This window comes from Salvelinus sp. IW2-2015, linkage group LG28, assembly GCF_002910315.2.
Source record: "Salvelinus sp. IW2-2015 linkage group LG28, ASM291031v2, whole genome shotgun sequence".
In the NCBI taxonomy this organism is placed as follows: Eukaryota; Metazoa; Chordata; class Actinopteri; order Salmoniformes; family Salmonidae; genus Salvelinus; species Salvelinus sp. IW2-2015.
In genome coordinates, this window is record NC_036868.1 from 24,668,396 (window position 1) to 24,810,842 (window position 142,447).

Here is a 142,447-nt window from a genome sequence, read left to right on the forward strand (position 1 = left end):
GCTTCTAAAGCCATGACATCATTTTCTGGAATTTTCCAAGCTGTTTAAAGGCACAGTCAACTTAGTGTATGTAAACTTCTGACCCACTGGAATTGTGATACAGTGAATTATAAGTGAATTAATCTGTCTGTAAACAATTGTGGGAAAAATTAAGTGTGTCATGCACAAAGTAGATGTCCTAACTGACTTGCCAAAACTATAGTTTGTTAACAAGAAATTTGTGGAGTGGTTGAAAAACGAGTTTTAATGACTCCAACCTAAGTGTATGTTAACTTCTGACTTCAACTGTACCTCTCCATGGTTGCAGAATCTTATCTATTTTTGCTAACTTTCTATTGAAATGAATTGTTGTAAGATCATTTATTTTTTTGAATGTGAATAGCAAGTATGTCTGCTTCACCATCCACCCATTTTATTGGTAAACTACAAGGTAGTGTTAACACTATTTTTTTAACGATCCAATATGTAATATGGTACACTTGTCATAATTAGGTTTTAATCCAGAGAGGCTAGGAAAGTGATCAAGATCTTCAATGAGACTGTGCAGGGATCCAGATTGTGGATTTAAGAAAAAACTAGAGTCATCGGCATACATTAACACTTTTGTTTTTATCCCCAGGATTTCTAACCCCTTGATGTTCTTGTTGGATCTAATTTTAATAGCTAGCATTTCAATGGCCGTAATGAATAGATATGGAGACAACGGACAGCCTTGTTTTACTCCTCTTGTCATGACGTTGGCCTGTTGGGGGAGGTTTATGACCCCCATGAATACCTTCCATCCCGTTTCTCTCTGTCTACTCTATAGAGTTGACTCTTGAAAAGCCCTTTGTTAAACATAGAGAGTCTGGGAACATCAAAATGTGGGGGAAAGGAACCATATTTCGGTAATCCAACCAGCTGAAAATATGCGTTGGTACTTATTGAATATGATTTCAGATCAGTTGGCGTCTGAGACATTATTACTGATGATAGGACGACATAAATTGTATCTTGGAAAGTCTACACATTCTACACATTAAAACCTGTCTGATCAGGATGAACAATATCTGGTAAAACCTTTTTTTTTCTATGTGCTATGCATTTTGCCAGGATTTTCACATCACAACATTGAAGTGTAAGAGGCCTCCAGTTTTTTAAATGTACTGGATCTTTATACTGTTTTAGTAGTAATGAAATCAGACCTTCTTGTTGAGTACCTGAAAGTCTACCATTTGTATAGGAGTAATTAAAACATGCTAATAATGGATCTTTGAGTACATCAAAAAAGGTCTGATATACCTCTACTGGTATACCGTCAAGCCCTGGTGTTTTTCCAGACTGAAAATATTTTATTATCTCAAAAAGTTCCTCTTCTGTAAGTTGACCTTCACACAGGTCTTTCTGTAAATGTGTTAATTTTACATTATTATTATTATTATTATAATTATTAGGAAAGACATCCTTACAGTTAACATCATTCAGTGAAAATGGAGGAGACTGAAAAGAAAACATATGCTTAAAATATGTTGCTTCTTCTTTCAAAATATCATTTGGTGAATCATAGATAATCATTTGTAACAAGTTTCTGTAAATTCTTTTTGGTAGAATTTCTATGTTAAAGTTTTTTTAAATTTTTAAATTGGTGCATTTTTCAAAATGTTCCATCCAATTCGCTTTATTTTTGTAATACATTACATTTGATCGTTCTTGAATAAGTACCTCCATTTCTTTTTGTTTTTCCTCTAACCTATTTTGTACCTCTATAATACAGTTCCCATTACCATCTACCTGCTCTGTTACTTCCTCTATTTCCTTTATTATTCTAATCTCTTTTGACCTAAACTGCTTTAGTTTTAATGATGCGTATTGTATTGAATGGCCTCTAAAAGTACATTTAAAAGTGTCTCATACAATAAGGGGATCTGCTCTACCTATGCTGTGCAAAGAAAAGTCAATTATGAATTATTTTGTCTTAGTTAAGAACAAATTGTTATCCAATAGGTTTTGATTAAATATCCAATATCCCCGTCCACGTGGAAACTCTGTAAGAGTTATGTGGAGGCCAATTAGATGCTGGTCCGATCCCATTTGGCCTCCTATTAATAAGTAATCAAGACGGCTAGCTCGATTAAGCCTCCTCCATGTATATCTCACTAGGTCAGGGTTTTTCAACCTCCATATATCCACTAGTTCTAATGTATCCATGATCTTCATGATCTCCTTCAGTGCTTGAGGGTGATAGTTTGTAGAGTGATTTCCTTTACGATCCATTAAGTACTTAAAACCGTATTATAATCTCCCACCCTAAAAATAGATTACTTCGTTGCTTGTGAGCTCAAAACATTATTAAATATATTTTCAAAGAAGTGTGGATCATCATTATTTGACACATATAGATTAATTAGACAGATCTGTTTTTGGTCCAATAGCGTATTTATATTAGACATCGCGTGCCAGCTGTTATTGACAAATAGACACACACCCCCACCACTTGTCTTAGTAGACGTAGCTTCTCTGTCCTGCCCATGCATGGAAAATCCCACCAGCTCTATCTTATCCGTGTCGTCGTTCAGCCATACACTGAGTCAGTGTATTTTTTTTTTACAGTGAAATCTTATTTTTATAACATAAAGAGAACTGAATTATATTTTTGTTACAAATTTAGTTTTATTTCTTCACTTATGTTTGTATATGTATTTATTAATGTTTTTAATGTCCTGTTGGTAGGATAGTCTTGATCGTTTATCATCCATTTTGTTTTCCGATGATTGCACGTTGGCCTATAGAACGGATGGTAGTGGAGGTTTACTCACTCGCCTACGAATTCTCAGAAGGCAGCCCGACCTCCGACCCCTTTTTCTCTGTCTTCAAGCAAATGACGGGATTTGGGCCCGTTCCTGAGAAAGCAGTATATCCTTCGCTTTGGACTCGTTAAAGAAAAAATCTTTGTCCACATTCGAGGTGAGTAGTCGCTGTTCTGATGTCCAAGAGATATTTTCGGTCATAAGAGACGGAAGCAGCAACATTATGTACAAAATAAGTAAAAAAAAAAAAAAAAGTTACAACAATGCGAAAAAACAAACAAAATAGCTGAATTGGTTAGGAGCCCGTAAAACGGCAGTCATCCCCCTGGCGCCATTTAGCTCTAGCTGTCTCTGTGTCTTCGCTGTGGCCTGCTAGCTATGGACAGCCTGATTACATTTAGGGGGGGGTTGATATAACCACTGTAAATGACAATGAGTGCTAGCAGGCCAGGCATCTCTGTTATAAATCACCACAAGTTTTAATTACTAGCTAGTAGCCATCAGCACAAACTGGGAAGGCACTGTGTCAACTATCTACCAGACACAGAGACAGCAGAATGTGTGTTTTCCGCTCACACCCTGGATGTAGACGAGAGATAGAAAAATTACACATCCTGATTTGCTTGATATTAAAAGTTAGCAATTAATACTTAACAAACGGGAGGATATTTCTGTCCTGTTAGTGTCTGTGTTTTTGTGGTCTCCACTCTAGTTCCCTGCAGCTAATCTGGGCGTATGGTCACCAGAGATGGCTTGAGCTGACAAATGAGATAGCCAGGGGGAGTTTTTAGAACAATTCCTCATTGTCTCTAAATCATCCTTGCATCTGGGTAACTAAGCCAGGGTGGGGTTAAGACAACAACCCACGTGCAGATAACGACAGGATGAACCCAGAGTGGGTTATGATGCTCCTTGGTCTGCGTGAGGGGGGTTGAACCAACCATGACTGAGCACTGTTATTGTCAGCTATATATAGTACTCTGCGTAGGGGGTCGACCAACATCATTATTGCAATAATTAATCAATATTAAATAAAGATGATTGTTTGAAGAAATGACTAAATCTCTCTCAGTACTGAATTTACACGACAAGTACCAGATAGGAGCTGCTGAAAGGAAAAAGTCAGCAATGTTGCACTTCAGGGAGTGCACTTGTCATTCATCACACACATACAGTACATGCCCATGCACGGGCACACGCACATACACGTGCACTGGTGCGCGCACACACACACACCCCACATGCCGTCATTGTAAATAAGAATAAGAATGCCTAGTTAAATAAAAAATAATTTAAAAAATGCACACCATTTTACAATCACGCAGCCCCATTACACACAGTCACACATATGTTCAACTAGCTCTCACAGTCTCACGTCAGGATTAGACGTTCATTCATGTTTCTCAAACATCAAATTTCGAAGTTGGTGCAAACGGCAAGTGTTTAAGGTTAAATTTAGGCATTAATTGCACATGTTTAATGTTAGGGTTAAGTTTAAGCATTAACTCCAACATCTTAAGGTTAGTAATTAACTCTGAATGGTTAAGGTAAGGGTTAAGGTTTGGGACAGGCTTAAAATAAATCTCAAAAAACACTTTCTGTCGCTGGATTTAAACTTGCAACTTTGGGAATCAGAGGTTTGAAAGAAATAAGCTTTTTGTGCGTATGGAACATTTCTGGGATCTTTTATTTAAGCTCATGAAACATGGGACCAACACTTCACATGTTGCGTTTATATTTTTGTTCAGTATATTTCTACAAGGGCTTCTCAGATACAACCTTTGCTGTGGCCTATTAGCTATGGACAGCCTGAGTACATTTAGGGGAACCGATATAACCACTGTAAATGACAATGAGTGCTAGAAGGCTAGGCAGGCAGGCAGGCTTTTGTGATGTTTTTTCTCCAGGCTTGGTCTGCTGACTACCAAAAGGGGCCCAGAATGTGTCAGCGGGGATGGGTGAGGACTAGAAGCAAGAGAGACGGTGGGGAGAGGAGAGAGAGAGAGAGAAGGGGAGGGAGAGAGGGGAAAGGGGAGGAAGATAGAAAAAGAGAAAGAGAGAGAGCGAAGAAGAGAGAAAAAGGGGACAAGGGTACAGGAGATGAGGGAAAGAAGAGGTTAGGTGTTGTGAGAGTGAATTGTGTGAGTGTGTGAAATGAAAAATAAGAGCGGAAGCCAGCTAGGGATGCATGAGATGAGAGATTATGTGGAAGACAGTATATGAGGGATGCCAAAAGTGAAGGAGATATGATTCCAGGGAAGAGGTCAGTTCTCAGTCCTGTCTGGGACGAGACACACCCCATACACACCATTTTATTACAGGCATTTTACAACCACACAGCCCCATTACACACAGTCACACATATGGTATACTTCAGCCATTCAACCCTCTTATCCGCTGTATCTCCTCTGAACAGACAGACTTACTGTATTGTGGGATGAGAGCCAGACATCACAACTACATTACCCTATAATTTGCTGTGTTTAAGTGATCACCACCCACAGTCACGATGCAGGGAGTATCCAAGATGTAAATTACACTGTCTGCATCCCAAATAGTACCCTATTACCCATTTAGTGCACTACTTTTGACTAGGGCCGATATGGTCAAAAGAAGTGCACCATATAGTGAATAAGATCCCATTTGGGATGCAACCACAGTGAGTGGATAAGGGGACTGGTGGGTAGCACTTTATTTGACAGTATTTATTCATAGATTTTAGAAATCAAATGGTCAAATGGTAATTGCACATTAATAGCATTGGCACTACTAGGCACCATTTGAAACCAGGTTTGAATTGTGTTGAATGCTATTGCCACATAGTACAAATGACACAAAACAAGATCAGTCCATCAGTATCTCCTCTCGTCTCCTCTCCTCTCTCCGCCCCTCTCCCCTTCTCTTCTCCTCTCCTCTCTCCACCCCTCTCTCCCCTTCTCTCCTCTCTCCGCCCCTCTCTCCCCTTCTCCTCTCCTCTCTCCGCCCCTCTCTCCCTTCTCTTCTCCTCTCCTCTCGCCGCCCCCTCTCCCCTTCTCTTCTCCTCTCCTCTCTCCCCTCTCTCCCCCTTCTCCTCTCTCTCTCCGCCCCTCCTCCCCTCTCTCCTCTCTCCGCCCTCTCTCCCCTTCTCTTTCTCCTCTCCTCTCTCCCCTTCTCTTCTCCTCTCCTCTCTCCGCCTCTCTTCTCTTTTCTCCTCTCACTTCAGTAATGAATAATGGAGAAGCTACAGACAGATGGTGATAGTGTGGTATTAAATCAGCACTTGTTTTCCCCAATGTTTCCCAGATCTTGATTTATCTTACTGGAAGCTACAGAAAAGATGCAGCATCATGCTCTCGCTCTCTGTGGCAGCTTGGTCGGATTCAAACTAAAGGTTTGCCAAAAAATATGCAGGAACTCCTCCAAGAACGGAAGTTCTCTTATAATTATTGCAGCTTTCGATGCACATGGTCTGCCACTGCGAGGACGATCAGCTGTCCGTCCTGTCTCCCTGTAGCGCTGTCTTAGGCGTCTCACAGTACATTGCCCTGGCCACATCTGCAGTCCTCATGCCTCCTTGCAGCATGCATAAGGCACGTTCACGCAGATGAGCAGGGACCCTGGGCATCGTTCTTTTGGTGTTTTTCAGAGTCAGTAGAAAGGCCTCTTTAGTGTCCTAAGTTTTCATAACTGTGACCTTAATTGCAGTTTAAGTCGGAAGTTTACATACAGTTTTGACACGTCTACTCATTCAAGGGTTTTTCTTTATTTGTACTATTTTCTACATTGTAGAATAATATTGAAGACATCAACACTATGAAATAACACATGGAATCATGCGGTAACCAAAAAAGTGTTAAATAAATCGAAATATATTTTATATTTCAGATTTTTCAAAGTAGCCACCCTTTGCCTTGATGACAGCTTTGCACACTCTTGGCATTCTCTCAACCAGCTTCATGAGGTAGTCACCAGGAATTATTTTCCAACTGTCTTGAAAGAGTTTCCACATATGCTGAGCACTTGTTGGCTGCTTTTCCTTCACTCTGCGGTCCAACTCATCCCAAACCATCTCAATTGGGTTGAGGTCGGGTGATTGTGGAGGCCAGGTCATCTGATGCAGCACTCCATCACTCTCCAGATGGGATGGCGTATCGCTGCAGAATGCAATGGTAGGCATGCTGGTTAAGTGTGCTTTGAATTCTAAATATATCACTGACAGTGTCACTAGCAAAGCACCCCCACACATCACACCTCCTCCTCCATGCACCCTACTCTGCGTCTCACAATATACAATTATGTATCATAATTATGAAACGCCCCCATCGCATTCATCTTACTAATGAGACCTTCTAATGGCCCACCAGATACTGAATCCTGGGCCGTTTCCAAATTGCACACTATTCCCTATATAGGCGGCAGGCAAGGTGAAAAATATTCTGATGTGTCCTTGAGCAAGTCACTTAACCCAAATTTGCTCCAGGGGCAGCGTACTACTCTGGCTGACCCTGTAAAGCAACACATTTCTCTGCAACTATCATGTGTATGTGACAACAACAAACACCTTATTTTTTTGGGGGGGGGGGGGGGGGGGGACTGGTCAAAAGTAGTGCACTACGTAGGTAAGGGTGCCATTTGGGACGCAGTCGTGCTTAAAAAATGTAAATGAATAAACGTTCACGTGACTACAAAAGATACATAACTGTAAAGATGGATGGCATAGTCAAATATGTGTCTTATTTACATGTATAATGTCAGTCACAGTATACATATACTGGGTATTGTTAACATTACATATACTGTTCAATTTACATACAGTATTTATTTCATGTTCATACATCATTTGGTTGCATATTATGTTGTTGTTATATGTCAGTGTGGGTATAACGATATTGTTGTCTTTGGCCTGGTGAATCTGACCGACAGATGAAGACAGACATATACTGTATTAGCAGGTGTGTGTCTATATAGACAAAGCCATTGACCGACAAGAGCAATAAAGATCCATCATGGGCAATCACAGAGAATACAAAGGGAGTTTTAATACTACATGCGTTTTGAGGACGTCAATCTCACAATTGAATCTATTGTGTCGTTCAGAGAAGGTATTTATTAATTAATTTCAGCGATTTGATGTGTGCATCGCTATAAAAATACAGAAGCAAACAAAAAAACATTTGTATGTCATTTTTTGTTTCAGAGTGTTATTACTATCATATTCATATTTGTATCATTATTATTTTACCATTAATAAACCACACGGGGAGATTAAACAAACACAATACAGTCCTCTTATAAAAGTAATGTCTCTCAGAAATACGAGTTTTTGTTTTGCTTTTTCCCCCCCCCAGAGCATCCAAAACCTATGATACAGTGCCCAACTAGTCACCAACCTTTCAGCACATATTTAATATCTTCACTGAACTGCATATTCATTTAGAAAAAAACAGGTCCTCATTTTTTCATGATAATCTCTTCACGTGAAGATCATTTTGCATTATTGTACAATGGTCACAGTCTGTAAATATATGTTGATATAAATAGTGGAACTGTTGCAAACTTGCAGGAGAGTATGGATCGTTTAACTGTGTCATAATACTGAGCATGAGTGAACAAAACATTAGGAACACCTGCTCTTTCCATGACATAGACTGACCAGGTGAATCCAGGTGAAAGCTATGATCCCTTATTCATGTCACTTGTTAAATCCACTTCAATCAGTGTAGGTGAAGGGGAGGAGACAGGTTAAAGAAGGATTTTTAAGCCTTGAGACATGGATTGTGTATGTGTGCCATTCAGAGGATGAATGGGTAAAACAAAAGATTTGAACGGGGTATGGTAGTAGTTGCCAGGCGCACCGGTTTGAGTGTGTTAAGAACGACAGCGCTGCTGGGGTTTTCACGCTCAACAGTTTCCCGTGTGTATCAAGAACGGTCCACCACCAAAGGACATCCGCCAACTTGACACAACTGTGGAAAGCATTGGAGTCAACATTGGTCAGCCTCCTTGAGGAACGCTTTCAACACCTTGCAGAGTCCATGCCCTGATGAATTGAGGCTGTTCTGTGGGCAAAATGAGGTGCAACTCAATATTAAGAAGGTGTTCTTAATGTTTTGTACACTCAGTGTATATATTTTTAAGACCGCTTTTATGTATAAGACAAAAATGTATGTATAAGTTTATACTTTATGTATAAGTCATGCAGAACGCACAATTAACATCACTTGGAATGCAAAGTCTATTACAGCGAATCTAGTTGCACATTGTCTGAACAGTAATGAACCAAAGACAGTGATTGTACTTAAGTGCTTTTTGAATTTACTATAATTTGTAATCATTGTATTTTTTCCCTCTTCTTCATTCGTCATGACAACATCAAAATAAGGAGCATGACAGTAGCTGATGGAATGACACAGTTTTACTAAGACGATACTGAGATACTGAAAAGGAAAACAGCTTGTATAGCGTTCCTATTATATTTTTCATCCGGCAGTGTACCTTTATACAGTATATACAGGTATCTGTCAGAATAAAGGACACGCCAACATAAAGTATCATAGTAGGGCATTGGGCCACCACAAGCCACCAGCACATTTTCAGTTTGCCTTGGCATAGATTCTACAAGTGTCTGGAACTCTATTGGAGGGATGCGACACCACTCTTCCACGAGAAATTCCATCATTTGTTGTTTTGTTGATGGTGGTGGAAAACGCTGTCCATGACGCCACTCCAGAATCTCCCATCAGTGTTCAATTGGGTTGAGAACTGGTGACTGAGATGACCATGGCATATGGTTTATTTCATTTTCATGCTCATCAAACCATTCAGTGACCACCCGTGCCCTGTGGATGGGGGCATTGTCATCCTGAAAGAGACCACTCCCATCACGACAGAAATGCTTCAGCATAGGTTGAAGGTGATCGCTCAGAATGGCTGTGTATTTATTGTTGTTTACCTTGCCCTCGAAGAGGTTGAATGGACCTAAATCAGGCCAGGAAAATGCACTCACACCAAAACAGAGCCGCCAGAACCCTAATCTACTCAAGTGTTTCCTTTATTTTGGCAGTTACCTGTATTTACTATATTTGATAAAGAGAATATAAACTTCACAAGTGAACTAGAGCCATCGAGTCAGCACTGTATGCAACCTTTGGAAAGAATGATACAGAGGATAAGAAATATTTCATTTCACGAGGACAATTATTGAAAAAGCCAGACAAACGATACACAGAACAACATTTACAATGTGGGGAGGTGATATGTGCACATGTGCAAACCTGGAAGGTAAATACCATGACAATAAATTGCGATTGGGGGAAAAGCAACATGCTCTGGGAGCTTAGCCACTGCCCAGCATCTTAGTGGCCCGCTGGTTGGCTTCGTCAATCCTGGTCTTGTTAGAATCAGCCTGGAAAAGGAAAGGAAAAGGAAAACACAAGTTATTTGTGGTCCTGTTTGTTTTCTCTTGGAACATTTTGCAGATAATATACGTAGATAACGGCACTTTGAGATGTGAGGCTATTGAGTCTCGGTTGTCATGTGATGTCAACTCCTAATAATAGCATATATACAATGAAAGACCAATAGAGGACTAATACAGACGTGGACATCGATTAAGGCAGGCCTCGCACTTCTCTGATTCAGAGGAGTTGGGTTAAATGCGGAAGACACATTTCAGTTGAATTCATTCAGTCGTGCAACTGACTAGGTATCCCACTTTCCCTTCCTTTTCCCAACAGAGGACCAATAGAGGACCAATAGAGGACCAACACAGGGCCGATACAGGACTAATAGAGGACCAATAGAGGACCAATAGAGGACCAACACAGGGCCGATACAGGACCAATAGAGGACCAATAGAGGACTAAGAGCAGTACCTTCTCCATGATCCTGTCGATCTGGCGATTCTGGGTGTCGATCTCATTGCCCATATCCAGGGCCATGTGGCGCAGGTTACCGATGATGCCTCCCACCTGCTCCAGGTTCTCATCCATCTCATTTTCCCGGGCATCATCTGTTACCCTGTGGTTTAGGAACTGAATTAGGGTTGCATGCACCCAAACAAACACGCAGTCATACACGCTCGCTCGCACACACACACACACACACACACACTTGTTTTTCTATCCTTGTGCGGACGTAAAATTAATTTCCATTCAAAATCCAATTTTCCCTAACGCCTAACCCTAATTGTAACCCTAACCACAAACCTAACCTCTAAACTTAAAACAGCCTTTGTCCTCGCTGGGATTTGGGAAATGTCCTCACGAGGGATCATTTTCCATCTTTTACTATCCTTGTGGGGACTTTTGGGGATTTCAGGTACCCACAAGGACAGAAGAACAAGACCACACACTACATATTGAATAATATAATTCATAAAGGTAGCCATACATATTTCACCTTTGATTTCTCCTCCTTTGGGGACCTTCGACTCCCATCAAACTCTCAGTTCCATACAGCTCCCCCAAACCCAAACAACTGAATATCCCTGCCCCCTACATTAACCACCAACCCACCCGGTCCCTCCACGGCCCCCTCCCTCAACCTGCCTCCCTTACATTAACCACCAACCCACCCGGTCCCCTCCAAGGCCCCCTCCCTCACCTGCCCCTACATTAACCACCAACCCACCCCGGGTTCCCTTCCACGGCCCCCCTCCCTCACCTGCCCCTACATTAACCACCAACCCACCCGGTCCCTCCACGCCCCCCTCCCTCACCTGCCCCCTACATTAACCACCAACCCACCACGCGTCCCTCCACGGCCCCCCTCCCTCACCTGCCCCCTACATTAACCACAACCCACCCGGTCCCTCCACGGCCCCCTCCCTTCACCTGCCCCCTACATTAACCACCAACCACCCGGTCCCTCCAAGCCCCCCTCCCTCACCTGCCCCCACATTAACCACCAAACCCACCCGGTCCCTCCACGGCCCCCCTCCCTCCATCCTGCCCCCTACATTAACCACCAACCCACCCGGTCCCTCCACGGCCCCCCTCCCTTCACCTGCCCCCCTACATTAACACCAACCCACCCGGTCCCTCCACGGGCCCCCCTCCCTCACCTTGCCCCCTACATTTAACCACAAACCCACCCGGTCCCTCCACGGCCCCCTCCCTCACCTGCCCCCTACATTAGCCACCAACCCACCCGGTCCCTCCACGGCCCCCTCCCTCACCTGCCCCAACATTAACCACCAACCCACCCCTGTCCCCTCCACGGCCCCCTCCTCACCTGCGAACGAATCCCTCCACTGTAGGCCATCTGTTCACGTTCGTCCACCACACGGGCAGGCTGGCTGGCCACCACCCCATCCTGGTTTGTTCCCCAAGCCTTGCTGCCGCCACTCTCATCCTGGGGGGGGGGGGGTCGAGGCAAGAGGAGGGTGAAGCTTAATCAGGACTAGATATATTATCTATCAGGTGTAGCTGTTTCATCATGATTTAATCCGCCACATAGAAATATGAGAAACAAGTCAAAGACTAGAGACTAACCAAGCAAAGCAGAGAAAGCAGGCATGGGTTTGGTCATTCCTTCATTCTCTAGTCTTAACATTGTTAGTGTGATGCGATGTCATATCTCAATGGCATATAACACACTGTACTCAGGCTTAGTATGTTTAGTATGCAAGTTTAGTATGCTGAGACACATACCTTTTCCCAGCTGAATAATTTGACCTCTTAAGTATTTACATGCATTTTGTAAACAACAGTTGGGATAACTCATTTTTTCCCACCCTCCTCCACCCACCCCAAAGCATTCCTTCACATTGAAATGCCCCTCCCCCAATTCTCACAATGGTATGTCCCAGGTTGCATCTGAAATGCCACCCTATTCCCAACACACATCCACTACTTCTGGGAATAGGGTGGCATTTAAGACGCAGCCTCAGTGTGGCTATATGTGACACAGAACAGAGAGACAAGGGCTTGGCAGACAGACAACATAGAATAAAAGGACTGGACTGCCACAGTGTTTGGGGAAGAACTGGAAAAGAGAACAAAGCGGAGGGACATAACAAGAGTACACTTCTTTTCTAATGTCAACTATTTTGTTCACGTTGTGAATCTATCTAGGATAGGTTAATTTGGGGCGGCAGGTAACCTAGTGGTTAGAACGTTTGGGCCAGTAACCGAAAGGTTGCTGGATCGAATCCCCGAGCTGACAAGGTACAAATCTGTCGTTCTGCTCCTGAACAAGGCAGTTAACCCAGTTTTCCCCGGTAGGCCATCGTTGTAAATAAGAATTTGTTCTTAACTGACTGCCTAGTTAAATAAAAAATAATAGGTAGTGTTAAAGGGATACTTTGGGATGTTGGCAATGACTAGATGTCTATGGTATCTACTAGCATGCTAGCAGTTACCATAGACGTCCAGTCATTGTGCTAATGCTAGTTAGCATTTGAACTAATGTTCGTTAGCAACTTCATTCAAACTGCACACAGGGGCATAAAAATGGCATCCACGAGTTGGATATGACTCTGGGGAAGTAGATGATCAAATCAGGAAGTATCCCTTTAAGGTCGATCAGTGAATAGTGCATTATTAAGGCCTTCTTAGTCAGATGATGGGGTGGTTTGACAAAATGTTGGCCTCCTCTTTATAAATAAAATGTAATATTATTATTAGTAGGTTAATTATTAGCAGGTTAACCAAGATGAATGTAAAACAAATGATGTAGCTGTATCTAGATTTGTTATGTACTGTGTCAGACAGAGATCTAAACATGACAGGCAGCTTCTATGGTGGCATAGACCCTGGGTGAGTCTATGCTTCAGGCTCCCTTTAATGAGTCTATAAGTACACTGCCGTAGTCAAGATATTAACCACCATCACAAATTGTCTGTCTGTGTGAAATGTATGTCATACTGTATTTTGTATGCAATTATTCATTTGAATAACATTCAACATGGAGCATAAGAGGACCCTGAGTTATAATGTCTATCTTGACTTATCTTTCTTCCCTCTCCCTAAAACCATGTCTGTCTTTCCTCTAAGTAACCAAATGGCTCGGTTGGATTAAGACTTTCTGTAACCTCGAAGCTCGAGGATGGTAGATATTTCTTGTTTTATCAGACGATGGAGAAGATGGCTGATTCTGAGTACTCCCGCTGAGCTAGTATTTATAGAAATGGACTGAGGCGATGATTACAAAGACCACTGTGGTAAACACATACAGCCAGGCACACCGGTTAACTCTCCTCTCCTCCTACATTCACTTGACTCAGTTATCTTATACAATTTGTTTTACATGCAACAGTTAGGTTATCCAATTCTTTCGATGTGCCATTTGCAACTTTCTCTATCACTCTCTCGTTTTATGAGGTAAAAATGTTTTTTTTTTTTTTTGTGAGAAACTCCCAAGTCCCTGATCAGAGTGAATCTGTTTTAGTAACACATACCGTATACCCTCCATGGACTTAAAACTCTACCTACTGTACTTGGATATGATGTCAATCAGACAACAAGAGAGACACCTCATCAGGGTTAACTAACTCTTTTGATCCACTGGCTGATAAAACATTTAGTCCCTATAGTCCTACTAGTGAAGAAGATTCATTTCATATGATTGGAGGAGGAATAAGAAAAGAGACCAACAATACAGGTTAAATCCAGTGGATCGAGTTCTTGTCTCCAGTATAGATCTAGATATCTAGAACGTAGCCCTGGGTTTCAGTCAACAGGGTATCTTGCCCACAGTATATATGATCTGGCTGACCTAGATCTGAGCTGCTTCCCTGGGGCTGCATGGGAAGAAGGCGGCACACAGTTACCACAGTGCTCTGTGGAAGTGAAAGTGGTGGTAGGCCACTGCATAGGCAATGCAGCGTGGTATCCACTCGTTTTTAGAATAATAATTTGGTTTTAGTCGCCTATTATAACCTGTTTGCGTCTCTCTCTTCCTATACAAGCACTTTGAGGTATGTATGAAGTGTATGAAGTGCCGGGACCAAGAGACTGAAAAACAGCTTCTATCTCAAGGCCATCAGACTGTTAAATAGCCATCACTAGCACATTAGAGGCTCGTGCCTATATACATAGACTTGAAATAACTGGCCACTTTAATAAATGGAACACTAGTCACTTTAATAATGTTTACATATTTTGCACTACTCATCTCATATGTATACACAGTATAATTATATTATATTCTACTGTACCTTAGTCTATGTCGCTCTGGCATTGCTCATCCATATATTTATATATTCTTAATTCCATTCCTTTACTTAGATTTGTGTGCATTGGGTATATGCTGTGAAACTGTTAGATATTACTTCACTGTTGTTACATATTACTTCTTAGATATTACTGCACTGTTGTTACATATTACTTGTTAGATATTACTGCACTGTTGTTAGATAATACTTGTTAGATATTACTGCACTGTTGTTAGATATTACTTGTTAGATATTACTGCACTGTCAGAGCTAGAAACACAATAATTTTGCTACATCCGCAATAACATCTGCTAAACACGTGTATGTGACCAATAGCAATTGATTTGATTAAAAAATGAATGTTATTTTATGTTTATTATAATTATGACAATTACTGATGATCCCTTATTCTCATTTTTCCAGTCACTGCCATAAGTGGCAAATTAATGGGACCCAATTTAGCACCCAATTATATGACAAATAACAGGAGTTCATCATGAACATCATCAGCATCATTTTTTCAACACCATTAATATGAGTTGCATCATCAGCATGCATGGCATTCGATGGACATGCTCTCCAGTCATTCCAGTCAGTAGTCATTCGTGGTTTGGGTGTGCAGAGTACACAGTTGCAGGGAGAGAGACAGAGATCTGTCTGCATGACGTGCAATTACTGATCTATTCTGCAGATCTCAGGTTGTTTGGGTGTCTGACCATGTGGTATTTACATGCAGACGAAGAAAAGTGACAAGCAGTCATGGAATCTTATAGTGGCTTAGATAGAGACTATAGTGCCTATGAAAGTAATAGTAACTATAGTGGCTATGGAAGTAATAGTAACTATAGTGGCTATGAAAGTAATAGTAACAATAGTGGCTATGAAAGTAATAGTGGCTACTACAGTGGCTATGATAGTCTGGCAAGAGGAGGGAGGAGAATGGTGCTGTTCTATACACTCGGACTGTCATGTAAGCGTGCTGACGATACGTTTGCTTGGACTAGAAGGGAGCTTGGAGAATGGCACTTAGAATATGGTGCTTGGAGGAGGGTGCTTGGAGGAGGGTGCCTGGAGAAGCCCCTGCTGATGAGTTTTGGCCTGATCTAAGTGGAGGAGATGTTGGTTTGTTGATGGATAGGGGTCAAGACTTGGTAGGTTGGTGTGTTCAGGGGCCATAGAAAGTCTGTCCTGTCTGTCTAGCATTAATAGTTAGGGACAGCAAGTGTTTGGACATTTGTGGGCAGTATTCAGCTTGGCTATTATGCTGTTGAGGGGAACTCCAATATAGTCTACATGCTGTATAAGCTAACACTGCATTGTTAAGGGGTTGAAAACTTCCATACACTCTTCTCACACCTTTGTTGATTGTTGGTTGTGACAGATGGGCCTGTGGGGAGCTCCCGAGCCGAGTCTGTGGATTCCACAAAATATTCTGGGATACGTCTAGAGGCCTGTCCAGGTTTATTACCAGAGTGAGACCCATGAGGACCTGAGGCTCCTGTCAGTCACCACTGTCTGTGTGTGCATGTGTGTGTGTGTGCAGAACGTGTGTGTGACATCATGTCGTGTGTGTATGTGTGCACATATATTACCAGTCAAAAGTTTTGACACACCTACTCATTCAAGGGTTTTTCTTTATTTTTACTATTTTCTGCATTGTAGAATAATAGTGAAGACATCAAAACTATGAAATAACACATATGGAATCATGTAGTAACCAAAAAAGTGTTAAACAAATCAAAATATGTTTTCGATTTTAGATTCTTCAAAGTAGCCATACTTTGCGTTGATGAAAGCTTTGCACACTCTTGGCATTCTCTCAACCAGCTTCATGAGGTAGTCACCTGGAATGCTTCCCAACAGTCTTGAAAGAGTTCCCACATATGCTGAGCACTTGTTGGCTTCTTTTCCTCCACTCTGCGGTCCAACTCATCCCAAACCATCTCAATTGGGTTGAGGTCGGGTGATTGTGGAGGCCAGGTCATTTGATGCAGCACTCCAACACTCTCCTTCTTGGTCAAATAATCCTTACACAGCTTGGAGGTGTGTTGGGCCATTGTCCTGTTGAAAACAAATGATAGTCCCACTAAGCGCAAACCAGATGGGATGGCGTATCGCTGCAGAATGCTGTGTTAGCCATGCTGGTTGATTGTGCCTTGAATTCTAAATAAATCCCAGATGGTGTCACCAGCTAAGCACCCCCAAACCATCACACCTCCTCCTCCATGCTTCACGGTGAGAACCACACGTGCAGATATAATCCATTCACCTACTCTACAACTCACAAAGACGTAGTCTGTCTCACTCTGCATCTCACAAAAATCTCATATTTGGACTCATCAGACCAAAGGACAGATTTCCACCGGTCTAATTTCCATTGCTCGTGTTTTTTGGTCCAAACAAGTCTCTTATTCTTATTGGTGTCCTTTAGTAGTTGTTTCTTTGCAGCAATTCGACCATGAAGGCTTGATTCACGCAGTCTCCTCTGAACAGATGATGTTGAGATGTGTCTGTTACTTGAACTCTGTGTAGCATTTATTTGGGCTGCAATCTGAGGTGCAGTTAACTGCTTCGGGGTAGGGGGCAGCATTTTCACTTTTGGATAAATAGCATGCCCAAATTCAACTGCCTGCTACTCATCCCCAGAATATAAGATATGCATATTATTAGTAGATTTGGATAGAAAACACTCTGAAGTTTCTAAAACTGTTTGAATCATGTCTGTGAGTATAACAGAACTTATGTAGCAGGCAAAACCCCGAGGACAAACCATTCAGAAATTTTATTTTTTTGAGGTCACTGTCTTTTCAATGGGGTTTCATTGGGATACCAGATTTCTAAGGGACTTGTTTGCAGTTCCTACAACTTCCACTGGATGTCACCAGTCTTTGGAAATTGGTTGAGGTTATTCCTTTGTGTAATGAAGAAGTACGGCCATCGTAAATGAGGGTCACTTGAAGTAAATTGTTTGAGAGAGGCACATTACCAAAAAAGTTGCGTCAGTTTTTTTTTTTTTTGTATTGAACACAGATCATCCCGTCTTCAAATTGATCGATTATTAACGTTTAAAAATACHTAACGTTGTATTACAAAAGTAGTTTGAAATGTTTTGGTAAAGTTTACATGTAACTTTTGATATATTTTGTAGTGACGTTGCGCAAGTTGGAAGCTGTGTTTTTCTGGATGAAACGCGCCAAATAAATTGACATTTTGGATATATACCAACGGAATTAATCGAACAAAAGGACAATTTGTGATGTTTATGGGACATATTGGAGTGCCAACAAAAGAATTTCGTCAAAGGTAAGGCATGAATTATATTTTTATTTCTGCGTTTTGTGTCGTGCCTGCAGTGTTGAAATATGCTACTCTCTTTGTTTACTGTTGTGCTATCATCAGATAATAGCATCTTATGCTTTCGCCGAAAAGCCTTTTTGAAATCTGACATGTTGGCTGGATTCACAACGAGTGTAGCTTTAATTTGGTATCTTACATGTGTGATTTAATGAAAGTTTGATTTTTATATCATTTTATTTGAATATGGCGCTCTGTATTTTCCCTGGCTATTGGCCAGGTGGGACGATTGCGTCCCACCTACCCCAGAGAGGTTAATTGCCAATTTCTGAGGCTGTTAAGTCTAATGAACGTATCCTCTGCAGCAAAGGTAACTCTGGGTCTTCCTTTCCTGTGGCGGTCTTCATGAGAGCCGGTTTCATCATAGCGCTTCATGGTTTTTGCGACTGCACTTGAAGAAACTTTCAAAGTTCTTGACATTTTCCGGATTGAATGACCTTCATGTGTTAAAGTAATGATGGACTGTCGTTTTTCTTTGCTTATTTGAGCTGCTCTTGCCAAAATATGGAATTGGTCTTTAACCAAATAGGGATATCTTCAACTGATTGGCTCAAACACATTAAGAAGGAAAGAAATTCCACAAATGAACTTTTAACAAGGCACACCTGTTAATTGAAATGCATTCCAGGTACCTCATAAAGCTGGTTGAGAGAATGCCAAGAGTGTGCAAAGCTGTCATTAAGGCAAATGGTGTCTACTTCGAAGAATCTCAAATATAAAATAAGTGTAACACTTTTTTTGGTTACTACATGATTCCATGTGTGTTATTTCATCGTTTTGATGTCTTCACTATTATTCTACAATGTCGAAAATAGTAACAATAAAGAAAAACCCTGGAATGAGTAGGTGTGTCCAAACTTTTGAATGGTACTGTATGTATGTGTGAATGTGTGTCAAGATGTCTTACAAGAAGATCAGAGGATTGAGGGGAGGAGTCAGTCTGGTTAGAGCTTGAGCAGACTAACGCACTACTGGCCACTATGACGTCACTTCTACCTTGGTTAATGGCAGGCAGGCAGGCAGGCAGGCAAGCATCACCTACTTGTTACATGGGCAGGAGAAAATACCACAGAATTTTCCTAGATCGTTCAAATTCTTTTCTGCATCCTTCATGTCCTTATTGATTTGGTCCATTCCTTCTTCGATGCGCTCCAGTTGCTCTGATTAAACACAAGTCATTTATCCCCCCACAGAACGAAGCACGTGAGAAGAAAAGGAAAGGAAAGGAAAGAAAGGAAGGAAGGAGGAGAGAAGACAAAGAAGAGAAGACAACAGATTCAGACACTCACTGTGACGAAAGGGGAAAAAAATGGACGCCACCACAAGTGAAGAACCTTTGGGCTCGTTGGGTCAGTACCTACTTGTTACAGGGACATATGATAAGACCACAGCATTTCCCTAAATCTTTTAAACTTTTCTCGGCCTCCTTCATGTCTTGGTTGATATGGTTCATGCCATCTTCAACACGGTCGAGTTGTTCTGGTCAGGACAAAGGGATGACAGCAGTGGAATGAATTTTATTGACTATTTGACAGAAAGATATGAGTCATGAGCAGCACTGAGCTGTGTACAATATGATATAATCTATATGAGTTTCTATTGAGTGCATGCATCTTCACGCCAGAGAGTACTGGATTCTGAAGAAAGTTAAGACTGAGACTGTCAGTTTCAATATATTCTTTTGAATTTCATTTTACAGAAGCCTTTTAGTGTTGAAAGTACGCAAAACTAAATATTTGTGGTTTATTACTCATTGGCGAGGGGATTTTCTTTTTTAAATCGAAAGATATCATCATCAACGGTTTTCCATGGCTGTAGCATCACGGAAACCTGGGGCAAATCTGAAATCCTACCGATCCTATACTACAGTATCATTCCCCTCGGAGATGAGCTGTTCATGGGCAGTGTGGACATTGGGTCAAGGCATGAACATGGTAGCTGGATGGATGTTATTGGTGTGATGTCGGGCAGGGTTGGGGTCAATTCCGTTATCAATACAGGCAATTCAGCAGAAAGTTTATCATGAATTCAAATGGACCATCTTTTATATGAGGATTTCTCAACTCAGACATTGCATTTCAATGAGTTCCCTGCAGTGAATGAATTGAAAACAAAATGTGTGGAAGGGGATTAATGATACCGGGTAGGTAGGTGGGTGGATGGACAACTCTGATGTTGTGGTTTAGGAGGTTGCGTAGAAATTACGTGCAGCATGTGTTGTAGTAAGATGAGGTTGGAAAGTGGAGTAGAGTAGGTCAGGAATGCAGTCAAGGCTAAGCCAATTGATAAAGTCCACCTTTGTAAAATCCCCGGCATGCTTTTATACACACGTACTGTAGAAACAACTAAGTCATGTGACCTTTACTTGAACGGCGGCAACTAAGAGGAACGTCAAATGGAAATAAGGTGATGTTGAACAGGTATTTTCTTTCGCTCAGTATACATAATCAATTTCTTTGTTCACAAACCCTATATTTTTCGGCCCTTTTTAATTGATTTAATTCTGTGACTGATTGAAGCCTTGTGTACTGCATCAGTCCAGGCTTCTCCACTACGGCACCGTCAATAAGCAGAAGTCAGAGAGCAGCTAAGCAGGCTTACGGCCACCTCAGCGACCAGCCAGCAGTCTAAATTGGCTTTGTGGAGGCAGCGCTGGACGGATGGACTGCAGAAGGAAGGGATGAGTGGATAGAGGGATGATGATAGAGGAATGAGTAGATGACTTTGAGAGTGTAATTAAGGTCCTCGGTCAGGGGGATTTCCCCAAAAGGAACTGATTACTGATTACAGCCAATCAGAAGACTGGATTGAGGCTAATGCCTTCCGGCAAGACAATTATGTCCTCTAATCAATCCCTCCAAGCACAACAAACCAGTAGTAATGCCAGGGTTTAGGCCCTGTAATTATTTTCTCTAAATAACATTTGTTATTGGTCATTATCAGGTGTAAATCATGTCTATATTCTTTGTTTTTTTTGGGGGGGGGAATTGGCCACTTAATGGATACGAGCAAGTGCACAGGAAACAATTCAACCATCAAGAAAATCTCTGTTTGTTTACATGGGTATCTAAAATATTGCTATTTGAGTGTTTTTGTACCTTCATCCATATATCTGTCTATTTCAATGTACAACGCACTTGAAAATAACTCATGTTGAAATATAAAGCATATAAAGAGTCTGTCATTCTAGCTAACCACTTCAAAGCATGCACTGTTAAGTTATTCATAGCAAAACATCAGATGCAAGGCGGGGCACAAAGTCCCATTGGTTTTCCCTTCCAGAAGACATCCAACACTTACCTCCTTGCTCGTCCAACATAACCAAAGTCCTGATACCAGCATCTTTACTCTACTCCCCGAATAACCGCGGAGAAGAAGGAAGAGATGAAAGGGAGGAAATAAAGAGAAAGAGAGAGGTAGGATCAGTAAGGGAGTATACAGAATCCATATAGATTGGAGATTAGAGGGCAAGGCAACATGATTGAAAAACAGGACGGCACCATCAGAAGAAAAAAAACACCTCACGCTTTAGACAAAGTTAGATCAAGGTCTTGCGATTTTCTCAACCAAAAAAATGTCACAATAGGGGTAACATTGTCCGAATCGCAACAGCCGGATAACATTCGCATATTCATATAGTTTCATATTCGTATAGGAAGAGGACATCAACATTTGGGGCGAGCAATAAGCAGCCACTGCAGTGTGTAAATATTTGTTACATTTTTTGTAATTTAGGTGACACTCTTATCCAGCGCAATTAGGGGATTTGAACCAGCAACCTTCTGGTTATTGGGCCAACAAGCTTAACCGCTAGGCTACCTGCCACCCTATAATTTATTCTGTAAATTAGCATTCCGGTTCCCAGAGAAAACCCAAAGTAGTAAAAAAGGACTCCCAGGGGGTTCTAATCAAACATGATCCCCATAATGCACTGCATTGAACCCTTCAGCTCTGCTCCACACTACTCAAATCAAATAGAATCTGTGCTCCAACCCAGTGTGGTGATGCACTCTTATCGCCGAACAATTATCACACATAATCATCTGATTAATCATAGCTGACTAATGTGTCCCTCTATTCCTCTCTCTCTCTCATCCTTTATAGCTCCCTCTCTCCACTATCCTTCTTTTTCTCCTCTTAAGTCTTCCCTTTCACCAGACAGCCCCCCTCCCTCTATCTTCACCGACGCTCGTCTGTTTGTCACGTCCGAGGTGCTGGTTTCTTTCTCTCCATCTCTTCCTCTCTCTACACTTCTCTCCCCCTCTCTTCCTCCAGTATTGACAGGGAGGTGCTGTGCTGTTCGGTGAGATATGCGAACTGATGATCAACATGACCGTGAGATATGCAACACAAGGCTGTCCAATCAGAGACATCATGGCCCCTCCCCAACAGCTGTCAATTCTCTCTCTCTCTCTCTCTCTCTCTCTCTCTACCAAGATAACAATTCAACCCTCAACAGTGTTCATTTAACACCATCTTAGTGGGACTCATACATACACTGTGAAAGTTATACATTTAACACTCTCTGAGTAAAACGTGCACCAGTGAATATGCTGTGCCAGGCAGATCTGTACATGTGAGAACACACAGTGCATGTCTTGCCCATGTCAATACCATGCACTGTTCTGAGGCAGATACTGTAGAGTACACTAAGAGCTGTGACACAGCTTGCATTGTATTCTGGCTTGGCGTTGTGAACACTGTAAGTATGAATGGTGTCTTTCTCTTACCTCTTCCACCAGCTGTAGCATACGACGAGTGCTCTCGAGCGACTGTGGGCAGAAAGGAGAAGAAAGTTAGAATTGGAAAGCATGAGAAGACATGACAGATATGAGTGGAGACAGAGATGTAGGTTGACAAAGCTCCATATGGTCTAGACCTCACTCCCTGTGTTTGTGAAATGGAATTGCCTGGAATTGGGACGTAGACACTGGAATCGATAACCAATACAATCAACATGATACTACAAATCGACATGATAATCATTTGGAAAGTTAATGAATTATCTGTAATTTCGTACATATTCCATTGATAAGAAAATGTAAATATAATGTGTATCAGTAGGTTGAATGGCGGACATAGAACTCTGATGTAACTACCCGTCAAAAGGATCATTCAAAGCGATATAAACCCTGTTTTTAAATAACTGCATAAAGTCTGCTTTGATAGTGTAACGTTTGTCATCGGAAGGAGACCAAGGTGCAGCGTGGGTAGGCGTACATGCTTTTATTAAAATGTTCCACCAAGAAAAAAACAATAAACAATACAACGAACGAAAAGCTTCATCGTGCAAACTACATGCACTCAAACAAAGACAAGATCCCACACTGAAGGAGGGAAAAAGGGCTGCCTAAGTATGATCCCCAATCAGAGACAATGAAAGACAGCTGCCTCTGATTGGGAACCACACTCGGCCAAACACAAAGAAATAGAGAACATAGAATGTCCACCCCAAATCACACCCTGACCTAACCAAATAGAGAACTAAAACGGCTCTCTAAGGTCAGGGCGTGACAGATAGCTTAGGATCCCAGACCCCTTCTCATCCTCTACAATTGATGGCCAGCTAACGAGCTAGCGAACATTAGCGACATATTCCAATTTTCTCCCTAAATAGAGAACATTAAGTGTGTGGCTATGAGGCTCAGGCTGTACTGAGGCTGTGAGGTTTCTGTGTGAGTTGTGAAATCTTATACCTCTTGCATGATATCTCATCCGCACGCACGCACGCACGCACGCACGCACGCACGCACGCACGCACGCACACACACACACACACACACACACACACACACACACACACACACACACACACACACACACACACACACACACAACACACACACACATTAGCCTCTCATCTCCTCCTACCACCACCACCTCCATAGAGAGAAGAAACTTATAGGAACCCCATTTTGTGTTTCCCGGTTGTGTTTGCCTGTGCGTGTGTTTTGTATTTCTGCTCAGCTGTGGAGAGTGTAAGCCATTCTTCTCGTGATGTGTGTTTTGTCCTAATTTTATTTAATTGTATAATTTAAAAAAAATCCCAGCCCCGTCCCCGCAGGAGGCCTTTTGCCTTTTGGCAGGCCGCCATTGTAAATAAGAATTTGTCTTAACTGACTTACCTAGTTAAATAAAGGATAAATAAATATTTCAAATACCAACTTTTCAAATACTCAAGGTAGTCTATTGTAGTTTATATAGAATTTCAACTAAAAAGGCAACCATTCTTTTTTAATATTCAGTACAGGTCTCAGAAAACCAAATAATATTTTAAAGTATTTTTGAATACTTCTCAGAAAACCAAATATTTGAAGGTAATTGAATATATGCAAGTTATGAATATATATATTTATTTGATGGGATGCAAATATTTGATGAAGAACCAAAAACTACAACAGTTAGTTGAATTAGTTCTAAATATATGATCATAAGCACATGGTTTGGAGGGCTCTTAGATATGAATAATTATAGCCTATGCCTAGAATTAATTACATGAGGGATCACCTCAACATTAGAGTAGAACCATTTTGCAGCTTCAAAATAATTAACAAATCAAGTTACAACTATAATTATCCTAGGTTTGGCACACACATAAACTAACACTTATCCGCACACACGCACGCACGCACGCACGCACGCACGCAGCGACGCACGCGCACGCACGCACGCACGCACGCACGCACGCACGCACGCACGCACGCACGCACGCACGCACGCACGCACGCACGCACGCACGCACGCACGCACGCACGCACGCACGCACGCACACACACACACACACACACACACACACACACACACACACACACCACACACCACCACACCACACACACACCACTATTATGTAAGAACTGAACCAGGTGGACCCTCCCTCCACCTGACACACAGACCCTGGCATTGCACAGTCGGAGCCAGGAGCTGTAAGCCCGAGGCTGGGCCATCAGCATGTTACCCTCCCTGTGCATCTGCCCTGCTAGTCCTCTACAGGAGCCTGTAAGCACGAGGCTGGGCCATCAGCATGTTACCCTCCCTGTGCATCTGCCCTGCTAGTCCTCTACAGGAGCTGTAAGTCCGAGGCTGGGCCATCAGCATGTTACCCTCCCTGTGCATCTGTCCTGCTAGTCCTCTACAGGAGCTGTAAGCACGAGGCTGGGCCATCAGCATGTTACCCTCCCTGTGCATCTGCCCTGCTAGTCCTCTGCAGGAGCTGGCTGCTGCTGACAGGAGGAAGTAATCTAGTGGGCTTGATTGTGATACAATGTGTGATACTGTAAAATGTATTTAAAAAAACAAACAAGTTGACTGGATCTGTTTTAGTTGATTTTATGTCAAGAGGAGAGTGAGGAATTCATATTTCCTCAATGCTACAGCTAAAACATACAGATGTTTTCATTTTATAGCTAAAACATACAGATGTTTTCATTCTATAGCTAAAACATACAGATGTTTTCATTCTATAGTTAAAACATACAGATGGTTTTGAAGTGTAGTTGCATATGCCTAAATTTGGATGATTTTCTGTGTAGGCATGAGTGTCTCTCAGGTGTCTAAAAATCTGTTGGAAATGTGGTATACAGTAGCATGGGTTGGGGCTGTGCTGCTCACCTCATCTCCAAGCTGGTCGGCGCGTTGCTGCATATCCGACAGCTCATTGCGCATGTCCAAGTCTTCAGCCATGGCTACTGGCTGTGCGTGGTGGAGCTGGTCTCCAACGGGGAAGAGTAGGTTCTAATGGGAGGCCGGGGATAGGCTAGAGGAGGAAGGGAGATACAAAACAACACCCATTAGCATGCTAAGCTAAATAATATCCTTTAGCACAATAAGCTTAGCAACAGTCTTTAGCACTGTAAGCTAAACAATAGTCTTTAGCCCGCTAAGCTAACCGACATAACGTAGCATGCTAAGCTAAGCAACTACCTTTAGCATGCTAAGCTAAGCCAAGCCAAACAAGTATGTTCTCAAAGCTAAGGCTACGTTTCAACGTCCATACTAGAATACCACAGAATACATGTTAAAAACACTTGAGTGTACAAAACATAAGGAACACCTTCCTAATATTGAGTTGCACCTCCTTTTGCTCCTTTTGAACAGCCTCAATTCATTTGGGCATGGACTCTACAAGGTGTCGAAAGCGTTCCATGTTGTCTCCAATGCTCCCCACAGTTGTCTCAAGTTGGCTGGATGTCCTTTGGTGGTGGACCATTCTTGATAATACACACGGGAAACTGTTGAGCGTGAAAAAAAACTGCTGCGTTGCAGTTCTTGACACACTCAACCCAGTGCACCTGGCACCTACTACCACACCCCGTTCAAAGGCACTTACATATTTTGTCTTGCCCATTCACCCTATGAATGGCACGCATACACAGTCCATGTCTCAACTGTCTCAAGGCTTAAAAAGTCTTCTTTAACCTGTCTCTTCCCCTTCATCTACGCTGATTGAAGTGGATTTAATAAGGGATCATAGCTTTCACCTGGATTCACCTGGGCAGTCTGTCATGGAAAAACCTCATGTTTTGTTCATTCAGTTTTGTGCTTCAGTGCACTGCCAGTGTGGATATATCAGTCTTTTTGGGAAGGGTGCTACATCATGGATTTTTATGAGATGTGTTTTTGCCCAATGTCACAGTAATTTACTGTGAATCTACCCAGTTTTTTCCTCCCCAAAACAAATATTTTTGTTTGATCTCATACGCAGTATTTTCTTGGATCTCAAGTGAATGAACGGCAGTCTCTTTCCAGCTGCAGTTAGAACCCAGTATAATAGAGGATGAGTGACTACGACAGCGTTTGTTCCACTCAATGAAAGGGAAGCGGAGCCATTGATGTTTGTAGAAGCATGGCAGTCTTAGAGAGTCGTGTCGATGGAATAGTGTGGATTAGCTAGCTAGCACACCAGACGTAAACGTTCTGCTGCAAGCCTGTGCCGTGTTCTCGTGTAGACAAGCGTCATGAGAGTTTCAATCATACACCAGACAGTGGTTTGATCCTTCCTCAGCAGCGCCGACCCACATTCACTAAGGGAATGATGACATTAATTGATTAACTTGCTGTAGCTCAGTTGGTAGAGCATGACTCCTGCAACACCAGAATAGTGGGTTTGATTCCCAGGACCACCCATAGATTAAACATGTATGCATACATGACTGTTTGTCACTTTGGATAAAAGTCTGCAAAATGGCATATACTATCATAATAATACGAAAGAAGGGCAATCATAATGGTATGCATGCAGCATACCACCCTGCATCCCACTGCTGGCTTGCCTCTGTGGGATGCAGGGTGGTCCCTGGATGAGAGACCAGATGCTGCTGGAAGTGGTGTTGGAGGGCCAGATGGGGGCACTCTTCCCTCTGGTCTAATGAGATCCCAGGGCATTGAAGGGGACATTGTCCTGTGACGCGTGCCAAAATCTTTTTAAACCTCAAATACACTACAATTTTAAAACGTCCTGCATTGCAGGAAAGCTCTCCTACTACAGGGTGATCAAATTAAGATCCTACATCTGTTGCTGATGTGTGGTGAGCGTTCTGGCACAAAATGGTCGGCGTGCATCACCCAGGTGGGTGCCACACATTGGCGGTGGATGACGTGAGTTTCCCCCTACTTTGTAAAGCGCTATATACTGTAAATCCAATAAATTATGCCACAACATATATGTACTTAATATGAGACAGTTTGCTCCAGCAGGAAAATAATCCTGCAGCAACAGGACATTTTTCATAAGCGAAAATCAAGTCTGAAATTTCAAGGTGAAATTCAGAAAATTCAGAAACCTATTTAAAGGTCTAATGAAGCAATTTTGATCTCAATATAAAATAATTTATGGGTAGCAATTAAATACCTTACTGTGATTGTTGGTCAAAAATAATAAAAATTAAAAAAAATTGTTGCAAAAAGCTATTTCTCAAGCAAAAATGTTACTAGGACTGTCTGGGAGTGGTCTGAGTGTGGAGGGGAAAACTGAAAACTAGCTGGTATTGGCAGAGAGGCTTGGAACTCTCTTGGTCTATTAGCTAATTCACCCCCTGGTGATGTCACCAGGCAGTCTGACTAAAACAGGCTAAAATTTCCAGCAGTCTTTTTTTTAAACAGCTCTTACACTAAAAGGGCATTAGTATAATTTTTACAATTTCACAGTATTATTCCAACCTCATAGGGTGGAAATATATATATAAAACTCAGGTTTTTGACATCACTGTCACACACAACTTTTACATTTCATGAATTGTAGAAAAGTTATCCTGCAACTGTGTGATCAAATTAAGATCCTACGTCTGTACCCTTCACAGGTTCCGTTGATTACTATTATATATCATCTCTACAAGGGTAACCTAACAACATTAAAATATTCAATGTTAAAGTTATGTGTATTACTGTGCAATATTGTGTGCCAGAAAGTGTATCATTGATTGTGACTAAGGAGTGAGAAGGACATCTACAGATGTAGGTTCTTAATTTGAGACAGTTTGCTACAGGAGGAAAATAATTCTACAGCAACAGGAAATGTGAATTATTATGTGGATTATAATTAATTGACATTTTGTAGGAGTTGATACATTTTCCATTAAGGAAAATCAAGTCTTTCATTTTGAAGTGGAAATGACAATCTTTCAACAAGGCACAACTGTTAATTTGTCCTAGCCACCGTGCTTCTACACCTGCATTGCTTGCTGTTTGGGGTTTTAGGCTGGGTTTCTGTACAGCACTTCGAGATATTAGCTGATGTACGAAGGGCTATATAAAATAAACTTGATTGATTGATTGAATTGAAATGCATTCCAGGTGACTACCTCATGAAGCTGTTTGAGAGAATGCCAAGAGTGTGCAAAGCTGTCATCAAGGCAAAGGGTGGCTACTTTGAAGAATCTGTTTAACAATTTGTTTAACACTTTTTTGGTTACTACATAATTCCATATGTGTTATTTCATAGTTTTGATGTCTTCACTATTATTTTACAAAGTAGAAAATAGTCAAAGTAAAGAAAAACCCTTGAATGAATAGGTGTGTCCAAACTTTTGACAGGTACTGTATATTAAACTTTGCTGGGGGTGGGGGCCACAAAAAATCTCAACTCATCATGAGGGGCGCAGTTGCTTGCGGGTCTGTGTACCCACATGTGCATTCCCCCCCACCACATTGTGAGCAAAACATGTTAGCAGCCCCCCTCTTGAATGCAGGCCGCCGGTTGCCCATCCCTGGTCTTGCGGATGCACAATAGTAGTTTCATTTTGCTGTGATGTTCTCACATTGATTTTTTAGCTCTCAACAGGAAAAAATACAAAATCATTTCATAGAATTTTAACAAGACTAATTTCTCTTGGTCACAGATGGATGAAATCACTTTGTGCTTTAAGTTGAAGTTGTAATGAGTCTGCACACATTTGAATGGTGTCTCTGTGCTGCTCAGTGGACGTTGAGAATAAAAGTCTCTGTCGTCAGTTATATGAAATAATGCCAATATTGTACTGTCAGTAAGTATGGTCATATTTATTTTACAGTTATAAGAAAGGTGAAATCTTATAGTAATATGTTTATAATTGGATTGTTACTATATTCAGAAAGCATTTCAGTCCTTTCAAGCCCTAATGCCTCACTGTTGTTGAATAGGGAAAAAATCAAATATGATTTTTCATATTTTCATATTTCAATCATATTTGCACTATGTACTTGAGTTTGTGTCCTCAAAAGTGAGAACACCTAAGCAATTTATTTAAAAAATGACCGGAAAGGTGAGTTCTAGACCTTTCTAAGACTATGCAACATTACCAGTTATTGTTTATGGCCATCTCATGGAAAGGAATTACATTTGGGTATGTCTATTTAGGCGGAAATCTAAACTTTGTCCTATCATAAATAGATGGAACTCTCATCTAAGCAGGAATCAACTCGGAAATTTTCGATAACACAAGTTAAGCATGTTTCTACAAAATCAAAATTTGTACTACAAAATCAACACAATCAATGTGTGAGGGTGAATGGTCCACATACACCTCCGCTGACAGATAAACAGGTTGGTTTATGTTACTCTCAGATCCAGCGGAGAGAGAATGTGTTTCTGTCATGTTAACCAGATCAGACACATTTATTGAGTGGCCTAGCTAATTTACTGTGATTTACTCTCTTCTGCTGCACTCTGACAGCTGCCAGACATCTGCCTCATCCTCTACCTCCCTCCCCTTTCCAAATTCATCCACTATCTTCTCTTCAAACCCATACTATACCGCCTCATTACCTTCCTCCCCTCTCCAAACCTCCTCCTCCACCTCCCTCCCCTCTCCAAACCCATCTACTACCTCCCTCTTTCTCTCCAAATCCAAATTAAATCAAATCAAATCAAATTGTATTAGTCACATGCGCCGAATACAACAGGTGTGGACCTTACAGTGAAATGCTTACTTACAAGCCCCTAACCACCAATGCAGTTTAAAAAATATGAATAAGAATAAGAAATTAAAGGAACAAGTAATTAAAGAGCAGCAGTAAAATAACAATAGCGAGACCATATACAGGTGGTACCGGTACAGAGTCAATGTGTGGGGGCACCGGTTAGTCGAGGTAATTGAGGTAATATGTACATGTAGGTAGAGTTATTAAAGTGACTATGCATAGATAATAATAGAGAGTAGCAGCAGCGTAAAAGAGAGGGTGGGGGGGAATGCAAATAGTCTGGGTAGCCATTTGATTAGATGTTCAGGAGTCTTATGGCTTGGGGGTAGAAGCGGTTTAGAAGCCTCTTGGGCCTAGACTTAGCACTCCGGTACCGCTTGCCGTGTGGTAGCAGAGAGAACAGTCTATGACTAGGGAGGCTGAAGTATTTGACAATTTTTAGGGCCTTCCTCTGACACCAGTGATGTACAGGGCCGTATGCACTACCCTCTGTAGTGCCTTGCGGTTGGAGGCCAAGCAGTTGCCATACCAGGCAGTGATGCAACCAGTCAGGATGTTCTCGATGGTGCAACTGTAGAACCTTTTGAGGATCTGAGGACCCATGCCAAGTATTTTCCACAAACACACATGCACACACGCAGACGCACACACACACACATACACGCACACGCACGCGCACACACACACACACACACACACACACACACACACACACACACACACACACAATCTTAAGTGAGCTTTGCTGACTATCATAATTTAATCGTTTTCTTTATGGCAACAGAAAACATGTTGTTAAACATTTTATATGACAGCTATTACATTTCCCAAGGTAATTAACACTTTGTACGCCTCTAGCTGAGTAGAGACTTTTGAGGAATTATTATGATTTTCAAAAGCAGTTCATCAGTTAATGCCTCCACATTTCTAAACTTAATTGCCAAAGATACTGCTAATGGCGCCAGATGGGATGGCTGCTGTTTTATGGGCTCTTAACCAACTGTGCTATTTGTTTTCTTTTCGCATTGTTTGTAACTTATTTTGTACACAGTGTTGCTGCTACCGTCTCTTATGACCGAGAAGAGCTTCTGGACATCAGAACAGAGATTACTCACCTTGAACAGGACAAATAATTTTTCTTTAATAAGCCGGACGAGAGGGATTTACTCCAGACACCCGACAAGGCCCTCATCCTAGTCATTTGCAGGAGGAAAAGACGGAGATATCACGGAAGGAGATCGGGGTGCCTTGTAAGGATCCGGCGACGAGTGGCTAATCTGCCTTTGCCATCGGTACTATTGGCCAACGTACAATCTCTGGATAATAAAGTGGACAAACTACAAGCACGTATATCTTACCAACGGGACATTAAAAACTGTAATATCTTATCTTTCACTGAGTCGTGGTTGAACGACGACATGAATAACATACAGCTGGTGGGTTACACACTGTATCGGCAAGATAGAACAGCAGCCTCTGGTAAGACAAGGGGTGGCGGACAATGTATATTTGTAAACAACAGCTGGTGCACAATATCTAAGGAAGTCTCAAGGTTTTGCTCACCTGAGGTAGAGTATCTCATGATAAGCTGTAGACCACACTATCTACCAAGAGAGTTTTCATCTATATTCTTCCTAGCCGTCTATTTACCACCACAAACCAATGCTGGCACTAAGGCCACACTGAATGAGCTGTATACGGCCAGAAGCAAACAGGACAACGCTCATCCAGAGGTGGCACTCCTCGTGGCCGGGGACTTTAATGCAGGGAAACTCAAATCCATTTTACCTAATTTCTACCAGCATGTTAAATGTGCAACCAGAGGGAAGAAAAACTCTAGACCACCTTTACTCCACACACAGAGACGCGTACAAAGCTCTACCTCGCGCTACCTCTACCTGGCAAATCTGACCATAATTCTATCCTCCTGATTCCTGCCTAGAAGCAAAAACTGAAGCAGGAAGAACCAGTGACTTGGTCAATAAAAAACTGAGCAGATGAAGCAGATTCTAAGCTACAGGACTGTTTTGCTAGCACAGACTGGAATACAGTATGTTTCGGGATTCTTCCGATGGCATTGAGAAGTTCACCAAATCAGTCACTGGCTTCATCAATAAGTGCATTGATGACGTCGTCCCCACAGTGACTGTACGTACATACCCCAACCAGAAGCCATGGATTACAGGCAACATACGCACTGAGCTAAAGGGTAGAGCTGCAGCTTTCAAGGAGTGGGACTCTAACCCGGAAGCTTATAAGAAATCCCGCTACGCCCTCCGATGAACCATCAAACAGGCAAAGCGTCAATACAGGCCTAAGATCGAATCATACTACACTGGCTCCGACACTCGATGGATGTGTCAGGGCTTGCAAACTATTACAGACTACAAAGGGAAGCACAGCAGCAAGCTTCCCAGTGACACAAGCCTACCAGACGAGCTAAATTACTTATATGCTCGCTTTGAGGCAAGTATCAAGTCAAATCAAATTGTATTGGTCATATACACATGATTAGCAGATGTTAATGCGAGTGTAGGGAAATGCTTGTGCTTCTAGTTCCGACAGTGCAGTAATATCTAACAAGTAATTTAACAATTCCCCAACAACTACCTAACACACACAAATCTAAAAGAAGTGAATGAGAATATGTACATATAAATATATGGATGAGCGGTGGCCGAGTGGCATAGGCAAGGTGCAATAGATGGTATAAAATACAGTATATACATATGATATGAGTAATGTAAGATATGTAAACATTATTAAAGTGCCATTATTTAAAGTGCCATTGTTTAAAGTGACTAGTGATCCATTTATTCAAGTGGCCAGTGATTGGGTCTCAATGTAGGCAGCAGCCTCTGAGTTAGTGATTGCTGTTTAGCAGTCTGAAGGCCTTGAGATAGAAGCTGTTCTTCAGTCTCTCGGTCCCAGCTTCATGCACCTGTACTGACCTTGCCTTCTGGATGGTAGAGGTGTGAACAGGCAGTTGCTTGGGTGGTTGTTGTCCTTGATGATCTCTTTGGCCTTCCTGTGACATCGGGTGCTATAGGTGAAATGGAGGGCAGGTAGTTTGCCCCCGGTGATGCACTGTGCAGACCGCACAACACTCTGGAGAGCCTTGTGGTTGAGGGCGGTGTAGTTGCCGTACCAGGCTGTGATACAGCCTGACAGGATGCTCCCGACTGTGCATCTGTAAAAGTTAGTCAGGGTTTTGGGTGACAAGCCACATTTCTTCAGTCTCCTGAGGTTGAAGAGGCGCTGTTTCCTTCCTTCACCACCTGGGGGCGGCCCGTCAGAAAGTCCAGGACCCAATTGCACAGGAAGGGGTTGAGACCCTGGGCCTCCAACTTGATGATGAGCTTGGAGGGTACTATGGTGTTGAATGCTGAGCTGTAGTTAATGAACAGCATTCTTACATAGGTATTCCACTTGTCCAGATGGGATAAGGCAGTGTGCAGTGTGATGGCGATTGCATCGTCTGTGGACCTGTTCGGGCGGTATGCAAACTGAAGTGGGTCTAGGGTGGCCAGTAAGGTGGAGGTGATATTATCCTTGAGGTGATATTATCCTTGAATCTCTCAAAGCACTTCATGATGACAGAAGTGAGTGCTACGGGGCGGTAGTCATTTAGTTCAGTTATCTTTACCTTCTTGGGTACAGGAACAATGGTGGCCATCTTGAAGCATGTGGGGACAGCAGACTGGGATAGGGAGCGATTGAATATGTCCGTAAACATATTCAATGGTCTGAGAATGCTCTGAGGATGCGGCTTTGGATGCCGTCTGGGCCAGCAGCCTTGTGAGGGTTAACACGTTTAAATGTTTTACTCATGTCGGCCACAGAGAAGGGGGGAGGCAGTCCTTGTTAGCAGGTCATGACGGTGGCACTGTATTATCTTCAAAGCGGGCAAAGAAGGTGTTTAGTTTGTCTGGAAGCGTGACGTCGGTGTCCGTGACGTGGCTGGTTTTCTTTTGTAGTCCGTGATTTCCTGTAGACCCTGCCACATACGTCTCATGTCTGAGCTGTTGAATTGCGACTCCACTTTGTCCCTGTACTGGCATTTCGCTTGTTTGATTACCTTGCGGAGGGAATAACTACACTGTTTATATTCATCCATATTCCCAGACCTCTTTCCATGGTTAAATGCGGTGGTTCACGCTTTCAGTTTTGCGCGAATGCCGCCATCCATCCACAGTTTCTGGTTAGGGTAGGTTTTAATAGTCACATTGGGTACAACATCTCCAATGCACTTCCTTATAAACTCACTCACTGAGTCAGCGTATAGATCGATGTTGTTCTCTGAGGCTGACTGGAACATATCCCAGTCAGTGTGATCAAAACAATCTTGAAGCGTGGATTCCGATTGGTCAGACCAGCTTTGAATGGTTCTAGTCACTGTTACATCCAGTTTGAGTTTCTGCCTATAAGACAGAAGGAGCAAGATGGCTTCGTGGTCGTATTTGCCGATGGGAGGGCGGGGGAGAATTTTGTATGCATCGCGGAAGCGAGGGAGTAGGGCGGGGGAGTAGCTAATAGTTAGAGTAACCCGCGCACAGTGCAATCAATATGCTGATAGAATTTAGGTAGCCTTGTTCTAAAATTTGCTTTGTTAAAATCCCCAGCTACAATAAAGGAAGCCTCAGGATATATGGTTTCCCGTTTACATAGAGTCCAGTGAAGTTCCTTGAGGGCCGTCTTGGTGTCTGCTTGATGGGGAATGTACACAGCTGTGACGATAACTGCTGAGAATTCCCTCGGTAGATAAAATGGCCGACATTTGATTGTAAAGAATTCTAGGTCGGGTGAGCAGAAGGACTTGAGTTCCTGTATGTTATGATTACACCATGAGTCATTAATCATGAAGCATACACCCCCACCCTTCTTCTTCCCAGAGAGGTGTTTATCTCTGTCGGCATGATGCATGGAGAAGCCCAGTGGCTGAACTGATTCCAACACCATATCCCAAGAGAGCCATGTTTCCGTGAAACAGAGAATGTTACTATCTCTGATGTCTCTCTGGAAGGCAACCCTTGCTCAAATTTCGTCTACCTTGTTGTCAAGAGACTGGACATTGGCGACTAGTATACTTGGGAGCGGTGGGCGATGTGCACGTTTACGGAGCCTGACCAGGAAGCCGCTCCGTCTGCCCCTTCTGCAACTCCGTTGTTTTGGGTCGGCTTCTGGTGGAGCGCACTTCCGGGTTGGAGCGAGTAGTCGCATTTCGCTTCGCTCCACAGGTAGTATTACATTTCATTTCATTTCATTACAGTACAACGGTTTGATTTGTTTGATCTTAGCTAGCTACATAGCCGTCTTTGTATCAAAGATAATTGTGTAGTTTAGAGTAATTATCGAGGTTAGCTAGCCAGCTATTTTCGTCCTTCTAACGTAGTCAACACTGCTAGCTAGCCAGCTATCCACCCCGAAATAGCAGCACTTGTAGAAACTATATACATTACAACGGAACAACGGAATGACTTGATTAGTGTAGTTTAGCTAGCTACATAGTTGTCTTTGCTGTCTTTGTATCTAAATAATGTGTAGTATTAGAGTAATTATCAGGTTAGCTAGCAGCTATTTTCGTCCGCCGCGCTGCCGTTCTCCTACCTAGTCAACACTGCTAGCTAGCCAACTTCTACCAATAGCAGCACTGTAAAAACTATTACATTACAAGGAACGACTTGATTAGTGTAGTGTTAGCTAGCTACATAGTTTCTTTGCTGTCTTTGTATCCAAGATAATTGTGTAGTTTAGAGTAATTACGAGGTTACCTAGCCAGTTATCGAGGGTTACCTACCAGCTACACTTTTCAAACAAAGTCAACAACCGACCACTGCTAGCTAGCCTACTTCACCAGCCGCAGTACTGTATAATTTTAGGCACAAGACGCTCTCTCAGAATGACCTTTCTATCCAATCAGTCAGGTTCAAGACTAGTCCATTCAACTGAGACTCTCTTCTCCTGTGTCACGGAGCGGCTCCCACCTAAACTAACCCTCGTCTCCTCTGCTCTCAGCTTCTAGACTATCGCTCCTTTGATACTGTGAACATCAGACCTCCTTCCACACCTCTCCGATTTGGGCATCTCCGCGCGGCCCACGGCTTGGATGCGTCCTAACCTGACAGGTCGCTCCTACAAGGTGGCGTGGCGAATCTGTCTCCGCACCACGTGCTCTCACACTGGTCCCCCAGGCTCTGTTCTAGGCCCTCTCATTTCTCTACACAAGCACTTCTCTCTCATATCCTCACGATGTCGTTCTCCTATCATTGCTATGGCAGACGAACACAATTAATCTTCTCCTTTCCCCCTTCTGATAACCAGGTGGCAATCGCATCTCTGCATGTCTGGCAGACATATCAGTGTGGATGACGATACACCTCAACTGAACTCGGCAAGACGGAGCTGCTCCTTTCCTCCCGGGGAAGGACTCCGCGTTCCATGATCTCGCATCACGGTTGACAACTCCATGTTCTCCTCCCAGAGTGCTAAGAACCTTTGCGTGATCCTGGACAAACACCTGTCGTTCTCAACTAACATCAAGCGGTGACCCTTCCTGTAGGTTCATGCTCTACAACATTCGCAGGATACGACCCTCCTCACACAGGAAGCCGCAGCTCCTAATCCCAGGCACTTGTCATCTCCCGTCTGGATTACTGCAACTCGCTGTTTGCTGGGCTCCCTGCCTGTGCCATTTAAACCCCTACAACTCATCCAGAACGCCGCAGCCCGTCTGGGTTCAACCTTCCCAAATTCTCTCACGTCACCCCGCTCCTCCGCTCTCTCCACTGGCTTCCAGTTGAAGCTCCGCATCCGCTAAGACCATGGTGCTTGCCTACGGACTGTGAGGGGAACGGCACCTCCGTACCTCAGGCTCTGATCAGGCCCTACACCCAAACAAGGGCACTGCGTTCATCCACCTCTGCCTGCTCGCCTCCCTACCTCTGAAAGTACAGTTCCCGCTCAGCCCAGTCAAAACTGTTCGCTGCTCTGGCCCCCAATGGGAACACAACTCCCTCACGACGCCAGGTCAGCGAGTCAATCACCACCTTCCGGAGACACCTGAAACCCCACCTCTTTAAGGATACCTAGGATAGATAAAGTAATCCTTCTAATCCCCCCCCCCCCCCCCCCCCCCCCCCCCCCCCCCCCCCCCCCCCCCCCTTAAAAGATAGATGCACTATTGTGAAGTGGTTGTTCCACTGGATATCATAAGGTGAATGCACCAATTTGTAAGTCGCTCTGGATAAGAGCGTCTGCTAAATGACTTAAATGTAAATGTAAATGTAAAATCCATTGTCCTGGGTGGTGGTCCAAACAGATGATCCACTTCGGGAAAGTCGTATTCTTGGTCGTAATGTTGGTAAGTTGACGTCGCTCTTATATCCAATAGTTCTTCCCGGCTGTTTGTAATAAGACTTAAGATTTCCTGGGGTAACAATGTAAGAAATAATACATAAAAAACGAAATACTGCATCGTTTCCTAAGGACTCAAAGCGAAGTGACCATCTCTGTCGGCCCCAGGTTTATTTTTTTATATATATATTTTTAAACATGCATGAGAGCATCAGCTGTTCCGGATGACTGTGTGATCACGCTCTCCATAGCCGATGTGAGTAAGACCTTTAAATAGGTCAACATTCACAAGGCCGCAGGGCCAGACAGATTACCAGGATGTATACTCCGTGCATGCGCTGACCAAGTGTCTTTAATGACATTTTCAACCTCTCCCTGTCTGAGTCTGTAATACCAACATGTTTCAAGCAGACCACTACAGTTCCTGTGCCCAAGAACACTAAGGTGGTAACCTGCCTAAATAACTACTGACCCGTAGCACTCACGTCTGTAGCAATGAAGTGCTTTGAAAGGCTGTTCATGGCTCACATCAACACCATTATCCCAGAAACTTTAGACCCACTCAATTTGCATACCGCCCCAACAGATCTACAGAGGATGCAATCTCTATTGCACTCCACACTGCCCTTTCACAACTGGTCAAATGGAACACCTATGTGAGAATGCTATTCATTTGACTACTGCTCAATGTTCAACACTATAGTGCCCTCAAAGCTCATCACTAAGCTAAGGACCCTGGGACTAAACACCTCCCTCTGCAACTGGATCCTGGACTTCCTGACGGGCCGCCCCAGGTGGTAAGGGTAGGTAACAACACATCCGCCACGCTGATCCTCAACACCGGGGGAGCCTCAGGGGTCTGTGCTCAGTCCCCTCCTGTACTCCCTGTTCCCTCATGACTGCATGGCCAGGCACGACTCCAACATCATCATTAAGTTTAACGATGACACAACAGTCATCAGCCTGATCAGCCGTTATCAGCCTGATCACTGATAACGACGAGACAGCCTCTCCCTCAACATGATCAAGACAAATGAGATGATTGTGGACTACAGGAAAAGGAGGACCGAGCACGCCCCCATTCTCATCGATGGGACTGTAGTGGAGCAGGTTGAGAGTTTCAAGTTCCTTGGTGTCCACATCCCCAACAAACTAACACACCAAGACAGTCGTGAAAAGGGCACGACAAAACCTATTCCCACTCAGGAGAATGAAAATACTTGGCATGGGTCCTCAGATCCTCAAAAGGTTCTACAGCTGCACCATCAAGAGCATCCTGACTGGTTGCATCACTGCCTGGTATAGCAACTGCTCGGCCTCTGACCACAAGGCACTACAAAGGTTAGTGAGTACGGCCCAGTACCATCACTGGGGCCAAGCTTCCTGCCATCCAGGACCTCTATACCAGGCGGTGTCAGAGGAAGGCCCTAAAACTTGTCAAAGGCTCCAGCCTCCCTAGTCATAGACTGTTCTCTTTGCTACCACACGGCAAGCGCCAAGTCTAGGTCCAAGAGGCTTCTAAACAGCTTCTACCCCCAAGCCATAAGACTCCTGAACATCTAATTAATGCTACCCAGACTATTTGCATTGCCCCCCCCCCCCACCCTCTCTTTATGCTGCTTGCTACTCTCTGTTTATTATCTATGCATAGTCACTTTAATAACTCTACCTACATGTACATATTACCTCAAATACCTCGAATAACCGGTGCCCCGCCACATTGACTCTGTACCGGTACCCCACGTATATGTCTCGCTATTGTTATTTTACTGCTGCTCTTTAATTATTTGTAACTTTATTTCTTATTTTTCTAAAACCGCATTGTTGGTAAGGCTTGTAAGTACCCTTTCACTGTAAGGTCTACACCTGTTGTATTCGACGCATGTGACAAATAAAATTTGATTTGATTTCGATTTGATATAAAAGGCACCCTTCAAAGAATATACAGCTGCGAGCTACAGTCAGCGGGCTATAATCACTGCAGGTCCTTGAATGAAAAATATAGGATTGCCTTCATTCGCATTACCCACACGTTCCCTTTTGAGGTTTTAATTTTTCATGCCTTGTCCAATCACAGAGTGCTTATAGAACGCTCTTCACACCATCACCTCTACCCCCGTCGGCTGTCTTTCGCCGTGTGCCTGCAAATGATCTGGCCTGGAAAACCTAAAACGACTGTACCTGTATTCATCAAATAAAACCCCTGCATGCTGCTACCCAGTCACAAACACATCCAAATGACGAAGGGATGAGAATACCATGGAGGTGCTTCACATTCCTCAGGGATGCATTCCGTGCCATTCCCTGATCCCTGTTATTCATTCAGTAGGCAGCAGCTATGTGGCAGACTCAAGCACTCAGACCAGAAAAATGTTCAGTTTAAACTGGCATTTCCTAACCTTGCAGCCAAACTGGCTCATGGTTCTGTTCTGATAATTGTTCTGCTTCAACAGTTAAAGAGAGAATAGGCTCTTTGTCTCTGTGCGCGTGATGTGGTGTGTGTGTGTGTGTGTGTGTGTTGTGTGTGTGGCTCCCGTTGTGTGTGTGTGTGTGTGTGTGTGTGTGTGTGCGAGCGTGCGTGCGTGCGTGCGTGCGTGCGTACGTAAGCGTGTGTATGTTTGCTTGCTCACAATAACCGTTTGTCTGCCACGGCTGCCATTTTGTCTTATTCCTCCAATTAGTCTGTCTTTGCTCAATCTTTTACCACACACAGTATCCACCATAACAACACCCTTTACACATCAATATGCCCTCCTCACAACAATCTGTTTTAATTTCTGCTAAAAATAGAACGTCATCATGTTTTGGTCACTGAGAGAAAAGTACATGGTTAGCTAGTTGGCTACAGCAGGTTCTACCATTTCACAATAGCCTGTAATCATTAGTTATTATTTCTAAACAAAATACATTTTTGGGTGGATTCTTGTTGTTTGGTTTATGGTTTGAACAGTGGCTGAGATTATATTTGGTTATCAATGCAAAATATTCTACTTTGATGAATAGCCTATAGATCAGATCAAGGAACCAAGTGACAACACTGCCTCTATGGCTGCGGAAGGAATGATATTGGATGTCTACCTTTTCACGTAGTCAAAAAGTAAGTTGAATGTCAGGGCATGTTACATGGGGCCACCCCTTTTGTGATGAAAAACGTCATTGCAAAACTCAGAATCTTGCGTCTGCGTAGAGCTTGTAAGTAGGCTTTACAGTAGCTTCTAACGTACATCACCCCTCCTTGTCCCTCCCACCTGTTACAAGTGTACTAGGGTCTGCTGCTTAGGAACAGGAGAAAGATCAAGGATCAGCAGGGCATTACAGGCCCCTTCACTGGTGATCTCATCTGGGTTCAAATAGTATTTGTTTTCTTTCACTTTAGATGTACTTGATTGAGCCTGCGGTGCCTGAAGCAATACAACCAATGGAATAGTCCCAAAATGACAGGCTCCCATCAGACAGGCTCAATGAAATGCTTTAAGCATTTGAAAGAAAACAATGACCATTTGAACCCAGGTCTGCATCAGCGCTTACCCCATCAATACAGAGCATAGGGGAGCTGAGCAGAAGCCCTAGCTCCCCTCTGACAGTGGCAGACAGTCACCTCTGCGGTCTCCTTGCGTAGGGAGGCAACGGCTGGGCTGGCTCTCTCCCTTCCTCCTGGGGGAGCCCCAGGACGCATTTATTAACACAGAGGCCATTAAAGCAGACACGCTGGACCCAGAGGGCCTGGGAAATATGACAAGTGACAAGCCAAACACGACAAGGAGCGGCAACCGCAGGGGGTGGCAGTGGGCAGGAGGAGAGAGGGGAAGGGGCTGTGGGGAGAGAGGGAGAGAAGAGGGGACGGGGAGTATGGGAGTGGCAGGAGGAAACACACAACAGCTTGTTATGAGACGGGTCGGCAGCCTGTTTTGAATTAAAAGCATGACCTTATAGTTTTTATGGGACTGAGACAATAAAACCGGGTCGAGATGCAAAGGCACTCCGAAACCTGCTGCAGATGTTTTTTTCAATGTCGTGATATTTGATGGAATTCAATCGCAAGGGGCAAATTGAGGCACCCCATCCCTGAAAAGGAATGCCAGATACAATTACTGATGGTTTACTGATGTTGCGGTAATAGGCAATTAAAGCATTATGTCTTAACCAATATTGATGGGTTTCCTTATCGCTGTCGTCACCGCTTTGCTCTGGAACATGTTTGTACACTGTAATGCAGCCTATTCAGCTTCCTTCCCCACAATGTTCCATTTACACAAGTTGATGTTTCAATTCCATAGATGTTCCAATTCTGTGAACGCACTCATGGCTTATTTGACTGATTCATGGCATAATTGAATCTGTGTCCCAAATGGCACCCTATTCCCTACATACTTTACTACTTTTGACCAGAGGCTGATGGGCCCTCGTGCACTATATAGCGAATAGGTTGCCATTTTGGACAATTTTGGACAAAAAGTTCAATTTCTCCGTAGTCCAGGGACTGCAGCCTCAGTAGCCAAGCCACTTACCTTTACTTCACTAGGCAAGTCAGTTAAGAACAAATTCTTATTTTCAATGACAGCCTAGGAACAGTGGGTTAACTGCCTTGTTCAGGGGCAGAACGACAGATTTTTACCTTGTCAGCTCGGGGATTCAATCTTGCAACCTTTCGTTTACTAGTCCAACGCTCTAACCACTAGGCTACCTGCCGCCCCGAGCATTGAAGACAAAGACATTAAAAAGCAATTATTGGGCCCCCGGGCCAAGAAACACATTCTGACAAGACCCTCACTCACAATATCTAAGAATAATGGCTACGTCAGAAATGACGTAGCCTCTGTAGTCTCTGTAGTGCACTCATATAATTAAATATAGGATATTTTAAGAGTGCACTACTATTCACCATAGATCCTTCTTCTTCTTCTTCTGTCTAATCCCTCATGATTACATTTCAACTAGGTCAAATATGAACATGAATAGGTGTTATTACATGTAATAAGCATGTTATAAGGTACTATTACCCGTAGTATCCACCAGCAGCACACAAAACTGAGTTAGATGTGTATAATCCCCCAAGAAAAAGACTTCAACCCAGTGGTGCATGTGTACGACTTCAGACTGAGAGGAAATGAACTCATTATGCGCGTAAATCCAGTCAAGACAAATAAGCATTGAACTGATTTGCCAAGCAGGAAATGTAAGCTTGTTACTTACAATTGACACTAACTGACATTCTCTATATTCCCATGAAGCTTTAGCTCAGTGAACCAACGTCTGTATCATTATCATATCACTGCCTCGGCTACACGATGAACACACATACACCAATTAGATCAAAACAACATCTCTCGGGCAAATCAAATGTGCTATATTGTACAGTACGAGCGTATACTTCTATGTCTGTGTGTGTGTGTGTTTGCGCATGCGAGAGAGAGAGAGCAATATCCAATATTGTAATTGGTGGCATACAAAGGGCCATTACTCATTTGCAGTGAATTCATATGTTAGGAACAGTATACACAAGCCCGAATAAAGTAAATTGCTTTGCACAATCCTTGGCTTGCAACAGCTCATGGGAGCAGGAGCCTATATCCTGTTTCTGTAGCTTGAGGCAGCTCGATGTACAGGCCATCCCCTGAACAGGACACTAATCTCCGTAACACATCAGGTCCCATTTTTTAGTCTTTGGTATGACTCGGCTGGGGATCAAACTCCCAACCTTCCAATCTCAGGGCCACTGAGTTGGTTGCACAACAGAATATGCCTCACGTAATATACCCAGAAACCCTCAGTGTCTGCACTAACCCATCGTAAATGACCCTGCCACAGATCGACAAAGGTAGAGCAAAAACATCACCACAGAACCTCGTCACGCTCCATTGGATACTGCAATCGTGTCGAATGCAGCCCAGAGTCAACAGAACACTTATGTCTAGCCGGTCTATTGTCAGGCACCTGAGCTCACTGCAGTACATGTAACGGTGAACGGATCAAGCACGTTCATGTTGACTAGAGCAGATGATTAGGTGAACGTGGTTCATTTGAGAAGGGATTAGATGGTAATTAGATGGCCGGTGCTTCAGTCCAGACCAGGGAGATTTCAGCCAGTCCTACAGTACGCCTCGTAACTCAACACAGACGAATCCTTCCATCATACAACTGACTTGGAAGATGATATCGGCGTGGTAACAGCACGCAGCGCGACACTTATTACTGTTGCAGTCTCCGGCATACCTTCTTACTGGCAGGCCTGTTTAAACCACGTGTCTGGTCATCACTGACCACTGTATTGCTGCAAAACAGAGATAGACCTTTAAGTCTATAATAGGAAACATTCTTTACAACAACGCTTTTATTATAGAGGTGCTACATAACAAATATTATTTACGACAAAGCTTTTATGATAGAGGTGCTCTATGATTTGGAGACGGTCCAACATCGAGCAGATAGATAGTACTTCCAAAAAAACAAATCTACAGTAGATAAGATGGGGAGAAGTCTGTCCATAATAAAGCGCTGCTCTGCCCTTCTTAAAACAACACTATCAACAAGGCAGGTCCTTGTTTTGTCGCACCTAGTCTACTGTTCAGTAGTGTGGTCAGGTGCCACAAAGAGGGACTTGGGAAAATTGCAGTTGGCTTAGAACAGGGCAGCATGGCTGGCCCTTAAAAGTACACGGATAGCTAACATTAATGACATGCAGGTCAATCTCTTCTGGCTCAAAGTGGATGAAAGATTGACTTCATCATCACTTGTTTTTGTAAGAGTTGCTGACAAGCTGAATGTACCGAGCTTGTGCATACCCCCACAAGACATGCCACAAGAGGTCTCTTCCCAGTCCCCAAGTCCAGAACTGACTATGGGTGGCACACTGTACTACATAGAGCCATGACTACATGGAAGTCTATTCCACATCAGGTAACTGATGCAAGCAGTAGAATCAGATTTAAAAAGCAGGTAAAATACACCTTATGGAACAACAGGGACTGTAAAGAGACACACACAAAGGTACAGACACATGCATAAGCACGCATTGTGATATTGTTGTATGGTGGTATTGAAAATGTTGTGTTGTGGATATGTGGTGACGTAGGGATTGTAATGGAATTTTTATGTTTGTGCTTTTCTTATAACTAATTTCTGTGTTCTATTCACGTGCTGTTCTATTAACCGATTTCTGTGTTCATGCCAGTGACTGATTTAACGAATCCTCACTTATCCGTATCTGCAATTTGGCAGTACGCCCAGACCTTGTTTTGAGAACGAACAAAATATATCTCAGCTTCAAGGTCTCAGCTTAGAGAGGAGAATCCTCGTGAGATATTGGTCTGTCACATGTTATGAACCAGTATTGGTCGGTCACATGAATGAAACAAAACGGTAATGATTAATGAACTATGCTAAATCATGCAAATATAACTTGTCTGTGTATAGCCGTATATAAGACAACTTCAGGGACTGCCCAGTAAGAGCTCCTGACTGACATGTGTACTATGGTGCATTGAGTTGGTTGGTACCTCTACCGCGCGCTGACAAATAAACAATGATTAATTTAAGATTGACTTAGTGTCCCTGTGTAAGAATTTCCATGCCAGGATGTTATATGATGTACTGTTTTATCTTTAGCTCGTTCAGTACAAACATAGTTGACTGTTTTATCTTTTGTTTTATATGTAATGTGGGTACTTTGGTGCATTTGTACCCCAGGTAGAGTGGGGTACAATGGGGATCCCTAATAAATACAAACATAAATCTATGTCCCTTTTCCAGGGCCATGAACTTAGAATAGCCTCCGATCCACTGGTCTCCGCTGGTCAGAACAGCACCAACACAGATCTCATTATGGAGATACCATCACACACAGTCCCTCTGACAAAAGCTCTGCTGTGCACCTGGAGGCCATGATGACTATTTTATTTGTCAGAGAGATGAAACTGAAGCGTGATAAAGTTATTCTTATATCCAATTAAAAAGCAGAGTACAATTCACGATTATTCAGGCTTTTTCTTTCATGCTTTCCAGCTTCCTCCAGGCTCTCAAATGCATGTCATATTCTGCATGTTATGGTGCCGTGGGTCTTTCAATTGACAAGCATCATTAGTAATCAGTATCAGTGGGGCATGTTTTTGTGGGTATGTTTGGCAAAAAGCTTAAACGGACAATCTGCAGTTGCTACATCCATTTTTGTACTGGATATTACTGATCTGTACTCATTGATTCTTGAAGAATATAACTTTTAAATGCCTCATGAGCTTAGTTCAACTGTCGTGCCCCACCAGAACCCCAAATACGAGCTTGTTTTATTCCCCAATATGTAAACAAAGTAAATATAGACAAACGGTTAAAACTATCATTCTGATTTGATGGATGGTTAGTCATTGCATCTATAGCTCTGTCTATGAATTTGAGAGTGGTTACATTTCTCCAGCCCAACCCTCAGCTTTTTACGTAAACAGGGGCGGGGCCAGGTTTGGTTATTGTTTCAACTGCTGATTGTAGCTTTAATTAATTCATCCAAGGCTGTAATCATATAGATTGTGATATAAGTAAAATGTTCTGAAATCGAATTTACTGCCAAGTCACTTCTTGGCCAAATGTCAATTTCAGTAGGCCTAGAGTTGTTTAGGGTGAAATTAAATCCTGTCTGCTCATCCTACTTATATCTGGAGGTTATATACTCAGAAAAAAACAGGGATAGCTACAAGCACAAACACGCACCCAATGCACAGTTCAACGAATCTTTAAAAACCATTGATCTCCGAGGCATTGGTTTGATTCTAGAAATGTCAGCTCAGTAGACCAGACACAGACAGAGTGCAGCTATATAGATTAACAATAGGCTGTGCAGGGAAACAATCAACCACTGGGGATGGTATATGAGTCCGTTTTCACTCGGGGAACAACCCCTATAGCGCCGCCTACGCAAAGCGATGGAAGCTGCATGATGCAATATGGTATAGTGTAGCAGCCGTGCCAACCAAGAGCGTGTCCTTTTCTTTGTCAGTTTAACACGGGGCCCTCTCAACAACCCTTTCGATGATGTATTTCTAGCATAACTAAAGGCCTGCTACTAGCTTCTCCATTTTGATGCTCTCTGTCTCTCTATCGGTTTCTCTCTGATGTTATAGCAAGAGACTGAAAACGCTCGAGCAGTGACAGGGGAGATGCGACAGTGGTCCAGCACGGAAATCTAAAAGCATTATCAGACATTTATGAGACAGTATTACCAGGTCCGACGTGTGAAGATGATCACCTGACCTACATAATTAATTTGCCCAAAAATGTCTGGTCAACAAGCATCAACTTTCCTTTGAACCATGATGAAGAAAAGCCAGTGAGCAATAACTGCATTTTTGCCAATTCCACCACATGCTTCGTGCTGTCGACGATCTAAGGATCTCATGCTCATCTGTGGTCTGTTGTAGGGGACGTGCATTGATAGACCAGCATAGATGTATGAATGGGTGCTATAGGATGTCATAGTGAAACCTATAGGATGTCATAGTGCAGGTTTCACCACCGTCCTCCCATGCTCTTCTTGCCTCCAGCCTCCGCCCATCTAGACACAAACGGTAATTATGCCTCACCACCTAAATATGCAGCCTGGTCTCATAGACTAGACGTATCATAGTAAATGTAAATCCATGACACTCAAATTAGTATGATATGTTACATTTGATATGGTTACATAAGACAGATGGTTACTTAAGGCAAAAAATGAAAGTAAGGTTGGTCGGGGTGGATGGGTTGGCGTATAATGCAAATTTCGTATAGCAACTTTTCAACTACTTACTACTTTTTAGCTACTTTGCAACTACTTAGCATGTTAGCTAACCCTTCCCCAAGCCCTAACCTTAACCATTTTATCTAACTCTGCCCCTAGCCCTAACCTTAACCCTTTGAGATAACCCTTCTCCAACCCTAACCTTAACCCTTTAACCCTAAACTTAACCCTAACCCCTAACCCAAACCTTAGCCTAGCTAACATTAGCCAGCTAGCTAATGTTAGCCACCTAGATAAGATTCGTAACATATCATACGTTTTGCAAATTCGTAAGTTATAGCACATTTGCAAAATTCGTAACATATTGTACATTTTACTAATTAATAGTGGTGGAAAAAGTACCTAATTGTCATACTTGAGTAAAAGTAAAGATTCCATAATAGAAAATTACTCAAGTAAAAGTGAAAGTCCCCCAGTAAAATACTACTTGAGTAAAAGTCTAAAAGTATTTGGTTTTAAATATACTTAAGTATCAAAAGTAAAAGTAAAGATAATTTCAAATTGCTTACATTAAGCAAACCAGAACTTTTTGTTTGTGTTATTTACAGATAGCCAGGGGCACACTCCCAACACGCAGACATAATTTACAAAAAAAGCATTTGTGTTTAGTAAGTCCACCAAATCAGAGGCAGTAGGGATGACCAGGGATGTTCTCTTGATAAGTGCCTGAATTTGACAATTTTCCTGTCCTGCTAAGCATTCAAAATGTAATGAGTACTTTTGGGTTTCAGGGAAATGTATGGAGAAAAAAAGTACATTATTTTCATTAGGAATATAGTGAAGTTAAAGTTAAAGTAGTCAAACATATAAATAGTAAAGTAAAGTACAGATAACCCAAAAAACAACATATGTAGTACTTTAAAGTATTTACACTTAAGTACTTTACACCACTGCAAATTAGTAACATATAATACGAATTGTAATTCATAACATATCATACGAAATGGAGTGTCTCGGATTTATATACAGAATAATATGAAACGCTCTGAGACCAGTCGGCAGCATGGCATGGTAGGGATGTGGCCATTTTTACACAACAAACTATGGACAGACGTGCACAATAGTGGCACATTCATGAAGTTTGACAGTCTCCACCTTCCATCAAGACACTATGCATGGCGCACTTTACTACAGCCTAATGACAATCCCTAAATCAATCAAGGACCCCGTCTTTCACCCCCTAGGATGTATTTCTCCCCAACTCTGTTAACTTTCTAGTGTGTGTTCGTCTGTTTATTTTCCTAGAGAGAGAGAGAGAGAGAGACAGAGAGAGTTTACTGTTAATTTGATTTATTTCACTGTTGTTTATTTTCTAGTTCACTTGCTTTGGCAAAGTTAACATATATTTCCCATGCCAATAAAGCCGTTAAATTGAAATTGAGAGAGAGAACAGCGAAGATGTCGTTGTCCAAGGTTCTGAAACACAGAACGCCCACACCTTACACATTAGCACACACAACATCCTTCATTTTCAACAATTGACTACGCGTGTAGATTTTACACGCACAGCACATGTAATTTTAAAGGCGTGCCGTGTTTGCCTCTTTCTAATAACTGTACACACAGCCTAGAACGGATAAATAGGCAATATTAAACACAAAGGCAACGAAAAAAAGTTTGTTAATCAAGTGCTGTTATCATACCGGGTTTGACAATAAAAACCCATCCTCCGATGTACTGTCGAAGACGGCTTCACAATTCAAAACCTAATGCTTCATTCTGTAGTAAAAGTGTTTTGTGGGGATGAAAACTAAAATAAATCCTTTGCGATATAACAGAATAGAGAATTGTATACTTTTCTCCTACCTGTGCCCGTGGTCGGTGGCTTGCAGTCAGCACAAGGAGGAAATGTCCGCAAATTTCAACAACTAACAGATATCACCCCAGTTCTGCATGGACTGGATTGTCACAAAGGCAGTGCGCGCGTGGTTGATACCTCCTCAGTTCTTCTTCAATGAAAAGCAGCATCTCTGCAATCGTAAAAGATGGAGGATGCTTTTGACGTCAGCAGCTTTGAATCGATATCTGTCAAAAAAGATCAGCACTTCTGCAGGGTTGGTAATGGGAAGCTGCATGTGCACCGGTAACGGCTCAATAGAAATTGCCATGTATTTTTAGGCAACCAAAAGCATGTGAATGTGTTTACAGTGTCGAATCATGGTGTCACATCTCAGCCGTGGAGTCTAGACATTTTCTCCATCAAAACCAGTATTGTTTAGTATTACTTTTGTGGCTTTATCGTGAGAAGTAGATAACATAATAGATGTACACATGCTTGACAGGATGATGTTCTTGAGCATCCACTAAACGTGTGATTTAGTCCTATTGAAGCAAACTGCAGTCACACAATAACAGCACCATCTTTTGAATGCTCTGAAATAGAATAGACTAGTGAATACAGCCAGCTTTACATTAAAGGATAGTCGTTAGGGACCATTCGAAAATTACTGGAAGGTGGGGGAGTCCAACTGGAGATTTCATTTATTTTTAAAGGCATAGCTCACCCAATGTTATAAAAATATATTCACATGACCCTCCCCTTCATTGAATTAACTCAAAAATAATTGATTATGACCACAGTAACAGTGACAAAGTATAAATGCATTTAATGCAATTCTAGTAATTTACATGACTAAAGACATTAGCAGAATGTCTTTTTTTATACCAGTTTTTATGAGCTCATAGTCAGCAGGCCAGAACATAATATAAATGCAGCCCAATTCATTCACCTTTACTATTTCAAACAACATTTTTGAACTCATCCGTTTAATAAATAATCAATTAAATTACACATTTAAAAAAAATTTTTTAGACAAAATTACCAATGTCTCTGAGTGCTGTAGTCTTAGTCTATTTCTCTGTGCATTGACTGGTGAAAAACAGTTCGCCTACCCTAAAGAAAATATAGCTTTCCAGAAGTCCCTAAAGAAAGGCAGATTTAGAAAATAGGAGTTTCAGGGAAAAATGGACAGATAGATTATCATTAATCGTACCACATTTCTCAAAATGTCTCTGATGCCAAGCCAGTGTGTCTTGTTTGCAACGAAACTGTTGCTGTTTGTAAAAAATGTCATCTGAGACGTCATATGATTCTAAGAAATGTAAGCTACTTTTACAAGTTACATTTCCCCACCCCAGACAGAGGCCCAACACAGAAACATTTACATTTTAACTGCTGGCTACTCTTCCATGGCTTAACCCATCAAGAGAAGGTCAAAAGTCCTTCCCTGAAAGCTGCCTGGGTTTAAACATCTCTTTTACAGAAAGTGAATAGCTCAATTGATAGCGACATTCTAGGCCTATTAGATTACTTCCCAAGCAAAGTAAAACATTTTACTTTTTGCAACTCGTTTCTAGCATAAAGCATCGCAGAGGAAAGCGTCGTTATAGATGGCTTTAAATAATCAGAATCTGTTTTAGGTTCTTCAAAATCTTAAGCTAACAAGGAGTATGCTTTTTGCCATAAAAAAACATACTTTTGGTGATACTTTTGGAGGAATTGGCCGACAAATCTATGGATAGCTTATCATTTAAACTGCTGGAGCTTATTTCTTCCTGTTTAAGAAATAAGAGGCCTACCTCTTAGGCTCCAGCAGAAATCTCTCTTGTTGTTAGTTAATTTGAGTTAAAATGAAGTCTGTTGAAATGAATGACTTGAATTAGCCTTATTTCAGCACCATGTGCTGTCCACCTTTCGATTGATTGTGCCGTGGGTGCCGCTTCACGTTTCAACTCCACAAAGTAATGGAAGTTACTGTAATCTTGCTAATTGTCAAGTCAATAAATGATGACCTCACAATCATCATGGGTAACAAAACATGTTGTTTTGTGGCCTTTGGAGGCAAATATCAAAGGTAAGAGTGTGACCAATATGAGCCCGGAGCCGACGGCGGCAACCCATGTGGGTACTGTGGGATTGGCTAGTGTATAAGGAAAGTACCAATACCAAGGCAAAAAAACTCATTAGACTCCCCTGTGCCCAATAAAAATCCACACAACCCTCCCCAAAGCAAAAAAAAAAAAGTTACACCCCCGCTTCCCTATTTTGGACCCCCGCCCCCTTCCCCTCCAGTAATTTTCGAACTGCCCCAATACTTTCTCCAACAGCATTTCTTTTCAATCTATTTACATTTTAGTATTTTTTTTCTAAGACTAATACACACCCACATTTTAATCTAACAATGTGTGCCCAAACAAAATAGAATGGACACAAGTGAAGATTCGACAACACCCTACCCTTGTCTTACAGTACATGTATCCAAGACAAAGATAATCACAGTCATGTATGAGGGTGTTATGAATATGATCATAGAATAATGGATGATAATTACAGCTTTTTATTTCAGATCAATTAAAATAAATTAATTTGAGGAAATGAATAATTCATATTTCCTAATGAGGAGTGTAGACTTCTCAGGCAGCGTGGGAATGTTCTCCTTTTCTCTCTGCCTCTGTTTGGCAGTCTAACAAATGTATATTCTATTGCTCTGAAGCAAACCCGACTCCTAAATGAATGATAATGATAACTCCGCATGAAAAATCCATTTGGAGAGGAGAGCCAGAGGCCAAAAGAGAGAGAGAGAGAAGGAGATAAATGGGGAGAGAGAATGAAAGAGAGAGTGATATGGGAAGAGACAGAATGGGAGAGATATAGATAGATACTGTAGATGTGGGATAGAGAAAGACAGAGATGAGAGAGAGATTGAGAAAGGAGTCTCTTGCTGGACATTTCATTCATAAAACCAACAGATAGTAACTGCATGTATTTAAATACACATTCAATGCTCTGTATTTGTAATACAGGACAGAGTAGATATGTGTCACATGTTGCCCTCTTTAGTTTTTCACAGATTGGAGACCAGCTCTTTTTGTGTGTATTTATTATTTCATTTTGAGTTTGCAGTGATCGTTTATTTAACATATTTTGCATGCCTTATTCTAATTTGCATGACATTCTATGGTTTGCTGTGCCTCCTTTTGTCCTTTCTAATGGATTTATTGTAGACTCCTTCCCCTTGGCTGGTCTCCTTGGAGACGGGAGTTGGCCCAGGTTTGCCACGCCTGGGCCTTATCAACTAACAAGCTAACTGAGCTCCTTAACTGTTACTGACTCTTACATCTGATAACTCAAAGAATAATGCAATGGGCTGTTATGTAAAGATGAAGTGAAGGGGAGACCTGCTGTTTGGAATGGTCCGACAGACAGCACATCATCCCAAAGGAGAGGGAAGAGGACTATGGACGAGAGGACTAGCGACTCCTTGTGGCGGGCTGGGCGCCTGCAAGCTGACTCGGTAGCCAGTTGTACATTGGTGCAGCTGGCTTCCGGGTTAAGCGAGCAGCATGTCAAGAAGCAGTGCGGCTTGGCAGGGTCGTGTCTAATGATGCATGGCTCTCGACCTTCGCCTCTCCCGAGTCTGTACGGGAGTTGCAGTGATGGGACAAGAATGTAACTACCAATTGAGGAGAAAAAGGGGTAAAAGTACAAAACAAATAAGTAGAATAGGGTGCCATTTGGTACGTATCCTGAGTGATGTTTTAGTGACTTTAGGTGACAACAGACTGAGAGATTGACCTGATGAAAGAGAGAATCTCTGAAAGGGTAGCAGAGGTGAGGAGAGAAAATTGAGGTTTCTTTCTGGTGAGTGAGAGAGGGGTGTTTTCCTCAAACTGGGTAGCACTGCAGAGCCTGCAGCGTGGCTGTGCCAGCCAGTGCCGCCTCCTCCTCTGCTGCACTGAAACTGTTTTTCTTTCTCTCTCTCTCTCTCTGTCTCCAGTTCTCTATTCTAGGCGCCCTTCTGTCCCAACCCGGCACCAGAGAAAATATTTTGTTTCTTTCAGTAAATTTTGGTCAAGAAAAAACTAACCTGTAGCTAGCTGGCTTCTGTGAATTGCGCTGTGTCATGGCTGTTGCTGCTTATTGTATTACTATTGGACGTTCTTTCGTTCACTATTTCATGAAGCATTATCATTTGTTTACCATATTTATCATCCGTTTGGGTAAAAGGCACAGGAACTCAACTAAGATGAGCGCATCTAAAGGATACAATGGGTAGATGTACACAGTCCCTCTATTCTCTATGACAATAATGGTATAGGCTAATGATTGTGTACAACAATAGACGATATGGTCAGAGGTGTGTGCTTCTTCTCTAAGACATGGTATATGTGCATAATGGTATGCAACAGGAGACAATAGGCAGAGTCGCGTGTTGCTTCTCTCTCAAATGAACTGTTTTTGGGGAAAAAAAGGAAAAGGAAACCAAACCAAATATGGTTGCAGGTGACAGCAGAGAGGATACCCTGTTGCCATAGCTACATGCCAGCTAATTTCATGTTCACTCTATGGAGGTAAAACATGTTCATGCATGTAGTGGTGTTAATAGTATAACACACAGGCACGCACACAAGTAGGCGCACATGCACACACACATAAACGAGCACGTGCATGCACAAACACACACACAATACAGCCTCCCACATACACACTGGACCCGCAGAGACTATTACACCATCAGTAATGACAGAGTTGATTGGCTGACCAGAACACTGACCTCCATAACCCAGCAACCTGGACACAGATTATGAAGGATCCTTCGAGGTGCACTGCACTGCACTGTAAAAGCGCACGCACGCACGCACGCACGCACGAGGGGATCCACTGGCACACTGACTGCCCTCTCCCCACCACCCTTTCACAAGCATTCTCTGTAAACATCCTAATAATCATCATACATGCTGCAAGAGGATCTCAACTGTTGCAATGTTTTATCCCGTGATGCAAATGCTCAAGCAAACACACACACAGAGACAAATATGCACAGACACACAGTATACACACAGATGCTCATATGGAGACTAAGAACATAATAATTTGTGTTCAGTTGGCAATAATGTGCCACTTTCTGTGAGTTAGCCAGGAGGGACCTTCTGTTTTGGTCCAGCACTCTGAGGTATAAGAGCATTCAGCTCCACTCTGCCATCCTGCACAGCTGTCCATGCACAAGACTGGCATCAGTGAACCTTGTAACCCTACTGGGCCCTGTTGAATAGCTTGCTAAGGCCGGGCCTATTATTATTATTATTATGCATTATACCGTACTGACAAGTAAAGATCACCCAAATAGGTAATCGCAAATGTGAATAGACAAGATTCAATGTTGGTAAACATCAAATTTATTTTGGTTTTGTCAACCCTCCATACAGAGGCCGTGTTTATATCTGTAATTTCTTATATTTCTCACTGCATTTCTCTCTTTCTTGTCTCTCTAACTCCGCCTCTCTCTGTCTCTCTCTAACCCTCTCTTTAAATCTCTCACACACTCGCTCAGTCTCTGTCACTCTATAAAACTTCTTCGGTATCGGTGTCCCGTCCACGGGACAGTTGAGCTAACGTAGGCTAATGCGATTAGCATGAGGTTGTAAGTAACAAGAAGATTTCCCAGGACATTGACATATCTGATATTGGCAGAAAGCTTAAATGATTGTTAATCTAACTGCACTGTCCAATTTACAGAAGCTATTACAGTGAAAGAATACCATGCTATTCTTTGAGGAGAGTGCACAATTTTGAACATGAAGAGTTATTAATAAACAAATTAGGCACATTTGAGCAATCTTGATACAAAATTTTGAACAGGAATGCAATGGTTCATTGGAGCAGTCTAAAACTGCACATACACTGCTGCCATCTAGTGGCCAAAATCTAAATTTCACCTGGGCTGGAATAATACATTATGGCCTTTCTCTTGCATTTCATGGATGATGGTACAAAAAAAATACACAAGAACGTTTTTTTTTCTTCTTTGTATTATCTTTTACCAGATCTATTGTGTTATATTCTCCTACATTCCTTTCACATTTCCACAAACTTCAAAGTGTTCAAATGGTACCAAGAATATGCATATCCTTGCTACGGGGCCTGAGCTACAGGCAGTTAGATTTGGGTATGTCCTTGTATGCAAAAATTTAAAAAAAGGAGCGGATCCTTAAGAGGTTTTATCACGGCACAGAGCGGAGGACAGGGGGCTATCCTCTAGTATTAGCCCTATAACCATAGCCAATAGATTTATAATGGTAGAACACTCTCCCCCCTCTTCCTCCTCCCAGAGTCAACCTGCCGTGCTCTCCACTCCCCTTCTCTCTGTCCCATTACACTGATCCACAGACATGCAAATCACCATTGGGCTTTCTCTCCCTCTATTGCATTCAGTCATTCAGCTTATTATTCTTGCTCCCCCTCTCTGTAACTGACATCCCCATCTCATCCTCTCCTTTTCTCTCGCACGCTAGCAGAGACCCATAGACTTCCAGTCATTGCGCTACGGCAAGTTAGCATTGGCTCGCGAAACTACCTCTAACTTCCTTCATACTGAACACAGAGCCATAGAAATTGTATCCACAAGTTCATCTGACTCTAGGGAAGTAGGTATCCCTTTAGCTGTGGTAATACAAATTCAACGTGGGCCTGTGTTACTGACCTCGATCTTGGTCTTTTTCCTTTTTGTAACAATGTCCAATGGACCTTGAGGACACTGTCGTCTAATTTGATATTGAGAAGGTGAGAGAGCATGGATCAGCATCAGCAAGTACATTTAACACAGAGAGATAGATAGAGCCACTGAGTGTAATTGTAATCTTTGTCTCTCAAATGTGATCATCAACTCTCAATGCAGTCTGGAGATAGTCTTTTGAGTGTCAGGGAAAATGTAAGGAGTATTTTATTTAGGAATGTAGTGAAGTAAAAATTGTCAAACATATAAAATGTAAAGTAAAAATAACCCCCCAAAATACCACTGCTAATACCATGTCTTTTCTTGTTATTTATTCTCAGATCAAGTATATAATTGTCACGATCGTCTTGATATGAGTGAGAGGACCAAGGCGCAGCATGATATGAATACATCTTCTTTTTATTATATAGAAGACGGAACACGAAACACTTATTCAAACTAACAAAACAACAAACGACCGTCAAACTACAAACGCAAGTGCACACACAAACTACTTACGTTCGACAGACTAGACATATACAATGACCCACAACAGCTAAAGCCTATGGCGGTCTTAAATATGGCTCCCAATCAGAGACAACAGTAACCAGCTGTCTCTAATTGGGAACCCATTCAGGCAACCATAGACTTTCCTAGACAACTACACACAACACTAAACCATCTATACTCCTTAACCCTCTAAACCATACAACCCCCTAGACAATACAAAAACACATACTTCATGATGTCACACCCTGACCTGACTAAAATAATAATGAACACAAAGATAACTAAGGCCAGGGTGTGACAATAATGGTATAGCAAGCTAATAACATTACACATGGCTGCCACTTTTACTCACTCTGGGCTGTAAGACAAGAGCTCCCTAGAAGTTTCTATTCACCCGCCTTATCAAGGCCATCATTGTAAATAAGAATTTGTTCTTAACTGACTTGCCTAGTTAAATAAAGGTTAAATAAAATAAAATAAAAAACCAGTCATTCCAGAATAAAGTTAGCCAAACAGTGCCTCCTGCAGGTTCAGAGGAGAAACTGTGTATTGCATAGAAAACCATACCCTCACTACTCACCAGAAGAAAAAGTGTACAAATCCAAGTCCATTACAGACATATAGATGACTAACAAAAGGATAAAACAGGCACATCAAAAAAAGTCAGGCAGTGAAATCAAATAGCACAGTATCAACCACGTGTGATGTCACTGGCATTCACAGGCTTAGGGAGGTGTGTCTTAATGTGCGTGTGGTTTGTGTCGTGGTGAATTGTGTGTGTACCTGCAGAGTGAGGCATGCTACCCAGTGTGCCTGGCAGACGGCGGTGAGAGAAAGAGAGAGACCGAGAGGAGATGTTGACACACCAACCACCAGCCCAGATGCCAAATCAAAGTTTATTTGTCACGTGCGCAGAATACAACAGGTGTGTGAAGACCTGCTTATTTACAGGCTCTAACCAACAGTGCAAAAAAGGTATTAGGTGTGGATCCTCCCCAACATATTTCAAATCATTACTAGGACTTCTATATCAGATCCGTAGGACTGTAAAGCTGTCTGGAAGAGTGGAAGCTGTCTGGTGTACAGGACAGACTCTTTGCCATGTGCTTTGTGTCTAGTGATAACAATGAGTACTCGGTAGGCGTGTCAGAAGAAGACAATTTTGAACTAAATTCAAGTGTATAATTTCAATAGATACAGTGAACAACATCTATACATTATTCTGACATCTTTACATCTACTACTTGGTGTCTCTTGCTTTAGTCAATACATTTACTGGCTTTCTATGACAGCGAGGAAACAATCCTCTCAGCCATCAGTGTGCTAAGGCAAATTACAATTTCAATTCAATACATAAATTGAAAATATGACGAAATTAATTCCAATTCACTTCCTGAATTGAAAACTGATTTGAAACCAACTATGTGAGGCAAATATATTCCATCTGCAAACATAACTGCTGACTCATTACAACCATGTCTTGTTACCACTAGTTAGTAGCTTGAGTTAGCTTCAGCGATTTCTGCTGGATGTTCTTACTGAAGGGCATCATAAAGTCCTCAAAGTCCACCTCGTAGGAAAACCTCTCCCTCTTCTTCTGCATCTTCTCTACCAGCTGGCTGGTGGTGGTCTGCTTGCCCCATACCTGGAACATAGAGTTGTATAGAGGACTTTCACCATTTTGAAGTAATCAACTGGGTGGGACTTCCTATGAGGTAAGGAAAGATCACATAATTCCATCCAGGTCATCAGGAGGGATCAGCCAATGAATTATACTGGTGAGAAAACATTCCATAACTGCAGGTGACATTAAACCTCCAACCTTGAGTTTATTTATACCTGCTCAAACAACACACTCCAGGTGGCAGTGTGCACCCTTTCAGTTTGTTTACCAATTCTTTGAAGTAGTAGAATAAAATGGACTACTTCAAAATGGAGGCCTCAATGGCGCTGCCCGTGCCCTCAAAAACGCAATAATGGGACAGATACAATGTTGCGATCTCTATACAACTCTATGAGGGAGAAACAACTAAACTGAACACAACCAACGTAGTTCAACTTTATTTTAATATACAGGTTCAATTCCCCTCCTGGACCTCCATGTACATGTCTTGCAGAAAAAAATAAACATTGTTACCAAACTCATTTGAGAGAGATTCGTTGTCATTTTAATCTGATTACCCCTGCTACATCAGCACTGCAATGGCATAGCAGTCCTACCGTTTTTGGCACGTAGCTGATGTCCACTTTGTTGACTTGTCCGCTGATGATCTGAGTGCTGTGCAGAATGACGCTCTCCTTCAGGAACATCGCTTTATTCACTACCATCTCAGATGGGGCAGGGGTCACCGGACCATGACCCTGGGGGGGGGGGGACCACGGCAACACAGTCATCAAGGAGGCAGAAAAAAACAGCAATCAAGGTTTAGGGTCAGTCAATTCAGTCAACTTCCAGAGATTGTATCAGCATTTTAATTCTAGATCAACTGAAATGTTGACTCATTGATTTTCAATGCGGATTTATCAATACTTAGGAATTTCAATTCATATCTTGACTGAATTGAAATGGAATTGAGCCCAACCCTGGAGCAATATTGAAGTAACCACAGTGACACAGCAACACAGTAAAAACTGTAATATCTTATGTTTCACCGAGTCTTGGCTGAACGACAAAACGGATAATATAGAGCTGTCTGGGATTTCCGTGCATCGGCATGACAGAGCAGCTACGTCTGGTAAGACGAAGGGCGGGGGTGTGTGTATTTGTTAATAACAGCTGGTGCATGATGTCTAATATTTAAAAAAGTCTCAAGGTATTGTTCGCCTGAGGTAGAGTACCTCATAACAAGCTGTAGACCACACCATCTACCAAGAGAGTTCTCATGTGTATTATTCGTAGCCGTCTATTTACCACCACAACCTTATGCTGTCACTAAGACCGCACTCAACAAGCTGTATAAGGCCATAAGCAAACAAGAAAATGCTCATCCAGAAGCGACGCTCCTAGTGGCCGGGGACTTTAATGCAGGCTAACTTAAATCCGTTTTGCCTCATTTCTACCAGCATGTCACATGTGCAAGCAGAGGAAAAAATCTAGACCACCTTTACTCCACACACAGAGATGCATACAAAGCTCTCCCTCACCCTCCATTTGGCAAATCTGACCATAATTCTATCCTCCTGATTTCTGTTTACAAGCATAAACTACAACAGGAAGTACCAGTGACTCGCTCAATACGGAAGTGGTCAGATAGGGCGAATGCTACGCTACAGGACTGTTTTGCTAGCACAGACTGGAATATGTTCCGTGATTCATCCAATGGCATTGAGGTGTATACCACCTCAGTTACAGGCAACATCCGCACCGCCTTGCCCTCAGACGAACCATCAAACTCAGAGCATGTACCAACTGGCAAGTGTCTTCATTGACATTTTCAAACTCTCCCTGACCGAGTCTGTAATGCCTAAATGTTTCAAGCAGACCACCATAGTCCCTGTGTAAAAGAATGCGAAGGTAACCTGCCTGAATGACTACCGCCCCGTAGCACTCACGCCGGTAGCCATGAAGTGCATTGAAAGGCTGGTCATGGCTCACATCAACACCATCATCCCGGAAACCCTAGACCCACTTCAATTCGCATACCGCGCCAAACAGATCCACAGATGACGCAATCTCAATCTCACTTCACACTGCCCTTTCCAACCTGGACAAAAGGAACACCTATGTGAGACTTTAGCTCAGCGTTCAACACCATAGTACCCACAAAGCTCATCACTAAGCTAAGGACCCTGGGACTAAACACCTCCCTTTGCAACTGGATCTTGGACTTCCTGATGGGTTATGCTTAAGCCAGTACATGTCCAGGCCCGTCTGAAGTTTGCTAGAGAGCATTTGGCTGATCCAGAAGAAGATTGGGAGAATGTCATATGGTCAGATGAAACCAAAATATAACTTTTTGGTAAAAACTCAACTCGTCGTGTTTGGAGGACAAAGAATGCTGAGTTGCATCCAAAGAACACCATACCTACTGTGAAGCATGGGGGTGGAAACATCATGCTTTGGGGTTGTTTTTCTGCAAAGGGACCAGGACGACTGATCCATGTAAAGGAAAGAATGAATGGGGCCATGTATCGTGAGATTTTGAGTGAAAACCTCCTTCCATCAGCAAGGGCATTGAAGATGAAACGTGGCTGGGTCTTTCAGCATGACAATGATCCCAAACACACCGCCCGGGCAACGAAGGAGTGGCTTCGTAAGAAGCATTTCAAGGTCCTGGAGTAGCCTAGCCAGTCTCCAGATCTCAACCCCATAGAAAATCTTTGGAGGAAGTTGAAAGTCCATGTTGCCCAGCAACAGCCCCAAAACATCACTGCTCTAGAGATCTGCATGGAGGAATGGGCCAAAATACCAGCAACAGTGTGTGAAAACCTTGTGAAGACTTACAGAAAACGTTTGACCTCTGTCATTGCCAACAAAGGGTATATAACAAAGTATTGAGATAAACTTTTGTTATTGACCAAATACTTACTTTCCACCATAATATGCAAATAAATTCATAAAAAATCCTACAATGTGATTTTCTGGATTTTTTTCCCTCATTTTGTCTGTCATAGTTGAAGTGTACCTATGATGAAAATTACAGGCCTCTCTCATCTTTTTAAGTGGGAGAACTTGCACAATTGGTGGCTGACTAAAGACTTTTTTGACCCACTGTATACAAATGACCTCGACTACCCTGTACCACCGCACATGGGCTCGGTACCGGTACCCCCTGTATATAGCAATTTTATTTTATTTGAGTTTGAATAGGGACTCGCATGGTGTCTCTGCCGGCTACGATGCCTCTGATTATTGAGAACTACACCACGGCCTTGTCAGCAAGTAATTCTACACGTCTGGACTAATTTGCTTACATGTCTCTGGGGTAGGGTAACAGGGACTATCCTTTTACACTTTTTGGTTTTCGGTCGCATTGAGAGATGGGAAGGGAGGCCTATGCATAGATCAAAAAAGAATGGGTGTGTGACCACATCTTTGACATACAGGATTATGATGATTGGTTAACAGTCTTACCATCGATCGGATCAAAAATAGAAAGAAACGGTCCACATGTTGTTAGGACAAACAAGTAGCATGAAAAGTTATTGTACCTTTTCTTGGGCAGTGGCAGGTCTGGGTTTAGGTTGAGGTATACCCCCTTTTCCTTTCTTGTTCTCCTTGAGTTTGGGCAGAGTATCAATCTTAGCCTGGACCAAGTCCACAATCCTGAAGTCTGCATAGGCATGGGCGATGTCCAAGCAATTTTGCTCTGAAACAAAATGCACTTATTCAAATGACAGAAAAAGTCTCTGAGGCAATCTATCAACTAAAACAGTCAACCAACTCAGGTGTTCTGAGTGCTGACCTTATGTGTTGTTTGGGTAGCCTACAGAGTGAGTGAGTATTCATTCCTTGTTCGCTATTTAATATCCTACTGCATCATGCTATTCATGATGGTATTACAGTACCTTTCTTGTTTTCTGCAGCAACCGTTGCCCCGGCCTTGATGAGGTAGTCCACACAGCAGGGCCTGCAGCTCTCGATGGCCCTCATGAGGGGTGTGGCACCGTTGAGAGAGGGCGTGTCCACCTTGGCTCCTCTCTCCACCAGCAGCTCCATTATGTCCAGTTGTCCGGCGTGACAAGCGTGGTGAAGGGGCGTCCAACGGAACTGGTCACACACATTCACGTCAGCCCTGTGGTATATAAGAAACACATACGGTACAGTACTGAAATAGGCCTAATGCTATGACTGACTAAACCACTATAACTTTACCGGCATATTCACACTGCATTATAAAGCAAACATTGAGAAATGTATACAGTCTACAAAAGGGAGAAGTGATAATGATGAGTTGTGTAACAACCCCTTTACATATGTTGACTACGGTGTTCCATAAACTAAAACAAAATAATCTCATCCAGGAGAGAATTCTTCCTCACCCCAAGTTGAGGAGGAATTGGGCCACCTCGTAGTTTCCACTGGAACAGGCGGTCATGAGAGGGGTCTTATAGAAGCGGTCCTTCACGTCCACCGGGACCCCCTGACTGAAGGCCAGGTTCAGAGACTCCAGGTCCCCCGTCTTCACACAGTAGTTGATGTCGATATAGACCCTCTCCGGCTTGTCTAGGTACCAGGCGGAGTCATCCTCTATCGGGTGGACTGGCGGGTGGTCGCGGTCGAAACGGGTGACGTCAGTACAATGCTGGTACGTCTCGATCATGTAGTGAGGCGGCCCGCCGTCGTCCCGCCGGTATATAAGCTCAGGTGGGATGGTACAAATAGGCATGGGGAGAGTGAATTTAGCCTTTTTCTTGCCCTTTTTACCTCTCTTTCCTCCTTTCTTCTTCTTTGGACCATAAGAGGCGATGGTAAATGGTTTCTGGAGGTACTTGAGGCCCTTGAAGAAGTCACTGACGTTGACTAGTCCTTCTCTCCTTTTGTCGTGGGCCCCTACCACCTTGTGGAGCTGGTCCAGTTCCACTGGGGCCTGGAGCTTCTGCAGCACAGATATAAACATTTCCCTAGAGACTGTCTCCGTGCCCTTGGCTTCTGATTCGTCCAAAAAGGCGTTCCGGAGGGCGGCCTCGTGCTCGTGGGACCAATCGTGGAGGGTCAGGGCCCAGGGAGTGTTGGGATTGGACATCCCGGTTTTGGAGTACTTCCCATGTATCCTCTCTGCTTTCTTGAGTTCCTTTACAACTGCCTTGTAGCCGTTGTCTTTGGCAATATGACGGGGTAGAAGGCCCTCCTGGTCTTTTTGTTTGGGGTTACAACCTGAAGTTATCACACAATAAAGATGGAAACCCTTTCGTGACTGAAGTGGAATAAAAATCTGACAAATCAATAGCCAGCTGAAAACATTTCAAATGCTGGGAATAAAATGTATAAAATGCTAAAAAAAAAATTCAAACAGATGTATTCACTGAGCTTAACGTCAATGTGTTTGTTTGAGTTTAAGAAGGACTGATTACTTCCGTGTATATTAGTTACAGTATTAGTAAAAAAAAGCATATTAGTTAAGGCCTATACCTCTCTGTGCTAGGAACCTGCAGCAATCAGTGAAGCCCCCTCGGGCAGCGTAGTGCAGAGGAGTGTCCCCCTCTGATGTCATCACCCCCATGTCAGCTGAGTAAGCAGACAGCACCTGGATCACCTGCAGGAAGTCAATACAATTATAGTAACTGATGATGCTCGTACACAAAACAGATGACGTATAGGGCCTGTTTCCCGGACCCAAAATAAGCCTTGTCCTGCTCAATGGAAAATGTCTATAGGAAGTGTTTTTCAGTTCAGGACTAAGCTTAATCTGGGTCCAGGAAATTGGCGCATGAAGTTCAGACTAGGGTTGCAAAAATAGTGGTAATTTACCAAAGTTACCAGAATCTTCAGTAATTTTTTAATTAACAGAAAATATATGGCAATCTATCGTGACTTTGGTCATTTATAATTTAATAACAAAAAAAAAAAAAAGATGGTTCAAGAGAAAATAGCCTAGTTAATAAAAAAAAGCATCTAAATCAACAACGGCCTTAACTCTGCAACTCAACCAACTATTGACTTTTTTCACAACTGACACTAGTTTGACGCCAAAACATTACCAAAAAATACATATTGACATAGTAAAATAAAATAGAAGTCTGTAAAAATATATATAAAAGGATATTTCATGCTGAAACCCCTCATATTAAACACCAATGGTATTCACTAAATTGATGGTTAACATTTAGGATAATGTTTAACATCTTTGTCATTCTGTTTTTCTATTTTAATAACATCTTATTTAGTTATGTCATATATTTTATATGTGATAAGGCCACACAGAGGGCCCAAAATAATTACAGACATTAATAATCTGAAGTACCCAAAAGGCCCACTAGAAGTCTTTTGATAGATTACATTAATACAGAAAGTTTCCAGTAATATTCCCTTCCTTTGCAACCGTAGTACAGATATATTGTATATGTGGCCCATGTGGCAATTAAAGCCACAATTAGACATGGGTAGTCTATACTGACAGACACCTGACGTTCAAATGAATTATTACTGTTTAGGCTACCTGGGGTGGCAGGTAGCCTAGTGGTTAGAGCATTGGACTAGTAACCGAAAGGTTGCTAGATTGAATCCCTGAGCTGACAAGGTAAAAATCTGTTGTGCTGCCCCTGAACAAGGCACTGTTCCTAGGCTGTCATTGTAAATAAGAATTTGTTCTTAACTGACTTGCCTAGTTAATTAAATAAAGGTAAAATAAAAAAAATAACCCACCTCAAAGAATCCCCCCATGGCAGCGAAGTGTGTGGCGTGGAGGTGGTTCTTGTCGAGGGTGTTGGGGTTTGCCCCCCTCAGTAGGATGGCTCTGACCAGCTCCACAGCCCCAGCCCTGGCTGCCTCCATCAATGCAGTGCGGCCTGTCATCTGTAGAGACAGGAGGATGTCACCTCTATGTGATGAGTGTGAATATGAAGACCAAATTCACACACATCAAAGTCTTAGTTACCTTATTCTATATCTACATTACTCAGAGAGACGACAATTCAGGTAATTTCCTCTCCCATAATTCAACAAGTTAAATTTGAGAAAATATAAAATTAGTTGAATCCAAAATGGCACACTTATAACATTTCAGCAAACTGTACCTAATAAGACTAAAGTATTGCACTAAATAGAGAATAGGGTGTAATTTCAGATTTGCCCATTGATCTCCCAGAAACCGCCATGTCATGTGTTATGAGACCTGATTGGCTGCATTGGGGTCGGCGCCCTGCTCCAGGATGCTGAGGCACATGGCGGAGCAGTCGGCGGCACGTTGACACGCCAGCAGGAACACGGGTGTCCCGGCGAGCGAGACGTTGTTGACATCAGCCAAGCTGTGTAGGGCCACCTGCAGGCAGCGCATGTGGCGCTTGGTGGGGAAGATGCAGTAGAAGAGCACACCTTGGAAAAGAGCCAAGAGCCACCAAGTGAGCCATTGAGCTGAAGGGATCGGATTACCCAGCAGGCTTTACAGACAAGGGAGAGGATCCCTTCTGATCTGTAATTAGATGTGTTCACAATCATCCCCACAAAATAGCCAAGACTCATTGACTGTAACTGAAGACTGGACCTCACTGCAATTGAGGCTATTATCATAATTGGGCTTTAAGGAGTTTTGTATGAGCGCCATTGGGTTGGCTCCTTTGGAGGGAGTGAGTCAATTCGAGCCGCCTGAGACACTGATCTCATCAATATGTAAACAGAGAAAGCATGCATTTTCATGAGTCAAACAGTCACGCCATTCAACAGGAGGCTACCAGACTGAACTTGAAACAGAATCCATCTCTTGGTATCAGAGCTACACACACAGTAATACAGTAAGTAAGCAAACTGTGGAGTGTAAATTTGAATACAGTGATGGTCTACTATGGTTTGAATTGATGCGAAGGGCACATTTCCATCTACGGGTAATAAATAAAGTAACATTCTATTTTATTCCATCCCATTGTATAAATTTATATTCTCAGTAGCCGACTACTCTACTCTACACTACTCTACTCAATATCTCTAGCAAACACAGCATCACCTAATCTGGAGGCTGACTGGATCCTCTCACCTTTCCCGTCAGCATCCAACAGGTTCATTTTAGCGTAGTTCTTAGCTAGCAGGGCCACCATGCCGTCGTGCCCCATCTCAGCTGCTAACATGACCGGGGTGCGTCCCCTTTTGTCCTGGACGTTGGGCTGGGCGCCCTGGGCCAGCAGGAAGCTGACCATGTCTGTGTTGTTGGCCACAGCAGCCAGGTGGAGAACTCCGGTGCCCTCCCGTGGCTCTGTCAGGTTGATGAGGTCCTCCACACCCATGTCTACCATCTTCTCTATCTGAGGCTGGTCTCCCTCATGAACATACTGGAGGAGCCGGTAGATCTGCAGCACCTGCAGGCGACCCTCGGCCACCGGGGTCTTCATTATGGGTCAGTAGGGGCTCTCGTTCCAGACCAGGGTCAAATACTATTAGTCAAAAGTTTTAAATACTTGAGTTTCACTTTATTTAATTTGTCTGGTACAATGTAGCCAATGGTATAGTCCCAAAAATGCACATTTTAAGCCAAAGCATGCACAACTCTCGCAGAACTAAACTCCACTCTATGGTGAAGGAAGTTTATAAACTTCCTTTATAATGGTGTATACACTTCCTTCACCATAGAGTGGAGTTTAGTCCGGTAGCGCAACTCAAATAATAGCCGACCTTCAACTATATGTATTTCTTTGTCCCTTTCTCCTTGAGATTAAAATAGAATAAAACTGTAGGCCCTATAACGTTACTATCAACTCACTCTCACATCTCCTTGCGGCCATTCTGCCTCGCTGTTGTAAAATGTTTACGTTCCGTTTACGCATATCAAATCAAAAACAAGTGAGGTAGGTCTGGCTTGTTTACCTGCCTGGCTAGCTACGTAAAATATGCCTAGCTACGTAGAATATGCCTCGACCAAACTAACGTAAACTGCAAAACAATTTGAAAGACAGCTTTTAAATTGTACTTTCTTACCTTTAAAAAAAATCTCACATGCAGAAACTATTTCTATGTGGTTAGTTTGTTGACAAATCCGGTCATCATTGGAGCGAAATGAATGCGTAATCGACCGAATAGTTTGAATGCTGATTGTTTCAAAGCACAACCTGTGACTTTTGTTGGAGAGAGCAGGGGGGAGGAGAAATGATTCCCATAGCAACGGAACGTGCGGGTAAAATCACTAGAGGATGGGCCTCAAGGAATAACTGCCGGCACCTTGAATGCTGGCAGGCAACGCGCATTCTATCTTACTCAATGGCTATGTTCTTAAGTGGGTAGAATTACGGGTTCAGTGCACTTCACTGGCGTTGCAAATATCAGTTTACATGGTGTGTCAGTCCTGTCACTCAAGCACAGTCTTAAAGAAGGTAAAAACAAAAGCCAAGGAATAAGATCAGACTGCGAGAGTAAAAGAGGATGAATATTGCCTCCTCTCTTCAAAATCAAAAAGTAATATCCAAATATTCAGGGTTGTTCAGCAGCACAGTGAAGTAGAGCTATCATATAATTTTGGACATACGTTTTCACTAGTGCAACAGTTTACAGTTGTCATAGAGAGGAATTGAGTTTAGCCTAGCTGTTTGCTAGCGCTATTGAAATGTAGCCATGTAGCCTCTGTTTTCGTCATGCTAGCTAATAAGTATGTGTGTTTGTATAAAATGTACAGTATGTTCATATTGGTATACTTACCCATTCTACTTACCTCTTTTGACCTGTTGCGAAGGAAGACTGGAGGCCATTGTTGTTAATTAAGATTAAAATAGTTTTCAAATGTTTGTCTGTGTTGTTTTATGGAACCTCTTAGCAGAGGATGGATAATGGATTATAATTGATTATCTTGTGCTTGTCTTTATTTTCTAAAAGGTAGCATGGTGGGAAAATGTAGCTGTAATAAAAAGTTAAAGGGAAGTTCACCCATTTTTTTTTTATACATGTGGCCTCTTTCTGTGCTTTTAGTTGTTTTGTTGCAAAGAAAATGGTTGTCACATTTTGCGGAGTCATCACTTGCCATTGACCACAATGCATTGTGCAAATGTGTCTAAAGCATGTTATAAAACACTACAAAACACTCCAAACCAACTCAGAATCTCATTCTGGATAAAGTCTCTGCACTAAATTTTTAAATCCCCCCCAACTGTGCCATAAATCCATATTTGAATAATGCTTCTTACAACAAAAGGATGCAAATATGGATTTATGGGACAGTGGATTTATTTCTTTATTAAATTGAGTGGAGAGACATTATCCTGAATGAGATTCTGATATAATATGAGTTAGTTTGGAGTGTTTGAGCGTTTTATAACATGCTTAGACACATTTTCATAATGAATGATTGTCTATCGCAAGTGATGACTCTGTAACCAAACAAAATATATATAAAAAAAAGTTTGGGGGATCAACTACAAGCACAAAAAGAGTGAAAATAAGGTCACATGTAAAAATGGGTGAACTTCCCCTTTTAGTCAAAGCGAATGAAGACAAGGCCTCAAAGGGATTAACATATATATATATATATATTTTATTTTTATTTTTTATAAATATGTCATTTAATATGTAATCATTTCATAAAAAAAATTGAAAAAGTTTGTATAAGCTTATTATTTCTTGTTTTGATATAACTACATTTATAAAATTTATAAAATAACATGTGCACTACTCTAGTAGTGACACAGTAGTGAAACAAGATGTCAATAGTGATTTTGAGCGGGCAAAAAGTAATATAATGTTTTCAATAGTTATTCAAAAGGGTTTCTGTAGAAAATGAAATAGTCTCAGGAGCAATTCAGTAGGGACACAACACTACGTACACAGATGGCACTGGTAGTAGTAATTCAATAGGAATTGAGTAGACATACAGAATGAATGTGTAGGCATTGTGTAGTAATTCAATCGTGAATGTGTAACGCACTACGCAGGCGATAAGAAGCAGGTACAGGGAGTGAACCATTTAATATAGAAGGACATGCAACGGAACAAGAGCGTCTGGACACAAAACACGACAAACAATGCCACTGAAAGGAACAATACAGAGGAACAGACATTTATGCAGGGCCAATCAACAAAGTGAGGGAGTCCAGGTGAGTCCAGGTGAGTCCAGTGAGCACAGCTGCGCGTAATGATGGTATAATGACGGGTAGCCTGGCACCCTCGAGCACCAGGGAGGGGGAGCGGGAGCGGGAGCAGGCGTGACAGAATGTGTAGGACTTAAGTAGTAGGAACCCCAAAGCATAGTTACACAGTAGTCATTAAGGGAGAATTATGTAGTGATTTGAGTAGGAAATATGTAGTGTTCACCAGTAGTGAAACGTCCCAATTTATCATTACTACTTAAATTACTACTGGTTTACTACATATTTCCATAGCAATCAAGTAGTAAAACCAGTAGGTTCTGTGTAGATCTTGTGTAGTAGTGATGAGTATTAATTCAGTAGTTATAACGACACAGGACGAGACCCAAATGCAGACACAGGAGGCAGATGGTTCGAGTCTCTGATATTTATTTATAGATAAGGGGCAGTCGAGGCAGGTCGAGGACAGGCAGAAGTTCGTAAACCAGGTCAGAGTCAGATGAGTACAGGACGGCAGGCAGACTTGAGGTCAGGGCAGGCAGAAAAGGTCGGAACCGGGTGGACTAGAAAAACAGGAGTACGGAAGAACACGCTGGTAAGCTTGACAAGACGAACTAAGCAACAGACAAACAGAAACCACTGGTACAAATACACAGGGGATAATGGGAACAAATGGGAGACACCTGATGGGGGGTGGAGGCAAGCACAAGACAGGTTAAACCGATCAGGGTGTTACAGTAGAACTTCATGAGGATTCCTCTTTCGGATTCCCCTGTGACCTCTTGACCTCTGATTGAGAATAACAGTAATATCTATTTTCATCTGCCTCACTTTTCATTGTGTCAGAATAAAAAAGGGAAGTTGAGACGACACAGGAAGTTGTCACAGAGCAGACCGATGCAAGGCCAGCTATTCCCCTGAAAAGGTGTGGTGATGGAAGAAGTACCCTTTTTGGTACAGCTTAACTGAGAACGTTTATTTCAAACGAACCTTCAAGTTCTTACATCTTTCTCCTCATCTCAACTTCACAATCTTGAAACTCAGAGCCAGTAAATGAAAAACAACCAAGTAATTTAAAAAAACTAAAGCAAATATTTTACCTCTCAAACACAATCATTATCTGTTGCTCAATGACCAAGCACAGGGAAGTAAATTGGCACATTGCGACTGCTTTAAAAATATATCTTGCAACAGAAATGGTGAGAATTTGAATCTGATTATTCTGCTAATCTCTTTAATATATCAATATAAGCGTATAGTCTTAATAGTGAATAGTCTATGGTTCAGGGTCTTGATCTAATGGTTGCATATTCAGTCTGTTGGTCTACCAGTGGGAAGGTTGACCTCAGTATAGGTAATGTCTGCTCTCTGGCCCTACGCACATATGTAACAGTATAGCTTCCGTCCCTCTCCTCGCCCCTACCTGGGCTCGAACCAGGGACCCTCTGTGCACAGACAACAGTCACTCTCAATGCATCGTTACCCATCGCGCCACAAAAGCCGCGGCCCTTGCAGAGCAAGGGGAACAACTACTTCACGGTCTCAGAGCGAGTGACGTTACCAATTGAAACACTATTAGCCCGCACCCCGCTAACTAGCTAGCCATTTCACATCGGTTACGCATACATAGTTAAACACGTCCACACACACACAATTATCAAAGTGAATAATGTTGATGAATCGATTTACTTACATCACTGTTGTTTGCTTGCACCACATTTCCTGTGTTGACTAACATCTGATTTCCTGAAAAATAATCTGAAATCGTACGATCGTGAATCATTAATAAAATACACATTTCACACCAAAAAGAAAGGTTTTCTTTACTATACAACATTATAAATATCTACTAACTGTATGAAGGAAATTAGTTCCGTTCAGATAGAATAGAAGCTGACTTCAGAGGGTAATTAAGAGTTGTAGATGACTTACGCACCCTCCACCTGAAGATGACAATCAGAGCTGCAGCCACACACACAGCCATAAGCACTACTGCTACCCAAATCACCTCCGACTGGTTAAGAACTGATGGAGAAAGACACAGAGCACACCTGTGTCACTTGAGATCAGCCTGGCTCACAACAGAAAGAGGGACTGACACACAAATTACAAAGTACATACAGTGCCTTGCAAAAGTATTCACCCCCTTGGCGTTTTTCCTATTTTGTTTCATTACAACCTGTAATTTAAATGGATTTTTATTTGGATTTCATGTATTGGACATTCACAAAATAGTCCAAATTGGTGAAGTGAAATGAAAAAAAACTTGTTTCAAAAAATAAAAACCGGAAAAGTGGTGCGTGCATATGTATTCACCCCTTTTGCTATGAAGCCCCTAAATAAGATCTCGTGCAACCAATTACCTTCAGAAGTCACATAATTAGTTAAAGTCCACCTGTGTCCAATCTAATTATCACTTGATCTCAGTATATGGGAGTATATACATCTGTTCTGAAAGGCCCCAGAGTCTGCAACACCAATAAGCAAGGGGTAACACCAAGCAAGCGGCAATATGAAGACCAAGGAGCTCTCAAAACAGGTCAGGGACAAATTTGTGGAGAAGTACAGATCAGGGTTAGGTTATAAAAAAAAAATCTGAAACTTTGAACATCCCATGGAGCAGCATTAAATCCATTATAAAAAAAATGGAAAGAATATGGCACCACAACAAACCTGCCAAGAGAGGGCCCCCCACCAAAACTCACGGACCAGGCAAGGAGTACATTAATCAGAGAGGCAACAAAAAGATCAAAGATAACCCTGAAGGAGCTGCAAAGCTCCACAGCGGAGATTGGAGTATCTGCCCATAGGACCATTTTAAGCCGTACACTCCACAGAGCTGGGCTTTATGGAAGAGTGGCCAGAAAAAAGCCATTGCTTAAAGACAAAAATAAGCAAACACGTTTGATGTTCGCCAAAAGGCATGTGAGAGACTCCCCAAACATTTGGAAGAAGAAGGTATTCTGGTCAGATGAGACTAAAATGGAGCTTTTTGGCCATCAAGGAAAATGCTGTCTGGCACAAACCCAACATCTCTCATCACCCCGAGAACACCATCTCCACAGTGAAGCATGGTGGTGGCAGCATCATGCTGTGGGGATGTTTTTCCATCGGCAGGGACAGGGAAACTGGTCAGAATTGAAGGAATGATGGATGGCGCTAAATACAGGGAATTTCTTGAGGGAAACCTGTTTCAGTCTTCCAGAGATTTGAGACTGGGACGGAGGTTCACCTTCCAGCAGGACAATGACCCTAAGCATACTGCTAAAGCAAAACTCGAGTGGTTTAAGGGGAAACATTTAAATGTCTTGGAATGGCCTACTCAAAGCCCAGACCTCAATCCAATTGTGAATCTGTGGTATGACTTAAAGATTGCTGTACACCAGTGGAACCCATCCAACTTGAAGGAGCTGGAGCAGTTTTGCCTTGAAGAATGGGCAAAAATCCCAGTGGCTAGATGTGCCAAGCTTATAGGGACATACCCCAAGAGACTTTCAGCTGTAATTGCTGCAAAAGGTGGCTCTACAAAGTATTGACTTTGGGGGGGTGAATGTTTATGCACGCACAATTTTGTTTTTTTGTCTGATTTCTTGTTTATTTCACAAAAAATATTTTGTATCTTCAAAGTGGTAGGCATGTTGTGTAAATCAATTTTAATTCCAGGTTGTAAGGCAACAAAATAGGAAAAATGCAAAGGGGGTGAATACTTTTGCAAGCCACTGTAGATGAAGCACAATGAGGTACAGCAGTGAAAGTGTTTCCTTGATAAACAGGATTTGAATTTTACTTAGTTTTCCTCCTTTGCCATTACCATCATTATCAGGCTTAATATTCCTTTCTTGTTCATTTTTTCCAGATCATAGTAGCATAAATGTAACGGCGTTCCTCTTCCACTTCATACGAAGAGGAGGAGCAGGGATCGAACCAAAATGCAGACTTGTGATTTGACATGATATTTATTAAAGTAAAGACGACGACACGAACTTCACTTAAAACTAAACAAAACAACAAACGGAGTAGACAAACCTGAACGTAAGGACTTACATGTAACGCAGAACGAACGAACAGGAAAATGACTACATAAAACGACGAACGAACGAAACAGTCCCGTATGGTGCAACATAGACACAGACACAGGAGACAACCACCCACGACCAACAAAGTGAAAACACCTACCTTAATATGATTCTCAATCAGAGGAGATGAAAACCACCTGCCTCTAATTGAGAACCATATTAGGTACCCATTAACCAACATAGAAACAGAAAACATAGACTGCCCACCCAAACTCACGTCCTGACCAGCTAACACATAAAAACTAACAGAAAACAGGTCAGGAACGTGACAATAAAAAGGATACCACAGGAGGTTGGTGGCACCTTAATTGGGGAGGACAGGCTCACGGTAATGGTTGGAGCGGAATTAGTGGAATGGTATCAAATACATGGTTTCCATGTGTTTGATGCCATTTCATTCACTTGGTTCAGCCATTATTATGAGTTGTCCTCCCTCAGCAGCGCCTGTGAAGTATACATACCTGAGAATGTAGAAAAACAATGTAGTCAATGAGGTCTTCACTTTTCCCTTGTCAGTCAGCTGACACCTCCACTTCTCGTTGTTGTCCTTCCTCTGGAGTGTCACAGAGTGAGGTCACAGAGAAACCCTCTGACCTGGTATCTGGAATCTCCCTGCAGCTCACTACCTGTCATCCTCCCAGCTAAGGCTAACTGTATGGTCAATGAGTGAGATACATGTTTCAAGTCCATCAAATGTGTGCAGAGCACCTTAAAGTTACTGGTCTATTAAGCTTTAGATCTGTCTCTGGTGTGGATGAGGAGACTGGGAGAGACAGAAGAAAAATGCAATATGTGTGGTAGTTGTACATTTATTGTGTACTACTGTATGTATATGTCGTAATGTTTAACTAAGACATCTTTTTGCTCATCTTCAGCTGCTGACACTTTGAAGATATAGAGAATAGCCAGCCTTCACACTCGGTCTCTTAGTTCTCTGTGAGTTATGTCTCACCTTTGCCTTAGAGACCGCTGTAATACCACCATTCTATATACTTCCGGCCCTTCCTTGGACACTGTGCTATCTAACCTCCAAACGAGCTTCAATGCCATACAACACTCCTTCCGGCTCCAACTGCTCTTAAACGCTAGTAAAACCAAATGCATGCTTTTCAACCGTTCGCTGCCTCGCACCCGCACGCCCGACTAGCATCACCACCCTGACGGTTCCGACCTAGAATATGTGACATCTATAAGTACCTAGGTGTCTGGCTAGACTGCAAACTCTCCTTCCAGACTCAATCAAACACCTCCAATCCAAAATCAAATCAAGAATCGGCTTTCTATTCCGCAACAAAGCTCCTTCACTACGCCGCCAAACTTACCCTAGTAAAACTGACTATCCTACCGATCCTCGACTTCGGCGATGTCATCTACAAAATAGCTTCCAATACTCTACTCAGCAAACTGGATGCAGTTTATCACAGTGCCATTCGTTTGTTACTAAAGCACCTTATACGACCCACCACTGCGACCTGTATGCCCTAGTCGTCAGACCCACTGGCTCCAGGTCATCTACAAGGCTATGCTAGGTAAAGTGCCGCCTTATCTCAGTTCACTGGTCACGATGGCTACACCCACCCGCAGCACGCGCTCCAGCAGGTGTATCTCACTGATCATCCCTAAAGCCAAACCTCATTTGGACGCCTTTCCTTCCAGTTCTCTGCTGCCTGCGACTGGAACGAATTGCAAAAATCTCTGAAGTTGGAGACTTTTATCTCCCTCAACAACTTTAAAAATCTGCTATCCAGCAGCTAACCGATCGCTGCAGCTGTACATAGTCCATCTGTAAACTACCCACCCAATTTACCTACCTCACCCCCCATACTGCTTTTATTATTTACTTTTCTGCTCTTTTGCACACCAGTATCTCTTCTTGCACATGATCATCTGATGATTTATCACTCCAGTGTTAATCTGCTAAAATTGTAATTATTCGATTCATTGCCTACCTCATGCCTTTTGCACACATTGTATATAGATTCTCTTTTTTTTTCTTTTCTACCATGTTATTGACTTGTTTATTGTTTACTCCATGTGTAACTCTGTGTTGTCTGTTCACACTGCTATGCTTTATCTTGGCCAGGTCGCAGTTGCAAATGAGAACTTGTTCTCAACTAGCCTACCTGGTTAAATAAAGGTGAAATAAAAAAATAAAATAAATAAATAGCGTTCTCAATCCCAGCTCTGGAGTAAAGCCATATAGTTGAGGAGCAGTCTTCTGGATCAACTGTATTGTGACAGGGTAGATGGACATCAACCCCCACATTGACATATTGAGAGACTTTGTTTACATTTATACCGAGAATGTAAGACAAAGTTAATCCATGTAACACAGCATAATAATTACTCAAATCATTTCATAAAGATTGGATCCAATATAAGAGGTAAATATTCACTGAGTGTACAAAACATTTAGAACACTTTCCTAATATTGAGTTGCACCTAGGGCTGTGGATGTCATGACATTTTGTCAGCTGTTGATTGTCAAGCAAATAACTGCCAGTCTCAAGGTAATTGACCGTTAATTAACAAACACATTTAGCATCTCCTGGCTTACACGCATAGCCTACAAGCCACTGATGCAGACCTTTGAAACATATACATTTGAAAAAGTCTAATATTTAATATAGACTACACCATCACAATAAATCCATAATTTATTTTAGACAGGTCTAAAGAGACATGATATGAAGAAAATGTAGTCTATTTCAGAAGAACAGAATGGCATACTCTGAGTTGCCCTGATGTGGCTATGCCATATGGTTGTGGGCTAAACTAGTTCATTTAGGAGACAAGATTTGCTTAGGGTACTTTTTACCCCTTTTTCTCCCCAATTGGTACAGTAGTTACAGTCTTGCCCCATCATTGCAACTCCTGTACGGAGTCAGAAGAGGCGAAGGTCAAGAGCCATGCGTCCTCCAAAACACGACCATGCCAAGCCGCTGTCTTCTTGACACACTGCTCGCTTAATCCGGAAGCCAGCCGCACCAATGGGTTGGAGGAAACACCGTAGAACTGGCGACCGTGTCAGCGTGCATGGACAAGGACATCCCAGCTGGCCAAACCCTCCCCTAACCTGGACGACGCTGTGCCAATTGTGCGCCGCCTCATGGGTCCCACGGTCGCAGCCGGCTGCAACACAGCCCGGGATCGTACGGATCTGTAGAACGCCTCTAGCACTGCGATGCAGTGCCTTAGACCGCAAACAAAGTTGTGCTCAATTCTTACATGGTGGCTGGAAACATGATGATTTATCCAGTTTTACAAGATTACTGGCACGAAGGAACACCACTTGTCTGGACATGCTAGACATTGACTATAGACAGACAGACAAATAGAGGAGGGGATAGTGTAATGGGTTGAAAACAAAGTCATTAAAAACAGACATTCCTTTATCATATATTTATTTTTTAAGTCAATTTGTTTATGTAAATTGTATATTCTACATGCTTTAGCGTTAGTAGTCCATCAGGTCAATAGATGGCGCTGTTGCACTGTGGTAGTAGGAGAAACAGCAAGTTCTGGCCAAGTGCCCACACCATTCTTCAAAATAAAGAAAGTGCCAGAATTTTGCAGACTTAAACTCGCTACAGACTGAGGCCGGTAAACACTAGTTATAGCCTAATGTTAGATAGATAGCTAACATTGAACCTAAACTTTGCACCTGACACCTGACAATAGCAATATCAGATAATTATTTTTCATATAGATTATATTTTACAGATTTCACCAGTATGCTTTTCACATAAATGGAGTAACTTTATCCACAGAATGTCACAACAAAAATGTCTACTTATCAAAAAATGTATACAATATTTAGCAGATACTAAAAGGACCCAAGCAGCCCTAAAACAGCTATTTCAACCATTGTCCTCTTAATCTGACTCTCCTCTGTCAGAGTCTCAGCACATAAAGTTTCTCACTATAAAGAATTGAGTATAGTTGAGCAGACAAATATCCATAGCGATTTACAGTCATGGGAGCAGTGCATTCATTTAAGGTAGATAAAGTAATGACATATTGCAGTCATTGCAGGTAAAAACATTCCTCATTACAGAAGCTATCTGCTAAATCAGTGCTAGTAAGAAAAGACAAGTGCCTAGTGCATGTATTAGCGCTTCCTCTGGCAGGAAATGCATATATTAATTGTACAGCCATTTTGTAGGAAATGTCATGCCCGCAACCAATCAGAGCACACCAACAATGAATTTAAACTATCCTAAAACCCAGAAACAGAGTTACCTCTGGTTTGTTCAGCCAATCCTATGAGTAAAATTAATGGGTAAAGAATAGGGTTTAGGCATAAAAGATGAAAATTTGGTACGAGATTAGCACAGGTTTAGGATATCTTATATGTATGGTCAGTCAGTTAACATGACCTTCATGAATTATGAAGCCTTTATGTGCTTTTTTATTGCATAAATGCTTCAAAATTCACAAAAAGTGATGTTAACTGATGAAGATGATCTCATAGAACAAAAATCTTCTAAGCCTGTGTTTACCACAGACCATATTTTCTGTGTTTATCCAAAAACCTTACAATAACTCCATTCATTTTCACATAGCTTTGTCCAACGAACCATGGCGAGGTTAGTGCCTACAAAAAGACAGCATTACTAATGCTCTCTATAGAGGCACTTCCACCCTATTACACTTTGATAGCAGGATACCACAGGCAGCGTGGTTTCCATGTGCTTGATACCATTCCATTCACTCCATTCCAGACATTATTATGAGCCGTCCTCCCCTCAGCAGCCTCCTGTGCAGGGTACATATATATCAATTTATATAAGTGACACTTTTTACCATGCGTTACATTTGGGTTTGAAATGATCAAAAATGACAGGATTGAGAATGGTTATTTGTTTTCAAAATAAATATACGTTTCTATTCATCAAACTACTTCCACAGGGTAAAATCTTTATTGAAGCTTCTGTGATGAAGCAATATAAACAGAGATTTGTAGGTTTTTGGTTAATGGATATTGATCTTCAGCAACCTCTAGTGGCTGCTGTGTGATACAACCTTTACTTTCAAAAAAATGAATCCAAATGATTTTGGTTAATCACTGTCTGCCTCATCGTCCAGGTACCAGCAATGTTGTTGAGTTGCCCATCAGTCACATCATGCTCTTTATGGCACTGCCCATCATGGTTGCCACAGTCATCGTTTACACAACCAGGAGGAACCATGTGTGTTGTTTTGTTGTCTGTATAGACGAAGCATCTGGTATTGAGCTGCAGCCTGGTCCTGGACGAATGACCCCTTGTTTCTTACTCTTCTCCCTGTGCTGGACTATACACGTTCAAACTGTCTGTGGACCTTATTGAGTAACAGAGGACATATACATTTTATATATATATTTTTTTTTTTACAGCTGATGTGAATCTATGATAGCACAGTGTGCTTGAAGATGACTTCATAGTTGTATTCTCATCTTTTAATATCTTCTTTTACACACCTTTTTTTTAGTGCATGCAGTATGGATGCAGACATCAATTAAGCAAAGCATGGTTGATGTGTGAATGATAAGTTTGGTATTTATTATATCCATTGTGATGTGCATGAAGTCAACATATCCATTGGTTTTGTTTATACATGTTTTTTTTCTTTGCCTTAGCAGATTTTAAATGACCAGAATACTTTTTCTAAGTATTTTATTGAATCTATGTTACTGTTTTAAAATATATTTTTCAACTAATAAAAATACAATATTTTAAACTGTTAGTTACAGGTGTTTTTACTTTACACTTCCACAATGTATGGTAAAGCATTCATTTACCAGATTTTTTTTTTTTTTACAACCTAGCCAGCAGCACTGATAGGCCCAGGCTAGACAACTTTTGTCTTCTAGAAACATCAACAAATGACTGTCAGAGATTTTCTGTAATCTACTGATTTTCATTGAAAAACGAATCAAATGTAGTTATTTCCATTGACATTACAAAGGACTGTAGCCTACACCCCTTCTTTGAAATGACGCTACAGACTGGGCTACTTACTCACTTTATTACCTTTACCTGCAGCTGAGTTTCTCGCCGGGCACGGTGGCATGTGCCTGTAATCCAAGTCACTGGGAGGCTGAGGTTGGTGGATCAAGTGAGCTGAGGAGCTCTGGGCCGCAGCATGCTATGTTGAACGGGTGTCCATGCTAAGTTCGGTATCGATATGAATAACACATTCAAATCTCAATGCAGTATCCATAGTTACTATTTTACAGGGATGCTTATTTCCAACCTGGGCTCATAGCATTTCGTATTATTATTGAGTACATCAACAATCCATTCAGCATCAGGGCAGTCGCCTCGAGTCAGTTGAACAGGCATTTGATTTCTATAGGTGGGCCGTTTTTTTCACGGGATCTCCCACATGTTTTTTTATGGGTGCCAGAGGGGGTGTGGTATATGGCCAATATACCACGGCACGCGGAGTGCCTGGATACAGCTCTTAGCCGTGGTATATTGGCCATATACCACAAACCCCCAAGGTGCCTTATTGCTTTTATAAACTGGTTACCAACATAATTAGAGCAGTAAAAATAACTGTTTTGTCATATCCGTGGTATACAGTCTGATATACCACGGCTGAGTGCATGCATTCTGGAGAGAGACGCCACACATCCCTCCCCTTCTTCTTGTCTCAACATTTTAAATGATACTCAAGACACATTAGCTTCACACATTTTAGATGCTTTTCCCTGACAGCCACAACTCAAAAATCAGCTAGGCCTATTGCCACACACACTGCCCAAGTTGCTGGCTTCCCAAATGGACATAGGCCTATGCACTTGTGATTTGAAACAATCCACAGCTATTTAAAAATAATAAGCTAATGATCCTCTGTGGCAGAGTCAAGCTCTCTGGTAAAGTATTTTGAATGATTTTATTTAGACAGGAGGATTTATATAATTTTGGAAAAATACATTTACTTTAGGGGAAGTCAGCATTCGAACAGAGCACTGTGCACTTGCCAACCTTTCTTTCTAATTTGCAAGTGGCTGAAAACAGATCTGTATATAATGACGAGATGCTCATGTCTCTGCGCTAACAATTCAAGTCGTTTTCTTAAAGGCGGGAATGCAGGCGACAAGCTTATGTCTGCATATTATGCACACAGAAACACATTGGACTTATTCAGGACAGATTTTGGAGTGTGAGTCCTCTCGCTTCACATCTTCCTCTCTGCTGAAACTAACGAGAGAAACAGCGCCAGCCTGTAGACCATGTACAGTATCTGATGCTGTCTGGTCAAAAAAGTATGAAATGCCATAATTATTTTGTCCAAACAGCATCAGATACATGGTCTACACATACGGAGACTGTCGACCCACGTCTGTCAAATAAATGATCTATTTTATTTGGATGGGCAAGGAGGTACTGTAGGGCAGGCCAGCCCACCTAGGTCTCACACATAATGCCAGTCCTGTTTAGTATATGTTACATTTAATATGATATGTACTAATTTGTGTATGTCCGTCACCCATTTCGATTTATATGTTACGAAATAGCAAAATGTATGATATGTTACGAATTTTAGCTAGGTGGCAAACGTTAGCTAGCTCGCTAATGTTAGCTAGGTGGCTAATGCTAACATTAGCTAGCTGGCTAACATTGTCTAGGCAAGGGGTTAGGGTTAAGGTTAGGAGTTAAGTTAAAGGGTTAAGGTTAGGGGAAGGGTTAGCTAACATGCGAAGTAGTTGAAAAGTAGCTAAAAACTACCAAGTAGTTTCAAAATTGTTAATTAGCTAACATTTTTAAGTTGTCTGTGATGAGATTCGAACACACAACCTATGGGTTGCTTGACGTTCTCGTTTTTGACTTAAGTATCCTATCTAACCATACCAAACATAACATACTAATGTGAGTGTCCCGGATTTAAGTTTACTATGTTACATCTATGAGACCAGTCTGGTACTGGAACATTATTGTCCCCCACAATGAAATCAGGGAGGGGACTGTGGATCTGTCTGCGTCCGTACTTCATCACACGCGATATCTGCATAAAGCACTGGCACGATTTAGACGAAACTTGGGTGAATGATGCGTCTTGCCATAGAGATCTGTCATTTACAAAATGACTGATTGGCCCAAGTTGGGAGCGATAGTAATTAACAGAAATGTGTTAGTCACATGCAATATCTCAATTGGCCCAAGGGAGGGTGTTGCATCATTCATGGGGGACAATGTTTATTGTTGCATTGCTACTAGTTAGTAAGATGCAGTATGAAAATGAAACACTTGTTTTATTGATTATCGCATTTTCTACAAGTCACCGCGATGAATCAAAGCTGGCTAAGCTTCATTAGTTTGTTACAAAAATATCAGTGTCTCCATCTTTTGAGTTTGCTGTTACAAACTTCACAAGAGAAAAAGACCTTCAAATCTCAAAGAAAACAAATATTGAAGACACCACAACTAATTGAAAAATATAGTTTTATATTTTCCTTTTTTAAATGATCTATCAGATTATCAGACATAACTTGTACATATTGCATCTTCCCACAAAGCTAGAGTCTAAATGATTTGTAATTGTCTGTTAACTTTAGCCTCGGTTGTGTCTAGGACTGAAGGAGTATGAGAACATTGAAATGAATACAATTAAGCACAATAAAACATACAAGAGGTTAAAATGAACAGAAAATAGGTTAAAAAGGAACAATTAGCACTGGCAGATCTGATTGGCAAACAATGTCACTCAGCAATAWCCCCCCCCCCCCCCCCCMTTACCCCACAACCATAATCCCAATTCAGTAGACTGCAGGACAGCAGTATTATAAGGGTTGTGAATGTTTTATCCAAGCAGCAAATAACCCCTAACCAACCAAACTGCAGCTCTGATCGTTACAGGTCTATAGTACATGTTTATTATTCTCCATGGTAAAAGTCAGAGTGCATTTTGTGCGAAAACATTGCTACATTCAACAATTCAGTACATACAGTGCGTTCGGAATGTATTCAGACCCCTTGACTTTCAAAATGTTGTTACATTACAGCCTTATTCTAAAAAGAATTAAATCGTTTTTTCCCCTCTTATCAAATATATACACAATACCCCATAATGACAAATCAAAAACAGGTTTAGGCATTTTTGCAAATTTATATAACCCCCCCCTGAAATATCACATTTACATCATTATTTCAGACCCTTTACTCAGTACTTTTTTGAAGCACCTTTAGCAGTGATTACAGCGTTGAGTCTTCTTGGGTATGATGCTACTAACTTGGCACACCTGTATTTGGGGAGTTTCTCCCATTCTTCTTTGAAAATCTTAAAATGTGGAAAAAGTGAAGGCGTCTGAATACTTTCCGAATGCAGTATGACATCATAGTGGATATGTTAGAGAATGTTATTATGTCATAGTGGCTATTTTAGAGTAAGTCATTGTCATATTGGCAGTTTAAGAGAATCAGATTATGATGTAATTGTGGCTGTTTTAGAAAATGCCATTATGATGTCATAGAAGCCCTTTTAAAGAATGTCACTTTGGATTTTCCTGAATCCTTTTTGTTTCAGAAGGTTATGACAGTGATAGTTATTTACAGCAGCAACACACTAGAGACAATTCAATGTGCGTGTTCTCCCCCCCCCCCCCTTACAGACACATGGATATTGTGTATCAAGGCTATCATAGGTCCACAGATGTGTATAGCCTACAATATGAATACCCTCATTCAAGAACATACAAATGTTCCCATCATACACATAGGAGAGAAATCTGCCAATCTGTGGAAATACTACTCAGTTGCTCACAAACCAGTAAAAAAAATAGACAAACACCCAATTACAAACCCTCTAATGGCCAGGAGTTAACAGTAACAGATACACTAAAGAACACAGGATGAGGAGAGCCAATGGGTTATCAGTCCAAGAAGCAACTAGATTAGGTAACAGCAAATGGCAGTAACGTTCAGGCTCAACTAATAATAAAGATCTGATACTGACCAAACATGCATGAAGCTACACACACAGAAATCCTCACTGCAGCATTTGCGATTTTTACAGAGAAAATTGCCAATCAAAGCTTTAAAAACAAAAATATAATTAATCTCACATTTACACACAAGTATAACATCAAAGACAAAACAAATCTCATCTAAAAACAACACACAATAAGATACATCAAATTATTGCCAACTCTTTGATTCACGTTTACGTTTCAAACAAATCATCACATCTATTTCCTTCAGCATTCAGATATCGCTCAGGTACAGTATACTGTATGTTGTTTCAGCTCAGACATGAGAAGTGCTTTAGTTCAACTACTACTCTACATACAAGTCTACTTAGAGGCCAAAGTAAACTACTGAATAGTTACTGTGCAAGGAAGACAGAGCTATATGAGAATAAACTGCATAACCAGACCTTTACCAACTAGCTAGTGCGCAATTTCTAAAATTAAGGAAGTCTCGAGGTTCTGCTTGCCTGAGTTAGAATGCCTCATGATAAGCTGTAGTATTTTTCATAGCTGGCTATTTACCACCACAAACCGATCCTGGCAATAAGACCGCACTCAACAAGCTATATTAGGGTCATAAGCCAACAAGAAAATGCTCAGACAGAGGCAGCGCTCCTAGTGGCCGCTGATTTTAATGCAAGAAAACTGAAATAAGTCTTTACTCATTTCTACCAGCATGTCACCTACGCAACTAGTAGTGGTGGAAAAAGTACCCAATTGTAATACTTGAGTATAAGTAAAGATACCTTAAGAAAATGACTCAAGTGAAAGTGACCCAGTAAAATACTACTTGAGTAAAAGTATTTGGTTTTAAAATGTACTTTAGTATCAAAAGTAAGTTTAAATAGCTAAAATATACTTAAGTATCAAAATTAAAAGTATAAATCATTTCAAATTCCTTATATTAAGCAAACCAGACAGCACGGTTTTCTTATTTTACAAAGTATTTCTGCTTAGTGAGTCTGCCAGATAATAGGCAGTAGGGATAACCAGGGATGTTCTCTTGATAAGTGTGTAAATTAGACCATTTTCCTGTCCTGCTAAGCATTCAAAATGTAACGAGTACTTTTGGGTGTCAGGGAAAATATGAGTGAAAAGTACATTATTTTCTTTATAAATGTAGTGAAGTAAAAGTAAAATTTGTCAAATATAAAATAAAGTACAGAACCAAAAAATACTTTAGTACTTTAAAGTATTTTTACACCACTGGCAACTAGAGGGGAAAAACTCTAGACCACCTTCACTCCACACACAGAGAAGCATACAACGCTCTGCCTCGCCTTCCATTTGGCAAATCAGACCATAACTCTATCTTCCTGATTCCTGCTTACAAGCAAAAACTCAAACTGGAAGTACCATCGACACGCTCAACTGGAAGTGGTCCGATGAAGCGGATGCTATGCTACATCACCGTTTTGCTAGCACAGAATGGAATATGTTCCGAGATTCATTTGATGGCATTGAGGAGTTTACCACATCAGTCACCAGCTTCATTAATAAGTGCATTGACTACATCGTCCCCACAGTGACCGTACATACATATCCCAACCAGAAGCCATAGATTACAGGCAACATCCGCACTGAGCTAAAGCTTCTGCTTTCAAGGAGCGGGACATTAATCCAAACACTTATAAGAAGTCCCGCTACGCCTTCCGATGAACCATCAAACAGGCAAAGTGTCAATACAGAACGAAGATCGAATCCTACTAAACCGGCTCTTACATTCGTCGGATGTGGCAAGGCTTGCAAACTATCACAGATTACAAAAAGAAACTCAATCACGAGCTGCCCAGTGACACGAGCCTACCAGACGAGCTAAATGCCTTCTATGCTCGCTTCGAGGCAAGCAACACTGAATAATGCAAGAGCATCCGCTGAGCAGCTGGCAAGTGTCTTCACTGACACTTTCTACCTGATCCAGTCCGTAACACCTACACTACCGTTCAAAAGTTGAGTCACCTGGAAATGTCCTTGTTTTTGAAAGAAAAGCTAATTTATTGTCCATTAAAATAACATCAAATTGATAAGAAATACAGTGTAGACATTGTTAATGTTGTAAATAACTATTGTAGCTGGAAACGGCAGATTTTTTAATAATATCTAAATAGGCGTACAGAGGCCCATTACCAGCAACCATCACTCCTGTGTTCCAATGGCACATTGTGTTAGCTAATCCAAGTTTATCCTTTTAAAAAGGCCAATTGATTATTATAAAACCCTTTATGTTAGCACAGCTGAAAACTGTTGTTCTGATTAAAGAAGCAATAAAACTGGCCTTCTTTAGACTAGTTGAGTATCTGGAGCATCAGCATTTGTGGGTTCGATTACAGGCTCAAAATGGCCAGAAACAAAAGGACATTCTTCTGCAACTCGTCGGTCTATTCTTGTTCTGAGAAATGAAGGCTATTCCATGTGAGAAATTGTTATGAATAATGACTAAATGATGTATACATTTAACGTAGAACTATAACTAACAGAATTCTACCCTGTCACTGTATGACATTTATTAGAATTATAAATCTGATGTGGGTAGTTTTAGTCAGAATTAGAACAAGTACTTTTTGTTCCTTTTTAGTATGTAAGCAGGGTGCAAGTGTGAGACAATGTATGAGATAAGAGAAGCTATCGACAGACAAGCTGTACTACTGTGTTCCTTTCAGGACAATCTGTCCCCACCCAGGCAGGGGAGAGACCTTGGGCTTGTAGTAGATTGTATAACAGGTGGCAGACAATGTATGAGAAGGAGAAGACTTGTGAACTATATTGTCATTGTCTTAGAGGAGGAGGGACAGTTATGACGAAATGAGAAGTATATAAAACAATGTACATAAGGATGGGCAGAGCTCTCGTAAATAAACCTGCTGACTATTGTAGACTGGCCTCTGTCCGTTTCATTTCAACAAGAACCTTACAAATTCTTGGTAACAGACCGAGTAGTTTAATTGAAGTTCAGTTTATGAACATTGAGAACATAATTATCTTAACAGAAATTGCCAAGAAACTGAAGATCTCGTACAACGCTGTGTACTACTCCCTTCACAGAACAGAGCAAACTGGCTTTAACCAGGATAGAAAGAGGAGTGGGAGGCCCCGGTGCACAAGTGCGCAAGAGGACAAGTACATTAGTGTCTAGTTTGAGAAACAGACACCTCACAAGTTCTCAACTGGCAGTTTCATTAAAATTGTACCCGCAAAACACCAGTCTCAAGGTTAACAGTGAAGAGGCGTCTCCGGGATGGTGGCCTTCTAGGCAGAGATGCAAAGATAAAGCTATATCTCAGACTGGCCAATAAAAAGAAAATATTAAGATGGGCAAAAGAACAGACACTGGATAGAGGAACTCTGCCTAGAAGGCCAGCATCCCGGAGTCGCCTCTTCACTGTTGACGTTGAGACTGGTGCTTTGCGGGTACTATTTAATGAAGCTGCCAGTTGAGGACTTGTGAGGTGTCAATTTGACATTATATTAAATTGACATTTTTTTTGCTTTTCTTTAAAAAAAAACAAGGACATTTCTAAGTGACCCCAAACTTTTGAACGGTAGTGTACATGTTTCAAGCAGACCACCATATTCCTGTGCCCAAGAAAGCCAAAGTAACATGTCTAAATGACTATCGCCCCGTAGTACTCACATCTGTAGCCATGAAATGCTGGTCATGGCTCACATCAACACCATCATCCCAGACACCCTGGACCCACTCCAAATCGCATATTGTCCAAACAGATCCATAGATGAAACAATCTCTATTGCACTCCACACTGTACTTTCCCACTTAGACAAAAGGAGCACCGACGTGAGAATGCTGTTTATTAACTACAGCTCAGCGTTCAACAACATAGTGATGAGCTTTGAGGGCACTAAGCTAAGGTCCCTGGAACTGAACCCGTCCTCTGATTCAGAGGGGTTGGGTTAAATGTGGAAGACACATTTCAGTTGAAGGCATTCAGTTGTACAACTGACTAGATATCCCCCTTTCCCTCTGCAACTGGATCCTGGGCTTCCTGATGGGCCTCCCCCAGGTGGTGAAGGTAGGCAACACCACATTCACCATGCTGACCCTCAACACAGGGGCGCCACACAGTCTTGTACAACTAACCATGTGGGGACACACAATTCAGTCCAATTCAAAATCCTATTCTCCCTAACCCTAACCTGAAAACCTAACGCTAATTTTTAACGCTAAACCCCCTAGAAATAGCATTTGACATTTACATTTACATTTACATTTAAGTCATTTAGCAGACGCTCTTATCCAGAGCGACTTACAAATTGGTGCATTCACCTTATGAAATCCAGTGGAACAACCACTTTACCTTGTGGGGACCAAATAAATGTCCCCAGTTGGTCAATTTTTTATTAGTTTACTATTGAGGGAACTTCTGGTCCCCACAAGTAGTTAAAAACAAACACACACGCTGCTGCTGTTACTACTGTGTATTATCTATCCTGAGGCCTTGTCACTTCACCCCTATCTATATGTTCACAACATAGCTACAGTTGAAGTCGGAAGTTTACATACACTTAGGTTGAGTCATTAAAACTTGTTTTTCAACCACTCCACAAATTTCTTGTTAACAAACTATAGTTTTGGCAAGTTGGTTAGGACATCTACTTTGTGCATGACACACAATTGTTTACAGACCGATTATTTCACTATCACAATTCCAGTGGGTCAGAAGTTTACATACACTAAGTTGACTGTGCCTTTAAACAGCTTGGAAAATTCCAGAAAATGATGCCATGGCTTTAGAAGCTTCTGATGGGCTACTTGACATAATTTGAGTCAACTGGAGGTCTACCTGTGGATGTATTTCAAGGCCTACCTTCAAACTCAGTGCCTCTTTGCTTGACATCATGTGTAAATCAAAAGAAATCAGCCAAGACCTCAGAAAAAAAATTGTCACAAGTCTGGTTCATCCTTGGGAGCAATTTCCAAACGCCTGAAGGTACCACGTTCATCTGTACAAATAATAGTACGCAAGTATAAACACCATGGGACCACGCAGCTATCATACCGCTCAGGAAGGAGACGAGTTCTGTCTCTTAGAGATGAACGTACTTGGGTGTGAAAAGTGCAAATCAATCCCAGAACAGCAGCAAAGGACCTTGTGAAGATGCTGGAGGAAACAGGTACAAAAGTATCTATATCCACAGTAAAACGAGTCCTATATCGACACAACCTGAAAGGCCACTCAGCAAGGAAGAAGCCACTGGTCCAAAACCGCCATAAAAAAGACAAGACCACGGTTTGAAACTGCACATGGGGACAAATATCGTACTTTTTGGAGAAATGTCCTCTGGTCTGATGAAACAAAAATATAACTTTTTGGCCATAATGACCACCATTATGTTTGGAGGAAATAGGGGGAGGCTTGCAAGCCGGAGAACACCATCCCAACCGTGAAGCACGGGGGTGGCAGCATCATGTTGTGGGGGTGCCTTGCTGCAGGAGGAACTGGTGCACTTCACAAAATAGATGGCATCACGAGGCAGGAAAATTATGTGGATATATTGAAGCAACATCTCAAGACATCAGTCAGGAAGTTAAAGCTTGGTCGCAAATGGGTCATCCAAATGGACAATGAGTCCAAGCATACTTCCAAAGTTGTGGCAAAATGGCTTAAGGACAACAAAGTCAAGCCCTGACCTCAATCCTATAGAAAAATGATGGGCAGAACTGAAAAAGCGTGTGCGAGCAAGGAGGCCTACAAACCTGACTCAGTTACACCAGCTCTGTCAGGAGGAATGGGCCAAAATTCACCCAACTTACTGTGGGAAGCTTGTGGAAGGCTACCCGAAATGTTTGACCCAAGTTAAACAATTTAAAGGCAAAGCTACCAAATACTAATTGAGTGTATGTAAACTTCTGACCCACTGGGAATGTGATGAAAGAAATAAAAGCTGAAATAAAATCACATTTCACATTCTTAAAATAAAGTGGTGATCCTAACTGACCTAAGACAGGGAATTTTTACTAGGATTAAAATGTCAGGAATTGTGAAAAACTGAGTTTAAACGTATTTGGCTAAGGTGTATGTAAACTTCCGACTTAAACTGTACCTCAATTATCTAGTACCCCTGCACATCGTTTGTATACTGCCATGTTATTTTGAATCATTATTCTTATGTTATTTACTGTGTATTTATTCCCCATGTCCCTATTTTTATTCTTTATTTAATAAATATATATTATCTTTAAATCTGCATTGCTGGGAAAAGGACCTGTAAGTAAGCATTTCACCTGTTGTCTACAAAGTACGTGACACATACAATTTGATTGGATTACCAGTGACCTAACCATAACCGTAACTATTGTGCTTTTTGGAATAAATATTAGGGACATATCAAGCTTTGGGTTCAACATCTGTCTCACTACATTCAATTTTCTTTCTTTATCTCATCTTCCAACGATATCAGTGTTTTGAGTAAATTATATTTACAAGTCAAGTGGAGACACTGCATATCTATAGATATACATACAGCTGAATCAGGAGTCTATGTGCTTCCATACTCAGATTCAAAGTGCATTTGGCCCTATGGTTTTCCCTCCCTCCCCCACCCCACAGTAGAGCAGCTCAGGTGGGTGTAACACCTCCAGACTCAGGTCACAGGCTGGAGGCTTGGGCCTGCTGCTGTAGCTTTGTGTGGTGAGTTGTGACGGGGGTCGCGGGTTCACTGTCCTTGGGCCCCTCCTCCACCCCCCGTGCGTACATCAGCACCAGAGTGACTGTGGCAAATGTGACAGCGTTGACGGGAAAAGCCCTGAGCAGGGTGGAGGTGAGACCTCTCGTGAACACTATGAGCCCCTCCCTCTTCACACTCTTCCGCACGCAGTCAGCGATGCTGCTGTACTGGTAGACTCCGCCCACCCCGTCCGCCTGGAGGCGGGACTTAATCACGTCCACAGGATAGGTGGACAGCCAGCAGGTGACCCCGGACATCCCGCCGGCAAATAGCAGCTTGGGGATCATGTAACGGTCGCCGGGCTCGCAGCCAATGGAGCGGGTCAGGATGTCGTAAGTCAGGAAGTAGACTCCAAAGCAGGGGGTCTCTCGGATCAATGTGGTGACCATGCCGCGGTTCACGCCCCGCAGCCCCTCCCGCTTGTAGATATGTGCTAGACAGTCCAGGGAATTCTTGTACAGCTTCCTCTTGGACTTCTTCTCCCCAGTGCCTTAGTAACACAGTAGAAAAATAAAGTTTTAATACGTGAAGGTTGCCAAAACAGGTCAAATACTTGTTCATGAATTCATAAACATATACAGGTAACTGCCAAAATAAAGGAAACACCAACATAAAGTGTTTTAATAGAGCATTGGGCCAGCATGAGCGAGAACTGATTCAATCCAACTGGGCATAGATTCTACAAGTTTCTGGAACTCAATTGGAGGGATGCTAAATTCCATCATTTGGAGTTTTGTTGATGGTGGTGGAAAACATTCTCAGGCACCCCTCCAGAATCTCCCATATGTGTTCAATTGGGTTGAGATCTGGTGACTGAGACAGCCACGGCATATGGCTTACATCGTTTTCATACTCTTTAACCCATTCAGTGACCAACAAGTCTAGCCGATCTTCAGCATCCAAAAAAAGAAGGAATCATTTATCATCCTCCCTTTTATAATCAAATGATGCCGCCTCCTATGGAAACCCCCCTCAGTGCTATCCATTCTCTACCTTCGAACAGTTTTGAAGCGATCAACCGCGATTAAAACTCCAGCCACACTCCACCATCTCCCACTAATTTTAAAAGGGTCAAATGTGGTTCCAACATGCCAAAATAAAGAACACTCTGAACTTAGACAACAAGCAAATGTCAACCTCAGGTCATATGTGTCACGTTCTGACCTTAGTTTATTTTTTATGTCTTTGTGTTAGGTTGGTCAGGGCGTGAGTTGGGGTGGGCAGTCTGTTCTTTTTACTAGGTTGTTTGTTTTCTATGCGTTTGGCCTGGTGTGGTTCCCAATCAGAGGCAGCTGTTTATTGTTGTCTCTGATTGGGAGCCATATTTAGGTAGCCTGTTTTCCATTGTGTGTTGTGGGTGGTTGTTTCCGTTTGTGTTTTCACCATTCGGGACTGTTTCGGTTTTCATTTTGATTCTCTTGTTCTTTTTGTATTCATTCGATTAAAATATATTATGGATACGTACCACGCTGCACATTGATCCGATATTTCATACTCCTCCTCAGACGAAGAGTACGAAAGCCGTTACAATATGACACTTTCAATTTCACAGGCACACCAATTCTGATCTTTTGAAAAAATGAAAGAAAGAAAAATCACAATTGGGCTGCCTGTTTAAATGCAGTGTTTGTTCAGTATAAAAAGTCAGGAAGCAGTGTAGCGCGCGACGCACACTGGCTCAGCTCGCCGTCACGCTCTTGCTCTCTTCTTTACCCTTTAGTTTAAGAAAGATCGTGTAGCAAAAGACGCAGATGATTATGATACCGAGACAGCATCTCCCTTCCTCTGCCCATCTGGTATGGTTAGAAGACCACATTCACCAGCAGTGTGAACATTCAGAGGCCTCTTCTTACAGCTCCTCCAAATGTCTTCCAGAACTCCTTCTCTCCATCTTTAGCCTCCATCTGCCCAGAGTGGTACCTTAGGTGATGACCTGGTTTCACCCTAGCCATACAAAATGTGCACAATGGATGACCATTTTCTTCTTCAGACTGTTTTTAGCTGTCAGAGAGCATGGTAGTAGTCTTTTTTCATAGTACGTAAAAGCTCTGTTGGTGATACCTTGCATCTGTATGCGTATCTGGGCCAGTAAAGCACTTTATTCAGGTGATACTCTACCTTGTATCTGCATGAGTGTATCTTGGCCAGCTCCACGGGGTAGCAGATGACACACTGGATGGCACCGGCTGAAACCCCGACCAGGAACTGGTTCATAGGGGTGTCATGGAATGCCAATATACGCAATCCAAACACAATGGCGTTGATGAAGGTTCGGCCCATCATGGGAGAGCCGATGCTTTTGTACTGCCCAAACAGCTGTCTCATTGTCCAGGTAGTAGTAAGGTTGAGGAGTTGCCAAGCAGTCGCATCATGGTGGCACTGATATAGAGGTAGAGGACTCTAGTGCCCAAAAGCCAGTTTTAGCATGGACAGCGCCATTGACGACTTTCGCCACTGAAGTAGTCGACTTGGTAAGACTTCCTATGGGTTAAGGAAGGACCACGAGTCCATCCAGGTCATCAAAAGGGATAAGACAATGAATTATACTCGTGAGCAAACATTCCAGAACTGCAAGTGGCAGTAAATCGCCAGCCTTGGTTTTATACCTGTTCAAAATGAAATCAATGCTACAGTTCAAAGTAAAGGAGGTGGGGCTACCACGTCTATCAACCATTAGTTTGTTACAAAAATATCAGTGTCTCCATCTTTTGACTTTTCTATTTTTCAAGCTCATCTTTGTAACAGCAAACCTAAACCCACAAGAGAGACTCAAACATTGAGGACACCAAAACTAATTGATATTGAAAAATGTTCCTTCCCTTTTTTAAATGCTCTATCAGATTATCTGACATACCTGGTACATATTGCATCTTGCCACAAAGCTAGAGTCCAAATTATTTGCAATTGCTAGTTAACTTTAGCCTCAGTTGGGTCTAGGACTGAAGGAGTATGAGAATATTAAAATTAATACAATAAAACATTATGGTTACATAAACACATGACATGAGACAGTATATAAAAGAGGTTGAAATGAACATTTAGCACTGGAAAGTCTGATTGGCATACTGAATTCCACTCAATATTTCTTTCCCCCATTACTCCACAACCACAATTCAGGAGACTGCAGGACAGCAGCTTTACAAGGGTTGTGGCTGTTTTATCTAAGCAGCAAACAACCCCTAACCAACCAGAATATTGTTACATTCAACAATTCAGTCCAATGTCATAGTGGATACCGGTATGTTAGAGACAGTCATTATGATGTCATAGTGGCTCTTTAAGAGAATGTCATTATGTCATTGCGGCCGTTTTAGGGAAAGGGAATATGTAGTCAGCTGCACAACAATACATTCAACCAAAATGTGTCTTCCGCATTTAACCCAAATGAATCAGAGAGGTGCGGGGAATGTCATTATGTTGTAGTGGCCAGAGAGATGCGGCTAACGCCATTATGTCATAGTGGGAGTTTTAGAGCATTCCATTATGTCATAAACCAGGTTTCCATGCATGTCCTGTCGAAAAACAAATTATAGTGGGACTAAGCGCAAACCAGATGGGATGGCGTATCGCTGCAGAATGCTGTGGTAGCCATGCTGGTTAAGTGAGCCTTGACTCCCAAATAAACCAGTGTCACCAGCAAAGCACCCCCAGACCATCATACCTCCTCCTCCATGCTTCATGGTGGGAACCACACATGCGGAGAGCATCCGTTCACCTACTCTGCGTCTCACAAAGACACGGCGGTTGGAACCAAAAATCTCAATTTGGACTCGTCAGACCAAAGCACAGATTTCCACCGGTCTAATGTCCATTGCTCGCGTTTCTTGGCCCAAGCAAGTCTCTTCTTATTATTGGTGTTCTTTAGTAGTTGTTTCTTTGCAGCAAATCGACCATAAAGGGCTGATTCACACAGTCGCCTCGAAACAGTTGATGTTAAGATGTGTCTGTTGTTTGAACTCTGTGAAGCATTTATTTGGCCTGCAATCTGAGGTGCAAATAAATGAACTAATCCTCTGCAGCAGAAGTAACTCTGGGTCTTCTTCTCCTGTGGCGGTCCTGATGAGAGCCAGTTTACCCATAGCACTCGATGGTTTTTGCACTGCACTTGAAGAAACTTTCAAAGTTCTCTGAATTATCCGGATTGACTGACCTTCATGTCTTAAAGTAATGGACTGTCGTTTCTCTTTGCTTATTTGAGCTGTTCTTGCCATAATATGGACTTGGTCCAAATAGGGCTATCTTCTGTATACCACCCGTACCTTGTCACAACACAACGGATTGGCTCAAATGCATTAAAAAGGAAAGAAATTCCACAAATGTACTTTTAACAAAGGCACACCTGTTAATTGAAATGCATTCCAGGTGACTACCTCATGAAGCTGGTTGAGAGAATGCAAAGAGTGTGCAAAGCTATCATCAAGGCAAAGGGTGGCTACTTTGAAGAATCTAAAATAACATTTTGATTACTACATGATTCCATGTGTTATTTCATAGCGAAGACAACTATTATTCTACAATGTAGAAAATAGTAAAAATAAATAAAAACCCTTGAATGAGTTGGTGTCCAAACTCGTGACAGGTACTGTATATAGCCTACTATATGAATACCCTCATACAAGAACTTACAAATGTTCCCATCATACATATAGGAGAGAGATCTGCCAAAATGTGGAAATACTACTCAGTTGCTCACAAACCAGTAAAAAATAGACATAAACACCCATTTACAAACCCTCTAATGGCCAGGAGTTAACAGTAACAGATACACTAAAGAACACAGGATGAGGAGAGCCAATGGCTTATCAGTCCAAGAGAACAACTAGATTAGTTAACAGCAACGATAGTAGGATTCAGGCTCAACTAATAATAATAATAATAATAACAACATTCGGATACTGAGCAAACATGCATGAAGCTAACATTACACAAACAAAAATCCTCACTCCAGCATTTGCGATATTTATAGAGTAAAGTAAAATTAAGCTCACACACACACAAGTAAAACACCAAACTTCACATTATTCAGTAAAACAAAAACAAAAAAACACATGACATTATTGCCAACTCTAACAGTGATTAACACTTGCGTTCAAACACAAAACATCACATTCTGGGCTTTCCTTCAGCATTCAGATATCGCTCAGGTACAGTATATGTTGTGTTTCAGTTTAGACATGAGAAGTGCTTTAGTTCAACTACTACTCGACAGTACATATAAATCTCCTTACAGGCCAAAGTAGACTACTGAATAGTAACTGTGCAAGGAGGACAGAGCTATATGAGAATAAACTGCATAATCAAATCATACCGTGCTAGTTAGTAGGCTTGTGGCTGTACCAGTTAGTTCCAGTGACATAACCTTAACTCTTTTGGTTTCTGGAAGAAATACAAAAAGGTCCGACAGAGAAGGGGCAGATCACGTTCGGGGTTCAACCTCTGTCTCTCATTAAATTCCATTTTGTTTCTTGATCTCATCTTTCAAATATATCAGTGCTTCGACATCTCCATTTCAGTTAAAATACTAACGTCATTAGGCAGGAAATAAACCCGCCCAGAGTAAATTAGATTTATAGTCTCACACTGCGTATCTATAGATCAGGAATCGGGAGCCTATGGGTTTCCATACTCAGAGATTCAAAGGGCATTGGACCACTATGGGACCACTACCTCCCCCACCCCACAGTAGAGCAGCTCAGGTGGGAGTAACACCTCCAGACTCAGGTCACAGGCTGGAGGCTTGGGCCTGCTGCTGTAGCTGTGTGTAGTGAGCTGTGACGGGGGGCCCCGGCTCACAGTCCTTGGGGCCTTCTTCCACCTCCTGTGCATACAGCAGCACCAGCATGATTGTTGTGAAAGTGGCAGCATTGATGGGATACGCCCTGAGCAGGGTGGAGGTGAGTCCTTGCGTGAACACTCTGTGCCCCTCCCTCCTCAGCGATGCTGTTGTACTGCTAGACTACGCCCACCTGGAGGCTAGACTTAATCACGTCCACGGGATAGGTGGACAGCCAGGAGGTGATCCCAGACATCTCGCCGGTAAATAAACACAGTGGCCTCCATTATTCTTAAATGGAAGAATTTTGGAACCACCAAGACACTTCCTAGAGCTGGTCATCCGGCCAAACTGATCAATCGGGGGAGGAGGGTCTTGGTCAGGGAGGTAACCAAGAACCCGCTGGTCACTCTGACGGCGCTACAGAGTTCCTCTGTGGAGATGGGAGAACCTTCCAGAAGGACAACCATCTCTGCAGCACTCCACCAATCAGGCCTTTATGGTAGAATGGCCAGACAGATGCCACGCCTCAGTAAAAAGGCACATGACAGCCCGCTTGGAGTTTGCCAAAAGGTACCTAAATGACTCTCTGGTCTGATGAAACCAAGATTGAACTCTATGGCCTGAATGCCAAGAGTCACGTCTGGAGGAAACCTGGCACCATCCCTACGGTGAAGCATGGTGGTGGCAGCATCATGCTGTGGGGATGTTTTTTCAGCGGCAGGGACTGGGAGACTAGTCCGGATCGAGGGAAAGATGAACGCCGCAAAGTACAGAGAGATCCTCGATGAAAAGCGCTCTGGAGCAGGTTAAGACCTCAAACTGGGCCGAATGTACACTTTCTAACAGGACAATGACCCTAAAGACACAGCCAAGACAACGCAGGAGTGGCTACGGGACCAGTCTCTGAATGTCCTTGAGTGGCCCAGCCAGAACCCTGACTTGAACCCGATTGAACATCTCTGGAGAGTCCTGGGAGAAACTACCCAAATAAAGCTTGTAGGGTCAAAGAAGAAATTTGCTTTTTTTTTTTACAAAACCTACTTTTTGCTTTGTCATTATGGGGTATTGTGTGTAGAATGAGGGAAAAAATAAAATTGAATCAATTTTAGAATAAGGCTGTAATGTAACAACATGTGGAAAAAGTCAAGGGGTCTGAATACTTTCTGAATGCACTGTACCTCACTCATATTGATATCGATAAATGATTTTCATGTATTTTATATATATTTCCACACTATGAGGTTGGAATAATACTGTGAAATTTAGAAAATGATAATGCCTTTTTAATGTAAGAGTCATTTGAAAAGACTGCCTGAAATGTCTGCCTGTTTTGGTGGGATGGAGTATTGGCCAATAAGAAAGAGTTCCAAACATCTCTGCCAATAACAGCTAGTTTTCAGTTCTCTCCACTCCACTCCCAGAAAGTCCTAGCTAAATGCTTGCTTGAGAAATTGCTCTTAGCTAAGAAGCTATTTTTGTTTATTTTTGACCATTTTCATTTAAAACAATCACAGTAAGGTACTTTCATTGTTACCCAGAAATGATTTGATATTGAGATCAAAACAGCTGCATTGGACCTTTAAGCAGTTGGAGAGAATGGTAGTTGTCGCCACTCTTTCTATGTAAAAGCCCATTATTTTGGTAATCCCTACCTTGCATCTGCATGCGTGTCTTGGCCAACTCCATGGGGCAGCAGATGACACACTGTATTGCCCCAGCTGCGGCTCCAGCCAGGAACTGGTTCATAGGGGTGTCATGGCCCAGGTAACGCATGGTGTTGCCCTGCACTCCAAACACTATGGCATTGACAAAGGTTAAGCCCATCATGGGGGAGCCGATGCCTTTGTACAGCCCAAACATCTGGGTAGGGAGGAGGAAAGGGGTGGGAAGGCGAAAGGGAAGGGGAGATGGAGGGTGAAGGATGGCGAGATGGGGCAGGTAGAGAAAGAAAAGTAAAAGTGGAGACATTAGAAAGAGACTGTGTTCAAGGCTATGGACTCTTGTGTATTTAAAGGGAGGCACATAATTCTAAATAAATCAAATATGGGATTCGAACTGATGTAGACAATTACATTGATAGAACCCACAATATTGAAGCAGATAATGTTTTTTTAAATTATTTTCTTTACACCGTTTATAAGCCATCTATAAGAGAAAACAAACCAAAGTACTTATTCCCCAATACCCTTACCAGGGCCCCTTCTATTCCACCCTATTCCAGCCCTGTGAGTATTTCAGCTGGCCCATAGCAATGGCATCCCATTCAGTCACAAGACCAGACCGGTTCATCTGACAGACAGGTTCAGGATCAGCCCCCAGGACACACTGCTCTCAATAACACCACAACAAATGCCAAAACATCTTTAGGCCAAGAGACCCAATGAGCCATAACCTCTGAATAACTCAAGCAGAGCATACCTCAATGTGCTTGTGCTGATAAGAGAGTGGCCTATGTGTCAAACAAAACTGTAGCCTATAGGGTTACAATCTACCAAATAACTTGACATGGGTGATAATCACCTGTTGAAATATAAAAATCGGAGACAGTTTCCACTAAATGATAAAGATGTATGTAGGACTTACTGACTCCTGCCGTACGATGGACTGGAAACAGTGGTAGGTCCCGCGGTAAAGAGGCTTGTCCACATTTTGGACCTGTAGTCTCACCTGCAATACAAACACAGGTTTGTGTCAAAGGTAAAAATAGAACCTGGATGGCCAATCAGCATCCCTCCTGAACCAACAAACACTTTCTGACAACGCTATCAAATCATAGGAACAAAAAGGGAGGGAATACGGAGTATGATGCCATTACACACAAATATATGTACTGCAATGAAGTGTACACACATGTTTTTTCTGACACAACTTGGTGAACCACATTAAGTCAGACATCAAAGAGTTACTAGAGGCTATATGTTGATAGGGGATGGGAAAGGGTCCTATTCTTGTTGTGGTTCAACAAAACCAAGACAGTCAAAGTGAGACAGACAGGTGGATAGTTTGACCTTTGCTGTACTTACTACAGTGTACTGTTGTGAAGTAGTATCTACTAACACTGTAAGACTTTTTCTGTGAAATGAAGAAAGTCCCTGTTACAGGTAACAAGAAAATCTCCCACAATTATTAAGCCTATGTAAGCTAAGGATGTGTACAAAAATCAGCAACATACATACAAATAGCATCTGTTATAGTGTCGAGATCACCCCTTTACCCTAACCATACCGTATTGCTGCTTTCGTGGTTGGTCTGAGATAAGCAGCAACTCTATTGAACTTTGTGACTTGCAAGCTTTATTTGCATAGAAGGGGGGAAAAAAACAAGAAAAACTAAACGCACCTTAACCGTGTCAAAAGGGTGTCCTACTAAGACTCCGGCAGCACCTGAAGAGAAGAATGAGAGAGCCATTATAGACAGGATAGCTGAGATCAGATTGTTTCAAGTAAAAATTGGTCTACTGCACTGGATTTGTTACACTGGATTATTCAGACAGTTTGAGAAGTTGTATTCTGGTAGGGGGGATAAATCTAAACTACAGATTTGTACATGCCTTACAGAAACCAAATAAATAGCCGTGTACGCTATTCAGATCACAAGTTCAGAGATTGGAAACATATACCCTTAATGTTGGCTATCACCTCACATAGAGGATGTCACATCAGACTGCCAAACTACAAGCTGCAATTCTTCTGAGAAGGAAATGTAAACCCTGTCGCCATCAACAACAACCTGCAACCGTAAACAAAGCCAGATGATGGGCAGGATTAGCAGTTGAGACGATTATATTGGTCAATTAAGCCAGACAGGCTAAATTAGGCACCAGTAAAGTATTTGAAATGAATTCAAATAGTATCTTTTATTTATTTTATTTTTATTTCACCTTTATTTAACCAGGTAGGCAAATTGAGAACACGTTCTCATTTACAATTGCGACCTGGCCAAGATAAAGCAAAGCAGTTCGACACATACAACAACACATAGTTACACATGGAGTAAAACAAACATACAGTCAATAATACAGTGAAAAATAAGTCTATATACAATGTGAGCAAGTGAGGTGAGATAAGGGAGGTGAAGGCAAACAAAATATAGAAAATATATATATAAATAAAAATATAAAAAAGGTCATGGTGGCGAAGTAAATACAATATAGCAAGTAAAAAAACAACAACACTGGAATGGTTGGTTTGCAGTGGAAGAAAGTGTAAAGTAGAGATAGAAATAATGGGGTGCAAAGGAGCAAAATAAATAAATAAATACAGTAGGTAAAGAGGTAGTTGTTTGGGCTAAATTATAGATGGGCTATGTACAGGTGCAGTAATCTATGAGCTGCTCTGACAGCTGGTGCTTAAAGCTAGTGAGGGAGATAAGTGTTTCCAGTTTCAGAGATTTTTGTAGTTCGTTTCCAGTCATTGGCAGCAGAGAACTGGAAGGAGAGGCGGCCAAAGGAAGAATTGGTTTTGGGGTGACCAGAGAGATATACAGTGGGGAGAACAAGTATTTGATACACTGCCGATTTTGCAGGTTTTCCTACTTACAAAGCATGTAGAGGTCTGTCATTTTTATCATAGGTACACTTCAACTGTGAGAGACGGAATCTAAAACAAAAATCCAGTAAATCACATTGTATGATTTTTAAGTAATTAATTTGCATTTTATTGCATGACATAAGTATTTGATCACCTACCAACCAGAAAGAATTCCGTCTCTCACAGACCTGTTCGTTTTTCTTTAAGAAGCCCTCCTGTTCTCCACTCATTACCTGTATTAACTGCACCTGTTTGAACTCGTTACCTGTATAAAAGACACCTGTCCACACACTCAAACAGACTCCAACCTCTCCACAATGGTCAAGACCAGGAGCTGTGTAAGGACATCAGGGATAAATTGTAGACCTGTAAAGGCTGGGATGGGCTACAGGACAATAGGCAAGCAGCTTGGTGAGAAGGCAACAACTGTTGGCACAATTATTAGAAAATGGAAGAAGTTCAAGATGACGGTCAATCACCTCGGTCTGGGGCTCCATGCAAGATCTCACCTCGTGGGGCATCAATGATCATGAGGAATGTGAGGGATCAGCCCAGAACTACACGCAGGACCTGGTCAATGACCTGAAGAGAGCTGGGACCACAGTCTCAAAGAAAACCATTAGTAACACACTACGCCGTCATGGATTAAAATCCTGCAGCGCACGCAAGGTCCCCCTGCCAAGCCAGCGTCCAGGCCCGTCTGAAGTTTCCAATGACCATCTGGATGATCCAGAGGAGGAATGGGAGAAGTCATGTGGTCTGATGAGACAAAAATAGAGCTTTTTGGTCTAAACTCCACTCGCCGTGTTTGGAGGAAGAAGAAGGATGAGTACAACCCCAAGAAACACCATCCCAACCGTGAAGCATGGAGGTGGAAACATCATTCTTTGGGGATGCTTTTCTGCAAAGGGGACAGGACGACTGCACCGTATTGAGGGGAGGATGGATGGGGCCATGTATCGCGAGATCTTGACCAACAACCTCCTTCCCTCAGTAAAAGCATTGAATATGGGTCGGCTGGGTCTTCCAGCATGACAACGACTCGAAACACACAGCCAGGGCAACTAAGGAGTGGCTCCGTAAGAAGCATCTCAAGTCCTGGAGTGGCCTTGCCAGTCTCCAGACCTGAACCCAATAGAAAATCTTTGGAGGGAGCCGAAAGTCCGTATTGCCCAGCACAGCCCCGAAACCTGAAGGATCTGGAGAAGGTCTGTATGGAGGAGTGGGCCAAAATCCCTGCTGCAGTGTGTGCAAACCTGGTCAAGAACTACAGGAAACGTATGATCTCTGTAATTGCAAACTAAGGTTTCTGTACCAAATATTAAGTTCTGCTTTTCTGATGTATCAAATACTTATGTCATGCAATAAAATGCAAATTAATTACTTAAAAATCATACAATGTGATTTTCTGGATTTTTGTTTTAGATTCCTTCTCTCACAGTTGAAGTGTACCTATGATAAAAAATACAGACCTCTACATGCTTTGTAAGTAGGAAAACCTGCAAAATCGTCAGTGTATCAAATACTTGTTCTACCCCACTGTACGCTGCTGTGCGCGTGCTACAGGTAGGTGTGCTATGGTGACCAGCGAGCTGAGATAAGGGGGGACTTTACCTAGCGGTCTTGTAGATGACCTGGAGCCAGTGGGTTTGGCGATGAGTATGAAGCAAGGGCCAGCCAACGAGAGTGTACAGGTCGCAGTGGTGGGTAGTATATGGGGCTTTGGTGACAAAACGGATGGCACTGTGATAGACTGCATCCAATTTATTGAGTAGGGTTTTGGAGGCGATTTTGTAAATGACATCACCGAAGTCGAGGATTGGTAGGATGCGTTTTACAAGGGTATGTTTGGCAGCATGAGTGAAGGATGCTTTGTTGCGGAATAGGAAGCTAATTCTAGATTTAACTTTGGATTGGAGATGTTTGATGTGAGTCTGGAAGGAGAGTTTACAGTCTAACCAGACATCTAGGATTTGTAGTTGTCCACATATTCTAAGTCAGAGCCGTCCAGAGTAGTGATGTTGGACAGGCGGGCAGGTGCAGGCAGCGATCGGTTGAAGAGCATGCATTTAGTTTTACTTGTATTTAAGAGCAATTGGAGGCCACGGAAGGAAAGTTGTACGGCATTGAAGCTCGCCTGGAGGGTTGTTAACACAGTGTCCAAAGAAGGGCCAGAAGTATACAGAATAGTGTCGTCTGCGTAGAGGTGGATCAGAGAATCACCAGCAGCAAGAGCGACATCATTGATGTATACAGAGAAGAGAGTCGGTCCAAGAATTGAACCCTGTGGCACCCCCATAGAGACTGCCAGAGGCCCGGACAACAGACCCTCCGATTTGACACACTGAACTCGATCAGAGAAGTAGTTGGTGAACCAGGCGAGGCAATCATTAGAGAAACCAAGGCTGTCGAGTCTGCCGATGAGGATGTGGTGATTGACAGATCAAAAGCCTTGGCCAGGTCAATGAATACGGCTGCACAGTACTGTTTCCTATCGATGGCGGTTAAGATATCATTTATGACCTTGAGCGTGGCTGAGGTGCACCCATGACCAGCTCTGAAACCAGATTGCATAGCGAAGAAGGTATGGTGGGATTCGAAATGGTCGGTAATCTGTTTGTTGACTTGGCTTTCGAAGACCTTAGAAAGGCAGGGTAGGATAGATATAGGTCTGTAGCTGTTAGGGTCAAGAGTGTCCCCCCCTTTGAAGAGGGGGATAACCGCAGCTGCTTTCCAATCTTTGGGAATCTCAGACGACACGAAAGAGAGGTTGAAAGGCTAGTAATAGGGGTGGCAACAATTTCAGCAGATAGAAAGAAAGGGTCCAGATTTATCTAGCCCGGCTGATTTGTAAGGGTCCAGATTTTGCAGCTCTTTCAGAACATCAGCTGACTGTATTTGGGAGAAAGAGAAATGGGGAAGGCTTGGGCGAGTAGCAGAGGGGAGGGCAGTGCTGTTGACCGGGGTAGGGTAGCCAGGTGGAAAGCATGGCCAGCCGTAGAAAAATGCTTATTGAAATTCTCAATTATAGTGGATTTGTCGGTGGTGACAGTGTTTCCTATCTTCAGTGCAGTTGGAAGCTGGGAGGAGGTGTTCTTATTCTCCATGGACTTTACAGTGTCCCAGAACTTTTTTGAATTTATGTTGCAGGAAGCAAATTTCTGCTTGAAAAGCTAGCCTTGGCTTTTCTAACTGCCTGTGTATATTTGGTTTCTAGCTTCCCTGAAAAGTTGCATATCACGGGGCTGTTCGATGCTAATGCAGAACGCCATAGGATGTTTTTCTGTTGGTTAAGGGCAGTCAGGTCAGGAGAAACCAAGGGCTATATCTGTTCCTGGTTCTAAATTTCTTGAATGGGGCATGCTTATTCAAGATGGTGAGGAAGGCATTTAAAAAAAATATCCAGGCATCCTCTACTGACGGGATGAGATCAATATCCTTCCAGGATACCTCGGCCAGGTCGATTAGAAAGGCCTGCTCGCTGAAGTGTTTCAGGGAGCGTTTGACAGTGATGAGTGGAGGTCGTTTGACCGCTGACCCATTACGGATGCAGGCAATGAGGCAGTGATCACTGAGATCTTGGTTGAAAACAGCAGAGGTGTATTTGGAGGGCAAGTTGGTAGGATGATATCTATGAGGGTACCCGTGTTTACGGAATTGGGGTGGTACCTGGTAGGTTCATTGATAATTTGTGTGAGATTGAGGGCATCAAGCTTAGATTGTAGGATGGCTGGGGTGTTAAGCATGTTCCAATTTAGGTCGCCTAGCAGCACGAGCTCTGAAGATAGATGGGGGGCAATCAGTTCACATATTGTGTCCAGAGCACAGCTGGGGGCAGAGGGTGGTCATAGCAGGCGGCAACGGTGAGAGACTGTTTTTTAGAGAGTGGATTTTTAAAAGTAGAAGTTCAAATTGTTTGGGAACAGACCTGGATAGTAAAACAGAACTCTGCAGGCAATCTTTGCAGTAGATTGCAACACCGCCCCCTTTGGCCGTTCTATCTTGTCTGAAAATCTTGTAGTTGGGGATGAAAATGTCAGAATTTTTGTGGTCTTTCTAAGCCAGGATTCAGACACGGCTAAACATCCGGGTTGGCAGTGTGTGCTAAAGCAGTGAACAAAACAAACTTAGGGAGGAGGCTTCTAATGTTAACATGCATGAAACCAAGGCTATTACGGTTACAGAAGTCATCAAAAGAGAGCGCCTGGGGAATAGGAGTGGAGCTAGGTACTGCAGGGCCTGGATTCACCTCTACATCACCAGAGGAACAGAGGAGGAGTAGGATAAGGGTACGGCTAAAAGCTATGAGAATTGGTCGTCTAGAACGTCTAGAACAGAGAGTAAAAGGACGTTTCTGGGGGCGATAAAATAGCTTCAAGGAATAATGTACAGACAAAGGTATGGTAGGATGTGAACCCAGGTCTGAGACAGTGACGCTATATGGATCTAGAAAGTGCTGACTAATACCTGGCAAGGCCACTGGGGAGAGAGCGTGATTCTTCAGGAATAGTCCGGATGACTGCTCTACAAGTTAGCCTACATAACAGGTGTTTAGGAGTACCCAATCCTACCCTTGTTCCGATGCCAGTTTGAGACCTCTCACTACTGACTCTGGTATTTTGGTGTAACCTTACCTAATACAAGCCCTCTCCTCCCCTGGCTCTGACTAGAGTGAAACCTCAGCCCTGGGCCCTGACAGCAACTGCCCTGCTATAGGCCTTGATATAGGCCTACAGAGTTTGGCAGACTATCCTCCATATTGGCACCAACCGTTCCTAAACAATAACATTCTGAAATGAAATGTCTTGTGGACCAGCATGGCCCCATGAGAAAGCCACAACCCAAACAGTTTTCAGAGCTCTGGTTACTGGCCATCGGTCTGTGGTCGGTCTGTGCCTCTCTGGACTGGCTAGAACAGCTAGGCTCATGCTAACTAAGCAGCACCTGCTGTGTAACAGTGGGAGGCCTGGGCCCAGCCAGCCAATAAGAGCCAGGCCACTTCTGTAAGCCAGTTAAAAAACAGCAGTAGGCATGTGTTGGTTACAAGGGGATCACAAGTCAACACCCCGACCTCAGCGAAACTACAACCATGATTTGTGTCTTTGTGAACAGGCAGGGAAGGGACAATTATGGTAATATTTTGTAATAGCTTAGGTATTAATACCACAGTAGCTACAGTGGAACAAACTACCAGTACCTGGGCAGTTTGCAAGTTTAGCTATTTCTTTCACTTTTTGTTTCTACTTAGAATTTGCAGTGGTACAGTATTATGCAAAGGACTGTGTCTTCGTGGTACAAGGTAACAAAGTAAGTTATTCATTTCCCTATCAGGGCTCTACGCTGACCTTTCTTTACAAGGAGCATGTGTGCGCCTAAGTTGAAAAATGTAGGCGCACACAAAGAAATTTAGGAGCACAGCAAAATATTTTTCTAGGTGTGCTGGTGCTACTAAATAAATAAAAAATCCAGGTTGCACAGCGAAATATTTAGGCGCATATGCAGGTAAAACGGTCACACTGCAGAGTCCTGCCTACAGTCACCTTTGATTGCTTTGAAGGTCTACTGCAAAGAGTTTCCTGGAAATGGTGGGAGATGTCAGTGGAACTGATTGACAAATGCTCAGAGGCTTGGCATCATTTTTGGAGGGTGCCATGTTGGCACCAACAGTTCCAGTCGTAATTCCAATTAGAACGGTATTGTTATGGAACATTTGGTGCCAACATGAAGGTTAGTTTACACCCCATGTATGCTTATGGCTCAGCTCTAAATAGTCGGCCTGATAGGCCAACACTTTCATATAATACTAAAGTTGCCCTCTGAGTCGAGTCAGGCTTTTCCTGCCATTCCACTCACGTTGAGCATGCGGGTCCCTCCCTTACGGGTTTACAAGTACACCAAGCCACTCCACAGCAGATCCGTGACAGTGGGAGGGAAAGTGTGATTGGTCTGTGAAGGGGTGTGTGCGGATGCCTCTCCTTTTCACAGTAGATCTATTAGTTTTGTCTGTTGATGGAGCAGTAACTGAAACCACAGACGTATCATTCATCATAAATCCTTTCACCAGGGAAGAAATATACTTTTTGCTTTCAACAACATACACGTGGTCTTCCTGGAGAGCAGGGCCATCCACTTACTTTATGATCTGACCACCTAGAAACTAATCTCATTTAAAAGAATATTACCAAGGCTACATTGAAGACGACTAGAATCAGATAACCAAATAAGGGCTAACTATGAAATACCCATAACCCCACATACGCCGCTTTTCTGACATAGCATAAGGAGCTACTTTGTTCTGACACCAGATAGCAGACTCAACATGACTTGCACCAACCTGACTTCCAAATATATCTACATTACAACAATTGTCATGTCTACCAACTATTCACAGACTGGTACCCAGACTAACTGTAGCCTACATTCTTTTTAGCTAACATTCAACATCAAATGACAGGAGTGGAATGTAATAGCTGAACAGAAAATGGCAAGCAGGAGAGGGTACAGTATCTTTAGGTTTTACATTGATATTGTTAGCTATTTCAGTTATGCAGTGATTGACTTGGGAAGGAGCTCACCGGAGCTGTGTACCTAAAATGTTATACTGCTTGAGCTCTTGTTTCTCTTATAGAATAGTACTCGCTCAAAAGTATTGTGGCGCTCCTGCACCTAAATATAAACTGTACCAGCATCCAAAATGAGTACTGACGCCTATTTCAGTGCAAGTCACGCACTGGTGATGTTACAATAAGACACGGAGTGATTGTTTTCAATGCATTGTCTGAATAGTTCCAGACAGCTATAATGATGTCACGTGTTTTCCATTGCGAGATAGAATTTGGAGAATGTTCCTAGGCTTGTGTGCCGACTTTCGCCAAGAACAAAAGTGTGGTTGATATCGCGGAATCGGATTGCATCATACAATGCTAGTAAGCCGGGTGAGGTGAACAAGTCGAGAGTTTCACAATGTCAATGTCAACATTGTCTAAGCTACAGGATGTAAGAATTCATTTCTCAAATAGCACTTTCGGTTTTAGACCAAGTACATGTGTGTGATTGGTAGGTGTGACGATGGCTAGATGACATAGTTACAGTAAGGCGACAGCTTGTGACGCAGAGCCTAGCGTGTGTGGGTATGGCTACAGACATCACTTGCCGACTAAACTCGATCATGGGGTTGAGTTTAATCGGCGAATTTAACCACTAACCAGACAGACACGGGATGTGTTAGCTAGCCTTCCAACATTGGCTGCAGTACTAGTAGTTAGCTAGAAAACTGTGTGTTTCAAATCAGACTTACCTCCAATGCAGCCAGCAAGAAAGTCCATCACCAGTCTTAAGCACAAGTTTGCGATTCAGGGTGCAGTGATCTGTCAAGTAACTATTATTAGCTACTTTTGACACCGACACAGCTTGATGCAACACGTAAATTGCACAGCTAGGCCGGGAAGCCAGCTAACTAGTGAAGCTAGTAGCTAGTTACGTCGCGTACCACCTAGCTAGCTATACTGTAACGTTAGCTGGCTAAAGTCAAGATTATGTCTAGTCCTAGCTAGGCAAATGTGATATAAACTTGCTAGCTAATATATATGTGTTGAGATATCTGCGGCCGTTAGAATAGAGTTAGCTAGCTACACGACTTCAATGAGCTGTCCTAGCTAGATTATTTTTACCGTCCGCTCTCTGCCATATACTCGGCCTGTCTGACAAACGTTTTTGACAGGTGGCATTGTCATTGAAGGTGTGTACCACCTTGGACATTTTAAATACACCGATTATGTTGCAACGCGTTTCTTTGGCGGAAGCAAGCGGGAAAAAACGGGGCGGGACATACCTGCTTTTGTCCAATAGATATTCTAGTTTTTATATGTTTGCTTCCGTTTGGTTATTCAATGGTAAACGGTTTCCGTAATGAATACACCCGTACTTCGGGTAAACATCGTATCCAATCATATTAGTCCCGAAGCCGCGATTCGTCTTTTTCGATTTTACCACAAAAGCGTATTGGTTGTGCACGAAAATACTAGTAATGGGAAGTTAGGCTCTTTTTACTGACTCGGATCTTTTCGACTCATTTAAGTCAGTAATGACCAGGGCATGGAGGACGCCCTACATGTACCAGCGAACGATGAACTTTAAACTCGTGAGACATGATTCTACGAGCCTTTACTCACCATGGAAGGCTTATTGGAGCTGTCATTTGTGACTGAGACAATATACATTTGTTGATTGCATGACATACAAATAAGATTACTTCTTGATACATTTTGAACGAGGTCTAGTTGTTGCCCGAACCGGACTAGATTGCGAACGACTCTTGGAGGAACGTATTGCTTGACTGCTGTGAGGGTGAAAAGTGGCCAGACAAATCGCACTACATTTTCCGCTTCAGGCGTTTGCTACATACTTCTCATTGCGGAAAATAAACTAACGTCCCTGGGTAGCCAGGCAAGGTGATAAGCATTCGTTCGCGAACTGCAGCCCCCCAAACGATTCATTATCGAGTTTATTGAGCAGAGGCTGTGTATGTTTTGGTTCTACAAAGCTGTGTCCATAACATTTAATAATTAATTGCAGTCATTCTTGCACAATGCGATCAATTATCATGTATTTTTCTTCTCTATGCTCATGATACATTTTTCTGCGCGTATATGACATTCAGTTGCATGTCTCTGGAGCCGCAGGGGCGTATATTAATCCTGCTTTACGATGTATTGTGGTTAGCACCAACATGCCAAACAAAATACTAAAATGAACGAGTCACTCAGAAAAACGAATCATGACTCTCGTCAGTGAAAGAGTCGTTCAAAAATAACGAATAGTTCGCGAACTGCACATCGCTTGAAATACTCCCACTTTCAAGGTGCGGTGTTCTGTGTCAATACCCACGTTTCCATCCAGAGTTTATATGTGAGTAAAGACATACCGTATATAAAAAAGACATGACAGCTGTGATGGAAACAAGATGTTTAGGTAAAATGTAATAAATGCCGACAGATAATTTGTTCGTTCGACATGGTGGGATCTTGTGTCGGTAAAAAAATTATTATGCGACAAATGCACAAATATTGATATAATAACCATCATAGCGAAGTCAACGTGGAGTCACGCGGTGATATGGTGCGTGGTTCTCCCACTACGACTCGGGAAACCATGCAGTTTATTAGGCTACAGATTAAATACATTATATGAGGTGGTGAAAGTGCACAATGATGAGTTTGATGCTCCTTATTGTCCTACTGAAAGGTGATTCATCTTCCAGTGTCTGGTTGTAAGCAGACTGAACCAGGATTTCCTCTAGGATTTAGCCTATGCTTAGCTCTATTCCGTTTATTTTTTAATCCTGAAAAACTCCATAGTCCTTAACGATTACACACATACCCATAACATGATGCAGACATAACACTTTGCATTCAGACCAACTTTAGTGCCTTGTTGCAAACAGGATGCATGTTTTGGAATATTTGTATTCAGTACAGGCTTCCTTCTTTTCACTGTCTATTAGGCTAGTATTGTGGAGTAACTACAATGTTGTTGATCCATCCTCAGCTTTCTTCTATCATAGCCATTAAACTCTGTAACTGTTTTAAAGTTACCATTGGCCTCATGGTGAAATCCCTAAGCGGTTTCCTTCCTCTCCGGGAGAGGAAGGATGCCTGTATCGTTATAGAGACTGGGTGTATTGATACACCATCCAAAGTGTAATTAATAACTTCACCATGCTCAAAGGGATATTCTTTGAAATTCACTGTTCGACTGAGGGCCCCTTACAAATAAATGTATGTGTGGTGGCAGAGATGCATAATGGGACCCATCTCATCCAAAAAGTTGACTCAAGTTAGCCTAAAAACACATGGAATCACCTGGATGATCATCAAGACTCTTGGAATAATGTTCTACAGTAGAATGTCAGGTCATCTGTCTGAGCTGAAGTGCAGCTGGGTCATACAGAAAGACAACGATCCAAAACACACAATCAAATCTACATGAAAATGGCTAAAAAGCAACAAATATGAAGTTATGGAATGGCCTAGTCAAAGTCCAGAGCTAATCCCAATTGAGATGTTGTGGCAGGACTTGAAACGACCAGTTCATGCTTGAAAACCCACAAATGTCGCTGAGTGTAAACAGTTCTGCGTGGAAGAGTGGGCCACAATTCCTCCACAGCGACGTTAGAGACTGATCAACAACTACAGGAAGCGTTTGGTTGGAGTCATTGCAGCTAAAGGTGACATAACCAGTTATTGAGTGTAAGGGGGCAATTACTTTTTTGTACAGGGTCATTGGGTGTTGCATAACTTTGTTTATGAAATAAGTTTGTTTTATTTGTTAATTCAGGTTCCTTTTATCTAATATTAGGTTATTGTTGAGGATCTGACAAATTTCAGCATAAAAAATATGCAAAAGTAGAGAAAATTTGAAAGGGGGCAAATACTTTTTCACAACACTGTATCTATGCTGATTGTTAGCTTGCATAACTGATATGTGTATAAATACAAGGGACACTTGTTTTGTGGATAATATTACCATTTATAGAGCTCCATTCCTGACAGGATGATCAGATTAGCTTTCAACCTCAGAGCTTGATCAGATTCAATTGCAGCCTCAGAGGCCCATAAGTCAGGATGCTCCCTTGTAGGCTGTTTAATGAGCAAAGTTCCTTGCAGGCATATTAGCAGTCAAAGTGCCTTATCGGCTGATGGATATGATCCAGGGCGTGAGCTCTATTCTTGCCAGGGTGATCAGATTCAATAGCAGCCTAAGAGGCGTTAAAAACAATTATTTAACTAGGCAAGAGGTCAAAAGTCAGGATGCTGCCTTGTAGGCTGTGTCATGAGAGAATATTTTGTCTATCAATATGGTGTCAAGACTGCTACTTGACCTTAATTGTAGTCATTCGTCAATCAATGATGGTATGCACTTGTGACGTGGTGGGGTTGGACCCAGGTGCAGAGAATGGACCATGCGAGGAATCAATGGTTTAGGATAAACGTAAATACTACACTGAAAATAAGGTAACAGCAGGATCACAGTAATACTGATAAACCAAGCTTCTGCAAACAAGGATTAGAGAAAAACCCTTTTAAAAGGGACATCATAAGTAACACCTGAGTAACAAAGAAAGTCTCTAGGGCGGTCTCTTCCGCCCTCTGGTGCCCGGAGGAACCATGACAGTACTATTTTATTTCGTTCATGTTTTTGTCTTTGTCTTATAGATGTGTGATGGTTGACCGTGACATCAAAAGACAATCAAATCACTTTTCCTACGGTCTGCACTATTACTTTGCTGGTTACATGTACTTCAAGTAAATATCATGAAACTATCTGACAGCCTCCTTTCAAAATTCAGCACCACAGTGATTAATCTAAATATTTACATAATCATGCTTGCCAGGTTAATTACCAGGCTAATTGGTTCACACAGGTCTACAGTGATTGCAATTTGGAACCAATTTAAAATATAATTTAGTCCAAAAAAGGTAGACATAACAAGAAATAGTAAGAAGGGTCTAACTGAAATTTCATTTTCACTCTCAGGCTGTACACTGACGGAGGAAATCTTAGTGATCCATCAGCAAGGGACGCTGTGATAAGAGGAAAGGGTGTCTTTCTGTACAGGAAGTTACGCATCTGATATTGTGTAACATAATAATGTTTCAACTTAGTCGTACACTCCTTAGTCTTAATGTAACATAATGGTAGCCCTGACACACAATGCTGAAGAATGAGGTTGGAGAAATGTTTACCTCTCAAATTCAGTCAAATCAAATCGTATTTGTCAAGTGCGCCGAATACAACAGGTGTAGACCTTACCGTGAAATGCTTACTTAGTCAAGCCCTCAACCAACAATGGAGTTCAAGAAATAGAGTTAAGAATATATTTACTTTATAAACTAAAGTAAAAAAATAAAAAAGAAGTAACACAATGTAATAACAATAATGAGGCTATATACAAGGGGTGCCGGTACAGAGTCAATGTGCGGGGGTACAGGTTAGTCGAGGTAATTTGTACATGTAGGTAGGGGTAAAGTGACTATGCATAGATAATAAACAGAGAGTAGCACCAGTGTAAAAACAAAGGGGGGTGTCAATGTAAATAGTATGAGTGGCGATTTGATGAATTATACAGCAGTCTTATGGCTTAGGGTAGAAGCCGTTAAGGAACCTTTTGTACCTAGACTTGGCGCTCCGGTACCGCTTGCCGTGCAGTAGCAGAGAGAACAGTGTATGACTTGGGTGACTGGAGTCTTTGACAATTTTTTGGGCCTTCCTCTGACACCGCCTAGTACAGTGGGGCAAAAAAGTATTTAGTCAGCCACCAATTGTGCAAGTTCTCCCACTTAAAAAGATGAGAGAGGCCTGTAATTTTCATCATAGGTACACTTCAACTATGACAGACAAAATGAGGAAAAGAAATCCAGAAAATCACATTGTAGGATTTCTTATGAATTTATTAGCAAATTATGGTGGAAAATAAGTATTTGGTCACCTACAAACAAGCAAGATTTCTGGCTCTCACAGACCTGTAACTTCTTCTTTAAGAGGCTCCTCTGTCTGTTGTTGCACCTGACCACATGACTGAACAGTAGCCAAGGTGCTACAAAACTGGGGCCTTTAAGACCTGCCTTGTTGATAGTGTTGTTAAGAAGGCAGCGCATCGCTTTATTATAAGACAGACTTCTCCCCATCTTAGCTACTACTACATCAATATGTTTTGACCATGACAGTTTTCAATCTAGGGTTACTCCAAGCAGTTTAGTCATCTCAACTTTCTCAATTTCCACATTATTTATTACAAGGTTGTGTCATCAGCAACCTTAACGATGGTGTTGGAGTCGTGCTTGGCCACGCAGTCGTGGGTGGACAGAGAGTACAGGAGGGACCTAAGCATGCAACCCTGAGGGGCCCCAGTGATGAGGATAGGTTGTTGCCTACCCTCACCACCTGGGGGAGGCCCATCAGGAAGTCCAGGATCCAGTTGCAGAGGGAGGTGTTTAGTCCCAGGGACATTAGCTTAGTGATGAGCTTTGTGGGCACTATGGTGTTGATCGCTGAGCTGTAGTCAATGAACAGCATTCTCACATAGGTGTTCCTTTTGTCCAGGTGAGAAAGGGCAGTGTGGAGTGCGATTGAGATTGCGTCATCTGTGAACCTGTTGGGGCGGAATGCCAATTCAAATCAAATCAAATTTTATTTGTCACATACACATGGTTAGCAGATGTTAATGCGAGTGTAGCGAAATGCTTGTGCTTCTAGTTCCGACAATGCAGTAATAACCAACAAGTATCTAACCTAACAATTCCACAACTACTACCTTATACACACAAGTGTAAAGGGATAAAGAATATGTACATAAAGATATATGAATGAGTGATGGTACAGAACGGCATAGGCAAGATGCAGTAGATGGTACAGTGCACAGTCCATACATATGAGATGAGCAATGCAGGGTATGTAAAGCAATGCAGGGTATGTAATTGGAGTGGGTCTAGGGTTTCCGGATGATGCTGTTGATGTGAGCTACAACCAGCCTTTCAAAGCAATTCATAGTACCAACTTGAGTGCTATGAGGCAGTAATCATTTAGGCAGGTTACCTTCGCTTTCTTGGGCACAGGGACAATGGTCGTCTGCTTACATGTACACTACTATTCAAAAGTTTGGGATCACTTAGAAAAGTCCTTGTTTTTAAAAGAAAAGCACATTTTTTGCCCATTAAAAAAACATCAACTTGATCAGAAATACAGTGTAGACATTGTTAATGTTGTAAATGACTATTGTAGCTGGAAACGGCAGATATTTAATGGAATATCTACATTGGTGTACAGGGGCCCATTATCAGCAACCATCACTCCTGTGTTCCAATGGCATGTTGGGTTAGCTAGTCCAAGTTTATCATTTTAAAAGGCTAATCGATCATTAGAAAATCCTTTTGCAATTATGTTAGCACAGCTGAAAACTGTTCTGATTAAAGAAGCAATAAAAGAGTACCCGCAAAACACCAGTCTTAACGTCAACAGTGAAGAGGCGACTCCGGGATGCTGTCCTTCTAGGAAGAGTTGCAAAGAAACAGCCATATCTCAGACTGACATCTCAAATAATAATAATTTTAAGATGGGCAAAAGAACACAGACACTGGACAGAGGACCTCTGCCTAGAAGGCCAGCATCCCGGAGTCGCCTCTTCACTGTTGACGTTGAGACTGGTGTTTTGCGGGTACTATTTAATGAAGCTGCCAGTTGAGGACTTGTGAGGCGTCTGTTTCTCAAACTAGACACTCTAATGTACTTGTCCTCTTGCACAGTTGTGCACCGGGGCCTCCCACTCCTCTTTCAATTCTGGTTAGAGCCAGTTTGCTCTGTTCTATAAAGGGAGTAGTACACAGCGTTGTACGAGATCTTCAGTTTCTTGGCAATTTCTCGCATGGAATAGTCTTCATTTCTCAGAACAAGAATAGACTGACCAGTTTCAGAAGAAAGGGCTTTGTTTCTGGCAATTTTGAGCCTGTAATCGAACCCAGAAATGCTGATGCTCCAGATACTCAACTAGTCTAAAGAAGGCCAGTTTTATTGCTTCTTTAATCAGAACTACAGTTTTCAGCTGTGCGAACATAAATGCAAAAGGGTTTTCTCATGATCAATTAGCCTTTAAAATAATAAACTTGTATTAGCTAACACATCGTGCCATTGGAACACAGGAGTAATGGTTGCTGATAATGGGCCTCTGTACGCCTATGTACAGTTGAAGTCGGAAGTTTACATACACCTTAGCCAAATAGATTTAAACTCAGTTTCACAATTCCTAACATTTAATCCTATTAAAAATTCCCTGTCTTAGGTCAGTTAGGATCACCACTTTATTTTAAGAATGTGAAATGTCAGAATAATAGTAGAGAATTGTCACGTTCTGACCTTAATTTCCTTTGTTTTGTCTTTATTTAGTATGGTCATGGCGTGAGTTGGGGTGGGCAGTCTGTGTGTTTTTCTATGTTGGGGTTTTGAGTTCGGCCTGGTATGGTTCTCAATCAGAGGCAGCTGTCAATCGTTGTCCCTGATTGAGAATCATACTTAGGTAGCCTGGGTTTCACTTTTTGTTTGTGGGTGTTTGTTTCCGTGTTAGTGTTTGTCGCCACACGGTACTGTTTCGGTTTCGTTCGTTTCACGTTTCTTGTTTTGTATTTTGTAGTGTTCAGTTTATGTCTTTAAATAAACATTATGGACACTTACCACGCTGCATGTTGGTCCTCCGATCCTTCTCGCTTCTCCTCATCAGAGGAGGACGACAGCCGTTACAAGAATTATTTATTTCAGATTTTATTTCTTATAGTTTGTTAACAAGAAATTTATGGAGTGGTTGGAAAACGAGTTTTAATGACTCCAACCTAAGTGTATGTAAACTTCCGACTTCAAATGTAGATATTACATTTTATTTTTTAATTTTTTTAATCTGCCGTTTCCAGCTTCAATAGTCATTTACAACGTTAACAATGTCTACACTGTCTGATCAATTTGATGTTATTTTAATGGACCAAAAATATGCTATTCTTTAAAAAACAATGACATTTCTAAGTGGCCCCAAACTTTTGAACTGTAGTGTAGGTATTACAGACTCGGTCAGGGAGAAGTTGAAAAGCCACTTGCGAGTTGGTCCGCACATGCTCTGAGTACACGTCCTGGTAATCCGCAGCCTTGTGAATGTTGACCTGTTTAAAGGTCTTGCTCACATCGGCTACGGAGAGCGTGATCATACAGTCGTCCGGAACAGCTAGTGCTCTCATGCATGCTTCAGTGTTGCTTGCCTCGAAGCGAGCATGAAAGGCATTTAGCTCATCTGGTAGGCTCGTGTCACTGGGCATCTCGCGGCTGGATTTCCCTTTGTAGTCCGTAATAGTTTGTAAGCCCTGCCACATCCAATTAGCATCAGAGCCGGTGTAGTAGGATTCAATCTTAGTCCTGTATTGACGTTTTGCTTGTTTCCAGTCTGTGCGAGCAAAACAGTCCTGTAGCATAGCATCCGCGTCATCTGACCATTTCCGTATTGAGCGAGTTACATGTACTTCATGCTTTAGTTGTTGCTTGTAAGCAGGAATCAGGAGGATAGAATTATGGTCAGATTTTCCAAATGGAGGGCGAGGGAGAGCTTTGTATGCGTCTCTGTGTGTGGAGTAAAGGTGGTCTTTTTTCACTCTGTTTGCACTGATAGAAATTAGGTTAAACGGATTTAAGTTTGCCTGCATTAAAGTCCTCGGCCACTAGGATGCGCCGCTTCTGGATGAGCATTTCTTGTTTGCTTATGGCCTTATACAGCTTGTTGAGTGCGGTCTTAGTGCCAGCATCGGTTTGTGGTGGTAAATAAATAAATAATATAGATGAAAACTCTCCTGGTAGATAGAGTACCTCATGATAAGCTGTAGACCACACTACCTCAGGCGAGCCATTCCTCGAGACTTCTTTATTATTAGACATCACACACCAGCTATTATTGACAAATAGACACACCCCCACCCCTTGTCTTACCAGACATAGAGCTGAAGTCGGAAGTTTATATACACTTAGGTTGAGTCATTAAAACTCGTTTTTCAACCACTCTACAAATTTCTTGTTAACAAACTATATTTTTGGCAAGTCGGTTCTACTTTGTGCATGACACAAGTCATATTTCCAACAATTGTTTACAGACAGATTATTTCACATATAATTCACTGTATCACAATTCCAGTGGGTCAGAAGTTTACATACACTAAGTTGACTGTGCCTTTAAACAGCTTGGAAAATTCCAGAAAATTATGTCATGGCTTTAGAAGCTTCTGATAGGCTAATTGACATAATTTCAGTCAATTGGAGGTGTTCCTGTGGATGTATTTCAAGGCCTATCTTCAACCTCAGTCCCTCTTTGCTTGACATCATGGGGAAATCAAAAGAAATCAGCCAAGACCCCAGAAAATAAAATTGTAGACCTCCACATGTCTGGTTCATCCTTGGGAGCAATTTCCAAACGCCTGAAGGTACCACGTTCATCTGTACAAACACCATGGGACCACGTAGCCGTCATACCGCTCAGGAAGGAGACGCGTTCTGTCTCCTAGAGATGAACGTACTTGTGTGAAAAGTGCAAATCAATCCCAGAACAGCAGCAAAGGACCTTGTGAATATGCTGGAGGAAACAGGTACAAAAGTATCTATATCCACAGTAAAACGAGTCCAATATCAACATAACCTGAAAGGCCGCTCAGCAAGGAAGAAGCCACTGCTCCAAAACCACCATAAAAATCCAGACTATGGTTTGCAACTGCACATAGGGACAAAGATCGTACTTTTTGGAGAAATGTCCTCTGGTCTGATGAAACAAAAATAGAACAGTTTGGCCATAATGACCATCGTTATTTTGGGAGGAAATAGGGGGAGGGTTGCAAGCCGAAGAACACCATCCCAAGCGTGAAGCACGGGGGTGGCAGCATCATGTTGTGGGGATGCTTTGCTGCAGGAGGGACTGGTGCACTTCAGAAAATAGATGGCATCACGAGGAAGGAAAATTATGTGTATATATTGAAGCAACATCTCAAGACATCAGTCAGGAAGTTAAAGCTTGGAACAAGCCATCTTACAATGCCATCTTATCCAAACTTGGTCCCTATTGACATTATTTGGCTTTAAAACATGACTTAATGTTTAAAAAACATACGGATGAGCTAGTTAAAAAGCTAAGGTTTAAAGTGGGCTTCTTTATTAGAAATACATCTAGCCTCTCCCTAAATAGCAGGAATCAGATCAGTCGACTTTTCTGTCAGTTCTTGATTATAGTGACCCCATTTAGCAAATTTCAGCAACAACTACTCTTAAACCTTTAGATGCTGTCTACCATAGTGTCATTTGTTTTATCATTGGTGACAGTTTTATTACTCACCACTGCATCCTGTATCAAAAGGTTGGCTGGTCCTCATTAAAGTCCCATAGATCAATGCATTACTCTCTTTTTGTTTACAAAGCACCACTACACAAGCTTACAACTTATCTAACTATGTTGCTAACGTACATTACCAATCAAAAGTTTGGACACACCTACTCATTCAAGGGTGTGTAACGATCGTCCTGGGAAGAATGAGACCAAGGCGCAGTGTTCTTTGAGTTCCACATAATTTTAATCACGAAGTGAAACTACGACACAACAAAACAATAAAGAATACGACGACCGACCAGCTACGTTGGGCAACCTAGCGGCAAACAAACAAAGAACAAGGTCCCACACAGAAAGAGGGCAAAGGGCAGCCTAAGTATGGTTCTCAATCAGAGACAACGATAGACAGCTGCCTCTGATTGAGAACCACACCCGGCCAAACACATAGAAATAGACCACATAGAACCAAGACATAGAATGCCCACCCCAACTCACGCCCTGACCAAACCAAAATAGAGACATAAAAAGGATCTCTAAGGTCAGGGCGTGACAGGGTGTATCTTTATTTTTTCAAATTTTCTACATTGTAGAATAATATTGAAGACATCAAAACTATGAAATTACATATACGGAATCATAAAGTAAACAAAAAAAGTGTTAAACAAATCAAAATATGTTTTATATTTGAGATTCTTCAAACCTTTTTTATGTCTTTATTTTAGTTGGTCAGGGCGTGAGTTGGGGTGGGCATTCTATTCTATTGTTTTTCTATGTTTTGTTCTGTTGTTATATTTTCTATGTGTTTTGGCCTAGTATGGTTCTCAATCAGAGGCAGGTGTCAGTCGTTGTCTCTGATTGGGAGCCATATTTAGGTAGCCTGTTTTCTAGTGTGTTTTGTGGGTGGTTGTTTCCTGTTTCAGTGTTTGCATCATACGGGACTGTTTCGGTTGTTGGTTCGTGTTTTGTTATTTTTGTTCTGTGTTCATTTTGATTTATTAAAAACCCATTATGGACACTTACCACGCTGCACATTGGTCCGATCCTTGCTACTCCTCCTCAGACGAAGAGGAAATCCGTTACAGTCACCCTTTGATTTGATGACAGCTTTGTACACTCTTGGCATTCTCTCAACCAGCTTCATGAGGTAGTCACCTGGAATGCATTTCAATTAAAAGGTGTGCCTTGCTAAAAAGTTAATTTGTGGAATTTCTTTCCTTCTTAATGCGTTTGAGCCAATCAGTTGTGTTGTGACAAGGTAGTGTTGGTATACAGAAGATAGCCATATTTCAGGGCTTCATGGTTGAATTGCTGCAAAGAAACCACAACTAAATGACACGAATAAGATGAAGAGACTTGCATGGGCCTGGTGTAAATTTGTCCTTTGGTCTCAAGAGTCCAAATTTGAGGTTTTTGGTTCCAACCGCCATGTCTTTTTGAGACGCAGGGTAGGTGAACAGATGATCTCCGCATATGTGGTTCCCACCGTGAAGCATGGAGGTGTGATGGTGTGGGGGTGCTTTGCTCGTGACACTGTCAGTGATTTATTTAGAATTCAAGGCACACTTAACCACAGCATTCTGCAGTGATACACCATCCCATCTGGTTTGCACTTAGAGGGACTATAATTGTTTTTTCAACAGGACAATGACCCAAAACACAGCTCCAGGCTGTGTAAGGGCTATGTGACCAAGAAGGAGAGTGATGGAGTGCTGCATCAGATGACCTGGCCTCCACAATCACCTGACCTCAACCCAATTGGGATGGTTTGGGATGATTTAGACCGCAGAGTGAAGGAAAAGCACCCAACAAGTGCACAGCATATGTGAGAACTCCTTTAAAACTGTTGGAAAATAATTCCAGGTGAAGCTCAAGAGTGTGCAGAGCTGTCATCAAGGCAAAGGGTGGCTACTTTGAAGAATCTCAAATATAAAATATATTTTGATTTGTTGAACACTTTTTTGGTTACTATATTATTCCATATTTCTGTGACGTGATAAGGTTGGACCCAGGTGCAGAGAACCAGACAAGGAATCAGTGATAAAGGATAAACATAATACTTTACAGAGATACGGTAGCCACAGGATCACAGTACACTTGAAAAAGCAAACACTAAGTCTCGAAAACTCAGTAAGGAAAGGAATGCACACGGTAAACAATTCAAGCTTCTGCAAAGGACCATAGAAAACACACCTATTTTAACAGGGACACAATCATGAAATAATAAGACACACCCGAGTCCAATAAAAGTCTCTAGGATTGTCTTTACCGCCCTCTGGTGCCAGGAGGAACCATGACAATTTCATCGTTTTGATGTCTTCACTATTACTCTACAATGTAGAAAATAGTAAATAATAAAGAAAAACCCTTGAATGAGTCGGTGGGTCCAAATTTTGGACTGGTACTGTATATGTATATTTATATACAATTTATTTGAGATATTTGTGCTGAAACTTAAAGTAGTACATTTTATTTTGGGATATGTATTATGGCCAAAATGTGTTTGAAATGTACTAAATAAATGGACTGGTGGATGTGCTCGCTCTCTCAATGGCAGAATAGAACAGCTGTTATGACAATGTTATAATAAAAGTTGTAGCCTGAAGGTTTCAACAAGTGTAACAGAGCCATTGTTTTAGAATAGAACTTCAGAGTCCTCTAGTGGACAGAAGAGACACTGCCTCAACAGGGTTGTCCATGTTAATGACTCCACTGGGACACTTCTGAGGTGGTGCAGAACAGATGTCTTCCCATTATATTTGACTGATCTGGTCCTCTGGGCATTTAGCAGAGCACACACACATACGCCACTCTCCCTGGCATACAAACACACCTCAATCTCTCTAACACACAAACATGCACGCAGACAATACACACACACATACACACACACACACACACACTACCCTCCAATGAGTCCCATATCAGATGTGAGAAAAGTATTTCAAGGGGCCATTTGACATTTTGAAGCTTCAACAAGATATTTAACCACGTGGCAAAGGATGAACCAGAGTTGAACATGTTGGTCTAAAGACCATAGGAGAGTGTAGAAGCTTGGGGCATGAGGCTGCTTTTTAGGTTGGCTAACATTATAAATCCGGTAGGACAGTCTCAGGGGATTGATTGCCACTAATTAACACAGATTCCTTGGTCTTATTCACTAGGAGCCAAACTGAAGAAAACAGACAAACAGGGAGGGAACTACCTATAGTTTTCCAATAAGAAATGCTTGTTTTTGTTTGCTGTTGCAAAACATTTTGCTACAAATTGCATTTATGAATAAGACCCTGCTGTTATGCTGCAGATGGTACACTGCCTCTGTCTACTGGCCACATATGGAACTGAGCCATACACCAACCCACCTCACTGTTCACTCAATATTATATTCACACACAATGCCTCAAATCCTGCAGCCTGCAGCCAACTCTCTCTCCTATCCTCACTGCTTTCTATCTATTGTTTAGTAGACTAATCTAATAAAATCACATTATCCACAATTGGTGTGAAGAGGGATAACCCTCCGAATCAAGTTTCTCGGCTTGTTTGAATCCCACAAACATGCTGAATAAAAATGAGTGTGATCACACACGCGCGCGCGCATACACACACACACACACACACACACGCACGCACGCACGCACGCACGCACGCACGCACGCACGCACGCACGCACACACACACACACACACCCACACACACACACACACACAAAAACATGTACGCAGACACACACAAAACTCACACATCAATGAGCGCTTTGAACTTGAAGGACAGTACCTCAGGTAAAAGCACAAATCTCCTCTATCCCGTCCTGAGTTCCAACGACCATCTGCATGTCAATCACCATAAAAATCTTGTGCACACATTGGTGTATATGGGCTTCTCCTGGAATCTGGGCTTTCTTACAAAGACATAGTTGCTGAAATGATAGGAATGACATCATTACCTAAGGTCAAAAAGTGGGACCGGTCTATCCTGTCCTAAACTGTCAGTAATACGAAAAAAATAAGGATGGAGGAATAAACAAACACAATGAATGGAGGTCGTCTGAGGCGAGACCCAGAGAGGCATGTACGGCCAGTGGAATGAGCTATACATTACACCAGGGGGACAAAGCTAAATCTGGATGTTTTTGTTCCAGCAACCAACTAGACACCAATCACCATAAAGATCTGTGCACGTTGGGGATTAAGGGCTTCTCCTGGAAACTGGGCTTCCTTACAAAGACATATTTGCTGAAATTCTAGGAATTACCGACAGTGTACTGTGAAACAAGAAAAACCCTCAATGTTTCCTTTGTTCTCTGCTCATAATTAAACCCTGCATGTCTTTTCCCCTTATGCAACAAAAGCAGCGTGCAATTATGCAGGCTTCTAAAGATCTCACTGAGTTAAGTTACAAGCTGGCTAACTATCACCACACTACTTTTAGAGGAGGTTAGGGGGTGGGGGGTATCTTTCATTATCTTAGAACCTTTTGAAAATGTGTTAATGTTCAAGTCTCCACTTGCATCCCCTGTTGCTAAGGCCAAAGGCAGGAAGCCACATTAGAGGAGAAGAGGGACCTTATGAGAGGCCATTGTTGTGCTTGGTGCAGGTATACTGGTACCTCAATTACCACTAGTTCACCTGGTGAATGTCGACTGGGCTGATTGAAGAGGATGGAAGATTGAAGACTGACGATTACATGTCTGAATGTAAACATTCAAAAGTCTGTCATCTGTCATCTATCTGTCATGAGCTGAAATAAAAGATCTCACCACATCTTCCTTACGCACAAAAAGCTTATTTCATAGAAAACGTTGTGCAAAGTTGTTTACATGCCTGTTAGTGAGCATGTCTCCTTTGCCAAGATAATCCATCCACATGAGAGGTGTGGCATATCAAGAAGCTGGTTAAACAGCATGATCATTACACAGGTGCAACTTGTGCTGGGGCCAAGAAAGGTCCACTCTAAAATGTGCAGTTGTGTCAAACAACACAATGCCACAGATGTCTCAAGTTTTTAGGGGAGAGTGCAATTGTCATGCTGACTGCAGGAATGTCCACTGGAGCTGTTGCCAGAGAATTTAATGTTAATTTCTCTGCCACCTCCAAAATAATTTTAGAGGATTTGGCAGTACGTCCAACCGGCCTCACAACCGCAGACCACGTGTACGACAACGTGTTCCAGTTCCCGCCAATATCCAGCAACTTCGCATAGCCATTAAAGAGGAGTGAGACAACATTCCACAGGCCACAATCAAAAGCCTGATCAACTCTATGCGAAGGACATGTGCTGCGCTGCATGAGGCAAATGGTGGTCACACCAGACACTGACTGGGTTTCTGATCCACGCCCCTACCTTTTTATTAAGGTATCTGTGACCAACAGATGCATATCTGTATTCCCAGTCATGTGAAATCCATAGATTAGGGCCCAATGAATTTATTTCAATTGACTGATTTCCTTACTCAGTTAAACTCAGTGAAATCTTTGATATTGTTGCATGTTGCGTTTATATTTTTGTTCAGCGTACATTCCAGTCACAGCCTGTTGTGTGTGCATACATTGGGCTTGAACAGGCCGGGTTTGAAGAGGGAGAAGTCATCTGTGGCAACACCTTTCTCGGTGTACATTGGCTACTCTGTGTATGTATGTATTAGTGGATCTGCCTGGATTGACTTTGTGATAACTGTAGCGACCCTTGTGCTTTTGTGGCGCAGTTGATGCCATGCAGGGCCATGGGCTTCTGAGTGCCACAAGACTGTGTCAGAGTCAGTTTGAAAGTTTAGGCTCTGCTCCTTCAGGGTAGCTATTCGCCCAAGCAAAGCATCAATATAAAATAGCCTACAGGCAGTGAGCGCTGCAAGCTATACCAATCCCCACGGCAGGAACACAGAACCTAACAGGTGGATGCTGGGGTGGTGGTGGGAGGAAGAAGCCAGCGCATAGTAGCAGGAGCAGCAAGCGGCAGTAGGATGAGTGAGCAGACCCTGTCATCTTAAATAGACCGCCAATAAGGTAGGTGTGATTGTAACTAGCCTCTAATTGGTGTCATCTCAGCTGATGCGTCAGCCTGAGGCGGGTCACTCGGGTTTCCCTTCTGAACAGGCTCAGCTTAATTTCAGAAAGAAAATGCCCGCCACGTAGAAATATGTTTAACAATTTATTAAGCAATGAATAATGCAAGTCTTAGCGTATAGGCTTTGTTCCTTCAGAGTAGCTCACTGCCCAAGGAAAGCATCAATATAAAATAGCCTATAGGCAGTGAGCGTGGTAAGCTATACCAATCCCCTAAAACAGCAGAACCCTACGATGGCCAACTGCGTGTAGCTACGCCAGAGCGCCGGTTAGATATAATCAATAGACCAGTTAAAGTAAACCTGCCATCGCAAGAATTAATACTATGTGGGAATGTTAACCATGTGTGGCATTATGGCAACGTATGACTCCTATTCCTCGTAACATGCCGCCGGGTACCCTCGCTTGAGGCAAGATGAGCTTCTTGCCAACGTAGCAGTGTGAACCCAGTCGCCCTAGAGGTGCGCCGCCGGGTGCTCTCACTGAACTATAGGAGTAGCCCGATCATCTGTGGGTCTACATGAAATATCTATCATCTAACACACAACCTAAGCAATGTGCACCCAGCCAACCACCTGTGCTAATACCCACTGAACCTTATTACCATAACCACCAAAGCAATGCTATCGACTGTGGGCTGAACGCCGACATAGCGACCTATATAAGGCATGGGACTCTCAGATGAACTCATCGCTTTTAGCATCAAAAAATCTCCTTGGCGTTTTAATCTAATAGAGTTCGAAGGAATGCCCATGATCTCCAGTGTGGATGCAGGGACAGATTGAGAAGCCATTGAAGCAGCGCCAATGTGAAGTGAATGGGCTGCATACAGCTCAGGAGATAGCCTGCAGCATTGGCAGAGGAGACGGAGCCGTGATGAAGAACCAGTATCTCGTCATTGGTTTGCCAGCATCAGTAATGAATAATGGATTGCCCGGCGTAACCAGTGGTCGCCATTGCAGTTTGCGTAACATGAAAGAGAGGACAGAAAGCAGTGTTCGTTTGAGCAATATGATACCTGCAAACCTTTACTCTTCCTATCAGTCTGGGAATGCTTAACCAACACGGTGAACATGTGAGTGTCCAAAATTGTTAAATCCCCCCCAAAAATCGAGAGATCATGCAATGATTAATAAACTTGTAAAAACCTGTAGAAAGCAATAAGCCCCAATAAGCAATAAGCAAACAGCCTCTAATAAAAATCATTGTACGAGCCGAACACCCTTTCCTTAACTTAATGTGAATCCAGTTTTTGTATAGAGTGAGGGTGATAGGTAACCTTTGGCACTGCGAGACTGCAAGACCTCAGGTAGGTTTCACAATCTTAGAATGAATCAATTGTAACATCGTAGCATCAAAGGATCAGAGTGAAGCCAGGATCAGCTGAGAAGAAGTAGCAGCGCCGATGCAGAATTGGGCGCCAATAGCTCAGATCTAACCCTACGCACTGATGAAGGAACCAGAGCCGTGATTAGTTCCAGTATTTGCCATTGGTTGCCAGCATCAATGTTGAACAGAGGTTCGCCTGGTGCTGCCTGTGCTCAGCATGCAGGCAGCATAACATGAAAGAGAGGACAACGCGGTGTCAGTTCTGGTGATGACAACAACGTTCCACATGCGAGAGTCCATATTGCAAGCAGAACTTAAGAGATCATGCAAAATTAAAGGGAAGGAACATTTTCTTTATTCAGACTGAAGAACCCCTGAAGCCATCATATGGACTGCCTCTGGAAAAACGTAATGTAAACTCAACACCATTGCCTTAATGGGATCTCAAACTTGTGCTACTGACAGCGGAGACATACTCTTTGAAATGCCTGACTGAATTTGGAATAGAAAAGGCGTTTGTGGTTATATAACAGAAGACATTGTACAGAGAGAAGACCATACACTAGACTACTGCAGAGCGCACAGCTCACCCATGATATACAGTACAGTACTATCACATATCATAAAACACAGTATTACTAACAAACCCCCAAAACCACAAATAAACGTTAGCTACGCACCCACCTTTTCTAAATAGCCCAATGGCCTTCTGGAATTGTTCAGCAGTAGCTGATGCATCTGCAGCATGCACAGTGAGAGTGAGCTGAAAATCAAAACCTACAAATAATCTAACTCAGCTGAAGGATATGTCTAACGATATAACCTGTGAGCCGAGAGAGAAAAATAAATGATCTGATAAAGAGAGAAATAGACCCCATAGATTACTAGTGGAACTATAGCACGCCTTGATTAGTATTCGCACAGCTATACAGCGGCAGCTTCTCCACTAAGGTCCAGGGTGATAACTTAAAATCTGAGGACGAAAAGTTAGGGTTAGGCAGAAGTATCAATTTAACAGGAGGCTGTACTCCTGTGAATATATGCTTAGTGATGATAAGACCCAGTAATGTTTAGCCGATGACAGACTAACGCCATTCGAATAGCACAAGATATCACGCTGCTCGACTGCTGAACATTTCATGTAGCACCAACAGTTTTGGGCCAGCACAAGTTGGTAGATATGAGTCCCACTCAGTGAGCTGCATCAGGGTATAAGATGACTGCATACGCACTTTGCACACGCATGCATGATAACGCACAGAAACTGGCTTACTACCATCCTAAAATGATGTGCCGTCGTACTGCGATGCTCCAGCAGATGCTGTGGAAGGGATAGCTAGCGTTGCCCTCTAAGTCACCACAATCTCACTGTGTGCTCTTGCAATAGCAATAATAGAAACCATGCTATAACGACTATGTGCAGATGACACAAAGCATAACAGCCAATGCATGAATAAGCACAACATTCACCGAGGTGATATATACAGTTGAAGTCGGGAACTTTATATACACCTTAGCCAAATATATTTAAACTCAGTTTTTCACAATTACTGACATTTAATCCTAGTAAAGATTCCCTGTCTTAGGTCAGTTAGGATCACCACTTTATTTTAAGAATGTGAAATGTCAGAATAATAGTAGAGAGAATGATTTATTTCAGCTTTTATTTCTTTCATCACATTCCCAGTGGGACAGAAGTTAACATACACTCAATTAGCATTTGGTAGCATTGCCTATAAATTGTTTAACTTGGGTCAAACGTTTTGGGTAGCCTTCCACAAGCTTTCCACAATACATTTTGGCCCATTCCTCCTGACAGAGCTGGTGTAACTGAGTCAGGTTTGTAGGCCTCCTTGCTCACACACGCTTTTTCAGTTCTGCCCACAAATTTCCTATGGGATTGAGGTCAGGGCTTTGTATGGCCACTCCAATACCTTGCCTTTGTTGTCCTTAAGCCATTTTGCCACAATTTTGGAAGTATGCTTGTATCATTGTCCACTTGGAAGACCCATTTGCGACCAAGCTTTAACTCCCTGACTGATGTCTTGAGATGTTGCTTCAATATATCCACATAATTTCCCTGCCTCATGAATCCATCTATTTTGTGAAGTGCACCAGTCCCTCCTGCAGCAAAGCACCCCCACAACATCAGGCTGCCACCATCATGGTTGGGATGGTGTTCTTCGGCATGCAAGCCTCCCCTTTTTCCTCCAAACATAACGATGGTCATTATGGCCAAACAGTTCTATTTTTGTTTCATCAGACCAGAAGACATTTCTCCAAAAAGTATGATATTTGTCCCCATGTGCAGTTGCAAACCGTAGTCTGGCTTTTTTTATGGCGGTTTTGGACCAGTGGCTTCTTCCTTGCTGAGTGGCCTTTCAGGTTATGTCGATATAGGACTCGTTTTACTGTGGATATAGATACTTTTGTACCTGTTTCTTCCAGCATATTCACAAGGTCCTTTGCTGTTATTCTGGGATTGATTTGCACTTTTCACACCCAAGTACGTTCATCTCTAGGAGATGAGCGGTATGACTGCTGCGTGGTCCCATGGTGCTTATACTTGTGTACTATTGTTTGTACAGATGAACGTGGTACCTTTAGGCATTTGGAAATTGCTCCCAAGGATGAACCACACTTGTGGAGGTCTACAAATTATTTTCAGAGGTCTTGGCTGATTTCTTTTGATTTCCAATGATGTCAAGCAAAGAGGCACTGAGTTTGAAGGTAGGCCTTGAAATACATCCACAGGTACACCTCCAGTTGACTGAAATGATGTCAATTAGCCTATCAGAAGCTTCAAAAGCCAAGACATAATTTTCAGAAAATTTCCAAGCTGTTTAAAGGCACAGTTAACTTAGTATATGTAAACTTCTGACCCACAGGAGTTGTGATACTGTGAATTATATGTGAAAAAATCTGTCTGTAAACAATTGTTCGAAAATGTACTTGTGTCATGCACAAGTAGATGTCCTAACCGACTTGCCAAAACTATAGTTTGTTAACAAGAAATGTGTGGAGTGGTTGAAAAACGAGTTTTAATGACTCCAACCTAAGTGTATGTAAAATGTAAAATGTATGCTAATAGTGTGACTCATGCAACAGTATGTGCTATTGAACACAGATACTCAAAAGTGTAGCTACATAAGCACACTAATCAAAGTCACTTCTAAGTCACATTTGAGGTGGGACCGCCACAAGTCACTTTAAATGTTTTATTTTTTATTTTATTTTATTTTTTTACCCCTTTTTCTCCGCAATTTCGTGGTATCCATTTTGGTAGTTGCAGTCTTGTCTCATGGCTGCAACTCCCGTACGGACTCGGGAGAGGCGAAGGTCGAGAGCCGTGCATCCCCCGAAACACAACCCAACCAAGCCGCACTGCTTCTTGACACAATGCCCACTTAACACGGAAGCCAGCCACACCAATGTGTCGGAGGAAACACCGTACACCTGGCAACTGTGTCAGCGTGCAGTGCGCCCGGCCCGCCACAGGAGTCGCTAGTGTGCGACTTTAACTAATGTGACTGGGATGACCTGTAAAATGTAGGCTATCACTGAAAGTATGCATTAATTCAGCATTCTCGTTAGCTGTGCAATGATAACTAGTATCCTAATTGACAAAGCACTAAACGATAAACGTCTACGTAGAGACTGAAATATTATCGAATCACTATAATAAGCACCATCTCCTGCTCATGATTAGAAAACATTGCTACTTACTCACTTTATATCGAGCATAGTTTGTATGCTAGCCCAGCATAGGCTACTTGCAAGTCTTCAGATGTATATCAGGTAATGTTACTCATCATGCAAGCATGGTTCACAGAACCAGTGTTGTAAAGTGCTTAAGTAAAAATACTTTGAAGTACTACTTACGTGATCTTTTGGGGTGTCTGTACTTTACTTTACTGTTTATATTTTTGACAACTTTTACTTTTACTTCATTACATTCCCGAAGAAAATAAAATAATTTTTACTCCATACATCTTCCCTGACACCCAAAAGTACTTCTTACATTTTGAATGCTTAGCAGGACAGGGAAAATGGTCCTATTCACACACGTATCAAAAGAACATCCCTGGTCATCCCTGCTGCCTCTGATCTGGCAGACTCACTAAACACACATGCTTCGTTTGTATATTATGTCTGAGTGTTGGAGTGTGTCCCTGGCTATCTATAAATAAATAAAACATGAAAACTTGTGCCTTCTGGTTTGCTTAATACAGGGTATTTGAAATGATTTATACTTTTACTTTTACTTTTGATACTTAAGTATATTTAAAACCAAATACTTTTAGACTTACTCAAGTAGTATTTTACTGGGTGACTTTCACTTTATCTTCAGTCATTTTCTATTAAGGTATCTTTACTTTTACTCAAGTAAGACATTTGGGTACTTTTTCCACCATTGCACAGAACCCTGTTCTTCTTCACACTGATACACAAACTCATCAATGATTAGCTCAGTGAATGTCATTTAGATAGTAAGTGAATGTCATTTAGATAGTAAGATAGAATCTTTTGTTGCCTCCTCTCAGATCATGTCAGAACATGTCAGGCCAATAGAACAGAGCGATAAGAAAATGCTACTGATATCTTTGACAGATAGAATAATCACATGAAACATCTCAGTTTGGTCAGCATATTGGCCCAAGGTTAAAATCTCTTTCACTAAGTCAGGGGGGTCAAACATCTGGCCCTCGAGAGGGACCAATCCGGCCCATGAGTGGTTGGAGTAAAAAACAATAAAAATCTGAGGGATACCTCACTAAGAGTAAACTCAGCAAAAAAAGAAAAGTACGTTTTTCAGGACCCTGTCTTTCAAAGATATTTCGTAAAAATCCAAATAACTACACACATCTTCATTGTAAAGGGTTTGAACACTGGTTCCCGTGCTTGTTCAATGAACCATGAACAATTAATGAACATGCACGTGTGGACCGGTTGTTAAGACACTAACAGCTTACAGACGGTAGGTAATTAAGGTCACAGTTATGAAAACTTAGGAAACTAAATAGGCCTTTCTACTGACTCTGAAAACACCAGAAGAAAGATGCCCAGGGTCCCTGCTCATCTGCGTGAAAGTGCCTTAGGGCAATAAATTGCAATGTCCGTACTGTGAGACGCCAAAGACAGCACTACAGGGAGACAGGACGGACAGCTGATCATCCTCGCAGTGGCAGACCACGTGTAACAACATTGCGTTTATCATCGAAGGAATGAGGCCTGTACTCTGGAGTGTGATCGATTTTGAGGTGGAGGGTCCGTCATGGTCTGGGGCGGTGTGTCACAGCATCATCGGACTGAGCTTGTTGTCATTGCAGGCAATCTCAATGCTGTGCGATACAGGGAAGACATCCTCCTCCCTCATGTGGTACCCTTTCTGCAGGCTCATCCTGACATGACCCTCCAGCATGACAATGCCACCAGCCATACTGCTCATTCTGTGCGTGATTTCCTGCAAGACAGGTGTGTCAGTGTTCTGCCATGGCCAGCGAAGAGCCCGGATCCCAATCCCATTGAGCACGTCTGGGACCTGTTGGATTGGAGGGTGAGGGCTAGGGCTATTCCCCCCCTAGAAATGTTTGGGAACTTTCAGGTGCCTTGGTGAAAGAGTGGCGTAACATCTCACAGCAAGAACTGGCAAATCTAGTGCAGTCCACGAGGAGGAGATGCACTACATTACTTAATGCAGCTGGTGGCCACACCAGATACTGACTGTTACTTTTGATTTTGACCTCCCCTTTGTTCAGGGACACATTATTCCATTTCTGTTAGTCAGATGTCTGTGGAACTTGTTCAGTTTATGTTTCAGTTGTTGAATCTTGTTATGTTCATACAAATATTTACACGTTTGCTGAAAATAAACGCAGTTGACAGTGAGAGGACGTTTCTTTTTTTGCTGAGTTTATGTGCGCACATCTCATTCCAAAATCATGGGCATTAATATGTAGTTGGTCCCCCCTTTGCTGCTGTAACAGCCCCCACTCTTCTGGGAAGGTTTTCCACTAGATGTTGGAAAAATGCTGCGGGGACTTTCTTCCATTCAGCCACAAGAGCATTAGTGAGGTCAGGCAATTCATCCTAACGGTGTTCGATGGGGTTGAGATCAGGTCTCTATGCAGGCCAGGTAAGTTCATCCACACCAATCGCAACAAACCATTTCTGTATGTACCTTGCTTTGTGCACGGGGGCATTGTCATGATGAAACAGGAAAGGGCCTTTCCCAATCTGTTGCAACAAAGTCAGAAGAACAGAATCGTCTAGAATGTAATTGTAATTGTATGCTGTAGCGTTAAGATTTCCCTTCACTGGAACTAAGGGACCTAGCCAGAACCATGAAAAACAGCCCCAGACCATTATTCCTCCTCCACCAAGCTTTACAGTTGGCACTATGTATTGGGGCTGACACTGTAGCGTTCTCCTGGCATCTGCCAAACCCAGATTCGTCCGTCAGACTGCCAGATGGTGAAGCGTGATTCATCACTCCAGAGAATGCGTTTCCAATGTTCCAGAGTCCAATGGCAACAAGCGTTACACCACTCCAGCCGATTCTTGGCATTGCACATGGTGATCTTGGGCTTGTATGTGGCTGCTTGGCCATGGAGACCCATTTCATGAAGCTCACGACGAACAGTTCTTGTGCTGATGTTGCTTCCAGGGGCAGTTTGGAAGTCGTTCGTGAGTGTTGCAACTGAGGACAGATGATTTTTATGCGCTACACTTTTCAGCACTCGGCAGTCTTGTACTGTGAGCCTGTGTGGCCTATCAGTTCTCGGCTGAGCCGTTGTTGCTCCTAGACTTTTCCCAGTAGCGACCCGTCATTCACTGCAGGTGGGGCAGAGCGAAAGGGTTGGTAATGTTCTCTAGTTGCACCGTGATTGGCTAAGTGTTCTGTCAGTCATGGGGACACTGCGTCACTTCAAAATCTACGGGGAGAGCTCGAAAATTCAAACCCCTTGGGTCCTGCCATAGAGTTACATTAGATGTGCCCCTCCAAGAAGGCTCAAGGTCATTGGCCACATATTAAATGACGTCAAATCACATTACATCTACTGTAGCTTTGATTGGACTGATCATGTTAACATCCTACTTTCTAAATCTTAGCTAGCAAGCTAGACAAGCAGTCATCATCATGGATCACATTAACAATCTACTGACAAATCCTTTTCATCCTTATCATATGAAGAGAAATTATAGTTAAAACGTTTCAGTGCTCATTGGCCATTGGACATAAACATTACACAACAAGTTGGAAATCACAAATTCATTAATGAGTGGTTTGGAAGGAATCAGTGGCTAACTGCATGCATTGCAAAGCAATCATTAGCCTGCTATTCAGTGGAGTGGGTGGATAAACATTCAACACCATTGGCCAGAAAAGGTTGAATAGATTGGCCATACTGGCAATCCAGCATGACTTCTGCCACGTTCAAAACAACTGGAAACTCGGAACTAGGAAATCTCAGACTTCAGTGAGTTCAAGACAACTGGGAACTCGGAAGAAAACGAGCTCCGACTGGGAAAATACATTTTGAATGGTCATCCAACTCAGAATTCCATGTCTGGAACTCAGGCCTCTTTCTAGAGCTCCGACCTGAAGATATTGTATGCTGCTGCATAAATTATGTAATATGCAAGGGAGATATGTATACTGTACCTAAGAAAGTAATATAAAGTGTATGTTGTGTAGTAAGCTGTTAGTAGCCCATGTGCCTCACCCTAATAATTTGGTAAATTTCCCCCCTCATAACTTAGCCTACTGTTCAGAATTGGTGGTGCACATGTAGCCTATAGTCTGTTGTAGAGAAATGTGATTATCGAATATTATAAGAGCTTTCATTTTCCGCTTATATGCCCCCTTTATTTATCCTACAGTTCTGACTTGGTGTACAGGGGGGAGAATACTGTGAGAACGGCCCATGATCTGAATTCTGTTGCTGTACATTTCAAAAGTAATGAACAAATAGTTATTTTGAGTCGGTCCGTCCTATCTCGCTCGTTAATGTCTTAATCAAAATTACGGATTGCCTCTTATCCGCTCATCGTCCCCTTATGCCATAGTTTGTACATTTCAATTGTCAGTAGAAACCACATTTGTTTAAGCAAGTCAGCCATATCACCTTTTTTCAAAAGGCAGTAAATGAGGCTGAATGAACTGTTTCAATGCCAGACAAGACTCCGCTGATGGCCAGGTGTAGCGGTGGTAAGGATTCACTCCATGGTGCTGAAAAGAAAGCTCTGCTGTTGGGACAGCTTTATGCGTTATAGTGAAATGAATGTATTGTATAGTGTTGTGTAGTGGCTTTACTGGCATGGATTAAAAAAAGTTATTTGCCTCACCAAGATTTACATGCTAAAATCACCACTGACATTTTTACTTCACAATAACATCACTTACATTTGACCGGGGCAGCTCTAGCAGGGCAGACATTTTACGGACTGAGTTGTTGGAAAGGTGGCATTCTATGACAATGTCACATTGAAAGTCACTGAGCTCCTCAGTAAGGCCATTCTACTGCCAATGTTTGTCTATGGCGATTGCATGGCTGTGTGCTCGATTTTATACACCTGTCAGCAACGGGTGTGGCTGAAATAGCCGAATCTACTAATTTGAAGGCGTGTCCACAAACTTTTGTATTTATAGTGTACTTTCAAATGACTAAAACCAAATCAAAACTGTGTAGAAATGATCATGGACCGATATTCATACAGTGTCTTGATTGTCCAGCCTGCAAATAATCACTGTGCACATTGAGTGGATTTACATTCATACAGTTTCTTGACTTTCCAGCTCCTTAATAATCACTAGACAATCAGGGAGCATCGAAAATGTCATAAACTATGAATAGAGGACAATTTTTTGACACATTTTGACAGTAAGGAATATATAAATAAATTCAGTGTGCCTTCTGGACCTCGTTGAAGCCCTCGGGGCAAAATGAGTTTGACACCCCAGCACTAAGCCAATAGTGTGTACAAGTTCCTGCTTGCAATAGTATGACATTGTTTTAAACAGCAGAGTGTGATACATGGGCTCAAATGCACACACCCATGAATGTATCTTCGATTTATATTCAACAATACTTATGTTGTTCAGGGTTGGACAACATTTCTGTAAACTGATAAATAAATAAAAATAAATACACTCATACAGTAATTTCTTCCAAACACCACCTCTCCGCTCCTCCATTTTTACACTTTAGTCATGTAGCAGACACTTTTATCCAGAGCGACTTATAGGAAGGAGTGAGTGCATTCATTTTCATACTTTTCGTATTGGTCCTCCCACATCGCTGACTGTCTCACATCACGATTGAACATATGTTATAATTTGAAGGGGCTGGGGTGAAAGACAGACACACATCCATTCAAAAATGTTGTTGTCAAAATCAGTCCTCGGTAACCGCCACTTAGGTCCCCATTCACCCTGTGCTGTTCGGGCTATTTTGGGCGCTCTGCGCTTCCCTGGTGGTGACGTGTGCTGCTGGGTAAATCTGCAGCTCCGACCTCCCCGGCCTCCTACCTCAGATGACACTGAGAGAATAACAGTCAGCAGAGAGGGATGGGGGAAAGAGAATATAGGAGAGAATAGAGAAGAGGAGATGCTATACACTAAGCAAATGACAGCTAGCAGAGAGGGATGGGGTGGAGAGGAGAAATGAAGGAGAGGAGATTAGGGGAGAAAGCAGAACAAGAGGAGGAGGCTGACAATTGTCTGCCTGATTGGGAGGCTGGGGCTCTGCAGAGGATAAGATGCTGTCTCTGGTTTTCTATCGTTTCTATAGCTGTCTAAGCACATGAGAGACATTCTAAATGCTTAACAGATGCTAGCCTGGGCTGAAAGTGTGGGGCCAACGAAAAGAGAGCAAGATGTACAGACAATCATATCGGACCCGTATCAAGGAAGGCAAATCAGAAGAGCTTCACGTCATATATTTTTCATCCGGTGTCTATATACCTGATATACCTTTCGCTTCTCTTCCTTTCTTAAATTTTTTTTTGTAGCGAATTGTATAGGAAGTCCAGAAACACACTCCAAATCACTTTTGATTGATTGATTTATTGATTGGTTCATTATTACCGTGTCGTGATTAGGAGGAACACAAAGCAACAACTCTAATGGAGCACTTGGGTAAATCCATCCATCCGTGGTGGCACTGAATCTGCTAGATGTAAGAGCCTGGAGTATACTATACATTTATCTAAGGAGGCAGTTGCATAAGCTGTCAGCCTCATGGCTTCCACTTGATATCCTCAAAGCAAATATTTTAATAAAATTACCTCCAAATATTAACATTAACAGTAAATATGAATGTTACTCTCCGGCAGATCCAGGGTCTCACTGGGGAGCTCATTGCTCCTAACGTCAGCTTGCAACAAGCACGCAGCTCGGGGCCCTGGGTAGGAGGCTAAGAGAAAGAGAGAAGTGGGGGGGGGGGGGGGGGGGGTTAAAGAGAGGAGGGAGAGAGGGAGAGTATAGAGACATTTGTGTGAGAGAGGATAATGAGAACAGAGTGGGAGAAGAAGAGTGAGTAGGCAAAGATAGAGTGGATAGAGAGAGAGTGGATTAAAGAGAGAGAGAGCGGGGTCTGTCACGCGTTGCTGAGAGCATGCCTCGGCAGCCTTGATGTTGGTATCTGTGATCGCCCACTCACTCTGACAGGCCACAGCTCTGGTACAGGAGAGGACAGAATAGGGAGAGAAAATATGGAGAGAAAGAGAGAGAGAAAAAGCGAGGGAGAGAGAGAGGAGGAGAGAGGAAAAGCTGCGCTACGGAGAGGGTTCAGCTCAGGTCGGCTACTCACAGATCAGAGAGCATGAATGTAGCTTTGCACACACCACACAGACATGCGCGCGCACACGCACACACGCACACCACACACACACACACACCACACACACACACACACACACACACACACACACACACACACACACACACCACACACAACCACACACCACACACACACACACACACACACACACACACACACACACACACACCACACACACACACTCACACACACACACACACACACCACACGAGAGGTAGAGAATGAACATTTAACATATATCAACCAAATGTTGGAATAGAGATTTATATGCACCCAGCTGAGTTGCGCTTTCCCACTGTTAAATATTGCTTAACACGGCACCCTTAAAACATATACATTTTTTATGCGTTAAATACTTTCCTCTGTTCCCTTTCAGTTAGGACAACACAACAATGGGGAGTCGCACTCTTGCGACTTAGCCTGAAGAACTTAAACCATGCCTGGCAAGGCCAATGAAATGGCCGCCTTCCAAAGGTGTCAGAGGCTTGTATTCATTCCTTCAATTCTTCCGCTCTTCACCTCGATGTGAGCAATAACAATTCACGCTACTAAAAACAAATATTTTTGAAACAGACTATCTGACTTTGCGCCAACTAAACTTTCCCTTTGTGGTAGAGCGTGCTCACCCCCTGGACATTGCATGCTGGAGTTTGTATTTGTTCTCTAAACACAAGCCAATGAGTTATTCTTCGGTTTGCTTGGCCTGGCTGTAGCAATGACGAAGGCTAGCAAGCCTGGTTTGGGATTACAATCATGCCCAAATGTATAAAATAATATGTTTGTTGTCTTCTATATCTCGGCTCGGTGCATACTTTGGCTGCCCTTGCTCAAATTAGTTTGTGTGCGGGACTAGGGGACGGTGTCAGTAACAGTAACTTGCACGCGGCTGGCACTGTTCCCTTAGTCCACAGTGCAGGTTCTCTTAACAATTGAGTAGCATTCTTAAGGGGTCTTGGTGTTTTCGATAGCGACTTCCCTCAGCTGAGTCTGAGTTGCGGGACGCGGAGATAGATTGGGTTTTTGGTCGGAGCAAATGTCTTGTCTGCCTGGACATGATGTAAGTGGAAGATGCTCAACCCGGCACCTGTGCACTCTGTCGCAGGTTATGGGAGGCTACTCAAAAAGAGAGGGCATCCAGGTAGGTGGGTAACCCATGTGTCTGCCACCTGTGTCTGCCACCTACTAGCTATTCCTGCCTCCCCACAGTGGAGTTGTTTGGGTAGCTCTCTTGTTTAGTATATGTAGCGTTAAGTCGCTACATGCCGCGAACAAAGAGGTTAGCTAGCCTAGGTTAAACTATAAAGCCTCCTGGCTAATGTCGGTTAGCATGCATAACTTCCGGTGAATGAACCTTACTAACTTTCCCCCGGCGTTATAGCAACCCCATTCCTATTTCAAATTCCCGGAGTTGGAGGGAGTAGAGGAAGCGGAGCTTGCGTGCACCTCCAATGAGGAAGCAGCACTTGAGTACTTGAGCACTTGGCTCTATCACGTCTCAGAATATGACTCAGATGCAGACACAGGAGGCGGATAGTACAGTTCTCAATAATTTATTATAACACGGGGCAAAGGGCAGGTCGAGGACAGGCAGAGGTTCGTAATCGACACACACACACACCACACACACACACACACACACACACACACACACACACACACACACACACACACACACACACACACACACACACACACACACACACACACACACACACACACACACACACACACACACACACCAAACTCTGCCCCACAGATTTGCATTTATTTACCTTCCTGTGAATGATTGACAGGTGTCACATCAACATCATCAGTGTCAGAAGCTGCCAGAGGTCAGGGGACAGCGAGTCAATAGATGTCATACTACTGTAGAAGGAGCAACTCATATGGAATCTACCATCAGAACTAACGACCAGGGCCTCGAGTGACGACTAGGTCAGGAGTTTTTCCTGACCACATTTTTGCTGACCGCATTCAAGTCTTAGTTTGGTTAGTTCAGTCAGGCATGTCAGTGCTGGGTTAGAACAAAACATGTGCACACCGTGGGGGTTGCCCAGGAATGGATTAAGAAGCACTGGTTTACAAGACAACCCCCCCCCCCCCCGCCTCATCCGCTGTATGGTGAGTCAGTCATTGTGTCTCTTTATGATGTTATTGACGATTAACCCACATAACTAGTGCCAAGAATTGCGCAACCCAATGACAGCATCCTATAGAGTTTACTGTGGGAGAAGAAACGGGACAGAATGTGATGAACAACACAGAGACTGAGACGTAACGTTGTGACTATAACTACTGTTCCCTGACGGAGTACAATGAAGTACAACACATCTATGGGGAGTCGCACTCTCGCAAATTTGACTGAAGAGTAAAATCATGCCTGATAAGGTCAATGAATATGCACCTCGCTGGAAGCCCTGCCTTCCACAGGTGATAAGCCCGAGGCTTGGATTCATTCCTTCAATTCAGTACCGCTCTTCACCGAGCCCAGAATTGGCCGGTGCGGAGCCAAACAGATGTTTTACCTCGTATCCCTCCTTCAGGGAACAGTATAGTCATAACGTTACGTTCCCTTTCAGTCAGTACTCTCGGTACAACTGAGAGTAATGAATCCCGCCTCAAGCCGGCCCTAACGGATACTAAAAAGAATGGCCCATGGAGACCACCCAGATCTCCACCGACAAGACGGAGCTATCCCAGCTGTTAGCACACTGTGGGCTACACTGGGAGCAGTGACATCCAAGCGATGAAGCTGTGAAGCTTGTACTAGACGCAGGGCATGCAACCTCGAAAAGGGAAATAGCTCAAAAGCTAAAGACCCGTAAGACACAACCATGACAAAGGTCGCATTCGGACGCACCGTCACCTTAAGAGTCGCCTGGGGCAAACTTGTATAGGAAAGGTGTTTCGGATAACGATTGGAATGGGCTCAACTGGTTTAAAAACCGGTCTGAAACGGCACACCCTTTTCAGGAACCGCACCGCCAGATGGCGCCATTAATTCCCACATGACACACCATGACATATATGCACTTTCGAAGTGGAGAATGAACGACTATGCTCGACAAGCTCCTGTAGAGACATTAAAATGTCCGCCTGAGCACTCTGGAAAATAATAATTCATATTATAGTAGCAGAGCTCCAACACCTGCCACTAGTATGCTCACAGCCTCCACAGAGGGTGTGCTTGAGGACAAATAGTAGCAATCATGTTCGATGGTAAATGTCTAACCGCAAGATTGGACCTCTCAGGGGAGAAGCACCACAGGACCCACCCAATAGGCAGATGATCTCTGCAAACCAAGGTTGATTGGGCCAATAGGGAGCCACAGAAATCAACAAGCCCTTCAGGTATTTTTTCTTTTTACTAGGCAAGTCAGTTAAGAACAAATTCTTATTTCAATGACAGCCTAGGAACAGTGGGGCAGAACAACAGATTTTTACCTTGTAACTTTCAGTTACTAGTCCAACGCTTTAACCACTAGGCTACCTGCCGCCCCATATAGCTTCCCCAGGGCGTCCACTCCCAATGGAGCGCTTGGGTCCCTCAGATGACAATGCACGTTTTCTTGCAAAGTGCAAAGATCTACATCGGCCTGCCGAACATTCCCATTCCTGGGAAACCACTCAAGGGTGTAGCCTCCACTCCTGAGAGAAAGGACCCCACCTGGATAGAGAGCGAGCCATGGTTAGGAGGGAGAAAGATCGAGTCTCTCCCATCGGTTGATTGCCAGCCTGGCAAAAGCAGGAGGAAGTGCCTGAGCGCCAGATGCACTGTTAGAAGAACCAAATAATTGATATGCAGTGGGCAAGTTGTCGTCGTCACCACACCCCACCCTCGGGATGATGTCTGTCATGATTACCTTACAGGATACAACTCAGCCCATGGGAGCCCCTGACAATAGAAAGAGGGTCCCACCACTGTGTGACCCAGATGACATTTGGCTAAGCAAACAAATTGTAGCCCGTACCCCAACATCACTGTTTGCATGATCCAGTGTGGCACTGCGCATGTGCACCATTGGTCGGAGCAGAAAGTGAGTCTCCCGTGAAGTGCTCCTGAATGGGGTGAGAGCCACCTTGTGGACTGGGAGAGACTGATTATTTTTCAATTTCCACGAGTCTTGACAACCTTGTCTGAACGTGGAGAAGGGACACTTTTAATTGAACTCAAATGCGGAAGATGCAACACTTTTGACACCTGTGAACACTGTGGAACTAGAGGGTGAAAAAAACGATGTTTATGTGCCAAGGTGTGTCTAAAGCCCGGCCCATTCTGTGGTACAAGGGGTCCGGCGATCAGTGACGTATCCTGATTGGCAGTGCACTTGAGGGTACTGTTGTCACAATGAGACTCACTCGGTTTAGGCGGTAAGATGTGTTCCGGTAACCGGCTGGCAACCAGCGTGTGGAGAAAAAAATATTATGGAGGTTACCCTACAGACCAGTCATAGTTACTGGCGACAAAGCTCCTTGTAACCTAGCTGGGAATCGGACAGACAGCTCTGAAAAACAGACCCTTTATGTGGACAGGTGCAATTTGTAATTGAATCTATACTGATGAAAAATATAACCTCAACATGTAAGTGTTGGTCCATGTTTCATGAGCTTAAATAAAAGATTCTAGATATTATCATATGCACAAAAAGCTTATTTCTGTCAAATGCACAAATTTGTTTACATCACTGCTAATGAGCATTTCTCCTTTGCCCAAGATAATCCATCCACCTGATAGGTGTGGCATATCAAGAAGCTGATTAAACAGCATGATCACTACACAGGCGCCTTGTGCTGGGGACAATAAAAGGGCCCTCTAAAATGTGAAGTTTTGTCACCACACAACACAATGCCACAGATGTCTCAAGTTTTGAGGGAGCGTGCAATTGAATGCTGACTGCAGGAATGTCCACCAGAGCTGTTGCCAGATAATTGAATGTTAATTTCTCTACCATAAGCCGCTTCCAACGTCGTTTTAGAGAATTTGGCAGTACGTCCAACCGGATTCACAACCGCAGACCACTTGTAACCACGCCAGCCCAGGACCTCCACATCTGGCTTCTTCACTACGGGATCATCTGAGACCAGCCACCGGACAGCTGATGAAACTGAGGAGTATTTATGTCTGTAATAAAGCCCTTTTGTGGGGAAAAAACTTATTCTGATCGGTGGGTGGGCCTGGCTCCCATGTGGTTGGTCTATGCCCTACCAGGCCCACCCATGGCTGCACCCCGGCCCAGTCAGGAGAAATTCAAGATTAATAGCCTAATGAATTCATTTCAATTGACTGATTTCCTTATATGAACTGTAACTCAGTAAAAAAAAAAAATTGCATGTTGCATTTACATTTTTGTTCAGTACAATTCCCAGGATAGAGTTGGAGACAGACAGCTCATTTCGGGGTTCATATGAACCACAAAGAGACTGTGTGTGGAATAATAGCATGGTCGTGTCCAACCCTGCTCATTCCCTTGACTCCACTAACAACAACCATCACCTACAGAGTCCATAACCTGTATCACTAGACACCTCATAGGGACTAGTGAGCTCAGGCAGGCATCAACAGTGAATCCCAGTAATGAGCCACCTATGAGGGAGGGGGTGGCCCTTATGGACAGAGAGCAAATCGGCAATTTATTAGTCTGATATACTGTACCCTTTGAACCCTGTGAACACCGTGGCCATAACCAAAGTGGGGCACTGTTGTCACAGTAATGTTTTTGTTGGCGGGGTGCACTGGTCACTTAGACCCGTACTAAGCCCCTCACTCCGGGGTTACCTAAGCCTGTCACACCCTGATCGGTTTCACCTGTCTTTGTGCTTGTCTCTACCCCCTCAGGTGTCGCCCATCTTCCCATTATCCC

At 42.5% G+C, this 142,447-nt stretch overlaps 3 protein-coding genes across 5 annotated transcripts; all 3 read right to left on the reverse strand.

The window, feature by feature from the left end:
- Positions 1-9,872: 9,872 nt before the first annotated feature.
- snap25a (synaptosome associated protein 25a) lies at positions 9,873-49,722 on the reverse strand. Its single transcript, XM_070435818.1, has 9 exons — positions 49,592-49,722; positions 25,885-26,029; positions 23,007-23,048; positions 21,577-21,625; positions 19,638-19,755; positions 17,204-17,218; positions 12,004-12,111; positions 10,640-10,784; positions 9,873-10,170 (listed from the first exon to the last, which is right to left on the reverse strand). Exons 2-9 carry the CDS (start codon positions 25,954-25,956, stop codon positions 10,102-10,104), a joined length of 618 nt encoding a protein of 205 aa, XP_070291919.1. The 5' UTR covers positions 25,957-26,029; positions 49,592-49,722; the 3' UTR covers positions 9,873-10,101.
- A 7,942-nt stretch (positions 49,723-57,664) lies between these two features.
- ankef1a (ankyrin repeat and EF-hand domain containing 1a) lies at positions 57,665-67,523 on the reverse strand. The gene is made up of 10 exons (XM_023974551.2): positions 67,352-67,523; positions 66,417-66,810; positions 65,562-65,761; positions 65,093-65,242; positions 63,860-63,983; positions 62,770-63,604; positions 62,296-62,522; positions 61,939-62,096; positions 59,008-59,148; positions 57,665-58,432 (listed from the first exon to the last, which is right to left on the reverse strand). Exons 2-10 carry the CDS (start codon positions 66,766-66,768, stop codon positions 58,277-58,279), a joined length of 2,343 nt encoding a protein of 780 aa, XP_023830319.1. The 5' UTR covers positions 66,769-66,810; positions 67,352-67,523; the 3' UTR covers positions 57,665-58,276.
- Positions 67,524-81,935: 14,412 nt separating this feature from the next.
- On the reverse strand, positions 81,936-108,343 carry LOC111954039 (mitochondrial basic amino acids transporter). 3 transcript variants are annotated; one of them, XM_023973537.2, is made up of 5 exons: positions 107,762-108,343; positions 99,275-99,318; positions 98,519-98,602; positions 97,588-97,795; positions 81,936-90,649 (listed from the first exon to the last, which is right to left on the reverse strand). In XM_023973537.2, the coding sequence occupies exons 1-5, from the start codon at positions 107,787-107,789 to the stop codon at positions 90,081-90,083; spliced, it is 933 nt and encodes a 310-aa protein (XP_023829305.1). In that variant the 5' UTR covers positions 107,790-108,343; the 3' UTR covers positions 81,936-90,080. The 3 variants fall into 3 exon arrangements, with proteins under 3 accessions (XP_023829305.1, XP_070291918.1, XP_023829306.2); XM_070435817.1 differs by lacking the exons at positions 99,275-99,318; positions 107,762-108,343 and adding an exon at positions 98,959-99,110; XM_023973538.2 differs by lacking the exons at positions 97,588-97,795; positions 98,519-98,602; positions 99,275-99,318; positions 107,762-108,343 and adding an exon at positions 92,278-92,439 and having other exon boundaries at positions 81,936-90,635.
- Between the last annotated feature and the right edge of the window lie 34,104 nt (positions 108,344-142,447).

Bases quoted from the DNA above. Each gene is read 5' to 3' on its own strand.
- snap25a (XM_070435818.1), bottom strand. From the start codon at position 25,956: ATGGCTGAAGACTTGGACATGCGCAATGAGCTGTCGGATATGCAGCAA. The intron at 23,049-25,884 runs GTGAGCAGCACA...TTCTGCCCACAG, and splicing joins CCGACCAGCTTGGAGATGAG to TCGCTCGAGAGCACTCGTCG. The intron at 19,756-21,576 runs GTAAGTGTTGGA...TGTCCTGACCAG, and splicing joins TATGTTGGACGAGCAAGGAG to AACAACTCGACCGTGTTGAA.
- ankef1a (XM_023974551.2), bottom strand. From the start codon at position 66,768: ATGAAGACCCCGGTGGCCGAGGGTCGCCTGCAGGTGCTGCAGATCTAC. The intron at 62,523-62,769 runs GTGAGGAAGAAT...TATATACCACAG, and splicing joins CAATTCCTCCTCAACTTGGG to GGCTGACGTGAATGTGTGTG. The intron at 62,097-62,295 runs GTACTGTAATAC...ATTTTGTTTCAG, and splicing joins TGCTGCAGAAAACAAGAAAG to AGCAAAATTGCTTGGACATC.
- LOC111954039 (XM_023973537.2), bottom strand. From the start codon at position 107,789: ATGGACTTTCTTGCTGGCTGCATTGGAG. The intron at 99,319-107,761 runs GTAAGTCTGATT...TCTTCTCTTCAG, and splicing joins TCTTGCTGGCTGCATTGGAG to GTGCTGCCGGAGTCTTAGTA. The intron at 97,796-98,518 runs GTAAGTCCTACA...CTCCCTACCCAG, and splicing joins CCATCGTACGGCAGGAGTCA to ATGTTTGGGCTGTACAAAGG.